Here is a 144,179-nt window from a genome sequence, read left to right on the forward strand (position 1 = left end):
AGTTAGCAGGGTGCGAGTGGGGGGAGAGAAGAGTGCTGCCTAGTGGGATGTGCAGGGACTAGATGGTGGCCTGACAAGACTGCCAGGTGCAACATTGGAAGGTCGGGGGAGGGAGGAGGGGCAGAGAGCAGAAATGGAGAAGAGCAGGGGAGGGGGAAAGAATGACTGGGAGCGTTGGCAGAGGGTGATACACAATGAGGGTGAGGGGTCAACAAAAGGATACCAACTATGAGATAAACACAAAATCAGTAATGGTCACAGAGTGGAATTTCCAGACACAGAGTTTTCTTGAGATTTCATTTGCAAGCCCCAATTAACTATGGTGGAATAAGATGCAAGGGCTTCAAATTATTAGAGGCAACCTGCTGTTATTTCTGTTGTTTCAGTGGGTCTGTTGTTTCATACACATTTGCATATACATCTTTTCAGAATTTTTCATGTATTTATATATGGGTATAATATTATAAGTACTTGAAATATACTGCAATATCTTTCAAACACTTGAGGATAAAAACTCAAAATTCACAATAAGGTACTCTGCATGAACAGACTTGAAGTTTTCTGTAACTAAAGTTTCCTCCCCCCCCCCCCCCCCCACCCACCCCCACACCCACACACACTGAGAGATGGAAATGAACAGAATAGAATGAAAAAGACATGTTTCAGATGAGGATAAGATTTAAATCAAAAAGTCCACTGAAGTCTACAATCCCAGAGAACAAAAAGAAATGTTGTCTGGTGGAGTAGAAGCTAAATTAATAGAACAAATAAGCCCTCGGTCACAAATATTGAGTCAATTGGGCTTATTTGTTCTAATATAATTCTGACACGGTCACTGAACCTTAGCAGCTATGTTCAAAGTTTATTATTAATAAAATCTATGAAATATCTACTTTCACAACTAACACAGAATAATTTTATTACCACTCTGATGACTGTCATTAGAAAAAGAACACACTTATCCCACTATTAGTAGCACCTAATTTTTGGCAAAATTTGCATTTATTTTTAGCAATATTTCTGTCCAATTTTTTTGTATTCGTATATGATTAGACGTCCAGATTTAATAGGCTATTACATGCCTGAAGACACAGCCTTAGGGTTTTGAAATGACTGTTAAAAATGGTATTGATGGGGGAGTTTTTTTTTTCTGGAATGTTTGCTTTGCAGAAACTTCAACAGTCACCCCCCCTCCCCCCAAATGGCATTTTCTTGTTTTCTTCTTTTGAAACTATTTAAGCTTTAACAAGTGATTGTTTCTGTCGAGAAGCAGCAACATTTTCCTGCCAGTGAACAGAGTTGGTGTTTCTCGACATTATTTTTCTTTTCTCGCCCAAACTGATAATTACAAAATCTACACAATATTGATTTTGGCTCTCCATGAGCGTTCATAGCCATGTGACCCATACTTAATGCTGCATATAGAATCGACAAGGTACTTAGCATCGAAGTAGACCAAAAATAACTTTATTCGCACATTAGGGGAAGACTTTCGGTGTGGTTGAAATAAACTGACAGGTTTTGTTTTCAGGTCACTGTAGTGCAGAGCATGGATACATGGATACCAAAAATTGGCAATCAGCTGTGAGCTTAAGCTTTTAACTGCTCTGGACGTGTTAACGTGCGCACCTTTGTTCCTGTCCCTGTGTGCTGTGAATGTTTTTATACATGCCACCAGTCCTTTTACCTGGAACTCTGAACGTGTCTACGCATAGACATGTTCAGAGTACCAGGTAGAAGGACTGGTGGCATGCGTAAACACGTTCAGAGCACACAGGGACAGGTACAAAGGCGCGCACGTTAACACGTCCAGAGCAGTTAAAGGGTTAAAGAAACCAGAATTATGACCACCAGAGAGAAAAGGAACAGTGCTCGGAAACAAGTCCTGCCTCCTCCTCACAGAGCAGTGAGCCTACACCAGTGTTCTGTGAAACAAAGACTGGCACATGGCCATAGGGATCGTCAGTCCCTTCTGGTGTGAATGTCATAATCAAACTCCTTGATGGACCAGGATTAGTCTATTCACTCATTTCAAAACACAAAAAGAAAACAACCAGCAACACACAATTGAACGCATTCAGTAACAGCTACCACACAATTGCTTGCTGAGGTATGCAGTGTCATAAATGAGGTAGTTCAGATCCAATCTCTCCTGGTATTTGATACATTTACCGTTTAAAACAACTGCCACCAAAAACTGGCATGTTACACCAACTTTTGAACTTTATCTAGCAGACAAACCTATGTGTTTCTTTGTTGTAAAAAGACGCTAGGTCTCATTGCTGAGCTATGTGCATTACATGGAGTGTACCTTAAGCCTCTGTAAATGATCAAACAACTTTTTAAACTTCACTAGTTTGTCAATCATAATGTGTTTGGTGTTTTTTGAGAAAAATTTTGACTGATAGCTAACTTGATATGATATCAGATGTTGTTTGTATTGATGTGTTACGCATGTTTAGCGAGAAAAGAGTTTTTCTCACAATATCTTGAGTTTTCACAACTGTGGTAATTACTATCAAAAAAGTATGTAGATAAAAACAGAGAACTGTCAACTACCAAAATGGTAGCATCATGGTGTCTTTTCCAGCTATATATTGTGCAGGAAGGTGATAAGAAAATCAGTGTTCTATGCACAGTATACAAGTGGGAGTACAGTAAAACAATATAAAAAATGTAAGCCCTCTGATTCTTCCATGGACGATGTATATGTTAGCATGTTGAGGTATTTTAATGAACTGACATTAGATTTACATGGCTATATTTATCTCTCAATTTCAACAATTTTCTGGACCCGCAACTTGTTTTCTTTTTGCATTGGTCTCCATTCCCAATGGCAATTATTCCCACTATTTCGTGACAGCTGTTCCAAAACTGAGGCTAAATTTGACAAACTTTGTTGGTAAATATTTCAACTTCACTGGTCTATGTGCTTGTTTGGCAAACAACAAACAACTTAGATCGTTTACAGGGACCTCTTTATACAGATCATTCAACTGCCCACAATTGGTGTGGCACGAGAGCACTGAGCGCACTGGTACATTGTAATGCTCATTTAGTTTTTATTTTACAAGCTCATTCTTTTGCACATTAAATGTAATGTAAACAATTCACAGATTAGGCCTTGGGTCTGTTCCAACTAGGCAACTGTACCTACAAGGCAGTATGAAAACTGATCAATGATCATGGGTCATTTAAACCTTGATGATACACTATGTGATCAAAAGTATCCAGACACCCCAAAAAAATACATTTTTCATATTAGGTGCATTATGCTGCCACCTACTGTCAGGTACTCCATATCAGTGATCTCAGTAGTCATTAGACATCGTGAGAGGGCAGAATGGGGCACTCCACGGAACTCAGACTTCGAACATGGTCAGGTGATTGGGTGTCATTTGTGCCATACATCTGTATGTGAGATTTCCACACTCCTAAACATCCCTAGGTCCATTGTTTCCAATGTGATAGTGAGGTGGAAATGGGAAGGGACACGTACAGCACAAAAGTGTAAAGGCCGACCTCATATGTTGACTGACAGAGACCCCCGACAGTTGAAGAGGGTTGTAATGTGTAGTAGGCAGACATCTATCCAAACCATCACACAGGAATTCCAAACCGCATCAGGATCCACTGCAAGTACTATGACAGTTAGGCGGGAGATGAGAAAACTTGGATTTCACGGTCGAGCGGCTGCTCATAAGCCACACATCACGCAGGCAAATGCCAAATGACACCTCGCTTGGTGTAAGGAGCATAAACATTGGACGATTAAACAGTGGAAAAACATGTTGAGTGACAAATCACGGTACACAATGTGGTGATCTGATGGCAGGGTGTGGGTATGGCGAATACCCAGTGAATTCATCTGCCAGCATGTGTTGTGCCAACAGTAAAATTCGGAGGTGGTGGTGCTATGGTGTGGTTGTGTTTCTCATGGAGGGAGCTTGCACCCCTTGGTTTGCATAGCAGTATCACAGCACAGGCCTACATTGAGGTTTTAAACACCTTCTTGCTTCCCACTGTTGAAGAGCAATTCAGAGATGGCGATTGCATCTTTCAACACGATAGAGTACCTGTTCATAATGCGTGGCCTGTGGCAGAGTGGTTACATGGCAATGACATCCCTCTAATGGACTGGCCTGCACAGAGTCCTGACCTGAACCCTACAGAACACCTTTAGGATGTTTTGGAATGCCGATTTCGTGCCAGGCCTCACTCACATTGATACCTCTCCTCAGTGCAGCAATCTGTGAAGAATGGGCTGCCATTCCCCAAGAAACCTTCCAGCACCTGATTGAATGTATGCCTGCGAGAATGGAAGCTGTCATCAAGGCTAAGGGCGGGCCAGCACCATACTGACTTCCAGCAGTACCAATGGAGGGTGCCAGGAACTTTTAAGTCATTTTCAGCTAGGTGTCCGGATACTTTTGATCACATAGTGTACCATTGCCTCTTTATTTAAGCAGGTCCTCATCTGGCCTCACAAGGGCTGAGTGGACCCTGTTCCAGACTTCCCTACCTCAGAAAAAAATATGGGGAGGTACCGGGAATCAAACTTGGATCCTTCCACATTGAAGGTAGCAAAGCTTACCATTCGGATCTACTTCATGCGTCATGGTTGCACATAGTCTTTCCAGACGGAGCTTTGCCAGATGTTGTGCAATAGCAGTAACAAAGAAACTGCTTACATTTTCAATATTTAAAAACAGAAAATAAAGCTATTTGAAACTATCTCTGATGAAACAGTTCATCTAGACATTTTCGATATTTATATAAAGAACATAAAGCTATTTCAAACTATCTCTCAGAAAAAAGTTCATCTAGATCCAATTCACTGTGAAGTAGCATTTAGGGTCTATTGGGAAATTTCATGGTTTCACATTTTGAGGCAGGCTTTGTATCTGTATTTGCATATATCACAAATACAAATTTTTCAGGTCCCTAGCCATTACAAGCTATGAACAACTCACAAATTCTAATTCTGCATATAATGTGAATATCATTTCAAGGTGGAGAGTGATACTACTACAGTTAATAATCTGCCTGTCTTTAAGAAAATATGTTTTCAAACAGAAATACATGACTGGGACTCCTAAACACTAAATGAGATCTCCTCTTAACATTTCATTTTGATATTATTTCAGTACAGGCTGCACCAATACATATGTAGTTACAGTCATCTAGTTACTCTGTTCTTACAAAAACTCACCTGCATTTTCACATACATACAGCACACTAAAAGCAGCTGATAACACATCAGAACATAAAATACCTGGTGGACAGTGGTCCCAGTTCCGCAGTATAGTCACAAGTTGCCAGACTGCTGATTTCATTTCATACATCAGGCACTAAAAGTGAATGTGTTTCATCACTAAATGAAAACATTTTATTTTAAACACTGTATATGCTTTATTTGTTTTAATTAATCTGAGTTGTAAAAATTAATTTTTTAATTCCCTCCACATATATTTTCATTTTCAACATTTTGCTTAATACAATAGGACCAAGTCCTGCTGACAAAATCTTGAGACATTATTTCTTCCCAGATCCACCCCAACCCCAAAGGCCTTTCACAAAACCTGTCAAACCAGCAGAAGGTGCTCTCCTTCCTGGGCCAGCTTCAATCTTGTCATCCAGTGATGGGAACTCGGCAGAATATAGCGCCAAGTCAAAAAACAGAGGCTTACATGGTATGGGGTGCATTTCAGGTGGCAGCTTATACACATTTGGATTACGTGATGTAAGAGATGGTTCTTCACGATATTCTCCCAGGCGTTCATAAAGCGGCTGAAATAAGGAGAATAATAATTACTAAATCTGGTCTTACCCAGTATAAAATAACATTAAATTACGAAAATGGCTCATAAAATTATTCTTGAAAGCACAAATAAAGAGCTGCTGACAGTCTATTACCACTTCCATTTTCCCTCCTTATTTAAAGGGCTTTTACGTAGTAAAGGGTCATCTTACCTACATTAAAAGTGGCTCTTAAATGCAATCTTATCTCTGTACGGTACACTGAAAACTGGCTGCCCATCAACATTCATCCTAATGCTTTTAGATCTTATTGGCTGCTGTCAGTTACCTCAAAATAGGTTTTGTATTTTTAAAAATTCTTTCACTTAGCATGAAAACTGTGTTGAATTTTCCCCCCCCAAATGTGAAGTAATTTTTAAAATAATGTACATAGCTACATATCACTGCTGGCGAAGAACAGTGGCATGCAGAGTAATGAAGGGTGAGAAGATGACACCATGATTCAATAACCAGTATAAAAAGAGGCAAAAAATATTGTGTTGTCAATAGAGAAGACATAGCAACAGAATGGGTCGGCCGGGACAGCTCTGTGACTTCGATCATGGACTAGTCATTGGATGTCACCTGAGAAAAAAATCTATCAGGGTCATTTCCATCATTCTAAAGGTGCCCAAACTGACCATTGGGAATGTGAATGTGGAGTGGAAAAGCTAAGGAACAACAACAGTTAAACCAAGACCAGGCAGACCTGACATATTAGCAGACAGGGACCATAAACCGCAGGTGATGTTCGTAAAAAATCACATGACATCCGCAAAAGCAACCACTCTTGAGATCGAAAAGTGCAACCAGCAGTCCAGCTAACACAATGACTGTGCGAACAGAGTTAAAAAGAGTGACAGTCAAGCACCTCCTCATAAGCTACACATTTCCTTAATCAATGCTAAATGATGCCTGAAGTGGCAAAGAGTGACATTGAGTGATTTGATGTGATGATTCACATCTGTGGCAATCTGATGGATGGGCTTGGGTTTCAGGAATACCTGAAGAATTATGTGTAGTGCTGACAGTGAAGAACAGAGGAGGTGGTGGTGTTATGGTAAGGGGGCATTTTCCACGGTTATGGTGAGGCCCTCTTACTGTGCTTAAGGAAACACTAAATGAGGAAGGATATGAACACATTTTACAGCACTGTGTACTCCAAACAGTAAAAGAATAGTTTGTAGATGATGACTGGTAGTATCAGAATGACGATGCACCCTGTCATAAACCAGTATCTGTGAGGCAATGGTTTGTAGACTATAACATTCCCGAAATGGACTGGCCTTCTAAGAGTCCTGACCTGAACCCAACGAAATGCCTCTGGGATGAGTCAGAACATGTATTACATTCTAGACCCCAGCATCCTACATCACTACCTTCTCGGGTTTTGGATTTTGAGAAAGAATGGGTTACTATTCCTCCACAGACATTCAAAACACCTCACTGAAAGTGACCCCAGCAAAGTTTAAACTGTCATGAAGGGGAAGGGCGGACACACCTATATTAATGTTAACTAACAAGTGTGCAAATCCTTTTGATCAGATAGTGTATGTAACAACACAACGATGATGTGTCAAGAAGCAACTGAATCAATAATCAGTTACAATGAATGCCAAACACTGCCAATGTTCAATGAACTAGAATACAACTGAAAAGTGTGCTTGGCCAAAGAGATTCAGTTTATTAATACAAACACGAGCTCATTTTGAATAAAAGTGACCCAGAGACATTTTTATGGAGACACCTATGTCATTCACAACGCAGTAAATTAATTTTAGTTGTGTGGGGATTTATACCAAAGTCACTGAATTACGAGATAGCATAAAAGTAGTTAGTGCAGTGAGCAAAATGTTTTTGATAGAATGATTAAAGAGTAATGTGGATCTCCAATTCAGAATGATACCAATCATTTTTCACTTATAAAAATATGTTTCCACTACTTTAAACACACAAAAATTTCAGTAGCAATGCAATGAAGTGATTGCAAGCAGATTCATTATTTAGTTTAACAATCATACATGGGCATATTGGTGTGAACTATATGAATGCGTGGTGTCTGTTCTTTCCAACATGTCTGAAAGAATGACACCATGCAGACTCGCAGCTGTGAAACATTATATGTAAATTGAAGGGGGAACACTGCTGTCAGCTGCAGCAGGACATTAAGTGGAATCAGCAGCGACAAGTAAAAATGCGTACCAGACTGGGATTTGAACCCAGGATCTCCTGCTTACTAGGCAGGTGTGGTAACCACTGTACCACCCGGGACACAGCATTATCGCAACTGCGTGGACTATCTCGGCATGCCTCACGGCCAATCCACACTCCCATGGAGTGCCAGCTATCCACATTCACTACTTAGAGATTCCCACAGGAGGTCAGACATATTTGTGCATTCCCTCCTGTGGAAATCTCAAAGTAGTGAACAAGAGTATAATGGACAGGGACTGAGGATAGGTGCTGCTCAGTGGGCGTGTGGATTGGCCGTGAGGCATGCCGAGATAGTCCGTTCAGTTGTGGTAACGCTGTGTCCCGGATGGTGCAGTGGATACCACACCTGCCTTGTGAGCAGGTTCGAATCCCGGTCTGGTACGCATTTTCGCTTATTGCTGCTGATTCTGCTTAATGTCCTGCTACAGCTGACAGCAGTCATCCCCTTTCTATTAGGTACTGGCGTGAGCCTGAGTAGTGTATTGCAGCAGCACTGACGGCGGTTGAGTGCGGAATGTTGTCACTGTAATAATTCAACAAGGCCAGTGCAATATTTCAAGGCACGTTAGCTAGCCGAAACAGCGAACTTGGTGGTACTGCACTGACTAGTGCAGCAAGGGGCAAGACAAATTTCAACACTGACAGTGGCAGTAGTGTATTAAATACATAACTGGTAGTGGTGCATATTCATAACGATTCCACTGCTGCTGACTATAAGTACTGGTCATTTTTGTAATAGAATTATTCTGAGTCTCACAGCCCAAACAGGATGACAGAGCTGTGCCGGCTAAGATAATCACATGCACCTGTCAGCAGAGGTCACTGGTTTGAGGGCATAACAATGCAACAGCACTGCACACTAAGTCTCTCCGTGGGCTTAGTGCCATGGCACAGCTAGCCACACGAGGTCATCTCCAGCAGCACAGCCTACTCCTGCCCTGGGGGCAGTGGGTCACTTCCCATGCACACCAGCCACCATCTGCCACTGCCAGACAGATGGCTCAATGCGGTGGACATCCTCCTCCATGATGCCACCAGGAGTCATAGTGGCCTACAGCAGTGTCACGTTCACACACAGCTGGTGCGGGTTCCATGCAGATGGTTTACGTAATGGGACTACCAGTGTGGTGTAGAACTGTGTCAGCAACGCAGGGTGTGCAGGTAGCAAGAATTCAGCAGCCAGCTCGCCACTAACTCACTGTACCCTGCAGCACAGATGCACAATAAAAGAACCTGCCACAGTCTTTCTCTGGAGCCACCTGGGCTCCCACCTCGCCTCCAACTGCTTCTCATACAATCCTGGCTTGTAGCCGTTCCACCCTGCACCAGGGGCCATTACAGTTGGGTGTCAGAATTTGGGCACTGCCTTTGTGCAGTATGGCATCTGGACAACAACCTACAGTGTCAACATGCTGCGCTGAGCGATGAACTATTTGTTTACATTTTGGAGTAGTAATAGACATGGAAGCGAGGCATGACTTTCATTTTAACTTTAAGGTTACCTTGTTTAGGCTGCAGGAGCCAACTGCTAATCTGTGTTTAAAGGTAATGGCAGAGAGCAGGATTTGGTGCTTGCAAGGTGTATACAGTGTAACTTACTTGGGCGTACTACACGATGCACAGAGTCTGTGCCCTTAAGCTGTTACACATGTCACTGATATGGTTATATTGCAAGGCAGTGTAGTAAGTCTAGATGGTTCATGATATGACATAAAGACTACTTTTTAGTGATCTTCTGGAATCCTAATTAATTTTATTTTGTTGTTGATTTATCATGTATACTGGGGAGTACGAGTATCACAATGGCAGTCAGAGACTAAAGGTTTGCTAAAAAAGGTGGCACAGCTAACAGCAGATAATACGCAGCTACATGGACAGTTGGCAGTTGAAGACAAAACAGTTAGCAGTGCTTCAGCTACCACAGCATGAGATGGATCCAGCTGCTGCAGGGTTGACTGTTCCCTTTTCTGGAATATCATCTGTGGATGTATGATTTTTCTTAGAGGGTCTTAACGTCGGTAGAGATGAGTGGTTGGATGGACTGTCAATTGTTCAGGCAGCAAACCTTTGATTAGTGGGAGAAGCAAAAAATGTATGTGGGGTGTAGGGCTTTTGTAAAGGTATAGGCAGAATAGTAAAAGGTATTTTTGGGAACAGTTAAAGACGCATGGGGAAACTGCAGAAAAATTTTGTGGATAGGATAAGGAAATGTAATAAACACATGTATGAGTTAGGACAGAGTGATGCAGCAAACGCAGTTTTATTGCAAGAAGCTGAACAAAGGGCACTCGATGCTTTTCTGAGATGACTGCCATCAGACATGTCACGGAGGGTGCACACAGGTGCACCAAAGGATCTGTATTCTGGTATTAGTTTAGCAATGGAGTGCAAAGAAACTCATATGTCAGCAAGGGTACGAGGTGGATGTGGGGTATTTTCTGCAAGTGGTGAGTGTTACAGTTGTGGGCAGAAAGGGCACTTGCATAGGCAGTGTTGCCAGCCACAGTGAAGTAGAGGAAATGCAACATATCAGCAGCAGAACTTTGGTAATGGACACAGGATTGGACGAAGAGGTATTATGCAGCCGTTAAATGCAAGAGAGAACCAAAAGTACATTTAAAGATGTTCCTATTAAGATTAAATGCAACAAATACATATGTAGAGGTGGAGTGGGCAGTAAGCGGTGTTGCTGGAAGTAAAGAACATTATTGCACACACTGGTGCCCATGTCAGTTGCCAGTAGAGACTTAGTAGGTCAAAGGCAATGGAAACCGACACACTAAAGTTTACTTGGATCAGGGATAATGATATGAGATCATTGACGTCGGTGGATGTAGATCTTTGTATACGGACGGTTTGATTTTAGCAGTGTGTAGAGGCAGTAGCGCATTTGAATGAGGGTTAAGCCTAATTTTGGGGTTAGACTCTCTGTATCAATGTTGCGGTCAAACTGACCTTCAACAACGTCCAGTAGAACTTAAGTCAAATGACATTCCAGCTAGACGAAACTGTTGGCAGTGTAGGACTGTTGTGAGGAGTGTCTAGCATACTGGATGAACCATTTGAACCACGTACAATTGTTCTTTGGCTTGATTCACACACAACATTATATTAGATGATGCAGTACTGGTCACGATGCTGTGCAAATCTGCTGTCGAAATGTGCTTATACATAATAATTTGAAAAGTACTGACAGCAAATCTACAGGCCTCAGTCTGATACACCAATGTTAAATTTTGCAAACAAAACACAAAGCATGTGTTTGAATAATATGAGAAGGATAAGCGGTCACTCATCAAATGGGGTGAGTAACAATCTATACTTTTCATGTGCTCGCTATTACTCCATCCCAGTTTTCTGTTGTTTGCTTTTGTGTAAAAGCATCTGCTTTGGTTTTTGTATGAATTTTGTGGTAATATTCAGAAAGGTCCTTGTGGAATTATTACAACAGAAAAAGAAAATAAGTTACATAAATACTGTACCTTTTTAGAACGTGTAGCTGGCTTGATATGCACAGTTGATCCCTCATCATCTTGTGCCTCGCCTTCAAGAACACTGTGGGCATGAGCAGAGAACTCCTGTCCACCCACGTCATGTAGAAGAGCCTGTAAGTCATCTGCGAGATCACCTCCTATGGCATTACTACTAGCAAGAGCCTCACCAGCATATTGTCGAGAACGTTGGTAAAGTGCCATCGCTTCATGCCAACGACGCAAGCTCACTAGGCTCTGGGCTATATAGAAGCACCTAAACCAAATATATGATGGAATTTATAGTCATCAAAAAATTAATAAATCTTTAAAGTTGACACGTTTCACAAAAATTAATAGAGAAGTGGATATAGGTTCTTTTTACAGCAAGTAAACATGGGACTGGGTCTTTTATGGAGTATGGTGTATTTACAAGCTTATAAATTTTCTGCATTCTGTATTTGCAGTTTCAGTAACAACTTCATTCTGAAATGTAGGAAAGAATAGTAATTCCATTTGCTATAGTAACACTCCTAACATGAATATTTTTTTCTTTTCTCATCTTTTTTCCATACACAGTTACAATGTTGGCAGCTTTTCCATTGCGTGTTGCTGTTCACAACAGTTTGCGTGATGAGTCATGAGAAGACAACATGACAAACCATGAGTCATACATAGGTAGCCAATGAGTTCTCCTTTGTAATATTCTATGGTTTGCAAATAAAGTTATCTGATATTTTGTTCTATTATGTTAGATTTTAACTATACCATCAGAATATTTGGCAAAATTGTACATTAGACATACAAGTAGGTTATAGTAATGACAAATTCATCTATGAGTATTATTCCTTGAGAATTCCAAGAAATAGTGGCCTTCACACACCAGCTGGCAAAATGAGCTTTTCCTTCTTTGGTGCACGTTTACCAGCTTTTGTCCATTGTTCTGACTGCCATTTTGACTCTGGTGTGTAATGACAGATCCAGGTTTCACCAACAGTCAGAAATCGGCACAAAAAGTCTTGCAGACTGCAACTGAACATCATGAGACATTGTATTGAAATGTGCCAAATGTGCTTTTCATTTTTTTGAGCAATCGCAGTACCCACCTCACACACGGCTTCTTCACAGCCAATTCTTCATACAGGATATTTATGCACTCACTCCACTGAGAGCCCTACAGTCTCAGCAATCTCACAAATTTTTATTCGGCAATCTTGCTTACCCATATCATGGATTTTGTGAATGGTTTCTTCTATGATGACCTCAATTGGACAACATGAGTGCACTTCATCTTTGGTGCTTTTCTGACCATGTTTAAATTCATTAATCCAAAAGTAAATGATCTTCAATGATGGTGCAAAGTTTACGTGAACTTCAACCAATTCTTTTTCAATTTGGCAGCAGTTCAACTCTTCAAATGAAAATGTTTCATTAAAGCATGAGTGACTGTTTTCTTCATGTACCGTCACAGTCAACACATTGACCAATGTGGATGACTGTCAACAATGGATTGTGTACACTGTACATCACTGAAATTCTTTATACAATCCTTGGAAGAGTAAAGCTTACCAACCATGAAGCCACCATAAAAATGTTCCATTCTTTCATGGAAATTTACCACATGTATCAAACGACCCTCATATATCTCAATTAATCCAATATGGCAATATATGCTTGTGTTGAGGCTTGTTGGCTTCACCAATGAACAAGCGAATTACCACATTCTAACCTAACCTTGGGCTATATCTACTTTTTTCCCCCTCACCAAAGAAATCTGAAAATCAATGAGCAACCTTAAAGTACATAACAACCAGATCACTGAAAGTTATGCTGCTGCTCTCCATATCGAAGGCAACCGTAATCAGTTCGTATATTCTGCCAAAATAAGTCATTAGAATCAGCAATTCTCACTGCCTACTGTGTACTATCACCCAATTGGTTAAAACCAAAATCAACATATTGACATCAGCACACAACACAAGAGCTGCCGACATCATTAAGTGCACTTTAGCCACACAACACATATACCATGTACATATGAAGTCTTTAAATTCTTTTCCAAGTAGTACATTCTGAAACCTTATTATTCAGGTATAGTTTACAGTTTGCTGATAACAAAAGGTATCAGGGCTGACACAAGTTTCCCCAAGTGAAACTCCCTGATATTTCCCCAATTTCCAGATAAGTTTTAGCATTTTTCCCTGACAAATTTTGACATCTCAAGGGTAAGTGAGGACATAAGTTGAAAAAAATAAAAATAAAATAAAATAAATAAATAAAAAAAAATAGTGACTTCTGTATTTCTAAACATTTGAGTGAAAACCTTAAGTACTAACATCAATATCTTTTGTAATGAACTTTTTTTAGATGGAGAAAACAAGCCAAATGATATGTATGTTTCATTAAGACTACTAATGTTATTTTATTTCAATAAAATAAAACACATTTGAAGACAAAAATACACATTTTGTTGGAGTCGCAAGACAGATTTAAAATACCTTCACTAATTTCAGAAATAACCCCAGAAAAAAGTAGGCCTCTCGAAAGAAGTGTATAAGAGTTGTGTAAACCAACACTATAGGTGACCACCAATAAAATGTTGGTTCTACTATGCTCATTATTGTTGGTTATTACCCATTGTGTTATGTCTATTATTTTACAGGTACTGTGTGATTTTTCTTTCAAGAAATATTTGAGTACGTAGTGTACAAACTGCCAGTGACTGTCACAATTTTCTTCTTCTTATCGTCCATACTTTCTAATATATAAACTACTTTTGAAGTGCCAAAATGTACTAGAATAAATAAAATGTCTATAAAACGCTGCACTGTACAATGTACTTGCAGTGAGACAGTCGAAATTTCTGAGATCCATCACCCGTGGCCTCTGCCCAGCTGAGGAGCACTGCAGTCCTGAGCCCGTCAGTAAACCCTGAAAATCTGCCCCATTACGCCACACACAAACAGATCTGCCCTACCTGCATGTTGGTGAGACTATATCCGACAGGCATGGCCTGCACATTATTGGAGAACAATGGGCTTCAGATCGACAGGCCTGACCTGTTAGAGATGCCCATAGAAATGGCCTGCAGTTTTGGCCCATTATGGAAGTCCACTCAAGTGGCCAGCTATTCACGTGTCACAGACACCATGTCGATGAAATGAGACCACAGTGATCAATCCATGCAACAGATAACTTGCACATATACTCTGAGAATCAATACTAATGAGGATAGGTAGCAACTCACCATAAAGATGATCGCTGAGCCGCAGACAGGCACATAGAAAAGACTAACACACTCTCACAACTAAATTTTTTGCGTAGCCTTTGTCAGAAAATGAGAGTGCACACACACATTCACACAATTGCTCAGACACTACTCGTGCACACGTGACCGCTTCTCCAGCCGCTGTGTCAACAGTGTCTGAGAATCAGATCCAAACAAACCATTCCTCATGCCTCCCTGTCCCTCTTTGCCAGCTGCCAGGCTAGTAGCAAGAAGTGGCAGCACTGACTGCAAGCTGAGGGGAGTGGTGGAAATGGGGGAAGAAGTAAGAATGAGGGAGTGGGGAAGAGGTGCTGTGCCCAGCCAGCAACAATGCATGACATCTACATCTACATCTACATCTACATCTATACTCCGCGAGCCACCTTACGGTGTGTGGCGGAGGGTACTTATTGTACCACTATCTGATCCCCCCTTCCCTGTTCCATTCACGAATTGTGCGTGGAAAGAACGACTGCTTGTAAGTCTCCGTATTTGCTCTAATTTCTCGGATCTTTTCGTTGTGATCATTACGCGAGATATATGTGGGCGGTAGTAATATGTTGCCCATCTCTTCCCGGAATGTGCTCTCTCGTAATTTCGATAATAAACCTCTCCGTATTGCGTAACGCCTTTCTTGAAGTGTCCGCCACTGGAGCTTGTTCAGCATCTCCGTAACGCTCTCGCGCTGACTAAATGTCCCCATGACGAATCGCGCTGCTTGACGAATCGCTGCATCTCCTCAGTAAACAAACCATTTTATCTTCTGAGACAAAAACGAGATTTTCCAGTGTCATTTTCAAATTTCCCTGATATTTCTCTGACACATTTGAAATTCCCTGATTTCAAGAACTTGTAGCAGTTCTGAGTAGAAATAGTTTGGGTAGAAACATTTTCTCTATGAAATATTTGAAATTTACAATTCATGGAGCCACGTGCACTAGAGAACTCTGTCCTCCTAGCAACTGTTCATTTTAGGAGTGCCACACTTTATTTGAAAGCCCTCATTTTCTTTTGTGTAATGTAATTAATGTATTTATTCAGTATTACTGTCATCATAAGAATTCTAGGATGTTTGACTCTTAAAATGTAATCATTTTGATAATCTCATGTCATGATACATAAGCCATAACTTTTCTGTTTCTAAAAATGTGTGCTTTTACTAAGTTACTGAAATATTTCCATTAGAAAACTTGAGTTTCCAGAAAATCCTCTGAGGCTTTGCTGAATCACAAGAATATAAGTGCACAGTCAAAATACCTTCTGTCCCTAAAGTGTATATGTATTTTCTATTTTTTTCTGCCTTTTATTTTATTACTGGTTATGTCATTAGCGTTTATTCTAAAAAAAAATGTATCAAAGTTCTTACAAGTGTCCTTAAATAGACACTGTGCACACTGTCACAGTTCACATTAACCAATCACTATGTAAAGATCATACATTCAGTTGCCAGAAAACTGTAGTCATTAGGTAATGTTTCGTAACAGCATTGTACAGGGTATAACAGAATGATATTTTAAAAATTTGGGACATTGTAGAGGATGAAATCTGGAATGTTTTCATGTAAGGATCCTAAGAAAAAAATGTGAAAAAGTTTTTACAGCACTCTGCACTTTCTATGCACTTGTTAGGCTAAATGAAACATCAGGATACTGTAGTCTGGGATACTTTTTTTTTTTTTTTTTTATAAAACTATAGAGTACATTCAAGTACTGTAAATCAAGTCAATGGCTTCACCACTTTAGAGAAACTGATCAATGTGACAACCACCAACTTCATTACACAATGTGCAATCGTGAACCATGTTTTGTCTGAGTCTCTGAAAGATTCCAAGCTTCCCTCTGATGGTATAAAATGCTGCAAAGATGCACTCAGTAATACACGTATTTTTCCTAATGGTACTGAGTACACAAGGGACATTACATACAGGAAAACATCGGAGGGTGAGGTTGAGAATGCAGAGGCCATGGGACTGGGCATCCCCTTACAGTTTTCTCAACTTGCAGTTGTCTGTCAAACAAGCCCCGGCCTGAAGATCAAAGTGCACTGGTGCCCCATTATTCTGCAACCACAAACCAGTATGCAGTTGCAAGGGAATGTCCGCAGGAAGTTCAAGAAAGGCATTGCCCAGAAAGTTAAAATACCATGCACCATTCAAAGGATCTTGTAAAATAAGTGATCCAATAAGCTGATCTCCACAAATCACAACCCGCATGTTGACTGAGAATCTCACCTGGTATCTTCTTGTACAGGTATGCGTATTTTCAACAGCCCAGTGATGGATGTAGAAACTATTTCACATTTCAGGCTACATAGATTCCTTACATCAAAATGTTCTGAATTTCATCTTCCACACACTCCCAAATTTTTAAAACATCGTTGTATTACACCCTGTATAGAGTCACTTACGTAGATTTCTAATTGAACATTTACTGAGTATGGATGATGTATTTTTTTACATTCTGTATACAATCACTAGTGTACAATCCTAGCTGAACATTTACTGAGTACGGGTGACGCATTATTGCCACTTGTTACAATTTGTTAGACTCCTTGAAGTCTATATGGTTTACTGATTAGTTGTGTTACAACTATGAAATTTACTGTACCATCTTTTAGACAGCGAACGAGGATGGGGTGAATAAATATCTACATCAGTGGCATTGTGTAAAGTTATTTAAAATTGCTTAAAGCTCCCAGCAATCAACAATTGGTCTTTGGATGAAGACAACTTACGAGGCAACATTTAGACAGCTCAGTAAACTTAGAATGCCTTTTGGTTGGGCTTTCCTGACCCGTGCTTGCAGAGTCTGTAGCTTGAAGTGGACTCTGGATATCAACATCCCCTGCCATGGTGTTACTGTCCTGCCTTGGCACCTGCACCTTTCTATCAAAGCAGAATATAAATTGACACGCAACTATAGCAAGCCATGACATACCTGCACCTTAGAAATATTGTGCAATTTAGACAACATTACTCTCACTGCTTCCAACCACAGGAATGAAATGCAGCTGATTCTTACAAGATAATCAATTCGAAAACACCTGTCTCTTCAAGCAAAACCATCAAGATACACCTTGGAAATGGATATTAATAAGTAACTTATAATGATGTAATTACTATCTTGCTAAGTTTCTGCTGTTTCAGAATTGCATGCAGGCATATTGTTGCTTAGTCAAACTGCTTACTTCCAAAATGAACACATTTTAATTGTTCTATGCCAGCCCCAGAACGCTAACACTCATAACATTTAACAGCATACATCTATTTAATGTACAAATTAGTATGGAAATTCTATATAGTTTTTTGAGTGTATAAGCTCCTTCATCAATCACTGATCTTGCCATGGTGGGCTCAATGATACAGATAGCCATACTGTAGGAGTAATCACATGAGAAGGGTGTTTTTGGTGAGGCCAAATAGGGGGCAACAGTCTAGTTGAGATGATATCTCACCGTAACAGAGAAACTTGCATCACCTGAATTAGACTGGGCGATTGACTGACATGGTCTTACAACATTAGCCAACAAGGCCTTGCTATGTTGGTACTGCAAATGGCTGAAAGTGACAGAAAACTACAGCCATTATTTTTATGGAGGACATTCAGCTCTACTGTATGGCTTAATAATGATCACATCCTCTTGTATAAAATATTTCAGAGGTAAAATAGTCACCCGTTCAGATCCCCAGATGTGGACTACTCAGAAGGATGTTGAAATCAAAATAACGAAATTTGCATTCTATGAACTGGAGTGTGGAGTGCTAGATCCCATAATTGGATAGATAGGTTAGAGAATTTAAAAAGAAACGTGGATAAGCTGAAGCTATATTTTGCAAAATTAGAATTAGTAAAACGGGGTGGTAGGAAAAACGAACAGGATTTCTCGGCAGAAGAGTACAGAGTTATCAACATAAAATCAAATATACAGAATGGAGGAGGAATAGGTCTACTAATGAATATGAAAACAGCTACTATAAACAGCACAATAAGACTACATCCACCACAGTAGTAAAAGTACATATGTCTACTAGTTCTGCAGAAGACTGACAGAAAGAATGTGTGATGAAAGAGGAAGAATGACAAGGAAAGCTACCTGACAATTCTGTACAGACTACGCTTTAATCATTGCTAACACTTGGTTTAAGAATCATGAAAGATGGCTGAATACAACAAAGAGCCCTGGATACATTGAACGGTTTCAGACAGATTGCAGATTACTTAATGGTGGAAAAGGGATTCTGAATCCAGATTTTAAACAGCAAAACTCTTCTATAGGCAGAGATTCTCATAATTTACTGACTGAACAGCAAATTAAAACTGAAGAAACTGCAGAAAATAAAGAGATGTAACTTGGATAAACTGAAAGAACCAGTGGTTGTTGAAAGTTTTGAAGGGAGCTATCTACATCTACATTTATACTCCGCAAGCTACCCAACGGTGTGTGGCGGAGGGCACTTTACGTGCCACTGTCATTACCTCCCTTTCCTGTTCCAGTCGCGTATGGTTCGCGGGAAGAACGACTGTCTGAAAGCCTCCGTGCGCGCTCTAATCTCTCTAATTTTACATTCGTGATCTCCTCGGGAGGTATAAGTAGGGGGAAGCAATATATTCGATACCTCATCCAGAAACGCACCCTCTCGAAACCTGGTGAGCAAGCTACACCGCGATGCAGAGCGCCTCTCTTGCAGAGTCTGCCACTTGAGTTTATTAAACATCTCCGTAACGCTATCACGGTTACCAAATAACCCTGTGACGAAACGCGCCGCTCTTCTTTGGATCTTCTCTATCTCCTCCGTCAGACCGATCTGGTACGGATCCCACACTGATGAGCAATACTCAAGTATAGGTCGAACGAGTGTTTTGTAAGCCACCTCCTTTGTTGATGGACTACATTTTCTAAGCACTCTCCCAATGAATCTCAACCTGGTACCCGCCTTACCAACAATTAATTTTATATGATCATTCCACTTCAAATCGTTCCGCACGCATACTCCCAGATATTTTACAGAAGTAATTGCTACCAGTGTTTGTTCTGCTATCATATAATCATACAATAAAGGATCCTTCTTTCTATGTATTCGCAATGCATTACATTTGTCTATGTTAAGGGTCAGTTGCCACTCCCTGCACCAAGTGCCTATCCGCTGCAGATCTTCCTGCATTTCGCTACAATTTTCTAATGCTGCAACTTCTCTGTATACTACAGCATCATCCGCGAAAAGCCGCATGGAACTTCCGACACTATCTACTAGGTCATTTATATATATTGTGAAAAGCAATGGTCCCATAACACTCCCCTGTGGCACGCCAGAGGTTACTTTAACGTCTGTAGACGTCTCTCCATTGATAACAACATGCTGTGTTCTGTTTGCTAAAAACTCTTCAATCCAGCCACACAGCTGGTCTGATATTCCGTAGGCTCTTACTTTGTTTATCAGGCGACAGTGCGGAACTGTATCGAACGCCTTCCAGAAGTCAAGAAAAATAGCATCTACCTGGGAGCCTGTATCTAATATTTTCTGGGTCTCATGAACAAATAAAGCGAGTTGGGTCTCACACGATCGCTGTTTCCGGAATCCATGTTGATTCCTACATAGTAGATTCTGGGTTTCCAAAAACGACATGATACTCGAGCAAAAAACATGTTCTAAAATTCTACAACAGATCGACGTCAGAGATATAGGTCTATAGTTTTGCGCATCTGCTCGACGACCCTTCTTGAAGACTGGGACTATCTGTGCTCTTTTCCAATCATTTGGAACCCTCCGTTCCTCTAGAGACTTGCGGTACACAGCTGTTAGAAGGGGGGCAAGTTCTTTCGCGTACTCTGTGTAGAATCGAATTGGTATCCTGTCAGGTCCAGTGGACTTTCCTCTATTGAGTGATTCCAGTTGCTTTTTTATTCCTTGGACACTTATTTCGATGTCAGCCATTTTTTCGTTTGTGCGAGGATTTAGAGAAGGAACTGCAGTGCGGTCTTCCTCTGTGAAACAGCTTTGGAAAAAGGTGTTTAGTATTTCAGCTTTACGCGTGTCATCCTCTGTTTCAATGCTTTAGGCAACAATTGACAGAAACTGGGGAAAGGAATACAACAGAAGACAAATGAGTAGCTTTACAAGATAAAATAGGGAGGACAGCACATCAAATGTGCAAAAATACAAGGCCCAGTTTAACTTCTCAGATAACACACCTGACAGTGAATTCAGTCGATGAAAGAAGAAAATATAAAAATGCCCAAATGAAGTGGCATCCTTTCCTTTTCAGGGCATTGTTATACCAAATGAGCTAACCAGGTACACCTAACTAACTATGTATTCATTTCATTCTGCAATGGAGTGTATACTGTTATGAAATTTCCTAATGGAGTGTATATTGTTATGAAATTTCCTGACTTTTTATAAGACTGTGTGAGGAAAGGTCTCTATTTTAAACACTTTTTTGCTAATATTTCAATTTTTATATCCTTTATGTTCTCCTTATCTAATTTAACTTTCTTGGTGATATGAGTTCTTCTGGCTCTTAATTAGGCTCTCTTTGGTTCCATAGTAAGTGCTCTGTGTTAAACAATGGTAGATGTATGCAATCTTCAGTTTTGGCACACAATGTGTGTGTAACATCAGAAAACAGAGGTTGTACCAAGTGATAGTGGAGAGCAGAGGGCAAAAGGGTTTAATTTAAACCAAAACTATCCTCTGGAAAATCCAGGATGGAATAAAGACAATATTATGAAAAAGATAAGAGTGCTATTCACCATATAGCAGAGATGTTCAGCCACATACAGGCACAACAAAAAGAAATAATCAGCCAGAGACAATGGTCATGTGTTTGTGAGTTGCATTTGCATGAATATGTGTGTGTGTGTGGGGGGGGGGGGTCTAATTCGGAAGAAGGCCTTTTGACTGAAAGCTAGTTGTTAACAGTCTTTTTGTTCGGCATATCTTTGATTCAACATCTCCTCAATATGGTGAGCAGGAATTTACCTTTTTCATATTGTCAAAAATATCCTCTCTTTGCTGGGGTGTGAGTGCTTGAAAATGCTTGACCTGGCAATTTACAGTCCGCTTTTTGTCTGATTTGATGAAAAAAAGGCCTTTCAATCTTTCTTAATTTTTCCAGTCATCACTGATCTATAAAGCTTATGACCAATTCTGCTTATACATACGAGGGTGATTCAAACGAAAACCTTAAATATTTTTTTAAATATTATTTATCGTGCAGAAGTGGTACAAAGCTGTACGACTTTTCAACATAATCTCCCCCATGCTCAATGCAAGTCCTCCTGCACTTACAAAGTGCATAAATTCTTTAGAATAAAATTCTTTTGGTAGTTCGCGCGACCACTCATGCACTGCGTGGCGTACTTCTTCATCAGAACGGAACTTATTTTCTCTAATTGCATCTTTGAGTGGTCCAAACATGGAAATCACTTGAGGCAAGGTTTGGTGAGTATGGTGGATGAGGAAGACACTCAAAATGCAGTCTGTGATTGTTGCAACTGTTGTACGGGCAGTGTGGGGCCTTGCATTGTCATGTTGCAAAAGGGCATCTGCTGACAACAATCCACGTCGGTTGGTGGAAGTGAACCCAGGTTTCGTCCCCAGTAATGATTCTTGCAAGGAAGCCATCACCTTCTCGTTCAAAGCACAGAAGAAATTTTTCACAAGCATCAACACATCGTTCTCTCATTTCAGGAGTCAGCTGCCATGGCACCCATCTTGCAGACACTTTGTGAAACTGGAGCACATCATGTACAATGTGGTGTGCTGACCCATGACTAATCTGTAAACATGCTGCAATATCATTCAGTGTCACTTTGCAGTTTTCCTTCACTATGGCTTCAACTGCTGCAATGTTCTGTGGAGTCACAACTCGTTGTGCCTGACCTGGACGAGGATCATCTTCCACTTAAGTCACACCATTTGCGAACTTCCTACTCCATTCGTAGACTTGCTGTTGTGACAAACATGCATCACTGTACTGAACCTTCATTCGTCAATAAATTTCAATAGGTTTCACACCTTCACTATGCAAAAACCGAATAACAGAAAGCTGTTCTTCCCTGGTGTAAGTCACAAGTAGGGCAGCCATCTTTATACTGATACTGCGACGGTATGTGTGCATCTGCACTATGCTGCCACCTAAAGGCCATTCTGCACGCTGTTTGTAGCACGCTTATCAACTTATAGGATAATGGTGTGAAATTTCGATTCATTATTACAAATTTAAGGTTTTTATTAGACTCACCCTCATAGCAGTGTGGTTGGGACATCATCTATGATGCAAATCCTTATGTGGAGTTGCAACAGAAAACAATGAATGAAACTGTATTGTCACTTAAGTATGACCACTGTGCAGTCTGAAGGAGAGCAGTTATGGCCAGTACTTCTTGTGACAAGGCACTCAGAAGAAGAAGAAGAAGAAGAAGAAGAAGAAGAAGAAGAAGTCACAGTCTGCCACGTATTGGTGGAGGTTGACATGCAAAATGATGTAGATTAAATAGCTCTCTTTGTTATAGTGTGACTGATTGAAAATGCCTACTGACAGTTTGCAATTCAATGAAAAGAAGACCTTTTCATCTTTCGTAATTTTTTCAGTCACTGAGTTATAAAGCTTATGACCAATTTGAACTAAAACACAGAGGTGAGGTCTCCTGGCATGTGCATGAATCTAAGATGTTACCAATACAGATGGCTCTCAAACTCTATATTCAAGATAATTAATTGATAACATAATGACTTTTGACACATATTTGTATTTACATACTGCAATAAACATGCTATTCTGTGACAACTGAAATCATCTGCTATTATGGTAGCATGATAAATGAATCTGCATGCAGCATTCTCTGAAATCTCCGTATTTAGCATTCTAATTTTGCTATTAATTCAAGCAGTCAAATAAGAACTTTGATAAAATCATCAGTTTGGTTTTTGGGAGATTATTTTGAATTATACATCAATATGGACCTCACTAGTCCACCATTACATTATTAACAGCAGCCTCACTTCTTTGGTTTCTGATCTCAATAAATGTGCCATGTGAGGAGAAAGATTTTACTCCTACTTACATTTTATTTCAGCTAGATTGTTGTCCCCATGCTTCAATTCATATAATATTTATATCAGCCTACTTTTATACTGGAACTGAAAAACCACTGTAAATCAAATTTACAGCCATTGGCAAATCACTAGGGATTAACTTACAGAATATTTTGAACATTTTCTGTACAATGAACTGGGGAAACCAAAATCCCATAAGAACGGTTTCCAGAGACAAAATGCAAACTTCTCTCATCAAGTAACAAATTTTTATTATCTCATGTAATAATGAAAATGTAGTGCCACATTATCATATGACAAGTGTTCAAATTATAAATTATTATTCTTACCTGAAGGCCTTGTAAGCTTTCGTTTTTGCTTCCACCTCTTGCTGATACTGAGGATCGTCTTCAAAGCCTGGCAACTGCTGCAATTCAGTGCAGTTCTGAAGAATGATTTCATAAAGTCTCGTTATATCCTGAGGGCGAGTTTTCTTTCCTTCACCTGATCCAGCCTGCAAAATAATTGAAAAATAAATGAACTGAATAATTCCTTGTGCACGTCTTGATTAGCAATTCATCATAATTGTTACAACTTTTGGCCCATTTGCGGTCATCTTTCATTTTAAAATAAACAGTAGAAAGTATTTACTTGTGTCTGCAAATTGTGGTGACCAACATATATAATTCCACTGCATTTCATTACTGAAATAAGAGCTCTTTTCTGTTTTTCCTTGGGAAAAAAAAGACTTCATCATTAGAGCCAATCAGTGCAAAGAATACATAAGACTTTGTGATGCACAAACATTTCGAATGCCTTCAGGAATTTCAGTGCATTCATGTTTAAGGTCTATGCTTCCATACTGTGCTGGACACATTTGTTTTACTGAAATTTTAACTTGTACACAACAATGCCTCCAGTTTATTTTTTTTAAAAGTTGTATCTTACTATTTCAATATGGTTGTTTAGAGACTAAATTCTATTGCTGTTGAACAGATATTGTCTAACAGATCTTTACAGTATTTAAAGAATGCAGACGATACGCTTTGCAGGTTTTCTATCGGCAGAGGACTCTTTCATGAGTGAGCAGATAATAAACTGTAGGGTTGAGAAGGTAAACTTGTTGAGCAGCTCTCTCACTCTAGATACTTAACAATGCCAGTGCTTCAACTGTGATTTCAGCCATCTGATCCCAGTACTAATTGTCAGTTATTCATATTTTGTTTTAGTTTTATTAAAAATTGACATACAGTATAACCCTGCTTTTACACTCCAGAATGAATGTTTTCTCATCGTTCACTACATTTTTTATCGTGCCCATCACATTTCCTATGTTCACAATGTTAATTTGCATCCAATTTTGCATTAACATATTTATAATTTTCCCATGATTTACGTTTTGTGAAAAAATGTTCTTGCAGAAAAAAACTGAAATAACTGAAGTACAATGACGCTAGCATCGTGTTGGCCACCAAACAGGTTTACAGATTTTACATAGTTACTTTTATTGACACCAGTGGGCTCTGCACAGCACATCTGAACCATAAAGGGGTAACAATTCGTGCAGTATCTCCTTGCACAGCCAAGCACTACTCGGCGTGTTGGCTGATGGGAGTAACAAGGTTCGTTCGAATACAGGTATCACAACCATTTAGAAACTGTCTGCTCAAGAGCAGCTTTGTGATTGTTGGATCGCTGTAACACTTTTGCTGAACCATATGTAGCAAAAAATCAAAACGAGAATTGGTACCTAGAATGTCAGAACTCTGCTACAAGCAGGAAAACTAGAAAACCTTAAAAGAGAGATGGAAAAGAATCATATGGACCTCGTAGGAGTTGCTGAGGTAAGATGGAATGGACATGGAGAGTTGCAGTCAGATGAATATGTATTCTACTACTCAGGAGGAGAAGTAAAAGGAATTAATGGAGTAGGAATGATTATGACAAAGAAATTGGCTAAATGTGTGGAATATGTAGACTATGCAAATGACTGGGTTATTGGTGTAAGGCTGAAAGGAGCACAAAAAGATTTACTGATTGTCCAAGTGTATATGCCAACTTCAGAACATGATGACCAAATCGACGAGGAAACATACAGTGTAATAGAGAGAATAATGGACGAAAATAAAAAATGCTGCAAAATAGTAATGGGAGACTGGAATGCCATTGTGGGAGAAGGGAAAGAGGGAAACATAGTAGGCAGTCATGGTCTTGGAAAGAGAAATGACAGAGGTGAATGGTTAATTGACCTCTGCAGGGAAAGACAGCTGATAGCGGCAAACACATGGTTCAAGAACCATAAGAGGAGGCTCTACACTTGGAAATCACCAGGGGATAAATACAGAAACCAAATCGATTTTATACTGGTAGAAGAAAGATACAGGAATGGAATCAAGAAGGTGCACACATTACCAGGTGCAGATATTAATAGTGACCACAACTTACTTATGGCAGAAATAGAAATAAGAATGAAAAAACTGAAAAAGGTGACAATGGTGAAGAAGTGGGATTTAGAGAAGATAAGGTCCAACGAAGAACAAATTACAGAAATGCTGTCTCGGGACTTTCTAAACACATTACGAGACAAAGAAGCACCTGACAATGCCAATGAGTACTGGAATATGCTGAAAGAAGGAATCATTAAAGCAGGACAGCAAAATATAGGATATGTAAAAGGGAAAAGGTAAAAAAAAACCATGGGTCACACAAGAAATGATTTCCAAGATGGAGGAGAGAAGAAAATTGAAAAACAAGAACACCGAAGATGCAAGAAAGATATACTGAAGGTTAAATAACGATCTGCGAAGAGAAACAGAGCAGGCTAGGAAAAAATGGCTAAAAGAGGAATGCGATGAAATTGAAGAACTGGACAGGAAGGGAAGATACGACTTACTATACAACAGAGTAAAGACTATGACACGGGAACAAAACAGAGCAGGAAGTGCTACTATGGAAATTTTGAGTAAAGACGAAGAGGTAGTGTACAAAGATCGTGACGATGTCCTCCAGAGATGGGAAGAATATATAAAAGAGCTATATGACACAAACGGCAAACCAGAAACTCTGGAACTTGAATCACACAACAGTGTAAGTGATGAAGAGAAAGGACCGACCATCATAATGGAAGAAGTAAAGTCTGCCATTGCTGCAATGAAAAATGGCAAAGCAGTAGGTACAGATACAATACCGGGAGAAATACTAAAATGCTTGAACCACAATGGAATAAGAGAAATATTGAGGTTATGTAATAAAATATATGACAGTGGTGAATGGCCTGAGGACTTTTTGACAACGGTAATGATTCCATTACCGAAAAAACAAGGAACCAAGAAATGCAGCGAGTACAGGACAAGCAGCCTCATTTCACATGCAGCCAAAGTGATGTTAAGAATAATTAATAAAAGGCTTGAAAAAGTAATAGAGGAGAATCTCGGCGAGGAGCAGTTTGGCTTTAGACGGAATACGGGCACCAGAGATGCAATAGGGCTCCTACGAATCTTGGGAGAAAGGTTTATTGAAAAAGGAAGAGACCTATATATGTGCTTCATCGATTTAGAAAAGGCATTTGACAATGTGGTTTGGGACAAGCTGGCGACTATTATGAGGGAAAAGAGAGTGGACTGGAAAACCAGAAGACTTATAAACTCATTATACCTTAATCAAAAAGTTTCAGTTAAAGTGAGAGGAGAAAGTACAAACTGGATCAGACTAGGGAAAGGAGTAAGACAAGGATGCTGTTTATCACCTACTCTTTTCAACCTGTACTTGGAAAATATGATTGACCAATGCTCATTAGATGACAAAGGAGTAGAAATTGGAGGAAGAAGAGTAGGGTGCTTGAGATTTGCTGATGACATGGTCCTCCTAGCCACAGGGGAATAAGAATTACAGGATTTGGTGGACACCATTGCAACTAACGGGAAAAAATATGGAACGAAAATTAACACAAATAAAACAAAAGTATTGGCAATAGGAGGAAATAAGGAAATAAAAATTGTGCTGAATGGAGAAACACTAGAACAGGTGCAAAATTTTAAGTATCTTGGAAGCAGGATAGACACCGAATGGAAGTGCACCACAGAAATTAAAACAAGGATAGCAATGGCAAAAGAGGCGTTTTATAAGAAAAGGAGAATCTTCTGCAGCGGTCTGGACAGAGAACTCAGAAAGAGACTCATAAAATGTCTTGTATGGAGTGTTCTTCTATATGGTGCTGAAACATGGACTATGAGGAAAAAAGACAGAGAAAGGCTGGAAGCTTTTGAGATCTGGACATGGCGGAAGATGGAAAGAATAAGTTGGATGGACAGAGTAAAAAATGAAGAGGTACTGAGAAGAGTGGGAGAGAAAAGACAGTTACTAGATGTAATAAAGAGAAGAAAAAGAAATTGGATTGGGCATATATTAAGAAAGAATGACGGACTGATAAAAACAGTTTTAGAAGGTTATGTAGAAGGGAAAAGGAAGCGAGGAAGGAAGAGATTCCAGATACTGGACGACATGATGGACGGTGCAACATACAGCAGCCTTAAGAAGGAAGCAATGGATCGCAGAAAATGGAGAGGCAAAGGACCTGCTAGATAACTGATGATGATGATGATGATGTAGCGTATTTCTCCATGTGGACACTTGTAGCGCTAGTTAACACCTTTGCTCACTTTACATTGCTCAAAACCGCAATGACTCTTGGTTTAAACACATCATTAAGTACATAATTTTTCGTGCTTAGCAAGATGTGTTTTGAGAATTTATTCTCTTTGTCAAGTGCAATTTTTACATAAGTATTTTTTGTTATGTTTTGCTAACAGTGGGAGTGATAGTTTGCGTGTGTAATTGAGGAGGCACAGTACCTGATAACCTCAAAAAGATGACTACAGTGCAAAATGTGCAGAACAACAAATACGCAAACATCACACAAAATACTTATATAAATATTTGCACTTGACAACGAGAATAAATTCTCGAAACATATCATGCTAAGCATGAAAAAATATGTAACTGGTGCAGTGGTTCATTATTTAAATAATGAATGAGACCTGCAGGCTTTCCAAAAACATCAATTATGATTTATGAAATTAAGCTAAACGTTTTCACTTCCCAGGCAGTTAGCAGTTACAGTTACATCAGTGTTTTTTGTTAGGTAATAAACCTGTATTAGATAATAAACAAGTCCATGGTGTATCTTATGCCTGTTATGTACATATATCATACATATAGCGTGAAAATGTAAGGGGGAAACCAATACATAAATTTTACCACCTAAAACTATTATTTCCCACCTTTTAAATTTTCCCGCATTTTACACAAGCTTTTTAAAAGTTCCTTGAAAAGCGTGAAAGCAGGTTTCACCGTATTGTAAAAAGGAAGTATTCTACCTTTTATAGTGATTATATAATGATTTGTTACATCCAAGATCACTTAAAAATTACAGCAATCACATTCCCAGCTTCAGCACTTGATTATCATCTTCAGGTGTGATTAATCCAGTAACAGCTTCACCATGATATATACCAGCTCCAAATAAGCAATCTGAACATCATGAGGTTTTATAAAATATGTCATTGAATACACCATATTGTCACATATTAAGAGAGTCTCTTTTAATATGTGATGATATGGTGTATATTGACATACAAAAAGGAATACAAACGTCTCAAAAATGAGATCAACAGGAAGTGTAAAATGGCTAAGCAGGGATGGCTAGAGGACAAATGTAAGGATGTAGAGGCGTATCTCACTAGGGGTAAGATAGATACTGCCTACAGGAAAATTAAAGAGACCTTTGGAGAGAAGAGAACCACTTGTATGAATATCAAGAGCTCAGATGGAAACCCAGTTCTAAGCAAAGAAGGGAAAGCAGAAAGGTGGAAGGAGTATATAGAAGGTCTATACAAGGGCGATGCACTTGAGGACAATATTATGGAAATGGAAGAGGATGTAGATGAAGATGAAATGGGAGATAGGATACTGCGTGAAGAGTTTGACAGAGCACTGAAAGACCTGATTCGAAAAAAAGGCCCCGCGAGTAGACAACATTCCATTAGAACTACTGATGGCCTTGGGAGAGCCAGTCCTGACAAAACTCTACCATCTGGTGAGCAAGATATATGAGACAGGCGAAATACCCTCAGACTTCAAGAAGAATATAATAATTCCAATACCAAAGAAAGCAGGTGTTGACAGATGTGAAAATTACCGAGCTATCAGTTTAATAAGTCACAGCCGCAAAATACTAATGCTAATTCTTTACAGATAAATGGAAAAACTGGTAGAAGCCGACCTCGAGGAAGATCAGTTTGGATTCCGTAGAAATACTGGAACACGTGAGGCAATACTGACCTTATGACTCACCTTAGAAGAAAGATTAAGGAAAGGCAAACCTACATTTCTAGCATTTGTAGACTTAGAGAAAGCTTTTGATAATGTTGACTGGTATACTCTCTTTCAAATTCTAAAAGTGGCAGAGGTAAAATACAAGGAGAGAAAGGCTATTTTCAATTTGTACAGAAACCAGATGGCAGATATAAGAGTCGAGGGTCATGAAAGGGAAGCAGTGGTTGGGAAGGGAGTGAGACAGGGTTGTAGCCTCTCCCCGATGTTATTCAATCTGTATATTGAGCAAGCAGTAAAGGAAACAAAAGAAAAATTTGGAGTAGGTATTAAAATCCATGGAGAAGAAATAAAAACTTTGAGGTTCGCTGTTGACATTGTAATTCTATCAGAGACAGCAAAGGACTTGGAAGAGCAGCTGAACGGAATGGAAAGTGTCTTGAAAGGAGGATATAAGATGAACATCGACAAAAGCAAAATGAGGATAATGGAATGTAGCCGAATTAAGTCAGGTGATGCTGAGGGAATTAGATTAGGAAATGAGACACTTAAAGTAGTAAAGGAGTTTTGCTATTTGGGGAGCAAAATAACTGATGATGGCCAAAGTAGAGAGGATATAAAATGTAGACTGGCAATGGCAAGGAAAGCGTTTCTGAAGAAGAGAAATTTGTTAACATCGAGTATAGATTTAAGTGTCAGAAAGTCGTTTCTGAAAGTATTTGTATGGAGTGTAGCCATGTATGGAAGTGAAACGTGGACAATAAATAGTTTGGACAAGAAGAAAATAGAAGCTATCGAAATGTGGTGCTACAGAAGAATGCTGAAGATTAGATGGGTAGATCATATAACTAATGAGGAGGTACTGAATAGAATTGGGGAGAAGAGGAGTTTGTGGCACAACTTGACAAGAAGAAGGGACCGGTTGGTAGGACATGTTCTGAGGCATCAAGGGATCACGAACTTAGCATTGGAGGGCAGCGTGGAGGGTAAAAATCGTAGAGGGAGGCCAAGAGATGAATACACTAAACAGATTCAGAAGGATGTAGGTTGCATTAGGTACTGGGAGATGAAGAACCTTGCACAGGATAGAGTAGCATGGATAGCTGCATCAAACCAGTCTCAGGACTGAAGACCACAACAACAACAACAACAACAACAACAATGGTAATTGTTAAATATCTTGACAAAGCTTTTAGTGAATTAATCATACCCAAACAAGGCAATGAAGGCAGAATCCGGTGGTTAAAAAAAAATCAATGGGATGTGAGCACAAAAGTAGTGGTAGTAATGGTCATGGTGCTGGTGGTAACTGGGGGAGGGGGGGGGGGGGGGCAGAAGCAGATAAAGAAACTACAACATAAATTTACAATCATTAGATGCATATTTCCTTACAATGAACAATGTTGGTACATTGATTGGGGCTTATGAGTGTTCAGTTGGTACAGCTGTGTTCAAAAGTACCATTCTGTTCATCAAAAGTAACAACTTAAGGACCAAGCGAGGTGCGCACTGGTTGGCATGCTGGTCTCGCATTTGGGAGGACGACAGTTCAATCCAACATACGGCCATCCTGATTTAGGTTTTCCCTAATTTCCCTAAATCAGTTCCAGCAAATGCCGGGATGGTTCCTTTGAAAGGGCACAGCCAACTTCATTCCCTATCCTTCCCTAATCCGATGAGACCGATGACCTCACTGTTTGGTCTCTTCCACCAAATCAACCAACCAACAACTTTAGGCTGACTAGGAAAAAAAAAATGTTCAGCACATTTCAGAATTAGTCAACAAGGTACTAACTGTGGTATTGATGGCATGCTGCTCACAGCTGCTTAAGAGATGGCACTTTTAAAGCAGGCACGCTACCAAGTGAGCTCGCTCTTCCAGCACTCACCGTTCTCTGAGGGGTGGCACCATGCTCAGTCACCTCTAGAGGACAGTAAATTGACATGATCTCATTGCTCATGACTCTGATTGGCAAGCACGTCATTTTAGGCAGCCACACTCATGAGTTTCACCTCAGATTCAGTGCATCAATAGACTTAACAACATTAGTACAGGAGACTGCAGTGAAGTCAATACATCAACATAGCACAACACTACTACACATTACTAATATTCAGAGACTAGGGTATCATCAGCATTCAAGACAATATGTTTCTATTAAGAACATTACTTTCATTGTATGTAACTAACCACCACAGAAAAACCTACAGCTTTACAAAGTTATGTTTACCTCAAGTATTAAATGTACACAGTGTAAAATAAACTTGTTAATGTGTTACCTTTCTGTAGATGTTTTATTGTCTATTATAGCCACCTGTGCTACTGACATATAACTAATTAGCGCAACAAGTGAAATCACGGTCAGTCGATGAGTGAGAGAAAGAAGCTGAAACATTGTTAAGAAAGCACTGGTGTGGTGATAATAATACAATAGTGAAAGCCATATAGCCTATTGTTTTCAGAACTTACAATTCACAACACTAATCACAACCTCCTGGTGCACTGTATTCTATCTTTCTTGGTTACCACCACCAGCACTTTCAGAAACTCATTTAGTAACTTTAATGTAATGAACAACTTCTGAAATGAATACAAATTAAATTTGGAATTGTCAGCAGTGTTCAAGAGTCATGAACATTTGGCAACCCACCTGAAGTGGGATGGGTTGTGACAGTCCTACAAATCGGGACATACAGCGAAAATCATCTGGCAATGCTAGTGGTCAAATATGACTTGTAGCAATTCTGAATGACATTCATAATCAAAAGCCTTTCCATTATCTATAAAGCACATGAAAACGTCTTTCTGGCAATCATCACAGTTCTGGAGAAAAGCATCTAAAACACTCACAGCTTCATGTATTCTAGTTCCATTCCTAGTCACATTGGGGAGGGGGATTATCAAAATGTTTGATGAGGTTTGGTAATCATGATTTATACATCATCAGACACAACTTCAAAATATTTAAAAGCAAACATTAAACTTTGAGGCTTTTACTTACAAGAAAATCACACAAAGAATATTATGCTGAGACTTCAATATTTGCATTATGAGTATTTTCATGTAATTTACTTTCAACTTCGACTATCCCAATAAGAATGCAGTAAAATTACTAACATTTTATCAAACCATGATGGTTTGGGTCAAAATCATGATATTATGCCATATAGTGACGACCACATGAGGGAAGGATCAGAAATGCTGCCATCAATACAAACAAAAAAGAGACTAAAAATGTTACCAACATAGCTGAAATCTGCTATAAATCTTTGCTATTATGTATTGTGGATAAATGGAATCGAAACTTACTGCACAACATTAATTACATACATTTCTTAAAGCACAAGAGAGATGAAACTGACAACCAATAAAAGTATAATTTGAATAATAATTCATTCTCCGGAGTGTGAAGATTTAGATCATTACGATTAGATAGCAAAAAATTACATGACGAAGTTTCGGGCCTTTAATATCTTTAATAGCTTATAGTACTGCCAACAGACACATATAAAAGTGATAACACTATCCTAGCTTTTGGATACATTAGTTCCCCCTTCCATGGTGAGAGAGGAATAGGTTGGGGAAGGTTAACAATGAAGGGCACCTGACTCGGACTCCAGGATGGTGGATAAATTGAATCTGCCTTTGATATAATTCAATACAGAGTACAACAGTGAAGATTTGTGCACTTTACATTAGCAGTGTACTTAATAAATGGTGCAACACACTTTTTTGTTTGATACTTTCTCAGTCAATAGCCAATGGTGAAGTTATTACTCAGTAACAGAGAAAGAGGAATTTATAACTATACAACTATAAAATTGTTACCTGAGGGATCAAAACCATCTGGTCACAGCAAATGAGCTAGCACTCATCTGGGACACAAACGTGTGGAAGGTTTAAAACAAAAGTGACTTTTTTCTTGATGCACATTTCACAATAACTACTCCTTTCTTCAATTCGATTTACTTTTCTACATCTTTCATTTTCTGACCTGTCTATTCTTCGTCGTGCCCCTCCCACCTCTGTTATGTACAAATACACTTGGCTTTTCACTCTTATTAACCCATCCACGATGTTTTAGCAGTAATCTCTGACTTGCATACTACCCTGTCTTCCACCTTTAAGCTCTCAGGTTTTCATATCTCGTCTGCTGCAGTCAACAATCAGTCTTTCCTTCTCATCCCGTCCAGTCAGTTTCCCCTGACCCACTGTTCTGGGTGATTTTTCCAAAATCTACCACTCTTCCTAAACCTCTCCTGCCCTTTTACTTTGTCACACCTCTTCTTTCCCCTTCTGCCGGAAGAATAAGCCACTGGCTCCAAAAGCTGGCATAAGTGTAATCTTCTTTATGCACGTGTCCTACCACCACTTGAACAGATTTTCAGTCTATCCAATTGCACTACATTAATGTTTGACATTACATATAGCATATAATTTCCTCACTTCTTAAACACTCAATCTTCTAACACTGTTAAATTCAGTTTCTTGGTATTTTTCTTTTTTGCACTTTTAGTCTTAACTTTGTGTCAGGTACTAGTTTAACATGCTCCTTCCCTCTCTCTCGTCCTATTCACTGTTCACAAATTCGTCATAAGCTTACACACTTCAAATTACTACGTGAAATGTCCATAACTGATATCGTGCGATGAATTACACTAATGTGTGTAAGTGGTGTCATAAGTTTAAAACTGGCAGAACAAACGTACACAATAAAGAAAGGAGGGGTGTCCCTCAAATGTGACGGATGAGATGGTGAACAAGAGCAAAGAAAGGTTCACAGCGACCATTGACAGACTTTTGGCGAGATGAATCCAATGTTTCCAGGCATCTCCAGATTTCTTTGGTATGAAATCATTACTCACGGATCAACATGAAATCGACAGAACTGGCCAATCCGGTGAATTTCTTGAGCGCTTAGAACCAAAAGATGAACAATTTCTTGATCCTATTGTAATTGGTAATGAAATATGGTTGGCCCACTGCACCCCAGAGATGAAAATACAATGTCGTGGTGACATCACTCCTCAACATCAGTGAAAAAATTCAAGTCTGTTGTTTCAGCCTGAAAAGTTTTGGTTTCAGCCTTTTGGGATTTTATTTGGATTCTTCGCATTGAATTTCTACCTCATGGGGAAACAATTAATGCTGTGCAGCTCAGTAAAAGCCTAAAAAACTGTGGAGGCTGATACAGAACAGAACAAGGGGAAAGTTTCCAAACATCTAATATCACAACAAGACTCTTGGATTAATTCGGTTAGGACATCATCAACCATCCCACTAATAAACCTGACCTAGAGCTTTTTTCATCCATCTGAAGTTTTTTTTTTTTTTTTTTTTGAGGAGGGGTCAAGGATTAAAGATTTTCTGACGACGGTGAGATCCAGAGTGCTGTTGACCAATGGACCAATGAAACAGCAGGTAACTTTTTTGACAAAAATATGAGAAAGCTTATAATTTGACTGGCAAAATGCACTGAGAACGAAGGTGACTACTTTAAAAATAGTGTTTGATGTACATCTGTGAATTTGTAAATTGTTCATAAATATATTTCATTTCAAATTTTTAAACAATGCAATAATTTTAATTTCTGGATGTGGCCCATAGTTAAGCCTATTGTCTGAATTGGCATGGTTCGTGATCATAGTGGACATGAAACATGCAGCAATAAAATCAACAACAATAAAATATATTACCTCTGTTTTTTCAGCCAGGGATGCCTTTGCTGCATCAACCATCAGTAGATTTCTTTGTATAGTCCGTGTAAGGCGAATGTATGTCAAATATGACAGTAAGTACTGTGCTGAAGACAGAGGTACTCCAGGTCCAGAACGGGTCTTAGCAGACTGAAAAAATTAATACTTCTTTTTACTTTAATTCCATGAGAACAATTTATAGTTTTAAAAGACCAAGTCATTACTGTATCTGAATAAGTGCCTGATTCACATTACTGTCTCTACCCTGAATAGTAAAGCCTCTTTGAATACTGTTGTTTTTATAAGGGTTCTGAACCACTTGTCAATAAAACTTTAGCTGTAGTGTAATCATAAAGTTATGTATTAAATCATCCCTTAGGAATGAATTTTTTTTAAAATTAAATTTTGGATATAAGTCCTTTCATTCAAATCAAAATGTGTGCACAGTATTACAGTCCAGCTCTTAGACACAATTACATCAGTTTAATTGGACAGAGGACATCAACAACATTACACAAAACTTTCATAGAATACAAATCAACAGAAGGTCCCAGAGACAGCTTCATACCTGATCTGCTTTCAGTTCATCCTTTACTGCTGCTATAGCATCTTTACAGTCCAAAAGTAACTTCTCAATAAGTTCAATTTTGGATGCATTGTCTTCGGCACGCACTAAGCTTTTGTCCAATTCCTGTTCAGAAATGAAGAATAAACGCACTCGTTCTGGTCTGGCTGTCACAGAACGTCCTCTCCATTCAACTTCACATAGAGTTTCAGCTTTCCGTTCACGGGTCTGTACAATCAACAGCTGTAAAAAAACAGAAAGGAAGTAAAATGGATTATTTAGGAAAATTGGTGTGCTGAAAGACTGAAAATATACATTTTATCAATGTATATTTATGTGAAGACTGTGAAGGCGAGACAGACAGAGTTAAATGGTTAAACTAGAGAAGCAAAGTTTCTCTTCCTGCTGAAACGTAGCAAGGTGGGGGTGGAGGGTGAATCCATTTAATACAATTCAACTACTTGAATACAATTTTTTTTTCGTTATGTACATAATACATACACTACAGGTATGTAGAGTAATTAATTTCTTGATCCATGACTTATTCATAAAACATTATACTTCACCAAGTGCCCTAGTTGTATTTCATTGCAAAGGAATAATTAGTTTAACTACAACAGTTAATTAAACATATTACGTTACTACAAAACAAGTGGAGTTAATACTTCGTCTGAGCAAATAGTTAATTGTTTGTAAAGTAATGTACCTCGCTCAAAAGCCCTTCAGTTGTTCATTTTGGTAAGCGTTTCATGTTTTCCAAAAATTCTACAATTTAAAAAGAAATTTGTAATTATAATTCTACTTCCCATAATATACTTTTGCTATTTTGTTCTTTAAAACTGTGTAATTCTGAGAACTGAATTTTGCTGCCCTCCATTTTTTAAACTGAAAAGCACATTTGTTTAACAGTATAAGGTTTTAATTAAAAAACTGAGTAAATTACAAATGTAAGAATATTGTATGACAATCAGTACATCCCAATGGAGGTATACACAATTTAACTAAATAATCCACCTAGCTGTTTTTTTTTTTTTCAGTAATTCACACACATAAACCAATTTGTTGCTTGTTCCTTTATAATGTTATCCCTACACATGCCAATACATAGTTGTGAGAATCCATTGTTTAGTCAGTCAGCATCTGGCAATCAAAGTGTGAACATCTACATCAGAATCCACAGTCTGCCACCAGTATGTTAACATCTATATATCAGTGCAAATGTCTTTGGAAAGCTCTTTGAGTTTGTGGGAATGACTCACTTTGGAAACATTGCATAGTTACTGTATTATATTTGTGTTGGTAGACTCTGAACTTGCTTGAGAAGGAACACTAATTAAAGACTGCCATTGTGTAAATAGTTCGTAGTTCAATAAATACGCTTAACCGTGTTTATTATTCAATATGAGACTTTTTACAAAGTGATCATCAAGTGATTATAAGTTACAATAAATCCGAAAATGTATCATTTTAACTAATGCTGTATTGGATACATCACTTCAAAAATTGGTAGAAAATTAGAACCAACAACTAGATGACGGATACTCGGCGACGAATTACCAAGGACACATAACACACCACAGGTGAGTCACATCACATTGTGTAAATAACTCCAGAGGGAAGGTCCTTACTCAGTCCAATAATCTAAGAGATATAACTGCATGCAAACATGACTTAGCCTGGCCAATTCTTATAATGCATTTCGGTTCCATCACAAACATAGAACCAAACTATGGACACACACTGAGGTTATAAATTTATGACTGAAGAAAAGATGGAACCAAGAGTAATGAATAACTCATACTGAAGCAAATGGAAGAGGGGTTTAACTTCAGGCTACACAAATCTTCCTCAGAAATGGAGAGGATGAGTGATAGTATCTTTCACATACACTCTTGAAATCGTGTTCTCTCTTCTCCTGTACCAATGCATTAACCCAAAAGATAAAATACCCTTCATTACTATTCTGTATTCCACAGCCCCTTGTAGTTTAATTTCTCACATGCTACATCTGAATGAAACACCTCATTATGTAGTAAAAGAGAGTACCAAAATGAGTCTTCTTGACACATTAATGAAAATTACTGATAAACAAAACTATGTAAGACTAGGATTTGAACACACAGTTTTGTGTCTTTGTGATTGGTGTTCTACTGTTGAAGTCCACAGAATATGGAAACATAGGAAAGAAGTATTAGCAGAATAAGTTTGCTTAGCAACATGTTCAGTTGGCAGAATGATATACACAAAGGACCAGGTTGTTGAAGTGCAACATAAATAAAGCTATAAAAGCTATAACTGAATGCTGGACACAAATATAACTAACGACTCCACATGAATTGGCAAAAATAATCACTAACTAAATGGTGGAGGTGCTGAGCAGTAGATACACATACAAACGAAAACTTCGAGCAAACTACAGTCACATTCTTTTTCATGAACCAATCCACAAGTCAGCACCTTCATTACAGGGTCACTGGTTATCTTTACCCATTACGTATCTTGGATTCACAGAGAATCTTATAGTATTGTTATCACAATACACAACATTTATAACAATAGTATATTCTAGATTGTTCACATAGTTTGTTGCAAAAGATACAGTGTGCCTTCCCCCATACTACACTTTTCTATTAAAAAAAGCTGCATTGATATATTATGAGGCTCATGACCACTCACATCTAATGTATCCAGCAATTCTCCATGACCATGACTTCTCATTTCCAGAAGATCATTAATCGCACTTTCATCACCGATGTTATAAGCACAATAACGTAAACTTGGAGCAATTTCATCGACTCTCTGCTTGTACAACAGTTGGTCATCTTCAGGAAGTGCAAGAGACAGCTTTTCATACACCATTCTAGAAAAACAACTTTCTTTAACACATATGTTTACCACAAAGCCATATTATTGTTCGACATAGAATGTGAATGTATCTTACAGTGTAATTTACTAGTTTGATGAATAGCAGATAGTATAATTACAAACCTCAAAACATTTTTACTTACTAGTGATCTTTAGTAATACTCTTACTTTAAAATTAAGTGAGAAAAGTTATTCCTGGTGGTTATGATTACATGGCACTTTTTCAAGGTCAATAATTTTATTTAAACTACTTCAAATTTTACATGCACACAAATTAAGATGACAGCACTAATTATTCAGTTTTGGATAACTGGGCTTTATTAAATAAATACTGCAAAATGACAATGTAGATATAAAATATGTCTCTTCCGAAGCAATGACATTATTTCACAACATCGTCTTTCAGTCCATAACCAATCTGATGTGGTCCAAAATTAGTTATGTAGCATGGAACAATTGCAGAGAGTGCCAGTCTTTCTACCAAAAGGATCAGTGTAAAAAATGCTGTCTTTTCAACACTTAAGCAAGTTACACAATTTGAGAATACCACTTTCAACACTTTTCTTTTTTATGAAAGACTGAAATCTCACAAAAGCTTAACTTCCACACTACTGCTTCAATCATCTCCAATTTCATATTTCTTGCTTTATAAAAATGAAATATTACATTTTTCTTTTTGATTTGGACTAATTTTGGTTTACTAAAGACTATAAGTAACCTTTCAAGATATCGGTCGTCTCTGGCATATATTTCATCATTACCCTGTTGATTTCCTCTTCATTTTTATCAATCCAATGTTGTCTGCCCTTGGTCACTGTTTCTCTTTGACAGAACCTTTCAAATGTGGTTAAATCTTTTAATTTTTTTCTGTGATATTCATTTATTCCACAGATCTTCTTAATGTTTGTTTACAAACAATTTTTCAGAGGAACTACATTTTCCGTTGCAACTGGAATCTAGTGTTGTTGACACTTGAGACGAGACAAACCATTTTAATCCTCAGTTTCTGTATGAAATCACATTTTGTTAAGTTCAAAGTAGTTGCACTGGCAGCAAGGGCTGCGTATCTGAGGATTTATCTGTCTTTTTTTCCTTCTTCCTTTCCATGATTAATCCACTACTGTCAAGTAGTGTCTGAATGCAGTTTTAACTAGTGTGTCATTTTTTACTGAGTGATTGCAAGGATCTCCATTCTCTTGATTCTTTCAGAATCTGAAACTTTTAATACACTGCACTACACGAAATCACAAAGAAAACAATCTCAACCGAATTTTAGGACTTCTTTGATGTTAGTCATGAAATATCTCCATAAATGTCCTCATAGACCAATGTTAACCTAAGACATCTACTAAATTGTACTCAGAACAGGCTTCAACTTATTTTATTGGTTTCATTTAAGAGAAACTACAGGGTGTTTCAAAAATGACCGGTATATTTGAAACGGCAATAAAAACTAAACGAGCAGCGATAGAAATACACCGTTTGTTGCAATATGCTTGGGACAACAGTACATTTTCAGGCGGACAAACTTTCGAAATTACAGTAGTTACAATTTTCAACAACAGATGGCGCTGCAAGTGATGTGAACGATATAGAAGACAACGCAGTCTGTGGGTGCGCCATTCTGTACGTCGCCTTTCTGCTGTAAGCATGTGCTGTTCACAACGTGCAAGTGTGCTGAAGACAACATGGTTTATTCCTTAGAACAGAGGATTTTTCTGGTGTTGGAATTCCACCGCCTAGAACACAGTGTTGTTGCAACAAGACGAAGTTTTCAACGGAGGTTTAATGTAACCAAAGGACCGAAAAGCGATACAATAAAGGATCTGTTTGAAAAATTTCAACGGACTGGGAACGTGACGGATGAACGTGCTGGAAAGGTAGGGCGAGCGCGTACGGCAACCACAGAGGGCAACGCGCAGCTAGTGATCCAACAGCGGCCTCGGGTTTCCGTTCGCCGTGTTGCAGCTGCGGTCCAAATGACGCCAACGTCCACATATCGTCTCATGCGCCACTAGTTTACACCTCTATCCATACAAAATTCAAACGCGGCAACCCCTCAGCGCCGTTACCATTGCTGCACGAGAGACATTCGCTAACGATATAGTGCACAGGATTGATGACGGCGATATGCATGTGAGCAGCATTTGGTTTACTGACAAAGCTTATTTTTACCTGGATGGCTTCGTCAATAAACAGAACTGGTGCATATGGGGAACCGAAAAGCCCCATGTTGCAGTCCCATCATCCCTGCATCCTAAAAAAGTACTGGTCTGGGCCACTATTTCTTCCAAAGGAATCATTGGCCCATTTTTCAGATCCGAAACGATTACTGCATCACGCTATCTGGACATTCTTCGTGAATTTGTGGCGGTACAAACTGCCTTAGACGACACTGCGAACACCTCGTGGTTTATGCAAGATGGTGCCCGGCCACATCGCACGGCCGACGTCTTTAATTTCCTGAATGAATATTTCGATGATCGTGTGATTGCTTTGGGCTATCCGAAACATACAGGAGGTGGCGTGGATTGGCCTCCCTATTCGCCAGACATGAACCCCTGCGACTTCTTTCTGTGGGGACACTTGAAAGACCAGGTGTACCGCCAGAATCCAGAAACAATTGAACAGCTGAAGCAGTACATCTCATCTGCATGTGAAGCCATTCCGCCAGACACGTTGTCAAAGGTTTCGGGTAATTTCATTCAGAGACTATGCCATATTATTGCTACGCATGGTGGATATGTGGAAAATATTGTAGTATAGAGTTTCCCAGACCGCAGCACCATCTGTTGTTGAAAATTGTAACTACTGTAATTTCGAAAGTTTGTCTGCCTGAAAATGTACGGTTGTCCCAAGCATATTGCAACAAACGGTGTAGTTCTATCGCTGCTCGTTTAGTTTTTATTGTCGTTTCAAATATACTGGTCATTTTTGAAACACCCTGTATGAGTGACTAGGTGTTGATATATACAACTGCCAATGCAATGTTTTTCAATAACAGAATAAGATCTACAAAAATGCAAGGAGTTGATAGATTTGGTATGGAAAGTTCTGGCAGACTGTAAATAATTTAGGAGTAGCAGTGACAACTCGCAGAATAGTAGAAGCGTTGCATTGTCATCAGCCAGGCAGGCACAGTATGAAATCACAAAGGAAACTGAATCACAATCGAATTTTAGGACTTCTAGAACTTCTTTGATGTTAGTCACAAAATAAATGGACGCGCGTGCGCGCGCCCACACACACACACACACACACACACACACACACACACACACACAGAGAGAGAGAGAGAGAGAGAGAGAGAGAGAGAGAGAGAGAGAGAGAGAGCTACACTGTGTGGCAACTGAAAGCATGACGCTAGAACTGCAGTTCAGCAGGTAGAATGCAGTGAAAGGTCGTGTCGGGTGGAATGGGTGAGGGGAGCAGGGAGGAGCAGAGGAGGAGGATCTGGGGAGGACAGCAGATGGATCAGAGAGTGCCAGAAAGGATATGAGATAGGAATGTGATACATGGGTGCCAGAGCCAGTGAGTTTGTGCACAATTTTGTACATCTACTGTCTCCCTCCAAGCCTTCAATCACCTTCACCCAACCTTCCTCTTGCCCCCCACCTTTTCTCTTCCCTCACACACTTCATCCAACAAACCCTCACCCCAGTCTACTTGCCGAACTGCAGTCCAGGCATTGTGTACTCAGCTAGTACACCATAGCTCTACTGGTTTGTGTGTGTGTGTGTGTGGGTAGGTGAGTGGGTGGGTGGGGTGGTACCGTATATGTACTCTAGGTCAAAAAAGGATTCGTCCAAAGGCTGATGTAGTTATAAATGTTATTTGTGTGCCTGTCAAAAACTCAATGCTTCTCTATTTGATGTGCTGTTATCTCTACTCCTAAATTCTTTACCAGCTGATAGATTTGATCTTTTACAATGTCATACTATGTTCATATCAACTGTGTGGTATGCTTTATGGAAACTGAAATCTGTAAGTACTATTAAATTTTTCTTGCAAGTACAGGATGAACATAAAGTCCGGAAACACTTTCAATTATTCATTGCACAAGAAGTAAATATTGTACAGATGTCATACATATTGCATTTTGAAAAGAAACTCTGATTTTTTGTTTTACAAACATTTGACATGCAAACCATGAGTGACCCACCAGACGTCAATACAGTAATTGAATTCTTGCCATACCCATCCCAGCATGGCATCGTCGATTGTGGCGGTCACTTCCCGTATTCTCTCCTGGAGCTCTGCTACATCACATGGTAGAGGCGGTACATACACCAGATCTTTAATGTATCCCCACAGAAAAAAGTCACGTAGAGTGAGATCTGGTGATTGGGGAGGCCATTTCATGAAACAAACCCCGCCTTCTGTAGCACAGCTGATCCATCGATGTGGCAGTTCCATGTTCAGGTATTTACTAGCGCCAATTTGAATGGTTTCATAGACAGCTTCTGTTGCAGGACTTTTCACGCTGTCATTGGAGCCATTTCGAGTTCACGGGATGCATGACGCACCGATTTCTTTGGACTCCTTATGAATGTCTCTCATATGTGCCCCACATTCACTTCACTCATGCTGGGACATCCGCTTCTCTTTGCCGGGTACAAGCAATCTGTCATAACGAATTTGTTGTGCCAGTGGTAAATGGCCTTCCTTGTCAGTGGCTTCCTACCATACTTGGTTCCAAACATCCGTTAACAGCTGTAGCACATTTGTTTTTGTCAAACGCCAACACACAGAAAGCTCCCTCTGCACCTGAAGTCGCCATGTTTGCGACTAGCACTGACTATCGGCAAATTACCAAACTACACTGTGGCGGTATACGTGAAAAAAAACTTTCAGGGTTTCTCTTCAAAATGACATATGTATGATATCTGCACAATGTTTGGTTCTTGTGCAATAAATAATTGAAAGTGTTCCCGGACTTTACGTACAACCTGTACTATTAAATTTTTCTTGCATATATTAGTCCTTCAGCTGATAAGTTCAAAGTTGCAGATTTATTTGTTGTAACATAAATTTTTCCAGAAACCACTTTGCTTTTCATAAAAAAAAAAAAAATTATTCGCCTTGCTGCTTTTACAGCACTAACAGTGCAATAGGCATTATCTTTATAGCAGGGAGTTGCTTATGTAGCTATTGGCATGTCCTTTGTTTCCTTTTTTGTGTAGCAGGTGTATCAGTTCTTTTTATTTATAAATTTTTCATCCTAAATGCACCAGAGGACACAAAGAACCACAAAATACTTGTAATTCCTCTTAAATAAAACACGCTGAAGCCTGTTCTTATTACCCTAAATACAATTTAAGAGATGTGACAGTCTCTTCAACCATATTCACAATTAACAATAGTGTGACAAGGATATATTGCTACTCAGCACATACAGGATGCACTGAACTGCAGTCAGGCATGATGAAAAGACTGCTAAAGTCTGAAGCTTTGCGTAGCAATCCACCCTCTTCACATCATTTTCATTCTATGCTAAACTTTGCATTATTTGTATCCACAATTAGATTTACCTACATTTTTATTATCATTCATGAGCGCGCGCGCACACACACACACACACACACACACACACACACACACACACACACACAGAGAGAGAGAGAGAGAGAGAGAGAGAGAGAGAGAGAGCACTTTTAGAGTGTCCTATACATATTAAGTCTCAGGTTTCCAATCAGCAACACTGTTGAAAACATGATTCTAACAAACAGAACACAAGCTAGAATTGTGTAAGTGACGAAATATGAATGAAATAGAAAATCAAGTTCATTGATAACACATAGTTGTTGAAAGATAAATCGGAAAATTGAAAGAAATAAGCACACATTAACTTCTTTTTTAGCCTGTCATGATATGATTTAAGCACAGAACAAATGACACCACCAAATACTATGAAACCAATGTGATAGTAACATTTTATATGCATATTTTATTTTCACACACACCAAATTTTATAATTACTTTTATTAACAAATTAAACAGTTCAGCAAATAAATGAAGAAAAGTAAGTGGTGGGCATTGAATGTAATACTTACTAAGGAAAAGTAGTTTACACATCAATATAATGTTCAATGCAATTATTCAGTCTCAATATCAAATGCTAAAATTGGATTTTCTGCATACTCAGTGCTCTAATTGTCCACAAAAAATTACATTTTTCAAGTGGTAATCCAAACAATTTTCATTCCATGATAACTTACTGTGCTTTCTTAAGATTTTCCATTGCAGACTTCCACAGTTGCAGTTCAAAATGCAAACTGCCATGTATCCATGCTACATATGCCTGAGCTTCAAGTTTAGTACGTGCATCGCATCTGGTATTCTGCATAAATTGAAAGAGAAATAACAACTTTTGTATCACATAAATTAACTGTATCTGATGATAAAGTAAAGTGAAGCAATATCACGATTCTCTTATTATGTACAGTAAATGTCTAACACAGAAACTAAATAGCGATTATTTCACTCAGTAATAAAATTTAGATTCCTGCCAAACGACTGCAATGCTGTTCACAATATATTTACGTGTTCCACAGTATTTTAAATCAGAAATATAGTATTCTTTAAAGTCCTCCCCCAAAAATAGTAAAGCCTAAACAAATCAGAAATAACTAAAATGTCAGTTATCCACGTGAATGGGGAACACCAAACAAAGCTCTTTTAAAAAATGATATAAAATAAAAATATTTCACAGATAAAGTTGACACCTGACTTACATTTTCACAATATACAGGGTGAGTTACTAACTATTGCCACCTAGAATAACTCTGAACATATGATAGTAGCTGAACAGTTTGTGGGACAAAAGTTGCTTGGGACAACGGGGGCCATAATATGAGGTTGGTTTTTTGTCGCTAAGTGGAGCTGCTTCAGAGCTATGAAGGTCAACTCTGTTTTTTTAAATGGGATGCTATAGTTTTGTACTTATTTTCTGATAGCGGCTATCAAGATGAATCCAATGATTTGTAATAGTAAGGTCTTTGAAGGTCAACGAAGGTGGCATGAACATCCATTTACAGAATGTTTATCAAAAAACAAAGATGATGTGACTTACCAAACGAAAGCGCTGGCAGGTCGAAAGACACACAAACAAACACAAACATACACACAAAATTCAAGCTTTCGCAACAAACTGTTGCCTCATCAGGAAAGAGGGAAGGAGAGGGAAAGACGAAAGGATGTGGGTTTTAAGGGAGAGGGTAAGGAGTCATTCCAATCCCGGGAGCGGAAAGACTTACCTTAGGGGGAAAAAAGGACGGGTACACACTCACACACACACACACACACACACACACACACACACACACACACACACATATCCATCCACACATACACAGACACAAGCAGACATATTTAAAGACAAAGAGTTTGGGCAGAGATCTCTGCCCAAACTCTTTGTCTTTAAATATGTCTGCTTGTGTCTGTATATGTGTGGATGGATATGTGTGTGTGTGTGAGTGTATACCCGTCCTTTTTTCCCCCTAAGGTAAGTCTTTCCGCTCCCGGGATTGGAATGACTCCTTACCCTCTCCCTTAAAACCCACATCCTTTCGTCTTTCCCTCTCCTTCCCTCTTTCCTGATGGGGCAACAGTTTGTTGCGAAAGCTTGAAATTTGTGTGTATGTTTGTGTTTGTTTGTGTGTCTTTCGACCTGCCAGCGCTTTCGTTTGGTAAGTCACATCATCTTTGTTTTTTGATAAATTTTTCCCACGTGGAATGTTTCCCTCTATTATATTAATATCATTTACAGAATGTGTTTGAAGTGATGACAATTGGTATCAATGCAGTGCTGCAATCTTCTTACCTCGGATTGAATGGTATTCCTTATCACTTTGGCACCTATCGAAGCACATGCCTCTCTCGTATATCGTGCAAATAGTAAATATTCGTCGAGTACGGCATATCCACCTAATTTGCCACTGACATGTAAACACCATTCGACAATTTTGTAATACAACACTAACAGGAATGGTAAGACTAGTGACATCGAATCAAGCAAATGTGAATGATGCATTGCTTCAAAGAACAAGTCGATATGCTTCTCATTTATGGAGAGGCCAACGAAATTCAGTGAGAGCTAGAGACTTATACGCTGAAAGATATACTCAACATACTGACCCTAAACGTCATACATTTAAATATATGTACGATAAATTGAGAACAACTGGATCTTTAATGCATTGGAAACATATCAGGCAAAGGAAAGTTACTAACACGGAAACGGAAATTGGTACTCTTGCCACTGTGGTTCGAGATCCTAGTGTTAGGTCGCATAAAATCGCAGGGGAATCTGACATGAGCCAGGGTAGTGTTGTTCATGTTCTGCATTGCCATAAATATCAGCCTTACCATATCAGGCTCCACCAAGAATTAACTGGTACGGCTTGTACGTGTTGCATTGAATTCTGCCAATGGGCTCAACTTCAGATTCAGAGGGGTGACACATTCATTAATTTGATTTTATGTACTGACAAAGCTACATTCATGAACCATGGAAATTTTAATTTGCATAACATACATTATTGGGCATCTGAAAATCCATGTCGGCTGCAGCAAGTTGCACACCAAAAACCGTGGTCGGTGAATGTATGGTGTGGGATTCTGGAGAACAGAATTATAGGTACCTATTTCATCGAAAGAAGTCTTAATGCTAGGAAGTACACCACATTCCTGCAAGAAACATTACGTCTGTTATTGGAAGAAATACCTTTAGGAACAAGGAACAGAGTTCGATACCAACACAATGGGTGTCTGGCACATTTTTCGCTGTTGGCTAGAAATGAATTGCAGAGACAGCTCCCAAATCATTGGATTGGACGGGTGGAGATGCGTAAGGTGAGATTGTGAAAAGCCTACTGTTGCATTAATATGCCACTGACAACATCTATGACCACTGAATAACAGATCTAAAATAAACATGAGCAATTATTATACAGTGTAACCAAAATATAAATAACTCAGTAAGTTTTTTGAAACTTGGGGCAGCACCATTCAATTTTCATGAAACCATGGCACAGTATGAAATTTTTGTTGAGTCAGCAAATGTAGTAAAATATGGCACTGAAGATCATCTGAGCTCTCTATTTGTGATATTTTTCCTCAGGAGCAAGTAGTCTGGTCACACATATGAATATAATCCTCAAGCACTTGAAGAGCTGTGGCAGACACTGGAAACACTGTGTCTCCCAGCCCTAAGTCCAGTATTACACTGTAGAAGACCTGTCAAATACAGAATCTCTGAAATTGTACTGTGGTGCTTTTATCACAGTTAGAATGTGGTCCTAGCTTTTGTAAAAGATTTGCCAAAGAATTTTGACAGTGTAATACAAGACTAAGAAAGAGCTGCTGCTCATGTTTCCACTCACTGTTCTGAGACTTCATAGGAGATTTAAAATGACAGTACTATTCAGTATTCAGATAAAGATTTACATATTCACAGCAATTAAACAATAAATAAGATCTACTGAATAATATGCACAACTTTTCTGTTTTGTATTTATCTAATTATTATTTTTTAAGTGTTTCAAAGTAATGACAAGTATACAAGGTACTGCTTACCCTTTCATTCATTAACACAGGACATGCAATTATTCCCGTGTGTGTGTGTGTGTGTGTGTGTGTGTGTGTGTGTGTGTGTGTGTGTGTGTGTGTGGGCGCGCGTGTCCAATACTATTTGGAACACTTAACACAACAGTGGTTTAGAAGGGGCATCTAGAAGTCGTCTGTTGCTGACAGTTTCAACTCATCAAGCATCCAACATGTTAGCACGTAGCAACCTTTGAGGTCAGTAAAACCAACTGATTTGTGTGTATATATATAAGTACAATATAACTTCTGCGCAATTTCAGTGTTCGTTGTAAATGTGTGTGTGTGTGTGTGTGTGTGTGTGTGTGTGTGTGTGTAAGTACAATCTAACTTCTGCACCATTTCAGTGCAGTAATGTGTTCATTGTAAATAAGTATTATAGTAGTTGTATTACGTTTATTACCTTATAAATAAATAAAAAACTTTTTTATTTTAAATTCAGTGCATTAGTATTTGTAAAATGACTTTCATATAGTGTTCATTAAAAAATGACGATCATTCCACTTGGGACCTGTGGAATGGTACATTAGCTTATTTGTTTTAGTTGTAAATATTTGTCATGTATTGTTGTTTTTCTGACATGTTCCACATCCTGGAGGACCTCCTCACTATGGATCAATTGGAATGAAAGCAAATTTAATCTAATCTAATCTGTAGGTACCTACAGCGTGAACCAAACTACACCGAGGTATAAGGGCAGCTAGCACATCATAGAGTAATAGGAGTTTCCTAGATTTCTTACCATTCATTTAACTCTGTATCTGTACTGCATTAAAACACACTGATGAGACCAAACATTATGACCACCAGCTTAACAGTGTGTTGGTCCATCTTTGAAACACAATACATCATGCAATTCCAGCGGTTTGTGGGAGTGGAGCTTCCGATAGTATCCCAGATGTGCTCCATCGGTTTTAGATTGAACAAATTTCAACGAGAATTCACTGCAATGCTCCTCAAACCACTGTAGCACCACTCCAACCTTGTGACATGGACAGTTATCCTGCTGGAAGATGCCATCACCATTGAGAAAGAAATAAACCATAAAGGAATGCTGGTGGTCCATAATAATGTTCACACAATCCACAGTGGTCAAGGTGCCTTCAATTACTACCATAGGTCCCAAGGAAGCCTAAGTCAACGTACCTCACACTATAATACTGTTCCCACCAGCCTGCACTCATGGAGAGGTACACATTTCGAGCAACTGTTTGCCTGCATGACAGAGTATCTGGTCACAGCCACCAAATGGTGTAGCAAGAAATGTGATTTCATTGCTCCATGGTCCAATCTCCATGAGCCTGTGCTCACTTCAGTCACATTTGGTTATGTCATTGGGTCAACATGGGAACACAATTAGGTTGTCTGCTGCAGAGCCCAATGTTCAATAATATGCACTGAACAGTTTGCTACAAAGCACCTATGCTTGCAAAAGTAATGTACTCTGCCACTAGATCTGACACAGATTGTCAACTATCATGCATTACAGAGTGGAAATCCGACTTCTATGTTCTGTGATGTAGTGTGAATGTCCAACACATTGTCACCTATTCAGGTATTCATAATCCCTCAAACACATTGTGCAGATGCTCTTGACAGTAGCATCCTAACAGACAACAAGCTTCCGTATTACCAAGATTCAAAGGTGACAGGCCATAACAATCTCCCCTGTGTCAAAGTTGCTTATGTCACTGTGTTCCCCCCATTTGCAGCCTCTTGGAAACAAACTTGTTCCATTCACTCATTGTACATGCTGTCGACAATAGTAATGTCCACTTCACTCTTTGCCCTCATGCATTCAGTACTGCTTGATTCTGTCTCGACTTTTGTTTTTCCTGTAGTGTTAGTTGTATCAACATAGCAGTATAGATACACCGTTGAAAAGTTGGCCAATTCTTGCTTTGTTTATGGGTTCACTCAATACAACGCACATTATGCTGAGCTGTTCTCACAACCACCAGGAAAGTGTCTGACCAGTGTAAAGTCTATATTTTTTAAATTGATATTTCTGGAAGAGGGAAAACAACCTCATTTCTTAAAAATAGTCTGTCCTAGGTACAGTACACAGCGAAATCATTATGAAGATTTTTTTTGCTAAAATTTCAGTAAGTGTGTCTCATAGTGCTCTTTTTGGCACTTCCACAGATATTTCAGTTCCTGAACACAATCTTCCACTTTAATTAGATATTTTTATCTATACTTCAGTTCTGTACAAACACTGCCAATCTAATGTTCTCGTAATAGTCAATATCATTGAGAGTGCTTCGCAAAGCAATGTTGGCAGCATTTGCTATGAGGTGCAAAAGGAAGGTAAGAGGACTGTCCTCAGGTAGTAGAAAAGTAGCCAATGAGAGTCCAGTGAGCAAAGAATGTGTTTGCAACAATGAGTGGAATCAAAAAGTACTTGCTCAAATCCTAACGGTGACACGAAGAGCACATATGCTGTGCATTAAAGAGGGAACAGTGATCATATCACAAATTATAGCAATATAATTAACTTTGTAATATAAATATATGTGTTTTTTATAATAATACAAGCGAAATGACAATGCAAAGTATGTGAGATGTATGTGACCTGTGTTCACAGACTATCTTCTGAATAAGTATTTGAAATGGTTGGTTAATGTAGCTGGCTGGACTGCTATAAACCAATCTAGCAATGCAACCTTCATTCCAAATTAATAATAAAAAATGCAGAAGGTGTGGTGACAAAAAATTAAGGGAACCACAATTTACCTGCAAAGAACATCGAATGATTTGGTCTTTCACTGCCACCTTTCTTTTCTAATTCTTCCACATATTTTAATTCAGGAAATTTTTTCTCTAGCACTGTCACATTCCTCTCAGTAGAGGCGGTTTGGTACAGTGACTCTTCTATGGACGCTGCCATCACCTCTCGCATCCCAATTTCCGCAGTTTACAATCATTCCAGTCTCCTTCATTAAGGCTATCATTGTCATTTCTTCCTTTTTAAGAGAACAAATTATCTAGTATGTCAAAGTGCACTTCTCATTGCCTACAATCTGTCTGCTCTATTCTGGGGCACAGTCGTTTCACTGGAAACCACATCATCTGCGTGCTTATTATTACTGACACTGGAAACAGTTCTTAATGTATTTACTCTTGACGCTGTGGTAAGTTAAGCAGTTCTGCTTGTAGGTCACGAATAATACTGGGCATGAAATGTATTGAAAACACAGTGGAAGCTGAAACAATGCTAACTTTCTGTGGCCCTCTGTACTCATCAAATTGTTGAGCAGTATATACCTATAATTTGGGCTCACTCTACAAATAATTTTGTTTTTAACTGAAATTAGCATTTTTTTTTTGTTGTGTCTGGCATGTTCTGGACTCTCATTACTTTTCAACTGAACATGGCATGTAACTGTACACACAATGCAGAACATTCACTAGCTTTGTAGAAAAGTGTACGGACACTGCTAGCTTCTTCCTGTCACAAATAGTTACCACACCGAGATCAGTTCATGTCGCATGCCCACTGAGTGCCTTATCTTATTGTGAAGTTATCATCACAACTACCATTACTTCACTCAGTTTGTTGTGTGAACACAGATCTAATTGTCCAGTACTACCGACTGTGTCTGCCATAGGGCCCAATGCGCTTAGTACAAATGTTTGTTCAAGGCATGCACTTCTTTTGCTCTGTCTAGAACACGCTATTCCAACTTGAGTGCCTGCAGGCAGCCAGGTGTCCTTGGGCACAGGTGGGTGCGATGGGTAAATAGCCTACATGCAGTCAGGCAGCTTGGCTGCAGTCTATGCGACTGTATGCCTCAGCTGAGCACTTGTGGGCAGGGGTGGTCAAGTGGTCACACATGTGCAGAACACTTGCTACAGGGCCATCTAGTGAGTGGGCTATACTACCTGCACCTGCCCGTGGATGAGCAGAGCAACACTTGCAGGTGCATTGGAACAGCCTTGTCTAGTACATTATTCATTACCAATATACAGCACAAAATGCAAATGACAAACTGACTGGACCCCTCTGAATTTTAATGCATTACTCACATGTATTTTTTTGATAATGTTTCGTCAAACCAAACCGCAATTACCAACAACAAAAAATTAGAAAATGGAAACTTATAAATAATAGCTGCAAATGAAACCTCAACAATGAACAATATAGACAACATAGAAATAAGATCATACTCACCTCGCAAAGTTTTTGAAGCTGCAGTGCGTATGTTGCAGCCTTTCGTAATCTAGAAACAAGGTGAAACTTTTTCCTTGGTTCTGTGTTTGATTCTTGGCGCAGCTGCATTGCATAGCCCCATGCTCTTTCAGCCATCATCAGTGGAATACATAAGTACCTGCAACAATAACAACACACGTATTAATGTGTAAAAATTTTCAAACTATTAAAAAATTATACAAAGTATATATAATTCTACAAGCCCTAATTTATTAAAAATTAATGCCCATTTTATAATTTGCAAATACATCTTGCCTCCAAAACAAACCTTGTTGTCGTCAAGAGTGAGTACAAGAACGATTGAATCAATATATGTATTAAATACAAAAAAAACATGATTTTTTATCTATACACCATTTGCCTCGATACAACACGTTCAGTGGATGCTGCGAGGTCAGATGCCAGTTGCCACGTGATACTAAGGCAGTACCATCATGCCCTTACAGCCAAATAACATTCCTCTTTTCTGATGTCACACGTAGTTGGCCCCGGTTTTTGGGATACAGTTTTGGTCTCTATAAACTGTCGCCACATTTGAGAAACAAAAGAACGATTCACATTAAGCCACTGGGCTACATCGGTTTCCAACTGTTTTGCTTCCATTCTTTCTACAGCCTTCCACCACAGAGAGTCTGGCAGACACCTTCCCTATGCCATGCTGCATCATCTGTGACCGTGTACAGAGCGATGGGGATGTGGGACTACCCGGCAAACACTACCCCATTTGGTAGGTGCCCTAACATCATAGTTAGTGAGATTGTCCATTGTCTGGAATGCCATCTTCTTCACATAACATGATTGTACAGACATCTGTTGAGAGTTTGTATGATTATGTCATGAATGACACACAGGACAGAGAAACAGTGGTTTGTTGCTTTCATTTTGAATGCTACTGGATATACTACAAAGCTTTATAAGGAAAAAAATAAATTCCACAGGTACGAAGTTTTGGACATAGCTATAGATAAATACCTGGGCAATGCGGGGCTTCTCTGCTAAAGATTTAATACTTCACAGATGTCAGGAGGTTGTTTAGTCTTTCTGGAGTAAAACAAGCATCCTGCCACAGGACAGTCCAATACTTTATACTGAAACTTCAACTATCCAACTGTGTTACATTCTTCCACTCAGCTGGAACTACGTTCTTCAAAGTGGAGTCTCACACAAAATGACAAACTGTTGAGCAATTTGCACATATTGTTTGGGATCCCCGTCAACAACTGTCTCGCTAACTGGAATCAGCATTCCTTTTTTCGGAGACATGATTGGCAATTGAAATCTCACTGATTCTGGCCATCATAATTTGGTATTTTACATTCCTGTGTAACTGCACATCCATTGTAGAACATTTGCTAGCTCTTGCTGTTGCCTTTTCAATAAAGTTCTGAATCTCTTCAATACGACTGGGCTCATTGTCTGCATAACAGATGCCATGCATGTCACCGGCATATGTATGATCATGTGCTAATTATCTAGAGAACTTGGGAAATCATTTAGATAATATATGAAAAAATGGAGCCCTGAGGAATTCCAAAATGCATATTTCTCTTTTCAGTACTTCTCCACCATCATATATAACTTCTGCATGCTATTGTCTGCTTTTTAAATATGTTTCTAGCAATTGTGTGGATTTTCCAGTGACACCATCCATCACAATTTTTGATAAGAGTGTATCATGATGTATTGTATCAAAACCTTTGGAAAGGTACAGGAATACTCCTACTGTTTGGAACTTTTCATTTATTTTCCCACGTACATGATGGACAAACTGTACTATTGCTGACATGGTACTTTGACCTCTTTTGATACCGGGCTGGAAGTCACTTAATATGTAGCATTACTGTAATGTTCCAAGATGCTTTTTAGCATTACACTAGGGGGTCACCAGTGGTTTTGGTACAGACAAAGTACATAAAAAACTTAATTCTATATTGTAATGTGACATAAAATGTGGAATCAGAAAGTGTCCATCATGTCAAGAGTAAAAGTTATGACCTGCAAGTTGTACAACATAGCTGAATTTACTGTACAATTTTTAAGTCTTTGTGTTTGAAAGGAGTGTGATAAAAATTAGTGCAGTGACCTTTTTTGTTCTTAACTTTAATGTGAACTACTTTTTAAATGTAATATGAAACATGAGTGTATTTTACATTGTGTATTTAAAACCTCCAGTCACATACATTTGCTTACTCTTCCTTCTACATTATCTCAAGTCTTCGAATTTTTCTTTTCTTTTTCAGGAATTGATCTGGCTAAGTTCATTCAACAGAAAAGTGTTTTCTAGGCATTGAAAATACAACATGAAGAAATCAAAATGTGGATGTACAAACCATCCCAATTCATTTTGTTGTATATGTGGTGAATTCATGACAAGGAAACAAAGACAAATAATTTCTAACTTACTGAAGATGTCGTATCATTTATTCTTCAAATGCCAACTGGGAGATCAGGATAAAGATTGGGCACCTCACATAACTTGCACTAGGTGCAATTCTAAACTAACACAATGCCTGAAAGGAAAAAAAAACACTTACCATTTGGCATACCATTGATTTGGCGAGTGCCTCAAAATCATGTTGATGATTGCTACTTCTGTTCGACTAATGTAACTGGCTTTTCATCAAAGAATAAGAAGATTATTAAGTACCCTAACCAGCCCTCAGCAATTAGACCTGTTCCCCACGGTGAATACCTGCCAGTTCCAACTCCTCCACTAGTGTGGGAAGAAGTTCCTAATTCTGATTATGAATCTACAAATGTTGTGGGAGCACAATGTCAATCAAGTGAAGAGGAGCACTTTCCAGAACAAAGACCATATTTAATAACACAAGCAGACTTGAATGACCTAGTTCATGATTTATACTTATCCAGGAGCATGCAGAAATTTTATCTTTACGTCTTAAGGAATGGAGCTTACTTGATGAAGAAACAAGAATTACTCACTTTAGGCAACGTAATAAAGATCTGATGACATATTACCATATGGTGGGCAACATTTGTGCTTGTAGTGATGTAGTAGGATTAATGAAACAGTTAAACATACCATATGATGCTGCTGAGTGGCACTTGTTTATTGACGCTTCCAAGACAAGTCTGAAGGCTCCGCTATTGCATAATGGTAATACATTTCCACCTGTACCAGTAGGGTACTCTGTGACTATGAAAGAGAACTATGTAAATTTGTCAGAGATACTTGAAGCTATTATGTATAAGGAAAAAAAATGGAAAATATGTGATCTTAAGGTGATTGGTTTACTAACTGGTCTCCAAATTAGTTTCACAAAGTACTGCTGTTTCCTTTGTCTTTGGGACGGCCATGCAACTGATAAACACCATACAGTTAAACAGTGGCCACCATGAGAGAAATTGGCTCCAGAGAGAGAGAATGTGAAATATGTACCTTTGGTGGATTCTCAAAATGTTTTCCTTCCCCCACTGCATATTAAGCTTGGCCTTATGAAGAATTTTGTCACAAGAGTGGACAAAAATGCTAATGGTTTCATGTATCTATGTGAAGTGTTCCCTGAATTAAGTGACACCAATTGAAAGAGAGGATTTTTATTGGGCCACAAATCAGGAACTTAATGTGTGATAAGAACTTCGAAGAAAAATTAAGTCAGTTAGAACTTGCAGTCTGGTATTCTTTAAAGGATGTCGTTGAAGGTTTCCTAGGAAATACAAGAGCAGAAAACAGTGACATATTAATGGGAACTCTTTAGGAGAACTATAAAAATCTTGGATTCAGAATGTCACCAAAAATGCACTTCCTTCATTCGCATTTAGATTTCTTCCCTGTCAATTTGGAAGTGGTTGGTGATGAACATGGAGAAATGTTCCATCAGGACATTTTGCGAATGGAAAGCCACTATAAAGTTGGATGGAACCCTTCAATGTTAAGTGACTACTGTTGGTTTTTGAAGCATGAAGGATATATATCCCACAGAAGGAAGTTTTCATCAAAAAGACTCAACTTTCCACCATCAACATCATCACTGAGCAAATGAATGTTGCAATTTTTCTTGTAAAACTGTACATCAGGGCCAGAACACTAGAGCACACAGTTTTATGGCATTAAGTTTGTTATATATTGTCTAAATTTAATGTAGACCACCCTGGTCTCTGTTTTTAGATATAGGCATTTGAAAAACCTCTGTAACAAAAAAAATTGGAGGGTGATGGCAAAAATCTAACTGCATTTTCAGATTCAGCACGTCCAAATTAGTTACGTCCACCATGTTTTATCTCTGTACAGGAAAAAAAGTTTTTTGTTGTAACAGTGTTATTTTTTCAATTAGTCTTCTGGATGTTGAGATTAGATCAATAGATCTGTGGTTCTGAACATGTTTTATTTCTCATTTTCTGTGTAAAGGTCTGAGTATAGCCAATTTCAACTTGTCAGGGATTACACTGTCTTCAAGAACACAGTTTATTAGATGAACCAACGGTTTCACTAGCTCATATTTACATTTCTTCAATACGAATGGAGAAATTCCGTCTAATCCTACAGAGTTTTTGTATCTAAGGCTATCAATGAGCTGCAGTATGTCATTAGTGCCTACTGAAGGTAGTGTACTGCAGTTCTGTTCATTAATGGACTCAAATGTATGTCATGCATCCACCTTATGCAGACATCACTTTCAATAGTATTTATAAAGTAATCATTAAAAATACTAATAACTAGAAGGGCAGCAGAAATGTTATTCACAGTTAATTATACATTAGTAATTTTACTTTCTGTTCCATTTTTTTCTAATTTTATTTACAACTGACAAGCAAGGCTGGATAATTCTTTCTGCTTGTATGTCTTCTTTGTGGAACTGATACTTGCACCACTTGGAGAGCTCCTTATATAACTATGTGTTAGTCACCCTGTGCATGCTATGAATGTTTTGTGTTTCTCCTTTCAGAACTTTTGTTTTAACATCTAATGGTACAGCTTTTGGTATTAAAGGTGGATTTTTGTGTCTACGTCTACATGGATACTCTGCAAATCACACTTAAGAGCCTGGCAGAGGTTCATCGAACCACCTTTACAATCATTCTCTATTATTCCAATCTCGAACAGCGCGCGGAAAAAACAAGCACCTTTATCTTTCCATGCAGGCTCTGATTTCACTTATTTTATTATGATGATTGTATCTCCCTATGTAGGTCGGCATCAACAAAATATTTTCGCATTTGGAGGAGAAAGTTGGTGTTTGAAATTTTGTGAGAAGATCCCGCCGCAACAAAAACTGACTATTTATAATGTCCACCCAAAATTCTGCATGATGTCCTTGACACACTCTCCCCTATTTCTCGATAATACAAAACATGCTGATCGTCTTTAAACTTCCTTGATGTACTCTGTTAATCCTGTCTGGTTAGGATCCCACACCGTGCAGCAGTTCTCCAAAAAGAGGATGGACAAGCATAGCATACGCAGTCTCTTTAGTAGATCTGTTACAACAAAACGCAGTCTTTGGTATACCTTCCCCACAAAAGTTTGTGTGTGTTCTTTCCAATTTAATTTGTTTGTAACTGTAATTTATAGGTATTTAGTTGACTTTATGGCCTTTGGATTTGACTTATTTATCGTGTAACTGAAGTTTAACAGATTCCTTTTAGCACTCATGTAGATGACCTCACACTTTTTGTTATTTAGGGTCAATTGCTGATTTTCGCACCATCCAGATATCTTTTCTAAATCATTTTGGAATTTGTTTTGATCTTCGGATGACTTTACCAGATGATAAATGATAGCATCATCTGCAAACAACCTAAGATGGCTGCTCAGATTGTCTCCAAAATCATTTATATAGATGAGGAACAGCTGAGGACCTATAACACTACCTTGGCGGATGACTGCGAACTGTGGCCTCTCTGACAGGAAATCACAAATCCACTAACATAACTAAGACGATATTCCACAAGCACACAATTTCACTATAAGCTGCTTATGGGGCACAGTGTCAGAAGCCTTCTGGAAATCTAGAAATATGGAATCAATTTTAAATCACTTGTCAATAGCACTCAACACTTTGTGTGAGTAAAAAGCTAATTGTGTTTCACAAGAATGATGTTTTCTAATTCCGTGTTGACTGTTTTTCAATGGACCATTCATTTCGAGGTAATTCATAATGTTCGAACACAATATATGTTCCAAAATCCTGCTGCGTATCGACATTAATGATATGGGCCTGTAGGCACTGATTGTGTCCTGCCACTAGAATACTATATATATGACCAGAATCTCTTTGGATTTTCTATCCCAGGTTTCGAGAAAAACTTTTGTTGTGGAAACTACTATAAGCATCTCACACTGAAACCCACACTAAAATTCGAGCTTCTGTAAAAGATCATCGATCTTGGTGGTTTCGCGTTTGTTTAAATTTTACGTGCTTTTTTTGTTGTTTCTGCAACAGTGTTCTGACCCGTTTTGTATACCAAGGAGAATCATCTCCGTCGTTTGTTAATTGATTTGGTATAAATCTCTTGACTGCTGCCCATACTATTTCTTTGAATTCAAGCCACACCTGGTCTACACTTACACTGTTAATATGGAAGAAGTGGAGATTGTCTCTCAGGAAGGCATCAAGTGAATTTTTTTCTGTTTTTTTGAATAGGTATATTTTTCGTTTATTTTTGGAGGCTTTGGGGGTTACAATATTCAGTCTCACTACAGCAACCCTGTGTTCACTAATCCCTGTATCCATTTTGATGCTCGTTATTAGCTCAGGGCTATTTGTTGCTAAGAGGTCAAGTATGTTTTCATAACCACTTAACATTCAAGTGGGCTCATGAACTAACTGCTTGAAATAATTTTCACAGAATGCATTTAGCATAATTTCAGATGATATTTTATGTGTGCCTCCAGATTTAAACATGTATTTTTGTCAACATATTGAGGGTAAAACAAAGTCACCACCAACTATGATTGTATGAGTTGGGTATATGTTTGAAATCAAACTCAAGTTATCTTTGAACCCTACAGCAACTGTATCATCTGAGTTGTGAGGTCAGTGTATAATAATGGAAATTCCTGGATGGAGGAGTATGTAAAATAAGAGGAAGGCAACCACTAATCTGCAGCAGGTAAATGCACGGAACACAGAAACACATAACAGAAACAACATTCACACTAGCTTTGGAGCACTAGCTCCTTTTCTAGCTGAACTAAACACACACAGACACCCAAATGCATACTCCTGATGCCACAACCAAGAGACTGTTCCTGTGGCCAAAGGAGTGTATGTTTGGGTGTCTGTGTGGTTGTGTGTGTGAATATGTGTACTTCAGTTAGAAACAGAGCTAGTACCGAAAAGCTAGTGTGAATCCTGTTTTCTGTTGTAGTTTCTGTGCTCCACATATTGATGATCTGCTTTAGGTGAGTGGTTGCCTTTCCCTTATTTTATGTACTCATCTGAGAGGTGACCGTTTATGATGTCCAATAGATGATGTGGTCATAATTTGTTATAACATGAGCTACTGAACTGCTTTAAGTGCTAACTATTCTAGTGACTACTAGTCCAAGTAGATCTTACCACATAGGATAGAATACAATCTGTGAAACAGTTGCTTTCTTGACAGTCATGTAAAGTGTTAATGTTCAGATTTGCAAGTACGATGAGATTTACACTTTTACAACCTGACAGTTTACTGAAAACTCCATAAGCGACTTCATGAAAACATCAAAATTTCTAGAGGGGAATCTATATATTCTTATAACAAAGAAAGGAACAGTGTGAAATACGAATCTGAGAATTGCAATTTTGAACTATTTATAACGAAACTTGTACACCCAAAGCACTCTTTCTGTGATCGTTATGAACTTATTTCAAGTAAAAGTACATGTACAAGTGCTGTACTATGTATTTATTTACTCACAGTGACACGATTTGCATAATTTGAACTTATGCAAGCCATATGCCAACTGGAAAGGAAATTATGAAATTACTTTTTCTCACATAAATCGCAACACCACCACCTTTAATGTGTGTTCTGCAGTAAGATGATGTTACGGTATAGCCTTCTGATTTAAATGATTAATGTTATCTACTGATTTCTGGTGTTCTGTAACAACATCCTGTGATAAATGATTCAGAGGCATCCATTTTGCTTCCTAAGCCTTAATACGTTATAATACAAAAATTATAAATTTCCTGTGCTTACTCGTATCATGACCATGGAGACTGGCTTCACAATTTGGTCCTATAGAACTACGGTGTAAATAAATAAATAAATAAATAAAACTAAAAAGTATTAAACCTGCTGTGTATAATGGTGTTTCTAGCAAAATATTAAAATTTTGTGCTGACTTATTAAGACTCCCCTCCAGCTACCTTCAAAATCAGACAATGACTCTGGGCATATTTGCTGACACACTTAAAATACTCAGTAGTAACACCCATCTACAACACTAGAAATAATAAAACCAACTCTAATTACAAATTTATATCATGCAAAAGTGTTTGGGAAATTGTCCTATGACATAATACTGCCTCATTTAACAGAGCAGAACTTGTTATTCACCTCTCAGTTGAGCTTTTGTAAACAATCCTCTGCAGAAAAAGCTATACACTACTTCACATGTGAAGTGCTAGTAGAGCTATACAAGAAAAAATTATTCAGTTGGTATATTCTGTGACATTTATAAAGCCTTTGATTGTGTGGATCACAAATTTCTACTTACAAACTAAATTATTATGGCATTAATGGCATCCTTCTTGTATGGATGGGATCCTACCTCCGTAAAAAAAAAAAAAAAAAAAAAGCAGGGAGTCTCATTAACAGACTATCTCAGGCACAAAAATAACATGAGAATGACATGACATGTGGAGTGCTGCAGGGATTAGCACTGGACCCACTCATGTTTCTAACCTACATAAATGATCTTGCTGATTACACAAGCATACTAATTGAGGGTTCAAATTTGTTCCAAGCAGACACAGCTAAGATAACAACTGAACAGACCTACAAGTGATTCAAAGTTGACTGTTTAAGTCTTAAACTCACAAAGAATCATGTTATGCAATTGCAAACAGGCAATAGTGATCCATTAGCACCAGAAGTAGATATCAATTGTCCTTCACAGAATGAAGCACAGTGTGTAAAATCCCTTGGGTTACAGCTGGATAACAAATTAAAATGGATTCAACACATAGGTTAATTAATCAAGAAGCTCAGTTCAGTGCATTATACCCTTACAACATCATCATCATCATACAGGACAAGGCAGCTAACATTGACACCTCAGAATATCCCACATCACGAGACAGTGCCATTGGCACAAGAGACAAGCTGGTTAATGTGATTTTGTGCTCTCAGCACTCTCCAGTGGCAGCTGTTTGCTTTATATGGCTTGCCAACTACACAGTCTGTTCATGAAAATGTGTAGAATTCCTACGACAGCTCTATTAAAATGTACATTTACTTTCTTGACTGTATCCTAGTCATGTTGTTCTGCCTGTGCTATACATAAATAAAAACTTCAATATACATAAAAACATAATAACACAAAAATCAAAGATGCATGTCCACTACATGTCCAATCAGGAAGGACATTAGCTTATAGAAGTTCACCAAATCGAACAAACTTACTCCTGACTTAGGGTGCGTTTATAACATCATATATTACAGAAATTACTTCTATTAATTTCATAGGAAACAGTCACAACATTTTAGAAAATGCATGGGTGGGAAAAAAAGTTGGGATAAAGTGGGATGTGAACCCCTTTCAATCCACCTCGTTTCTGGATCATGACACCTCAATCAACTACGCTATGCTGAAACTCAGCTGCTATTGGCCTCTTATTTTACTAAAGGCTTTACTTGCTGAAAGGTAATTATAACAAATGTAACAAGAGTGACACCTTTTCATGGATTGTTGTCTTAAAACAGCTTACTCTTATAACATGTGAGCTATAACACAAAAATACTTTAATATGAAAATTCTTTAACCATCAATATGACATTTCCAGTCATTTTATTACAACAAATCGTACCAATACCAATTTGTTCTCAAGCCATTCAATGTGCTGGTGCTCAGAAATAGCATCTATTCATAGGGTCTAACATATAACATAAAACCCACCGAATATAAGCTTCTACTGAAAATGACACATACAGTCTTGCTTTCTGGCTGTGACGTAGGGAGCATTCTTGCTTCCTGTTGGTTCTACTTTTTTATCAAAACATCACAGAACTTATTTTGTCAAACAATGGAAAATTCAGGATGGAATATAACAATATAATGAAAAGGATAGTTGCTACTCACTACATAGTGGAGATGCTGAGTCGCAGAAAGGCACAACAAAAAGACTGTCACACAATTAGCTTTCAGCCAACAAGGCCTTTGTCAAAATTGGACAACACCACTCTTGCAAATGCAACTCAAACACACACGACCACTGTCTCTGGCAGCTGGAGCCAGAACTTATTTTGTGTTTCACGTGAAAAAATGGCTACTCAAAGAGAAATAGCAGAAAGTGACATCAGAAAACTCGCAGAGTGCCACATCTACTGTAACTAACTTATCCCATGTGCCAACGGTTTTAGAAGTATCTCTCATTGTGTTCATTTGCATCTCTTTTGAATTATGAAATTATCTTGTGAGGTAGTGCAACTAAAGTAAAAAAGCTGTTTGTTCAGCAGCAACATGCTATATGAACACTAAAGTACATAACCAAACATCTTGCAGAATACGTACACTCACTTGTCAATACATTTCCTCCTTAATGCTTTGAGTAGCAGTGGTTTCTGCCTCAAACCACAATTTTATTAATTTTGTTTTGACGTATCAGTGTCGTTCGCATGAAACCGCTGATGCTATTGCAAGACAGACATCTAGTGGTACAATGAGGTACCTCTATAAATGTAGTACATTGGAGTGGTCATTTACACATTCAAAGTAACAATTAGTGTAGAGATTGTGCAACATGACTGTAGGAAACTGTCACGTGTACTTTTTTTTAATTTTTGGTGATCATACTGAGTGCCTCAACGACTGTGAAAATAAGTGTATGTAAAGCTACTGCAATGTAAATTTGAGTTCGTAGTACTGCTTTTGTGACTAGTTTCAAAATGAAACCACTGGGATAGTACGTACTATTGATAAAAAAATTTTAAATGTTAGGTCCATTTTTGCTTGTTAAGTAGGACTATAATTTGTTTTAGGCATTATGAGTTCATGTCAGTTTTGAGATGTGGGATTGCATCTATGAAAAATGGGAAATTGCTTTCAAATATATCACACAAAATGATGGGTGGTTGAAAATTTTATAATCCAGTGGTTCCAAAATGAACCTGCCTCTTTCATCAGTTTTTTTCAGAATTTGTTGCTTGCTATGATAATCAACGTTAATTTTGTGAAAAATTTTAAAATCATGTTTTTTCATATTGATGGAATTCAAAGGGTTAATGGTTTATGTTGCTGACAATAAAAACCAGCTTCTGCTTCACTGTGATTTATAAAACCATAATACAAGACACATAATACTTTTCATGCAGACTTTACCTCCTCGATTAAGGTTCAGAATGAAGTTATGTACTCTGGTGGGAAGATATTCAACAAGCTTCCATCTAAAATAAAGGAAGAGAATGGAAACCCTTACCTATTCAACAGAAAAAAAAACCTCATTAACCACCCTTCTACAAATAATCCAAATATTTAGATTCCAGGCTTGAAACATTCTGTTAGATAAATGGTAAGATCAGTGTTCGCCATACTGCTAGAAAATAAGTAACAACATATTATAAATAGGGCTCGGTACCAATATACAAAGAAATATTTCCTTTGGAAAATACAATTTTAGTTGAGTAAATATTAAGATATTAATTAAATAATACCCAATACCTTTGTCTCATGTTAATGTATACCTTGATTCTTTCCATATCCCTGAAGGTTCTCCTTCATGATGGCACATACAGGGATGAATGAGTAAGCTACAGAGACATCATCCAGTTCAAAGGAATCAATTTGAAAATGGCAGCTCAAATGCTTTTAACACCAATGTAGTTACCAGAGCTGTTAATACTAACAGTTTGCTAAATTGCTACACTGTCCAATTGCTCCTTGGAAGTTGCAGTTGTAATTTGCAATTAGCAGAAGAGTCTGCTGAACCCATGAGAGACAAGCAAATAGTGATTTTAGAATGGTTGGCAAATGAAATGCCAGTTTCAAATAAGGACCTCCCTTTATGAGATAGGTGATAGTTGCAGCTGAGTGAAGTGAAAGGAGAGGAGATGTACAGGGGATGTTACAAGAGGGCACTGGCATTAAAATAACCCATTCATGATAGATTCCACATGGGTACAACATAATGCAATACTTCAATGTTAGGTGGACAAGAGAAATTCACTATGTTGGTAGGAAAGCAGGCTGATTCTTATAGATAGTGGCTAGATTTATCAAAAACTAGATTTCTTGTTAGATGATTCAATTGTGATATAATTAATAAGCAAAGCATGGCTCTCATCATTCTTCAATCTTGTCTGGACCCTTTAGCTCCATCTCTATTGGCATTTTCTTCTACAAAGTTTTCAAGCTCACATGTTCATTCCTACATCTAAAACAATTTAAGGCTGCATGAAGTTGTAAAAATGTACAATTCACAGAACCACTGGTCTGTGCTTCAGCAGCAGTAGTTTTGAGAACTGATGGAAGTGATTGAAACATAATACAGCTACTGTGAAATAACAAATCTAACTCAGTTTAAAAACTATCTCAAATACAATTCTTCGGTAGTACCTACTTCTCATCTTTCACCATTGTTTCTGTAACATCTTTTCTCTTGAAGTGGCGCTTATCTCCTTGTGTAACCTTGAGTACTTTCCTCAACCGCCTGATGCGACGAGAACAGTAGCACCTGTGGGTACAGAGAATGAGAATTACTGCAGACATACAGATGAATTACCAGTAAGAGTTATTTACGCACTAATGGCAAAAGACAAAGGCATCTAAAATTAATATTTCTGTTGCCTGTTTTTCCAGAAAATTACATTTCCAACTTTAAAAAAAAAAAAAAAAAAAAAAAAAAAATAATAATAATAATAATAATAATAATAATAATAATAATAATAATTATGAACTCATGGGAAATCAACACACTCCAGCACTTGCCAATAATATCTTTTCACAGGTTTCAACAAAAGGTTGTTTGGCTGTTATTACTAAGAATGTCTTTTGCTTTAGAGTCTGTTCAGCAACTAGCATGTCAATACTTCAGCATCTGTGATGGGTATTCGAATAATATTGGGCACCCAGTCTGCTGCTACTCTCTCTTCCTCGGTGCTCTGTGCATGCATCCTCCCTCATTGAAACAGCAATGGATGTGTTTTCATATGGCATTTGTGTCACCTCGTCTACAATCATCTCTTTCAAAAACAATAATACAACTTACTTTCAGACCATCCCTTGTATATGTGTGGACCTAACAACGTACATGTCATAACTTATTCTAATTTCCCCTGATTTCATCTATAATTTCCATTTGTTCCTTCCTACCAAATGTTTCCATTATTACCTTTCCAGATTTCCATCTTTAATTATCCACTACCTTTTCAACTTTGTGATTTCTTTCATTGTCTGATTTTCCCCCTCCACTAATTGCTTCTTAATTACATTTTCTCTTTTGTTGCTCATATTTGTACCTCTAAATGTTTCTTGTTTTAGTTTGTCCTCCCCTTATATCTAAGAGTGGCTTCCCACAGGGCCACTTTGCAGCGATCCTAAGTGGTTTGCAATCAGCTCTTCCGCTGATCTCTGTGGCGCTGCTATCACACATTAGTGGCATTGCAAAGACACATTAGTGGCACTGCAAGCTCTGCTCACTTTGTGTAAAATACTAAACAATAAGTGGAGGATATTTCATTAAATTTTCAACAAGATTTGGCAGAAACTTCAGTAGAAACTTGCTGCCTTCTGCATAACTTCAACAGGTAAAGAGATGGATCTATGTTTGAGGACACACTTTCTGTTACTGCACTCTCTTCCTGTAAACGCTACGAAATGCAGGAGTAATGTGCAGCTAAGATGTTTGCTTGAACTACAACTTTGCATGAGCTGAATTTGTGAGGTATTTTAGTTACTACAGTACTTTCTATATGACTTATTTGGTGGAAATAAATGTTACTTTTCTTATCAACTTACTTTTTTTCTGTTGTGACTGCGTCAGTGAAATTTGTTTGGAATGTCTCTCTGTTGGACTACCACGCATTCTTCTTTGCAGTCTTTTTGCTGCACTTGTCATGTTTCAGAGTCCATATGGCAGACCACTTTTCAATCTCAATGACAAAATCTTCTGTATTGATGTATCCTCCCACATCCAACACCATTGTCTAGGACAGTGCACAACCAACCACTTCCACTTTCCAGCAGCTACTGTGCTAGGAACGAAGAGTTCCACAACTCGTGTGCTGGCAGTGCTGCGCTTGTGTGTTTGAAATAGTGATGGCGTTGTGATGCAGTCTGAATGCTACGGATACCGTAATCATCCTTGCATAGTTATAAGTGAGCCACCTTTTGCAGGTGCCACTCACGGTAAAGCAGACCGCCAAGACGGCCAGCAGCACAACTGTTCAGTGGCTGTGGCTACATATGAAACCACTCTTATAACTGCAGCATTCACCAGCGGTAGCACTGCTACAAAGCACCACTAAGTGGCTACATCTGACGAGGCCTAAAGTCTTTAAACATCCTCTTGGACATGAGTAACTTATCAGGTTTTCTAAATCTCATTGCCTGCTACATTTTCATTGTCAATTTCTATATCATACTGTCCTAATTATCTTCATTGATTTTTGTTTCAGCATGGTTCCTACAAAATGGTCACTCCAATAACACTTCCTGCTGTGCAGTCACAGGAATAGCTGCTTCAATTAAAGTCGAATGGTGTCTGACATTATCAACAGCTTTCTCAGCGAAGCAATCCTAGACAGTCTTGGCTAGAAGGTGACACTGTACTCAGTGCACCTACACTCATAAACAGAATTATTAGTTTCAAATACTAGGAAGTATGTCTGTTGTACGAGGGCAGTTCAATAAGTAATGCAACACATTTTTTTTCTCGGCCAATTTTGGTTGAAAAAACCGGAAATTTCTTGTGGAATATTTTCAAACATTCCCGCTTCGTCTCGTATAGTTTCATTGACTTCCGACAGGTGGCAGCGCTGTACGGAGCTGTTAAAATGGCGTCTGTAATGGATATGCGTTGCAAACAACGGGCAGTGATCGAGTTTCTTTTGGCGGAAAACCAGAGCATCTCAGATATTCATAGGCGCTTGCAGAATGTCTACGGTGATCTGGCAGTGGACAAAAGCACGGTGAGTCGTTGGGCAAAGTGTGTGTCATCATCGCCGCAAGGTCAAGCAAGACTGTCTGATCTCCCGCGTGCGGGCCGGCCGTGCACAGCTGTGACTCCTGCAATGGCGGAGCGTGCGAACAACTCAGTGCTCAACTTGACATATCTGTTGGTAGTGCTGTCACAATTGTTCACCAGTTGGGATATTCAAAGGTTTGTTCCCGCTGGGTCCCTCGTTGTCTAACCGAACATCATAAAGAGCAAAGGAGAACCATCTGTGCGGAATTGCTTGCTCGTCATGTGGCTGAGGGTGACAATTTATTGTCAAAGATTGTTACAGGCGATGAAACATGGGTTCATCACTTCGAACCTGAAACAAAACGGCAATCAATGGAGTGGCGCCACACCCACTCCCCTACCAAGAAAAAGTTTAAAGCCATACCCTCAGCCGGTAAAGTCATGGTTACAGTCCTCTGGGACGCTGAAGGGGTTATTCTGTTCGATGTCCTTCCCCATGGTCAAACGATCAACTCTGAAGTGTATTGTGCTACTCTTCAGAAATTGAAGAAACGACTTCAGCGTGTTCGTAGGCACAAAAATCTGAACGAACTTCTCCTTCTTCATGACAACGCAAGACCTCACACAAGTCTTCGCACCCGAGAGGAGCTCACAAAAATTCAGTGGACTGTTCTTCCTCATGCACCCTACAGCCCCGATCTCGCACCGTCGGATTTCCATATGTTTGACCCAATGAAGGACGCAATCCGTGGGAGGCACTACGCGGATGATGAAGAAGTTATTGATGCAATACGACGTTGGCTCCGACATCGACCAGTGGAATGGTACCGTGCAGGCATACAGACCCTCATTTCAAGGTGGCGTAAGGCCGTAGCATTGAATGGAGATTACGTTGAAAAACAGTGTTGTGTAGCTAAAAGATTGGGGAATAACCTGGTGTATTTCAATGCTGAATAAAATAACCCCTGTTTCAGAAAAAAAAAAGTTGCATTACTTATTGAACTGCCCTCGTACATAATCACAATCATATGACAACATTAACTTGGAAACAAGATGGCTACAACAATGTCAGCGCACAATACAAAGCTACCATTGGTAGTGAACAGAAACATGTGATATCAGCCCGAAGTTACACAGTCTTCCGACTTCAGTTAAAACAGCTATTCCGACCAGTCACCAGACTGAGGGTCTTCTAAGGATGAACAATTTATACTTCACCCTTCAATTCTTTTATTTTCCACAAAACCATTTCCCATTCTTCCTTGCCAGATAATGGTACCTCCGATTCTGAAAGCTGGTACTTCTGTTGTATTTTGCTAGGGTAAGTCATTTCTATTTTTACTGACTGTGTTGAATTACATTCATAGGTTGCCTATCACTCACAGACAATGTAAGTGTCTGTGCCCATCCTCTACTGACTCAATCACTCAAAAACTCTCATTTCTTTTTACTAAATTTTGTTCTCTCATTAAGAACCATTTTCTCTGATTTATCAACCACCTTCTCAAAATGTGAATTATATTAGGCCAAAAAAGCCAATTTGGTACATTTTATGCTCTATATGTATACAGTCGTTTGCAAATTACTTGAGACAAGTTCGCATTTTTAAGGGGAACTGAAGCTGTTTAGCTGTAACCACTTTCATCCATCCAATTATTGGGCTCTTGGCGGATTATTGTTGCCTTGGCTATGAACAACTGTAGGTCCCCTTCAGTTTAGTTGAGTGCATGTACATGTAGCAACAGTGTGTATTGTTATCTGTGTGTTCTCAACAAGAAAACTTTGTGTTTCCATTAAAATGACCACATTCACCTAAGAAGCAGACAAAAAATAGTTGCTCTTCATGAACAAACATCTATGACTATAAGAGACACTGCCTCTGTTGTTGGTCTAGGAAAGTCTAGTGTTTCAAGACTTACTGGGACATATAGTGAGACTGTTTCATTGTCTCCATAACGAAAAGGCAGATTTGGATGAAAACAAAAAATCACCCCAAGAACTCACAAAACTCTACTTAGAAACAGAAGATTTCATCCTCATAAGACAAGTAAGGACCTTCAGAGAGATTTATTGGCTACTTGGATTGAAACTGACCCTTCAGCAGTATGTGCAGATCTCTCGATTGTAGGTGGAAGGCACAAAAGCCAAAAGAAGCAGCTGTTAACCCCTGCCATGAAGGAAAACTGTTTGGCATTGGCTGAAATATCTACACCTTGTACTTCCACTGATTGGAAATGTGTAATCGTCAGTGATGAGCCACATTTTATTGCTCAAGAATACAGAGCAAGGGTTGTCAGGTGAAGCACCCATGAGGCACAAGATCTGATCATCTTGAACAGACTCTAAAATACACTCACAAAAAATGTTTTGGGGTTTCTTCACTGCAAGTGGCCCTGAGGCACTAGTTACAGTTCACGGCACGATGAATTCAAGCAAATACATGAAAATCCTTTGGCACAGGATTGTACCATTCCTACAGATCTTTGCAGATGGTCAATGAAAATTTCAACATGATCTGGCCCAGTGTCATACTCCTAAAGCAGTCAAGACGTTCATGGAAGAAAACATTAATGTGCTTCAGTGGCCTCGTAAATCACCCGACTTAAATACCACTGAGAATTTGGGGATTATTGTCAAAACGTGTCTTGGTAAAGTGGACTGATCAATAAAGAACACACATTAGTACATGTGGTAAAAGTGTGGTTTCATGGCGATGAACATCTACGAAACATTTGCTCTAACCTGATCGAATCTATGCCACAATGTGTTCAGAAGCTCATTAAAGCAAAAGGAGGACGTATTAGTTATTAATATTCACTAATCTACTAAATATATTATACATATAGTAATAGAGTTAGTCAGTTAGTTTCATGTTCCATGGATCATTTTGCATGACAGATTGTAATGATGTGGAACGAGTCACTTACATTCACATGTACATAGTTCAAGTTTATCATCGTGTCCTAATTAATTTGTGTACTACTGTGTGATATTTCGCCCTACTTGCTTCCAAAGGTACTGAGATAAACAATGGACAATTCATTTCAGAATAAAAACAGTTTTGGTTGCGAAATTAGTTAATAGCAATGACACACTTCACCCTCTTGGGGCATCATCAGATTGTGTAAAAGTACCTGGATATAAAACTCATATGTCCAAAAGCCATATAAAATGGAAAATAGATGCAGCAGTAACTAGATATGTAATCCAACTGTTGGAAAAACTGTAAATTGCAAGGTGGACCTCCAACACACCAGCTGACTCTGCCACAGTAGTACAAAATAGGGACATGTTTACAAGTAAATGCGGTAGTACAGTAGTATTTGTGTGCAGCTCATACTGAGTTTATTTTGTAAGCGTTGCCCTATTTTGTACTGCTACGGCAGAGTCAGCTGGAGTTTTCAAGGCCCTCCTTGCATTTTATATGTTTTTATGAAGGATGGAGTACATATTCAGTTACTGTTGCATCTATTTTCCATTTTATATGGCTTTATGATGGATTTGTTTCATATCTAGCTACTTTCACACAATCTGATGACACCCCAAAAGGGAGAATCATGTCAATGATATTAAATGATTTCACAACCAAACCCTTTTTATCCTGAAATAATTTGAGACTGGTTGCTGTAGCACCCTGCCACAACTGAATGGAACAATTTTTAGTGATCAGTTCAACTTTTACCGTTTCCACTCCTTCAGTTTTCTCCCAGTATTCTGCGATTTTGCGCAAACCTCTGGAAATGAAATCCTTTCTTGGAGACACACTTCCTATAATTCTCCGTCTTCATGTTATTTCTGTAGTTAGGTTTATTTATATCACTCATAACTACTACAGTCTTAAAGAGCCTAAGCCCAATTACCAATATAAATTCTTCTATAAATGAGCTACTGATGAAAAAGTACAGGTTTTTCACAGTAGTAACCATATCAATAATTACTCCTGTACTACGTGATTGACTTACAATCTATTTTGTCTTATGTGGTCCTCACATGCTCCACATTACACTATTGTGTCAATTGGTACTTGCCAATGTGGAACTCATATGTACTGTGAGTGAGATGCTTGCCTTGCAAAACACAAGAACAAATTATGCAGAATGGGTGAAACAAGTCCGAGAAGCTTTCTGTGAGCATTTCAGTGGATTAGAGGTTTTTCATTGCAGCATTTGTTAGTCAAGAACAACAAATGGTTCAAATGACTCTGAGCACTATGGGACTTAACATCTGAGGTCATCAGTCCCCTAGAACTTAGAACTACTTAAGGGGATCACGCTGTGGTTCAGGTTGAAAAAAATCGATTTTCAGTTTTCCTCAAATTTCAATAGATTAAGGTTCTAATTAAGTACTCTGAAAAGGATTTTTCTGAAAAAAAAAAAAAAAAAAAAAAAAAAAAAAAAAAAAAAAAAATTTTAGCATTTAAAGAGCATTTTCCTACCATGTGTGTTTATGTGCCGCACCCACTTTTCTGCATATATTTTAGATCTTTATATCCCCTACATTGCACGTTAGGGACTTTTTTTTTTTTTACTCCTGAGTGTGTTGGCTATCCTTATAATGTAACGGTCAGTATTCTTTTGTTTCTGCTGTTTGTAAACAACATGCTTTCAAACATGTGGTTAGTTTTGTTAAAGTGTGATATGCGAGTAGTTGTTATAGAAAACTTGCAGGTATGCTATGAGCAGTCCTCTACTGATGATAAGCCATGCCATGGATTGGTTCCATCAGGAGAAAATTTGTGGTGCAAATACAATAGGGCTCAAGCAACTGGAGAATCTTATTCTCACCAGCATTCTCTTCCTGCTGCTGTTATTACAGCAATTAAACCTATTTTCAGAGACTTGGCTCATCCTGACATTGTAAGGAAATGTCTGCATGGGCAGACACAGAACCCAAATGAATGTTTCAACAGCATAATTTGGAACCATAATCCTAAAACTGTATTTGTAGGCATGTATACAATGAAACTAGGAGTTCATGATGCTGTTATTACATTCAGTTGTGGTAACATTGGTAAGTATTGGGTACTGAAAAAGCTGGGAATTAATCCTGTTGAAAATATGATCACTGGGCTGCAACATTGTGATAAAATGAGGATAGCCGATGCAAACAGGTATACATTTAAATGGCCTAGAAAGCAAGACAAACATCCAGGAAGGCGAAAAAGGAGCTAGAAGACCTGCTAGAGGCCAAAGAAGGGCCAACACATGCAGCAGGACCGTTTTAATTAACTGTAAGTAACAAATTTCAAAAGTTTTCCTTTAAAGTCAATTTCCCGCAAACTAAAATTTTCAGTACATATGCCCCATTATATCAGAAACTATCACAGAAAAATGAATGAAATTTTCAGAGACCCTGCATAACACAAAAAGCCACCTCTGGTACTACATTCATTAATATTCCTCCATTAGGAATTTCACAAAAAAATATTTTCTGCAGAAAACACTTAATATTTTTTGTTAATAAATTAAAAAAAGTATTTCTTAAAAACTATAAAATGGATAAAGTAGATTTTAGTACAGTTGACTCTATTAGCATCATGTAACATACAGTAAAAATATTAAGGTCCTGCATCAAATAGTTTTTTTCGGAAATGAGTCAAATACTTGCCTAAATTAACATGGGTTAGACGGGCAGGGTGTGGTCCCCTTAAACCTAACTAACCTAAGGACATCACACCTATCCATGCTTGAGGCAGGATTCAAACCTGCGACCATAGCAGTTGCGCAGTTCTGGACTGAAGCGCCTAGAACCGCTCAGCCACCGCGGCTGGCAAAGAACAACATCTAATTACAAATCTATAACAAGAAAATTGCATAATTTGTCTTGTAAATGTGCTGTTCTAAGTATTTCTCTACAGTAAGTTTTGTTGCAAATGAAAGAAAGCAATTTTGGTGAGTGAAACCTTCCACGAAGTTACATGTGTACTGAGACAACTTCTGCACAAAAATTAGTATGTATGATCACTGGGCATCTGATATGATCTTATTTATCAATCCTGAGAACTGTTACAAGAAAAATAAACATTACTGCTTACTATCATGACACTGTGATCTTCAGTTTCCTCTGTTATTGTGGACAACAATGTATATGACATATCCTGATCCATCATCAATTTCATTTATTTTATGTTACACATGGTGCTAAGATATACATCTTCCAGCCCATTTTCTGATCTTTTGGCATTTATCATTTTCAGTTATTCAAAATAATTAATTTGGAGCTAGTTGAATTTCTCTTGGTCTCAGCAGGAACTGACTTGTACTGTGCAATACTACTCTTACATAGCACAATATACTGTGCAATATAATGAATGAACATCAATGTGTTTAAAGCTGTGCAGTCTTCAATAGACTATGCAGTCTGTCAATACCAAAAGTTGTCACAGTTCATAAACAGTGTCTTGTAAGTTTTCAGTCAGCATAATTGTTTTACTGCAGAGACACAGTGCTGAAATAGATAGAAAACAGCACATGTACATAATAAATTCCAAGGAAGGGGCCCCCATGCACTGAAATAATCGCAGAAGGCCTCTCAGTCGTTTTTGCTCCTCCTGCTTATATTCAACCAACAAGCAACTCAATCACTGTTGCACAAGACTGATCACTGACATGTTCCCAAGAAGGCAATGTTCTAATTTGCATGTCAGGGCATAAATATTGCACAATAATATAATGCTGATCTTGGCATTGCACTTTCGCATTATACTGACACAATATTGAGAATGAGGAAGTGAAAGGTAAATGGATACAACACTTACCTATATCTTTGATAATCACCATGACGTAAACCATGTTGCTGCTGAGAATCTTTGATGATTTTCAGTACTGTGTTGAGTTAAGATTTTTACTAACAATTTCAGATAAAAATTGTAGTTGAACAATTCTACATATTTTTCCTTAAAACTATTCCCATTAAAAAGATAAAAAAAGTTCAAATAATGTAATCATCTGATACCATAACTCTGTGAGGTACAATTAAGAGCAAGTAGCATACTTATCTGCCAAATGACTACACTCTAACCAGCAAAGAGAATAGTTCTTCTTTGTGTAGCTTTGTATTGTTGGGTATTTGGAATTTTGTAACGAATCTGCTAACGTCTTGGTTTTTATAATGATTGTGTAAACAGTTACCAATTGTGAGGTCTCACTGCCAAAAGTACAATGTCCCACCCAGACGGTGCATGGGTTCTGAGACACAAATCAAAAGAACTGAGAGAACACAAGTGAGAGTAGAAAAATAATAATAATTATTATTATTATTACAAGGTGTACAACTTTGCTTCCGCCATTTTTCCCCAACATTTGAGGCTTTAATGAAACATATTGGTTACACATGTATCATTCAAAGTATTTTCCATCGCTGGCCACTACTTTCTCCCATCTTTCGGGCAGTGTACGAATCATGTGTCACAAAAATTGTTCATCTTTTGAAACAATCCACAAATCGATCCAATTTGTGACTTCTTCATGAGATCGGAACTGTTGGTCAGCCAGGCCATGCACCATTGATCAAACAGGTGATAGTCAGAGGGAGCAATGTCTGGAGAATACGGCGGGAGCTGTAGGACTTCCCATTTTAACGTTTCCAAATACGTTTTGACCTCTTTTGCAATGTGGGATCGAGCGTTGTCATGCTGCAAAATCACTTTATCATGCCTCTCGCTGTATTGCGGCCATTTGCCTTTTAATACTCTGATCAAACGCATTAATTGCATTTGATAATGAGCACCTGTGATTGTTTCACTTGGTTTTAACACCTCATAGCATGTGACGCCGAGCTGGTCCCACCAAATGCAGAGCACGATCTTGGAGCTGTGAATATTCAGTTTCGTCGTCGATGTGGAAGCATGGCCGGGATATCCTCATGATTTTTTGCGTTTAGGGTTATCGTAATAAACCCATTTTTCCTCCCCAGTCACAATGCAATGCAGAAATCCCTTCCATTTTTGCCTCTGAATCAACTGTTCACAAACACACAAACGCTGTTCAATGTCTCTTGGTTTCAGCTCACACGGGACCCAACTTCCTATTTCTGAATCATGCCCATAGCCTTGAGACGTTTTGAAATGGCTTGCTGTGTCACTCCCACTAATCGTGCCAATTCTTCTCTGAGTCTTCACTCAGCAATGTCTCCAATCTTAGAAAACATTCTCTCTTCCGCCACTAAGCCAGTCTACGACATTACTTCTTGAAGCATCTAAACCACTTTCTTTCACTAACAGCATCCTTACCATACATACTTGAGAGCACTAGATGAGAATCAGCCGCTGTTTTCTTCATATTGAAACAAAACAATAACACCTCCTGCAAATGACGAGAATTATGCTTGTAAACTGACATTTCCTATCAAGAACAACTTTATGATGCAGACACAAATCGACTAATGTTTAAATGAGGTTATGCTGACTGAGGTCCAAGCTAACTGCCTGACGTCAGCGATCTGTTTCTTTCGACCGCTACTTACCCGTTGTCACCACCTATCAGTAAATGGCAGAAGCAAAGTTGTACATCTTGTATTATTGTTGTTGTTGTTATTATACCCAACTTGTGTACACTGACTCCTCATTAAACACTTTAACCATTCACAATAAAAATAAGTCTTGAGGTTAGTTTCGAGGTACGAATTCCATGGAGAAAGTTTACGTTTGCACTAAGACGATACTAGACTACTCTATGCCGTAGCTAAACTACTCAATTAGAACTCCGTAAGCACTGGGTAAGAATTCACATGAATTCGTCTGGTGTCGAACTGGCTGAGCTATCACCAGTAGGTCACTTTATCCTTGTGATCCATGGCACCAGTGACGTTTCTGCTCAGATTGCATGGAACTTGTGCCGCTAATGATTGGGTGGAATCAGTCGCTACCACTGCCACTTTCACACAATCAGGGAAGCTCTAGTACCAACTCCTGAGCCTCGAATGATTGCCTCCTGTGTGATATTGACTGATTACAATACCACAAGTTGAAATGTTGTCACTGTCACAGCATCGAAAGGCTTAGTTCCTTCTTTCTCTGTTCACACTTATGTGATTGTCAAACACACATTTAGAATTTGCTGATTCAGAAAAAACTTCTGGCAATGTTGAATGAAAAACATTCTTTGCACCTCTGAAGTTATCAAAGGTAAAATACAGTGAGTGATAGGTTATTTACAACTTGTACAAAAAACAGACAGTAATTCTAAGAGTTGAAGAACATGAACAGGAACCAGTAATTAAGATGGGAGTAGGACAGCTGCAGCATCCACCCCCCCTCCCCCCCCCCCCCCCATGTTAATCTGTAGATAGAGCATGCACTAAAGGAAGCTGAGGGGAAATTTTGAACAGGGATTATAATTTAAGTAGAACAAATGAAAATTTGAAAACCTGTTTATATATATCAAGAATTGTACGAAATGGGTCTTTCCTACTACATCACCAATAATGTAGTTTTAACTACACACATAATCCAACAAAATTTCTCTCACTTTTCTTAAGTGTTGCTCAAACTGGTAACATCTGAAAGTCTGATTTGATTATATCAAATCAGTGAAACTTGCTAAGAACTTTTATCACTAAAAATATTCTATTTTGTATGCTCATTAAAAAAATTATTTCCAGATGATTTAAGTGTCACTGTGAAAGATGTGTAATGTTAGAAAAATGATTTAGCATGAAGGATAATAGGCAAGCCCATGGTTTACAAGAAATAAGACTGCAGTCATTGCATGTGATCAAATGGGACACCTCCATAGTATTTTAAAAGGTTTCACTTCAATTTAATTTTAATTGAAGGAGGAACTCTCTTTCAGAGGCCATAAAATGGTTTAAGCGTAAATAAAATTTCAGTAAAATGAAATAATAGAAATATTATTTGGTATTGGGTAAACATATAAAAGTAGATGTGGGACAGAATGGGACGTACACAATCCAGCAATCGTAATGCATTACAAAAATTCTTTTAAAATTACACCCAATTAGATTCTGAAATTGTTCTGTGTGTCAGAAGCAGAGTCAGTAGTTCAAACTGTATAACTAATTTCTTCATTTCCATCTGTTATTTCTTCAATTGATGGACTGGGACAATCATTGTGACTGAATGGGCCTAGTACAAAACTATTTCATTTTAACCCATAGAAAATACGGGATGGAATAACTGTGGCCAAGAGACTGCTAGACCACCCAGCTACTGCACATGTCACGCAAGAAAATGTGCTTGTGACAGTTTCACACCCTGTGCCTTCTATATTATTCCCAACAACACTGGATTTTTGATTTGTGGAGATGAGAACTCTCCCTGCAACGTATGTTTCATTCCCATAACATCCCTGGCCTCAAACTTCACCAACCTCTGTTCTTGACCTGTCTTTCCCCTTCTCTGCTCCCACTCCAACCCCAAATATGCTTTCTATCTCACCACCACACCTGTAGTCCTTCCCCCATCTCTAATTCTCTGCTCTCACCTTTGACCCCCCCCCCCCCCTCAATTGGCACAGCCTACTGATGCTGCACCTGGCAGGTGACTATCCTGTCCCCACCAAGCCCTTGCATGCATCCACAGGCAGCACTAGCATATTCCACCCACCCCAAGTCACAGCCTATCATCTGGATCCTTCCTACCACCACCAGCTTTTCTGAATTGCACAGGAGGTAACTCTCCCTGCAATACATCCTAACTTCACATAGCCCCCATGGCCTCAACCTTCATTAGTCACTGTCCTTCCCCCACCTACCCCTTTCCCTGTTCCCGCTCAATGCTACACAGCCTTCTATTCCACAATGCACCCACAGTCTTTGTACTTCTTTACTTCTCGGACAGTGGTCATGTGTGTGTGAGATGTACTTGTGAGACTGCATGTGTATGCTGTTTACTTCACGAGAAGGCCTTTTGGCCAAAAGGTCACTTGTTTAGCAGCTTTTTGGTAGAGCCTGTCTCTGACTTAACATCTCTGACCCAGCCAGGAACTGAACCCGGGCCCCTTGCATGACATTCTGCCAGACTGACCACTTGGCTATCAAGCCAGACACCACTGAAAACCTGTCTTCTAAAACTGCTGTTAAACAGCTTGGTTTATTATTAGCAGATGTCTAGGTTTGCATCCACAGTTACAAAGACATTATGCATTTTATACACAGTTGGCAACTTTGACTCTACTGCAAAAAATTTGCATATAACAATCAAGGAGTAAAAAATATTTCTCCATTGGTATGATTTCACTTTCGGTGGAATGGCACATCGAATCACGACTGCTTCAAAACATGGTACAAAAAGAAACTCAAAATGTTGTTCTCTCAAGATCATCTGGTACACAATGAAGAAGATCATATAACATTAACAGTACTGAAGATGAAAGAACTTTTTCTGTATGTATCATTTTGTTAACACTTGGAGAAACTGAGTTCTGCTGTCTTCAATAGATGAAAAATCTCCAGTAACAATGAGATCACAGAAGCTTGTTTACTTTGCTTATTTTCACTCTATTATGGCCATTGTTGCACACTTACAAAATATTATTAGGTCATGATAGGATGATTAGAATGATGTTCAGCTGGCTCAGGAACTTTGTGAAGACCACAATTCAGGTCTTTGCCGTTAGAATGAATCATACACTAACATTTCACAGAAGGCAGATCACAGGAGGGGTTATGTTAAGGCATTGGCACATTTTTCAATAATGGAGATACTTGCCGTGTACACTCTTTCATGAGATCTGTGTTTAACAATATTGTACACTCACCCAATAGGGAACTGCATAATTATCGAAGTGAGCACTAGTCTAAAGAGAAGGGCAGCACAAATCGTCATAGGTTTGTTTAATCCGTGGCAGAAGATATTGAAGGAACTGAAATGGCAGACTCTTGAAGACAGATGTAAACTATCCTAAGACAATCTTATTAATGAAGTTTCAAGAACCAGCTTTAAATGATTACTCTTGGGATATACTGCACAACCCCCCCCCCCCCCTACATATTGTTCACACAGGGATTGTGAGGATAAGGTTAGAATAATTACTGCACGTACAGAGGCATCCAAACAATTATTCCCCCCTTGCACCATAACTAAATGGAACAGGAAGAAATTGCACAGGTTCCTTTTCCAAGAGACTAACACAACAGAAGCTCTTAATGAAACTATAGAGTGTCATATACAATTTTAAAGGCTTTTTTGTAACATACTCTTCCCATACGGCACAGGAATTTATCAGAGTACTTTAGAGCCTTTCACTGTATGGAGTTGCATATTTGTGTAAACTACAACCAAACTACCACCAATTGCTTTTTATTGGGGGGGGGGGGGGGGGTGTCTATCCTTTACCAGCAATCTGTACATAATGTATAGAGTGAATTGCTCCATCCACTCATTTTATGACCAAGCAGTTTTGGCTCATATAATCTCACACAACCAGAAACGAAATAAAATATGAATCAATCACCAATCGCAGTGGAATACAACACAGTTATTTATTTACTGGGAAAATGTAGAACAATTACACTGGCATGCTCACTGGAGAGTAAATTCCTAGTCCACACCTGTTTGGCCACGATAAGTTGACCCTCTGCATGGTGGCTGTCAGGAGAGGCAGGAAGAGCGCATTGCCCCCACATTAGGACTGCAAGGGGAGAGGAGCAGTGATGGGAAGGCAGCGCCAACTCCTTCCCGCAATGCTAGCACAATTATCCATATTCTGTGCTTGTATTAAAGCAAAGGAAATGTTGGCAGTGAATATTTTCCATCTAGTGCCGATTTTCTCCACTACTGGCAGAACAGTAAAAAGGGAAAACTTATCCTGGCCAAATAGTACCCATGCTTTTGTACAATGATAGCCATGTTCCTGTCCACCTAGCTAACTAAGCACTTTACACTGACAGAAGACAATAAGCAACAATGCACATCTTACTTAACTGGGATAAAATGGCTAGGACAACCACATAAACAACCTCACATCCTCCTCAAAACATCAGCTTAATCTGAAAGTGGCATCATGGGGCATTGTCATCTGAAAGTACACCTCAACAGCAAGGTGCTGTAGACCAACAAACACACTCACATGAAATTTTTACCACTTTATAATAGGAGACAATGGTAGACTTAATAGGGGGCATCTACATCTATAATCGGTAAACCACTGTAAAGTGCATGGCAGAGGGCACATCCCTTTGTGCCAGTTATAAGAGTTTTATCTTGTTCCGTTTATACACAAATAATGATTGTTTTAATACTTCTGTGGGTGTTGTAATTAAACTAATCTTGTCCTCACAATTCTTACTCATGTGATAGGCAGAGGGTGGTAATATATTCCCAGAGTCACCATGTAAAGCTGGTTTTTGTACTTTGTCTGATGTAAATATCTATCACACATTTGTGCCTCCACATCTACCACTAGTGTCTACTATTGGAAACATTGTTTTTATAATTTGCTCATACACAAAGACTTTCCTGTAACAATATGGAGAGAGACTAATCATAATACACTTTGAGTGTGTTGAATGTACCAATACTAGTACTCTGCTTTGACCAATGACATTCTAATGTTGTTATCATACACGTCCAAACTTCTCTCTCTCTCTTCTACCCCCCCCCCCCGCCCCCCCACGTTTTTACGTAAGTTTGTGACAAATTAGTTATGCGTGGTGAGGCCAACAAATGTTAATATGAAATTTAGTTGTGATGACATGCTGATCTGCATTGTAGCCTGAGGAATAGAGTAAGCTGACATATGATAGGCTGGTTGGAAGTTGGATAAATCAATGAATGTGATATACATACACTTTAACATGGTACCATATGCAAACATTGTATGGTTGATTGGTTTGTTGGAGGGAAGGGAGCAAACAGCATGGTCATTGGCCCCATCAGATTAGGGAAGGATGGGGAACAAAGCGGCCTGTGCCCTTTCAAGGGAACCATCCCAGCATTTGCCTGAAGTGATTTATGGAACTCAGGGAAAACCTAAATCAGGATGGTCGGATGCGGGTTTGAATCACTGTCCTCCCAAATGCGAGTCCAGTGTGATAACCACTGTGCGACTTCACTCGGTAACATTGTATGTTGATGAGTCAGGTTCGTACATCATCATGACGATATAATAGGTCAGAGCACAAATTTTGTGACAGAAGGTTCAGCATCTTCAAGTTTACTTCTTTTAGTCTTTGAGTGTCTATTGGTGGTTTCCTTTTTCGCAAATGCCCAGCTGACAGAGAGAAACTTATCTGACTGATTGGATCGTATGTTCTGTAACTCCAGGAACAAATTCTGTACACACTGGATGAAGGGGTCGTGAACATAAAATGAGAATATAAATCTTGCCTTCGTTCTTCCTTGTTTGCTATTTCCGACCTCATTCACAGTGTCAAAACTCATGAATCCTTGATAACAATCCGAATGACAAACACCACCAGACATACAAGACGTGGATTTTCCACTCTGGGAGGCAGAAACAGTTACTTGTATTAATATCTGTTAATAGCGTTTGATTGTTTAGGGCGTTTCATATTCCACTACACTAGCCAAATATATGTTCAGTGTTAAGCACTCATATCAGGATATACTTTAAAAAAATCGACAATGCCCGATAGAAATACGTAACAACACAAGTACATGAACGTATCTGTTTTCTGTTCTCCAATGCATGCAGTTATTAACGTTGACACTTACATGTTTACATGGGGCAGAAGAGGTTATGGATCCATATGGCATACGTAAACATAAACAAAGCAAAACCATCTACATGACGACATTTTTAAGGATACTTTCCAGGGTAAATAACTTGCCGTCTCCATCAATATTACTCTCAACAATTTCATCTGGCAAATCTGTTTTATTTTCAGATACTTCCTCTTCTTGAGCCACCATCGTCGTCACCATGTCAAAGTTCTTCCCATACCATAATACTACTTCTCGCTCCCAGTCATTACTGAAGCTCTTTGGCGCTATTCTCATGTAGAAATAATCAGCGACATTAATTTTCGTCACTATGCTCTAGAAAGTTACAATATATATATATATATATATATATATATATATATATATATATATATATATATATATATATCTACGAGGTCCACCTTAAACTAATGTAGTTGTTCCAGTGTCTATTAGGATCGGATAAATATTAGTACTAACGGGCAGATGACTGTGAATACATTGCTGAATATCTCATGCGTCCTAATGACACAGTTTCAATCTACTACTAGTCTGTAGGTCTAGATAAGAAATTTCAGCAAGAAGTGGGTTCGCCTCCAAAAGAATATTTCAGTGTAAATTCAGGACATTAACTCGTAATAGCGGGAATTCGTCATTGGTCTTGTGTCTTCATGGCAAAAGACCCCTAGGATATCGTAAAGTTAAAATTTATTAAAAACAAAAAAGGAAACACCGATCGTCCATAAGCGTTGGCAAAGCCGGTAATTATGAATGCGCAGTAAGGCGCAGATAAATGAAAAAAAAGTTATTCATTTTTCTTTATACATGATTTCGTTTCTCATTCCCTTCCATGTAGAAGTTTCTGTTAAGATGTGCGGCTCGGATTAAGACGTGTTACGAATGTTTTGTGTCGTGTATGTTGCGAAATAAGAGAAAAGATTTGATATCAGTATGAAGTTTTTTTTATTGAAGTGAAGTGATACCAAGTAAGGAGGACTTCCTTATTTTTGACACACACGGGTGTCCTTGAAGTCTGCTGCCTGCATCTACAATTGAAATGTAAGAAAAGAAGTCCGATTAGCCAAAGATCACACAAGCATCACATTTCAAATAATGCAATTGTAATATACTTTAAATTAATTTTTTCCATTCATATATATTTTTATTATGATACAATTGGCGACCTGAGTGTCAGGACTTCAGGGCACTAGTTGGGAGTAGGGTTTGCTAACTATTTTTATAGTAAGAAATTTCTATGACATTGTTATTAGTCATAAAAACTAATTGTCGGGATTTTCTGTTTGCAACTGGGAGCAAGTGACGCAAAAAAGCAAAAATTGAGGAGAAAATAATGGAAAGGAATAAGAATTGGATCCAGGCCACGTAAAATTGTATATAGTAAGCTGCTTTCTTTGCGTATCAAAGGTAGGACAGGAGTAGATGTTACACAGGCTTTGACAACACGTAAACTACAATTATCAAGTGTAATAATTAGCATACGAAATTTTAACATTTTGTGAAATTTTTATTTTTGCATATTCATACAACATGGCAGAAAAATATATGTCCATTATTGATAGCAACGGCGAAAACGCAATCGGCCAAGATGGCGTAGAATTGCGCGGTCGAACAATTGGAGTTCAGGCGCCATGCATGCCTACTGCAGAAAGTTTAAATGGGTCAGATATGAGTGTCACAGGCGTGACAAATGATAGCGACATTCCACAGTACAATAACCTTAACAAAATAATGTTTACATTTAACAAGACAATGTCACGTATCTCCCAAAGCGACATACCGCTCATGAATGAAATACTAGAGAGCGATTCCAATACGAAACTTGACAACATGTTACAAACACCACTTGGTGTCAGCACAAACATTAACTTGGAAAGTACAGCTGACAGCAACCACAGTATACAACTGAAGCATTGCTATGGCAGTTATTATCTACATAAACATGATATTTGACTATATGAAACACAATATGAACACCAATTTCCGTGACATAGTCCGCCTCTGTAGCACAGTGGTAGCGTTATCACCTACCACACAAGGGGGCCTCGTTTCGATTCCTGTCAGGGGACTGGGTGTTGTGTGTTTTTCATCATCATTGACAAGCAAATCGCCGAAGTGGCGTCAACTAAAAAGACTTGCAATACTGCGGCCAAACCCTGAAGGGGATATCCTGGCCAATAAATGCCATATGATCATTTCAGTTTTCAGTGATATAAAACAACATACGAATACCAAAATTGATAATTTGACACACAATCAGAACACTGTCACACTAAATACAAGGAAACAAGAACAAAAACAATTATTCAAGGACTTACAAGACACGGTTTCGCAGAAGTTCGATGTCTTAGACAAAAATTTTCGAACTGAACTGGACGAAAAATTGAATGATATGAGAAAACAAGTAAAGCATGAAGTACTTTCTGAAGTTAACAGTAATATTACAGAGCTGAAACAGAAGGTAGATTCATTTAACGACCACAGTGATCCAGTAGAGCAACAGATAAAGAAAATCACAGATGCATATACAAATACAAAAGTCATACAAAACCAGTTGATTTCGACAGTAAAAAAGGTAACCACTGTTGTTAACAAACTAAATAAAGACTATGAAGGTGTACCTCTATCTGTCGACGAGCTTACTGTAAGGGTAGCAACATTAGAAGTTGACTCAGCATGTGCTAAGAAGGAGAGAGGGAAAACCAATGAAAATCTGAGTGATATCATTAGTCAAACTGAAGCAGGTACGTTAGATAAGGGTAATTTCTTGTTGTATGATCCTTTCTCTCCAGCGCAAACGACAGCTTAGTGCCCATGGCGGAATCCATACTCAGACATTTGCCCTGGAAGGAGTTCTCGTGTGTGTCGGTATTCTGCAGGGATTTACAGGGTTAACTCTGCTCTGTCTGCGGTTTGGTCCAACTGCGATGGATGGCGGGTGCAGGCCCGGCAGTGGCACATTACAGAAGGAGAAATAGAGAAGGAGCACGTGTTTCGACAGGAATTTCTTAGGTACTTTTCTTTGGGGATTAGCTTCTCAGACTCTCGCCGGTGTGGCGCGACCCGGCAGGTGATACAAGCCCTTGGGGTGTGCAGCTGGGGCAACCTGCACGGGCGGAATGACAGACAGTGCTTGCTTCACAGTCGAACGATTTTTAACAGCGTAATTATGTTTGATGGGTGCTTCATGAAAGTATTCCTTGCTCAATCGGAAAGAAAAAGCATCACATTTGTTTAAGTACGAGGGTTGGAGCTTAAATAGTGGCAACTATTCAGTCACAACCGATTCAAAAGAGTTATGTTTGCACCTGTTACTGTCCTTCAAAGTAGTCACCAGCATTATGTAGAAACCGTTGCCAGAGACGTGGAAGGCATAGTATACTGTTAGCAGACCCTGTTCTGTTGATGGTGCGAATGGAGCGGTATACTGCCTGTCGAATCTCTGGAACAGTTCCGAAGCGAATGCCATGAAGTGGTTTCTTCATCTTCGGAATCAAATCAAAGTCACAAGGACCTCAATCCAGCGAGTATGGTGGATGGTACAGTACTACCCAGTCCCATCGACCGAACAGAGCAGGCACAGCTTGTGCTTTATGCACCTGTACATTGTCGTGCAGAATGATGAGTGGGTTGTGCAGAAAGTGTCGCCGCTTCTTTCGCAAAGCTGGTCGCAGGTGATGCTCTGAAAACGAACAGTAATATTGTGCATTGATGATCTGCTGTGGAGGAACGTGATGCGTTAGGATAACACCATCACAGTCGCACACGAGAATCACCATAACTTTAGACTGTTCCATCACACCATCAACAGAACAGGCTCTGCGAAAGGTGTACTACGGCTTCCACATCGCTGGCAACGAGTTCTACACAACGCTGGTGACTGCTTTCAAGGACTGTAACAGTTGTAAACTTGTAACTCTTTTGTATCTTGTAACTCTTTTGTATCGGTTGTGTATAAATAGTTGCCACTATTTAAGTTCTGACCCGCGTATTCCATATATCATCTTCTATCCCATGAAGTGTTTAAATACACACTATTCCACACAGTGTCTAAATTGTTCAACCAATATTCCATACACTGCAGTCGATTTCCTGCCAACTGCCGAATTCTTTACATAAATAAATATACAGTCTCATATCCCATAAAGTGCTTAAATAAACAATATGCCAAATGTTGTCTAAATTGTTTAAATAATATTCCATACACTATAATCGATTTCCCACCAAATTCTTTAAACAGAATATGTCACCCTTGCTGACCAAATATATCTTCATGCCTTTCTTAACATTCCTTGAAGGGCACGTCATCATAGATGCTGTCACGGCCTTATGATCACTGACAGCCTTATGATGACTGGTCTTAGAGAAGTCTGCATGGTGCGCAATCAAAGACAATGATCCTGAGGGTTCTGGTGCAGTGTGCAGGGTTGTTAAATTTAGAATTTAAGTTGGCTATCGGAGATGGTGATCCATGACATTATAAATAACTTCAGAATCCAAGAAGGCGATCCAGGATGGGGATACGAGTGCAACTCCTGCGTTTCCAGTCCAAAAAATTTGTTCCAGTGTCCATAGCGTTGCAATCATCTACCTCCCACCACTCATCCTTAGTGTCCAACTTCATTAGCTATTGCCACATGTGCTCTGTGCACCATAGTGAAAGGTCAATCATAGTCATGAAGCATCATCATAAATCCACCACCTCCAGAAAGAATAAAAACTTACACACATACTTAGATGTAAATACTAACTCATTCCTCTCTCTGTCTCAATGATTATAATTACTATAATTTATTATGTATCTATCTGCATGTGGTTTTCTTTTATTTTTCCTTCACTTCATCAGCTGACAGACACATTATGCAGTGTCTGATACATTTGAGTAGCAGCAGCAGCAGAAATCAAGTGGGCACATGGACATGAACCCTTGAAGCTCCCAACATGCTGAAGTGGAAATCAAGTCAGCATGAAGTACTGTTTCCAAACTTCGAGTTTCCATTCTATATGAGGGGCGTTTGAAAAGTTCGTGCAAAGTCCGAGAGTTGGTACCACCAGCGCGTCCTGAGGTCATGTTTAGTTAATAGCATCTTTGGAAAGAACGCACACCAAGTTTCAGCCACATTGGTCTATTTCTTTGCGTTTGGCATTCGTGTGAATCAAGGAAGTCGAGTAATTGTCAGAAAATGACGATAAAGAATTTCGTGTGGTGATTAAACATTACTTTATGAAAGGCAAAACGCCTCGGGAGACTAAAGAGAAGCTTGATAAATATTACGGTGACTCTGCACCTTCGATTAGAACAGTTTATGTGTGGTTTCAAAATTTTCGGAGTGGTCATATGGGCACAAGTGATGCTGAACGTTCTAGATGCCCTGTGGAGGTTACGATTCTAGAAATCATTGATAAAATCCATGATATGGTGATGGATGACAGAAGAGTTAAGATGTGTGAGATTGCTAGCGCTGTGGGCATCTCGAATGAACAGGTACATCATATTTTGCAGAAACATTTGGACATGAGAAAGCTATCCGCAAGATGGGTTCCATGATTGCTCATGCTTGACCAAAACCGGAATCATGTGAAGTGTTGCAAGGATGGTTTGCCACTGTTCAGGAAGAATCCGCACGACTTCAAGTGTCGTTTTCTCACTATGGATGAACCATGGATACATTACTATACTCCTGAGACCAAACAAGAATTTAATCAATGGGTTACCAAGGGAGAATCTGCACCAAAAAAGGCGAAGACCATTACTTCGGCCAGAAAGGCTATGGCGAGTGTCCTTTGGGATTCGCAAGGGATATTCCTCATAGACTATATGGAAAAGGTTAAAACTATTACAGGTGCATATTATTCATCGTTATTGGACCGTTTGAAAACCGAGCTGCAAGAAAAACGCCAGCAATTGGACCGCAAAAAAGTCCTTTTCCATCACAACAATACACCAGCACACACCTCAGCAGTTGTGGTCACAAAATTATTGGAAATAGGTTTCCAACTTGTTTCACATCCCCCTATTTTCCACAGTTGGCTCCCTCGGACTACTATTTGTTCCCCTAATTTGAAGAAATGTCAGGTGGGACAAAGATTTTATTCAAACGCGGAGGTGATTGCAGCAACTAATAGCTATTTTGCAGACTTGGACAATTCCTATTATTCAGAAGGGATCAACAAATTAGAACAGGTTTGGACGAAATGTATAAGTCTAAAGGGAGACTATGTCAGAAAATAAAAAAAGGTTTACCCCAAACACGTAAGCAGTTTTTATTTTTGCGTGGATTTTTCCGGCGCCCCTCGTACAATGTCTGCACCAGTCATTGAGTCACCAGTATAGTATAGTGAATCGAGGAAGGATATCTTGTTATTCACTACAGCATACAAACGGAGTGCAAGTGGGAATAAACATGTTGTAGACATGTCATCCTATTGTGGCAAAGACCAGTCATCATGTTTACAGTTTCGGGGTAAGAAAATCAGTGTTAGTTAAAGAATAATATTGCCACCCATCAAAGAGTGTGTGATCAGTGTGATACAGATAGTTGAGAATGAACTGAATTTGAAACAAACTGAATTGAATTTGGACTGAACTGGAAAACCAATGTTAGTTAAAGCATAATAGTGATCCATCAGAAGAGTGTGTGGTCATTGCGATACAGGTAGCTGAGAATCTGTAGTTATGAATCTACTACTGCTATACCTAGTTGGAACAAGTGCCCTTATAACTGCCTATGGTACAAGGCTTAAATCGAATTACAGTGGTTTGCCAAGAACTCATGTTGACGTCTTAGCCATCAAATTCGTCTGATCTGATTGCACCTGGAACAATTACTGTATGTCACGTTTACATCTGTGATTTACAGTTGTTGTGCATAAATATATGATCCCAGATACCTCAGGGGGAAATAGCTGTAAAACTGAGTCTTCAGCATGCTCGATCTTCTGGTAACCAAAAGCCTGCATCTAGAATCTTGTCTGTATCTTAACAGCAGACCTCTCTATCATGGCCATTCTCAACCTTGGTCAGCGAAAGATTTCCAACTCAGGCATGTTGTTGAGGGAATAATATCTGCATTCATCAGAAATGATTTAGAAATCCCAAGGAAATGTTTGATTTCTATGTCTGGCGATTATGAACATTGAGATGTGTAACATTCTCTGTTCACTGTCAAATATATGTGGTCATGACACTCCTGCTACCTGTTACATTAACAGGGTGTTATTGGGTGTAGGGTTCCGAAAACATATATAGATTGTGTAAAAAAAGCATCAAACCGAAATAAAAACTTCTCTGTAATATCTGGTATGCTTCACAACCTTGGGCAGCAAAAATTTTCTGTCACATCTGGTATGCTTCACAACCTTGGGCAGCAAAAAACCCAAGTATGTGGTTGAAGGAGTCACACATGTATTCGTCAGAGATGATTTAAACTCCTGTGGAAACATTTGATATATAGGTAGGAAAGTTAACTCATTGCACACCTGTGACACTTCGAATGGATGTTTAGCTCTACCATCTAACTTCACTCGCAAACCTGTGACACTTCCTACCATTCATTTAGTATGAAACAAGATGTGACTTTCACCAATCAGAGGCGGTATCCTTCCATGGTGCAAGGGTCTTCGACTATTTTTCGTCTTCAGTGGAGCAAACGTTGACTGATTCTCGACCAAATCCTTCTTTGTTTCGTATCACACTCTTCTACTAAAGGACTGGCAACTTTCCTCAAACATGGACGAATTCTGACAAACAGGACTGATACCAGAAACAATTGAATTTCCCCTTGACTTCTTCTCAGCCCTACGCTACAGTCTTCAGTATTCCGTGGGAGCTGCACACGGCCTGAAGTCTCTTTGCTGCTACTTGGGATGACATCACAGGCAGCTGGACTGCTCTCGGCGCCTTACGTATCTCGAAAGGAATACCTCAACAATAATATGACAAGATGATAATCTCCTTAAAAAGAAACACTCTAATGCTCAACTCGTTCCAGTTGTTCATTTGTCTGAACCTATGCAATTTGGATATGAAATTAACATATGTAAGGAACACTTTATATCCCTACATATGCCGCCCCTTACAAATGAACAAGCAGGAAAGAAGTAAAAAAGAAAAACAAACAAACATACACACATAAAATAGAAATACTTTTGCAATATTGTGAAACAATAAATGAAGTCACAAACACCATGGACGACTCATTTATCTGTTTTCATTTGGTCTTCTAAGGCGATATGTCATCCTTAAATTTATTTATTTTAGTTTTTTGTACCTTATAGGAGTTACAAAGCACTGTAGTTGTGGTATGACACGTTTGTACCTTTACAGTCTAAGATGATCAGTCAATGTCTCACTTAAACTACTTCAGTTACATAGTACAGCATTTGTAATAAACCCATTAAACAAATATTAGAACCCAAGTGTCTGAGTTTGTATTTGCATGCAAAGACTCATACAACACTTTTGGGGGTGTCATTGTGAAGCTTAGTTTCCATTATAAAATCCACTATAATGACACCAAAAACCAAATAAAATGTCGTATACAAAAGGGAATAACATGTCATACACAATTTGTGTCATGTGAATGTTAATTTATCAAAATCCATTCCTGATAAAACTCCTCTAAGTCAGAAATAACATTTAGTGAGTTGTAACATGATTATAAGTGGAGGAACTGAAGAAAGGTTTTATTTCTGCTCAGTCATAATGCTAGCAGTATCAATACTAGTATAGACATTATAAATATATTTCATTATAATGTACACCCTTGGTATACTTAACTCACTCTATACATGCAGCAGCATCAGATACCTTTATTGGTTTGGAAACCCTGACAGAGAACAAAAAAATTAATTTTGTTTTTCTTGATGGGTTCATTACCCAACTTAATACCGCATTTCATATTCATATAACGTAATCACCTTCCTCTTGACGCCACTCAGTGAGTGCATATAAAACAACATACATAATTTTATTAATACCATAATAGTGTTAGCCTTACCCCTACCCCATTGTTCTAAACGATGGGTTACCATTATTATATAAACCCTGCTGAGCACTAACTACATACTATTTCTGAAATATTTAATTTGTTAGAATCTGCCGAATAAGCTTGTTATACAATACAATTTTGGAAAAATAGCTCTTTAATTTCTTATGAATGGTCGTAAATCCTGGGTATTATACATGCCCTTCTCTTTGCTGGTTGTTGGGTCGGTCAATGCATGTGGTATCCTGGTTATCATGAATGGGTCCTCACACAGTGGGTAAAACTTGCCCATTGTCTTTCCACACTTGTCACTTTCCTTGTGACTTTTAACCAAGACTGTATCATCTACTCTGTACGATATAGGGGTGCTTTTTCACGCTTTTCAGCTTCTGTGGCCATCTTCTCTCTAATATTCCTTATTGACATCGACTGGAGGGCTGAGTTTTCTTCTGGCCACTTAACCCATTTCATGTAGGGTTCCCCCTTGACCTATTACCTCTACTGGTGACACCTTGGTGTCTGTGGGTGGCAATTCAGTCAACTCTAATTCCAATTCACTTACTAATTCTGTTCAATTTTAGTCGCATAGTAAGGCCATAACAATTGTCCCAGTGTATGCATAACCTTTTCTGATGGATCACATTGCTATCAATCAAAATGTGGTTTACTTTCTGCCATACCAAAAACTCTTTGAAGTTCTTTGATGTAAACTAGCTTCTATTGTCCATTAACAGGTTCTCAGGTTTACTGACTTGCTTAAAATAGTGATCTCGTTGTTTATTTACTACACTATTGGTTGCAGCTTTTCTTAGAGGGCACAACTTTACCAACTGTGACCAACATTCTAAAATGACCAGGACGTATCCCATTCCTCCCCGATCTCTAGGCATTGAGTGAAAGAAATCCAATTCCACTTGACTCCCAAATTTCTTATGGAATAATAGGATACAGCAATGCATGTACTCCTAAAGTATTTATTTTTACCTTTTGGCAAATCTGATAGGAGTGTAATATTTTCTTAACCAAGATTCATGTTTTTAAAGTACTAGTACTTTTTCATATGCATGATACATATCTTTGGTCCAAAATACCCTAAGTGTATATGCCAATTATGTAATTCTGTGCTGTCTTCATGGATGCATAGTAACCATTAAACTGTTTTATTGTTCTTATGAAACAACATTACTTCCTGTATCTTCCATTTTTTATTCTGATATGAATTCTGTTGTTGTATGCTTTGAATTCGTCTATTTAAACTACTATCTTACAGTTGTAGAGTGGTTAATACATAACTGAGCGTTTGAATACCTTGTTTGTACTTACTAATTTTCAAGAAATATATAGCAAGTGTTCCTCTGTCCTTTACATCCTGTTTGATTGTAAGCCAAAGAGGTAATCTTCATAAGACAGCTGATACTAAGTTGTCTTTTCCTGTTATGTGGCTAAAGAAAATTTTAAATTGAATTTATAAATTTAACTATGTATTATAGTTTCATTGCCTGTCAATAAGTATTTAAACTTTCTGAAAGGCCACACTACAGATAATGTCTCTTTTCCTGTGATGGTATAATTCCTTTCATGGTTTGTAACCATTCTATTGGGGAAAACTATTGGCCTATGCTCTACTGTCTGCTGCACAACATGTTCCTGAAATGTGCAGCATCCAAGACCATAGTGGGATGTATCTGCTGATTGGTGGAATGGTAATGTGGAGTCTCGGTGAAACAGTATAGATGAATTTGCCACACAATTTATATCGTTAAACTCCTCTGTACAATGTCCATCCCAACTCTAAGATGTGTTTACTTTCAATAATTTCAATAAGTGTGCACATTCAGTATTGCTTGTGGAAGAAATTTTCTATAAAATCCTATCATTCCTATATGACTTCAGTTGTCTTCTGTTTGAAGATTCTGGACAAAGTTTAATAACATATAATCTATGTGGGTCTGGTTTTATTCCCAAAAATGTTCCTCATACATATCAAATTGCGAACTTTAATCCTAATTCCTTTTTTCTGAGTCTATTGAAAAAAAAAAAAAAAAAACAGTTAACATTTGTAAGTGTTCATTCCATGTAAATCTCTCTTACAACGGCAAGAGCTGTTTGCAGTGCTGATGTATACAAGACGTACTTGCTGGTTTTGTTCACCTACAAACTGTGATCTTAGAAATATGGAGAGACCGAAATAAAAAAAACAGCACATTCCACCTCACAGCTTCCATTGTCCTAAGCAAGAGAGTACCATAAATCTAATATGACAAGGTCTGCCGTAAAGTACCTGTGTTCACCCTCCTTATGATGATATTGTACCTTCTGGCTCACAGGTCCACCTGATGTTAAACTTTAGAAGTACCATTAGCAATCCGTTGGAGATGTTGGATATAATATGTACAACATAAAAACTTATAATTTGTGTGAGACAAGCTAACCTGAATACTAGATCGCATTCTGTTTATGGGAGGGATGATTGAAGTTTAACATATCGTACATTGTATTATTCCCAACTAAAGACTTTCACATTGCTTCTGCTAAGCTTTGTGTAGTGCACTCCCGCCGATTTCACTTCAACATATAGATTAAAGCATTGCCGGATAGTGTTAAATTTTCATCTAATGTGCGTTGTGAGTCCTGCATTGTCGTCTTTTGTGCATACATCGGATTCAACAGCAAAAATTTTAATCTGAATATATACTCAGTGGTCTGACTGAAGGTCTTAGCCATCAAGTAGTAATACTTTAGCGAGGGGAGAACAAGTGTATACTTCCATACGCTAAGTGTTCTCTGTCAAGTAGCTTCGTCTATGTTGAGAGGAAGACGCTGGTAGGATAGCAGTTGGCATTTTGGGGCAGGTAAACATTCAGCCGTGCATCAATTCCAGTGAGAAGGCTTTCCAAAACACATTGACAGGTACTGAGGAAAGTCTGCGAATTTCAGTATCCAGAGTCATGTTATCAGTAAGGACTTGTGATATGATTTCACTGCAACTGATAAGTAGTAGAATATCAGGGTCCTTTTTGGCCCAGATAATGATCTTATCATGTCCAGTGTCATGTTACACATCGAGATACAATTCGCAGACTTGGGCTCGGAGCCATCAGGAACTGATGAAGGTCACTGAGGGGAACCCACTCCTCCACATTTCGTAAACAATTGTCTGAGTTATATTCAAGGTTGTGACATAGCTCGATAGTGATCACATGGTCCTACCCATAAATTATGCAGGTGGACTAAATACGAATTATGTGATGTAAAATTGGTGGGAAATCCCTCATAGCCAGTGGGAACACAAAAACATGGTGGGAAACACAATGGAACAATACGATTTGAGCTCTCCTGCTCCTCACCATCATCATCTTTCATAACAAGCTCAACTGTGTGTGGACCTCTTCATTTGAGGTCTCAGCATCATAAGGGAGAGGTGCAGGTATGTTATAAACAATAGCAAATTATTGACAGCAATTTTCTCTCTCTATGTATGATTCAATTATTGCATGAGGCTAATCAATTGTAATCTATAGTGAAAGGGTTGTAAATATTAACAATGATATAAAAATAAATTATGTTTCATTGACAATAATTTTTTAGTTAACAATCTTTTGAACACCTATTAACAATAATATTTTCTGATTTATTTACAAGGCTATTTTAAAGTAAATGGTTTTTTCTTGTAATTTGCTTACATACGTTTTTCTTTTAAACTAATAATGTCATGTACTATTTACAAAAACAAAATGAACTTATAAATACAACGATTCAAATATAATCATTCCAATGATCTCCTTCAATATTTATATTTCTTTCACTTTATTTATACACTCCTGGAAATGGAAAAAAGAACACATTGACACCGGTGTGTCAGACCCACCATACTTGCTCCGGACACTGCGAGAGGGCTGTACAAGCAATGATCACACGCACGGCACAGCGGACACACCAGGAACCGCGGTGTTGGCCGTCGAATGGCGCTAGCTGCGCAGCATTTGTGCACCGCCGCCGTCAGTGTCAGCCAGTTTGCCGTGGCATACGGAGCTCCATCGCAGTCTTTAACACTGGTAGCATGCCGCGACAGCGTGGACGTGAACCGTATGTGCAGTTGACGGACTTTGAGCGAGGGCGTATAGTGGGCATGCGGGAAGCCGGGTGGACGTACCGCCGATTTGCTCAACACGTGGGGCGTGAGGTCTCCACAGTACATCGATGTTGTCGCCAGTGGTCGGTGGAAGGTGCACGTGCCCGTCGACCTGGGACCGGACCGCAGCGACGCACGGATGCACGCCAAGACCGTAGGATCCTACGTAGTGCCATAGGGGACCGCACCGCCACTTCCCAGCAAATTAGGGACACTGTTGCTCCTGGGGTATCGGCGAGGACCATTCGCAACCGTCTCCATGAAGCTGGGCTACAGTCCCGCACACCGTTAGGCCGTCTTCCGCTCACGCCCCAACATCGTGCAGCCCGCCTCCAGTGGTGTCGCGACAGGCGTGAATGGAGGGACGAATGGAGACGTGTCGTCTTCAGCGATGAGAGTCGCTTCTGCCTTGGTGCCAATGATGGTCGTATGCGTGTTTGGCGCCGTGCAGGTGAGCGCCACAATCAGGACTGCATACGACCGAGGCACACAGGGCCAATACCCGGCATCATGGTGTGGGGAGCGATCTCCTACACTGGCCGTACACCACTGGTGATCGTCGAGGGGACACTGAATAGTGCACGGTACATCCAAACCGTCATCGAACCCATCGTTCTACCATTCCTAGACCGGCAAGGGAACTTGCTGTTCCAACAGGACAATGCACGTCCGCATGTATCCCGTGCCACCCAACGTGCTCTAGAAGGTGTAAGTCAACTACCCTGGCCAGCAAGATCTCCGGATCTGTCCCCCATTGAGCATGTTTGGGACTGGATGAAGCGTCGTCTCACGCGGTCTGCACGTCCAGCACGAACGCTGGTCCAACTGAGGCGCCAGGTGGAAATGGCATGGCAAGCCGTTCCACAGGACTACATCCAGCAACTCTACGATCGTCTCCATGGGAGAATAGCAGCCTGCATTGCTGCGAATGGTGGATATACACTGTACTAGTGCCGACATTGTGCATGCTCTGTTGCCTGTGTCTATGTGCCTGTGGTTCTGTCAGTGTGATCATGTGATGTATCTGACCCCAGGAATGTGTCAATAAAGTTTCCCCTTCCTGGGACAATGAATTCACGGTTTTCTTATTTCAATTTCCAGGAGTGTATTAATCATTCCTTTTCTATTTCCAGTATTTGTATTATGAATTTCTTCTTTAAGATTAATAATCTGAGATACTGAAACTAGAATTACTTATTACTACATTTCCGATTATGTTTCTATAAAATCTTTTTGCAATACTTACATTTTACTCAGATTGGTTTTGTCAAATTTTGATAATTAAGTTTTTCATTCTGATTATTCAAATTATCGATCACCTCTTTCTGATTATTTGATTCACTATGTACAATATATGTGTAGGAAACGAGGACTATCAGCAGAAGGTGAAGGAAAGCCCCCCCTGACACACACACACAAACATACACATACACATGCACACACACGCACAGATACATGTATACAATATTTTTACAAGCACACATAGCGTGCAAACAATACATGTGCAGACACAGTTTCTGCACACACACACACACACACACACACACACACACACACACACACACACACAGTTTTTTTAGTGACTGCCAACGGTGCATCGCTCTATTTGTTGATTGAAGGTCGTACAGTACTTCTGTGTCATCTGAAATCTGGCCACAAAGGAGAGGGATGGACCTCTGGAATGTGTTCCATAGCTCATGGAAATAACTGTAAGGCTGCGTGGCGTCTGTTTCTAAAATTATGCACAACGTTTTCGTACATTCTCACTACTATCCAGACGAACTAATGCGCCAAGTTTCAACTTAGTTTGGGCAGATGGTGCAAATGGAGTACCATACGGAATTCGCACAACTATGGAAATAACCATCAGATGTCGGTATTTCCTTGTGGCAGTTATTGTATTTGCACACAGTTCTTGTTCTGTGGGAGTTAATGAGCTACCACTACAGGTAACATAGCAGTTGGTAATGCTGGCCAGAATTCACACAGCTGCATAGCAATTTTGGGTAGTATAGGAAACTCATATCAGCAGATGTAACACATCTCGAACCTTCTCAAACAATATACTTAATAAATTTGGCACTACGGTGAGGAAAAACATTCACTGAGTTTTATCTCATACATAGTACAGAAAACTATGCAGTATATACAGTATACAACATGCTAATATTTTTTTTATAGATTTTGTGTTTACTGAGGCATTTTAATATTGTAGGTGGTGTGAAATGGAAAATAGTTGACTATCTTCTCAAAGTGTACGATATCCCTAATGCTTGATGGTATCATTAGGATGAAAAAGAGCCAGCATTGTATCACAGATTAATCTCATTAAAGTGTGTCTTTTCAACTTATGAATCCAAAAAACTTGTGTAATTTGGCGATACTTAACTTTGTGGCTTTACTAAGTGTAAACAAGTTTTCTCAATTTACACAGATCTATTACACAAAGGCTTTTTTATTTATTTAGTATTTGGCCATTGCCTTCGAAAAATTTTCTACAAACTATTAAGTAAATGAGTTTCATACAGGAAAATTGTGGAATGACATATTTGCACTGCAGACACATGTATGGCAAATTACGTATTTCATAGAGTTGTATTTGGAATGAATACAGGTGTTTACAATATTATACAGGTCAAATACATGCTAGTGGTATTTAAATAAAAGTATAGATTTACTTACATTAGGGCCTACTAGCACTTGTGCATACTACATGAACATATTTCAAGAACACATACTTTTTTGTTTTCAAAGAGCTCAAGTCATTTCATTTTCTATTATGTTAAGTAACACTGAAAAACTTTCTGCCAGATGCACTCATTACCACGTTGAGGTCTTGTTACATACATTTTGAGTGGTCATCTGTTTCATTCATGAAGTAGCCTGCTATATATTTAGACAGTTAACTGTGATGGTTCGAATGGCTCTGAGCACTATGGGACTTAACGACTAAGGTCATCAGTCCCCTAGAACTTAGAACTACTTAAACCTAACTAACCTAAGGACATCACACACATCCATGCCTGAGGTAGGTTTCGAACCTGCGACTGCAGCAGTCTTAACTGTGATGACATTAAATTGTAAAAAGAAAGAAAAAAGTAAAAAGCATGCATGTGACACTGGCAGATGAAGTATATTGGCAAGGTGCATATTATTGCCTCATATATTTAACAAAATGTGTATGCTATCATCATATTTAAGTTTAAAAAGGCAAAACATGGAATCGACAAAAGAAGTATTTCTCAGGACAGGAAATTTTGTTATTGAGAAATTTCTGAAAACATGCTGCAAATTCGTATTCCATACATCTATACCATTAATTCAAAATCTCACAATCTGTGTGCCCAAAGAAAAATTAGATCAACAAGAGTAAAAAGTTAGAGTAATGGCATTTGAGGCGTTTAAATACACTCCTGGAAATTGAAATAAGAACACCGTGAATTAATTGTCCCAGGAAGGGGAAACTTTATTGACACATTCCTGGGGTCAGATACATCACATGATCACACTGACAGAACCACAGGCACGTAGACACAGGCAACAGAGCATGCACAATGTCGGCACTAATACAGTGTATATCCACCTTTCGCAGCAATGCAGGCTGCTATTCTCCCATGGAGACGATCGTAGAGATGCTGGATGTAGTCCTGTGGAACGGCTTGCCATGCCATTTCCACCTGGCGCCTCAGTTGGACCAGCGTTCGTGCTGGACGTGCAGACCGCGTGAGACGACGCTTCATCCAGTTCCAAACATGCTCAATGGGGGACAGATCCGGAGATCTTGCTGGCCAGGGTAGTTGACGTACACCTTCTAGAGCACGTTGGGTGGCACGGGATACATGCGGACGTGCATTGTCCTGTTGGAACAGCAAGTTCCCTTGCCGGTCTAGGAATGGTAGAACGATGGGTTCGATGACGGTTTGGATGTACCGTGCACTATTCAGTGTCCCCTCGACGATCACCAGTGGTGTACGGCCAGTGTAGGAGATCGCTCCCCACACCATGATGCCGGGTATTGGCCCTGTGTGCCTCGGTCGTATGCAGTCCTGATTGTGGCGCTCACCTGCACGACGCCAAACACGCATACGACCATCATTGGCACCAAGGCAGAAGCGACTCTCATCGCTGAAGACGACACGTCTCCATTCGTCCCTCCATTCACGCCTGTCGCGACACCACTGGAGGCGGGCTGCACGATGTTGGGGCGTGAGCGGAAGACGGCCTAATGGTGTGCGGGACCGTAGTCCAGCTTCATGGAGACGGTTGCGAATGGTCCTCGCCGATACCCCAGGAGCAACAGTGTCCCTAATTTGCTGGGAAGTGGCGGTGCGGTCCCCTACGGCACTGCGTAGGATCCTACGGTCTTGGCGTGCATCCGTGCGTCGCTGCGATCCGGTCCCAGGTCGACGGGCACGTGCACCTTCCGCCGACCACTGGCGACAACATCGATGTACTGTGGAGACCTCACGCCCCACGTGTTGAGCAATTCGGCGGTACGTCCACCCGGCCTCCTGCATGCCCACTATACGCCCTCGCTCAAAGTCCGTCAACTGCACATACGGTTCACGTCCACGCTGTCGCGGCATGCTACCAGTGTTAAAGACTGCGATGGAGCTCCGTATGCCACGGCAAACTGGCTGACACTGACGGCGGCGGTGCACAAATGCTGCGCAGCTAGCGCCATTCGACGGCCAACACCGCGGTTCCTGGTGTGTCCGCTGTGCCGTGCGTGTGATCATTGCTTGTACAGCCCTCTCGCAGTGTCCGGAGCAAGTATGGTGGGTCTGACACACCGGTGTCAATGTGTTCTTTTTTCCATTTCCAGGAGTGTATGTTACTCATATGAGATTCACACAATCAACCATTCACTGGAATTCTGCATACAATAATGCCAAATGTAAGAGATATGTAACAAATTGAATATTTGGAGAGATGTAATTAGCCATTCTCCCACCAAAAAATTGAGCAGTAGCTGAAGGACTCAAGCCGTTTTCCAGATCTCTCATAAAACAACCCTCAAATGGATTATCTTGTACAGAAGTAAACATATTTATCAATTGCATATATTTTTGTGTTGTATTAAGGGCCCAAAACTTATTCCACTACGTGAACAGTATCAGAAATTAAGCTTCGAATTCCACAGTACTCAGCTTACATTTCATTTTAACAGTACTGTAGCTAAGTTCCATGCACTTTCTGTTGCAGCTGCGATGATAATATTTCTAAAAGCGACAGGGTAACCTATATACACATAATATGAAACACCAATAACTGTTCAAACACCAACTGAAATGTACTGAACAGTTAATATGATAAGGCTATAGCACAATTCATGCAACATTCCTACCACTTCACACTACTCGCAGTTCTACTGACAAACTAAACTGATGGATTACGTCTACTCATTTAAATGTAACTTCGTCTGAATAATTCGGTGGTAAAGAATAACTGACTGATTTATAACAATTTAAAATAATTGATGTAAAACGACAGCTGTAAGCTTAATAATTGATACTCCAAAATAGCCGTTTGGCTCATCTCTATTGCAAGGTATAATACCTCATTTAAACGGGAATTGGCCCATAGTAACCTTATATTTACGAATACCAGTCTTGCAAACTCCAGGTCGCCCACTCCTCTCATGACATTCTGCGAAAAATGGATCAATGCAGTCAGGTAACTGCAGAATTTCTTTATTGCTGAAAAGCATTTGTCTCAGCGCCACACCAACACTTATTAACGACCGTATAATCAATTAATCATATACAATATCAAACTAAATTTGTCACTGCGTTGACGATCTATTGAAGACCAGGACGATGCCTGTTATCTTGGATGGCAAGATACTGACAGACGTGGAAGTAACTTCAGGCATGCTCCATAAAAGTGTGCTGGGGCAGAAAAAATGCGCAGTCATCTAGAAGCGGCCAAGATCGCCACTTCTCAGTGTAGTGCACTGTCGTGTGGTGTCGCGAGTACGTCTTTGCATGGAACTGTCAAATATTTTCCCGCCAGCCGCCAGAGGTGTTGTGTTTTGCAACGACGTTATGCCTATTCTTTGACTGAATGCTGTACCTTCCTCGTGAAAAATATGTACTAAGCTACAGGCTGAAGTCTAGCTAATTACTCTAGGGATAATACTACTATAAAGTGGCATTTATCGAAATTGTATTCTCCATTGACGAGCTCGTCATTTCTGTATGAATAAAGTATAAGAACTGTTATTCTACAAGAATGTCACATTCCATATGTCACGATCCTTGATTACATCAAGCACATTAATCGTTTGGATGACGTCTTCTTCGCAGCTAATGCGACTCTGGTGACACTGACGAGACTGAACATGCAAAAGCACTGGAAGGTCAAGATTATAACATGACGGAATCATCGACTGAACCTTACCATTGGTGTCTCGGCTCGCTATGAGTTTATCACCCTTCTGGTCACATGACTCGGTGTTGTGATTTTTGCATGTGGAAACAAGTTTTCTCTATACGGGCGTTACAGTGGGTTCCACCATATTCGCAATCGTGGTAAACCAGCTGGGCCATAAATACGCCGTGGAGATTGAAAATGTGATCACCGCTCCAGCTGTGATGGACGCTTACGAGAAACTGTAGACAGAACAGATCTGTAGGGGGGCTGCATCGCAAGAAGAATGAATAAGGCAAGTTTTAACACCAGAAGACATTGGTAACAGGAGAAGGTCACTATATTTGAGACACTCAAAGAGGAAGTTTGAGGCCAGTACTGCGCCTGATAGTCTTCTGTGTACATTGTGGAGTAGTTATCTGTCACCTCAAGCGAAGATTATAATAACTTCTCAAACGAAAATGGCCTCAGATGCAGTGGCTGAACTGGCTGACAAAATATTTGATTCAATAACACCCACACTGATAAGTGGAGTGACAGTATCACACAACAACTTGTCGACACTCACGGTTAGATGCATTGATTATGACTTTCTAGTGGCCAAGGTTAATTTGTTGACCAAACAGATTGGTAAACTGTCGACTCAACAGGATCACAACAAGGACGGAGACTTGTTATCGCAAGAGACTGAGAATTTGCTCATCAATTATCTCCTCATCATCTGGCACAAATCAAACCTTCATCTCTTGGTACCACAAAAGTTTTGGAGACAGGTGCATAAATGTAGTATGCCTTGCGTCCCTCAGATGCCCCGGCAGTCGGCACATAAGTCGATTGCCGGCCTATATCCCTGGGCCTGTTCATAAGCGATTACTAGTCCAGGCAAAAATTTGTAGTGTACACTGAGTCGCAATTACACAGCAAGCGACAACCAGCCACCTTCTGCCTGACTAAGGCTGATAATTCTACCATACTGATGTATAGTACACTGCGGATAAAGCTGGACCTTGGATTGCAGCTTGACCTGGCGTTGGCCTTCACAATTGCAGACGTGTTGGAACCCATAATAGGGGCGGATTTTCTAGGCTCTTACCAACTGTTGCAAGACATGGCGGACACTCGGCTAGTTGACAGTACTACCTGCTTAACAGCCTTGCGTTTCCAATGAAATGCAGCAACACGCAACACCAAGCTCAAGCTCATACCAGCCACAAGCGGCGAGTACATGGCCTTACAACAGAAATTCACAGCACTGATGCTACTGCTGGATAGCTGAGAGAGGTATGTCACGACACTATGCATTATATTAAAACTACCTATGGCCCACCAGTATCCTGTTAACCCCCACGTTTGGCCACAGTCCGTCTCGCCATAGTAAAGCTGAGTTTGACAGCATGCTTCAGGAAGACATTATGTGATCATTCAGCCAGTCGTTGGTCACCTCCACTTAATGCATAAGTAATATGGTGCATGTCGTCCATGTAGGGATTATCGAGTCCTTAATGCCAGGATTGTGCCGGATCAATATCCTGTACCCTTACTACAATACTATTATTCTGTGTTAAGTGGTGCAACCTTGTGCAGTGTCCTAGACTGTGCCGAGCTGCACACTCAGATTCCTGAACCAAAGGCAGACATACCAATGATGCCCATAATCACCCCATTTGGTTTGTTTGAGAGATATTTCATGATATTTGACCCCTGAAACGATGCGCAGACATAGCAAAGTTTTATAAAATCGGTATTACAGGGTTTCCCGTTTCGCCTTGCGTATCTGGAGGATAGCCTGGTTTTCTCGCCCATGTGAGAACAACATAGGCACCATCTAAGTAAGTGTTTCAATGGTTACACGACTTCAGCATAATTTTAAACATCGCGAAATGTGTTTTCGGTCAGACACAGATTAACTTCCTGGGCCTTCAGATCTCGTCGTCAGGTCCACTACCTTAATGTGAGAAAGTTGAAGCCATCTCGCAAATCCCACCATCAAGAACCTTTGAAGAACTGCGTCGTTTCGTCGATGTGCTTAATTTCTATCGCTGACACTTGCCACATGTAGCCGAATTGCAAGAACCGTTAACGGCACCGCTGGCCTCAGTGTACGAGTGGTTCTAGGCGCTACAGTCCTTAGGTTAGTTAGGTTTAAGTAGTTCTAAGTTCTAGGCGACTGATGACCTCAGAAGTTAAGTCCCATAGTGCTCAGAGCCATTTGAACCATTTTTGAACAAGCTATCTACGACAAACAACTGACTGATAGAATGCTGTTTCGCCTTTGGGGCAACAAGTAGTCAACACACCACATCAGCGTTACCTGGCCACAATGGGAACAAGGCCACAGGCACAGTGGATAGCTCAAGTTAGCAGCTGTGCTGGTACCATTGTCAGTTTGCCATGACCATACATAGCCGTCAGATACTGTGGGAGTTCCCAAACTCCACACATGGGCCGCAATGGGCACACCAGCTAGTGTCATATTGTCAAATGGCCAACAGTCACTATAGGTGACTCAAGCACACACTCCCTTGACCACACACCTGTGTTGCCAATTGTACATCTCCAACCTTAATTCAAGAAAGCAATATTTGGTGGACACTGGATCCAAATCTTTGCTGTTTTTATAGATTTAGAAAAGGCTTTTGACAGAGTTCAGTGGAACAAGCTGAAGGATATCTTGAAGAGGAAAGGAGTAGGTTGGAAAGAGAGACGACTGACACAGAATTTATTTTTACACCAGAAAGTAAGGATAAGGATTGGAAATGAAATGTCAGAAGGAAGCATCATTGGACGAGGTGTTGGACAAGGTTGTTGCCTTTTCCCACTGCTGTTTAATGTATACCTTGAAGAGATTATTGCGAAAAGTTTAGATGGGAAAAGAGGAATATGTATTGGTGGAAAGAGAATAGAATGTATAAGATTTCCAGATGACATGGTATTAGTGGCAGAAAGTGAGTGGACAGTGAATAACATGCTCAAAGATCTGAATGAAACCTGTGTGGAATATGGGATGCAAATAAACACAGCAAAAACAAAGAGTATGGTCATCAGTACAAGACGCAGACTGTCCAATATTAAAATAGGACAATCTACCATCAGCCAAGTAAGTCAATTTAAATATCTCGGAAGCACAATAACTGAAGACTTGAGTTGTCACCAGGAGGTGAAAACCTGAATTGCCATAGCGAAGGAGATATTCAACAGAAAGAGGAGACTCTTATGTGGCAAATTAGATAAAGGACTAAGGAAAGGGCTTGGCAAATGTTTTGTCTGGAGTGTGGCACTATATGGGGCAGAAACATGGACACTGAGACGAGCGGATGAAAAAAGGTTAGAAGCATTTGAGATGTGGATGTGGAGGAGAGTGGAGAGAATAAGCTGGATGGAAAGAGTGAGTAATGAAAGAGTATTGGAAAGGGTTGGTGAGAGAAGATGTCTGCTGAAGGATGTAAGAGAAAGGAAAAAGAACTGATTGGGACATTCATTGAGAAGGGAGTGCTTGATAGTACATGCTTTGGAAGGATTAGTTTGTGGGAGAAGACTGAGAGGAAGAAGGAGATACAAGGTGATAGACGATATAAAGGGAAGAGGAAATTATGCAGACCTGAAGAGGATGGCAGAAGACCGGACAGCCTGGAGAACTACCATGTGAAAACCTGCCTTTAGGCAGAACACTGATGATGATGATGATGGATCCAACTTTAGCCGAATACCAATTTAGAGAACATTGGCGTTTCACAAAACACAGTGCGTGGAACTACCAAACGTACCTCACAACTGTCACCTCATCACCAGCTCAGACAGACTTCTGATATCACCGAGTTATGAGAATCGACAACCTGCATCACTTTGTAAAGGAACTTACTAATTTGTTCTTATTGATGAATAGATAGATAGTTATTCGACTCTCATACCAAAGATTAATGATCGACAAAAGCAGGTTTACGCTCTTCGTTTATTAGTTTTAGTATTAGTTACCTTTCGTTGTTTTCATAGAGTAAATATCTCTGGAGTGAGCATTGCGTTCTGCGCATGTTGTCAACATTAGACCAGGATTGTCACGTGATCTCGGGACTTCGCTGTGCCTGTGTGCTTTCTGCAGCGTTTGAAGTTTATAATACCAAGAGTTTTTGTTGTGTTTCACCATTTGTTGATAGTGTAATAGCGATGGTGAATTACGTTGTTGCTACGGATGCAAAGAAAAATATGTGAAAGGAGGGATAGTAACTTTTCATGGGTACATTCCATATACCTCTAATTATAGTTTTCATTTTAGTAAGAGACACTGTATACGTTTAAAAATTTCGAGACGCATTATAATTAAGACTTGGTTCTGTAGACCTATTTTTCTACGATTTTATGACTATATAATAGATATTACGGGTCATACAAAAGCTTACAAACAATCGCTTCCTTTCGTAAATTTGCTAGTGGAACAGGAAAAAGAAAGGTTAGTTGTTTCAGTAAATACTATCCTCCATGCATTTATCAGTGACTTGTCAATTATGTATATAGATTACTCCGTCTACTATTTATTTAATGAACTGGGAGCAAGTACTTAAAATGTGTTAAATAAATACCTCAAAGTGCCACCAGTAAGAAAAACTGTGCTTTAGGTCGCAAAAGCGAGAAAATAAATACGCAGAAATACAAGAAAAAAGGACGAATTAGCAGGGATATAATCGCTAATGTGTAGTAAATTCGGTGTTTTTCGGACACTTGCGAAAGTACTAACGTACTGTCAAGTCGTTTTGCAGGACTATCACTGCAAAAATGTACTTCAGGCTCTGTAATACTATAAAGTGCGGTATCATACCAAAAACTACCAAAAATCGAGTGCATCTGAACTATGACACCTATCGCAAAGAAGCTGAATATAATATCACTTGCCCTTAAAAGTTACGTAGCTGGTTTATTCCCGGTATCAAATGGATACTGTTAAAATGTCTGCGCAACATATATAAATAATCCACTACACGTACGAAACGAATCCGTCTGTACTAGGGATGTAGTGACATTCTAAATATACAGGGCGCTATACGAACAAACACACGACGTCCCGAGATCACGTGACCAGGCCGGCAATGTATGTTGACAACACAAAATCTGTTCTGCGCATGTGAGTGCTCACTCCAGAGATATTCACTCTATGGTTGTTTTCCTGTCCTGGTGATACGACGTGTTGTGTAATTTTAAAGTGAAATTGTGTTATACAATGAAAGCAATTCATGGTCAATATGATTTTCTGATTTACGATACCACGGATCCCAGCACCTGTGACTCTGGGAGATGATTATAATTATTTTAATTTTATATGGAGAATTTAGATGGAGGCTACGATATTCACGACGGCGTTGTTCAACAATAGAGGTACGAGAATGTGTTCATCTCTCTCCCTTCGTGGCCGCCAATGTCAGTTTCGATATATTTGCCGCGACATTGGTTGGTGAACAAGATGGCGGCGAGTATACACGTAGTTTCAGATCGCTCGGTAATTTGTGATCGTATTTCGTCAGTGAAGTGTACCATATGCCATAAAATTGTGTTAAATGGATTAAGAATTTGCGCGTTCAATCATAAGTGGGGCCATTCCCATTGTTTCTCACGATCGGAAGTTCTAAATAAGTGCGACTGCGGTATAGAATGCAACGGGCGGGACAATGCCAGTGAAATGCACAGGGCAGGTTTGCAAGTGAATGTAGAGAACGAACTTAGGAAAGAACTCGATTATATTATAAAATACGCAAAAACGCTTGAAAACTTGGTAATAAGTGTGAGAAATTCCTCAAAATCTAGCCTACAAGAGTTCTCAAATACCAGTCAAATAAGCAGCACACGACCAAAAACAAAAACAGCGGAACTTACTTTAAAACTAAGTAATAGGTTTAGTGTGCTTGAAAATAGCATAGAGGAGAAAGAACAATCAAATTGTACCATCATCCACACGGACAGTTCAGTGATCAACGCTAAATTGCGCTCACAAAGCAAAACAAATCGGCCTGCTATTTGTAAACAAAACAAGAAACACACGTTGGAAAATAGACATGAAATCCTTATTCTAGCAGTCAGCCATGGAAGAGCTGTAGCCGAAATTATGAGTTCTAATAAAACAGGATTCAAGGTAACTGGCGTAATCAAACCAGGAGCGCCACTATGTGAAGTTTTAAATAGCTGTAATCAATCTATGACGAATGGCAGCACATATGTGATAATTGGAGGCGCCAACGATGTATACCACAATGAAACTAGACGTGCTACAACAGTTTTAAAGCAAGTAATTTGTAAAATGCCTGAAGTGAAATTTTTTGTTGTCAGTATCCCTCATAGGTATGATCTCATGGAAAACTCTTGCGTGAATACTGAGATTATTACCGCCAACAGACTTTTCGCTAAGATATGTCGAGGTTATCTTAATGCTACATATGTTGGGATAAATAGTGATTGCAGAGAGCATTTTACAGAGCATGGACTTCACAGAAACATGAAAGGGAAAGAAGCCATGAGTGCTGAAATATCGAATGCTATTAAAGACTATAAAGTAGAATGAAACACTATTACACTGTCTGAAAACGGCCTTATTAAAGTATCAACATTAGCGGAAATAGGAAGAGCTGATGTCCCACAATCATTGGTAGCAACAGAAGATTCTTTGGCATTAGAAGAAGTAAAAAATCTGAATTGTCGTCCAGTACAGCAGCCACATCAGCCAAATTGTCAGTAGTGTCGAAATCATCAAAAACAGCTGAACATTATCATCAGCAGTAGATGTACCACCCTCCCCAGCAGGTTCAAAATCAAGTCCAGAATCTGTGACTAGTCCATCAATCAGAAGAACAGAGGCAAGAACAGTGGTACAAATGCCACTCAGATATCATCAACAGAAGAAAAATCAACACCATTGGAGCTTCATTTATCAGCTTCATACGCAGCTTCAACGTCCACAGTAACGTCAGTGCCAACTGTAGTTCAAGATTTAAACGAAAATACAGTTTCAGCAAAAGTTCCAGTATCAATTGGAACATCACTTACAAAACCAGACTCAGCATCAAAACTGGCAGCATCTCCAACATCCACTGAATCATCAGCTTCAGAAACACCTCCAGCATCCACTGAAACAGCAGCTACAACTACAGATACAAGAAGTATGGTGGCACGTCCAGGGGTAAGAAATACAAGGAGCAGGAAACATGTAATTCTTAAGGATTTTTGGTACCCAGCCTCAGCAAGGAACAGCCGGTAACATTGGGAAACATGAGTACAAACTCCTCTCAATCTAATTTCAATAATTTAAAAATAAAGAGCCTTAACATACAATGCATTAAAAATAAAATATTAGAACTTGAGATTGCAGCCAGTGAAGCTAGTATAGATTGTATTTGCATTCAAGAACATTGGTGTATGAGTTATGAACTAGAAAATATTTGCATTTCCACATACAAATTAGTAAGCCATTTTTTCAGGAAGGAAACAAGACATGGCGGTGTTTGCATTTATGTAAAACCTGGAGTAAAGGTTAAAAATATGACTATAACTGAATCCTTGAATGAAGAAAAACATTTTGAGGTTGCAGCAATACAGTTGAATATGCAAAAGAGTAAATTAATAATAATGTCAGTGTACAGATCACCATGTGGTGATCCAGAAATTTTTAGAAATAAGTTAGAGGCATTGCTCAAAATATTACATCATAAAAAATCAAAAATAATTATAAGTGGAGATTTTAATGTCAACTTATTGACTGAAGGTGCATCCAAAGATCAGTTCCTGAATGTTTTACATAGCTTCAATTTGTATCCACATATAACTAACACTACGAGAATAACAAACTCTTCAAAAAGTCTCATAGATAATATCTTCACAAATATAGATGCCATAGATATAGATGTAATAAATGTTGACCTAGGAATATCTGATCACAATGCACATATCCTTAAATTTCCCATAGCCCCTGTGACCAAAAATAGTTCATACCAAATGTACAAAAGAACTTTCTCCACAAATAGTTGCAGTCACTTCATAAATACACTGACTAACCAATCATGGGCAGAAGTACTGTTACAAACTAACACAAACACTGCATATAATGTTTTTTCTTCCCTGTTTATGTTGAATTTTGAAATGTGTTTTCCTAAGAAACCTGTCAAAACAAACACATATGGGCATACACATGCTAACTCCTGGATCACAACAGGTATTAGAAATTCCTCCAGGACCATGAAAATGCTTAACTATAGACTGAAAAGTTGGACTGACCCCAAGTTTAAAGAATATGTAACAAATTACAAAAAAATATATAGAAAAGTAATTACAAAAGCAAAATTACTAAGTAATGATAAATTAATAAGAAAATCAGGCAATAAATCAAAAACTATTTGGGAAATTGTGAAAAGGGAAACAGGTAAGGGCCTCAAGGATCAGGAAATAGTACTCAAAAATAGTGAAAATATTGAATTAAAAGATGAAACTCTGGCAAATTACATTAATAATTACTTTTTAAGTGTATCAGTGTCATTAAGCAAAAACTTTACTAAACATGAGAAATTAACAGCGCCAAAAGTAGACAGTAGTATGTTGTTAACTCCCACAAATGATAATGAAATATTAAAGGTGATAAAGAGTCTAAAATCAAAAATGTCTGCAGGTGTGGATGAAGTGCCTGTGTCAATAATAAAAAAAGTTGCCCAACAAATTATAAAGCCCCTGGTACATATTGTCAATTTGTCTTTCAGCGAAGGTGTGTTTCCTGAGAGGTTGAAAATCTCTAAGGTTAGACCTCTGTTTAAAAAAGGTGATCCATACAAGGTAGAAAATTATAGACCAATATCCCTTCTCCAATCATTTTCAAAAATTTTAGAGAAATTAATGAAAACCAGACTCATATATTACTTAGATGCTCACAAACTTCTAAACTGCAATCAACATGGCTTTTGCTCAGGCCACAGCACAGAATCAGCTATCCATGCCTATACCAAAGAGATTGTCAGGAGTCTCGACACTAAAAAATGTGTAGTGGGAATTAACTTAGATTTATCTAAAGCTTTTGATACAGTAAATCACAAAATTCTGTTAAACAAGATGGAGGCAATAGGTGTAAGGGGAGTTGTGAAGCAGTGGTTTGAATCTTACCTTCAAGATAGAACTCAGGTGGTAGAAATCATCGCAGAGCATAAAAATCAGAAAATCAAGTGGGTCTCAGATGCAAAGAAATTGGAAATAGGTGTCCCACAGGGCAGTGTACTTGGTCCCTTATTATTCTTCCTTTATATAAATGACATAAAAAATCCTAATATTTCTAGCAAAATAATGTTGTTTGCAGACCACACTAGCATAATTATAAGTGGCGATAAATAATCATTAACCACCACGACTGATATAGTCCTGAAATATATTCAACATTGGATTAATGCTAATGAGTTAACACTTAATCTAAGTAAAACAAATTATTTACAGTATGGCAAAGCAACTCAAGATATGGACCTCCAGTTAAAACTAATGGATAAGAAGGTAGAGAGTGTACAATCCACAAAGTTTTTGGGCATGCACATTGATCAAAACTTAAGCTGGAAAGACCATCTGAAGTACTTATCCCACAGGCTCAAAACGGCATGTTTTGCATTGAGGATATTATCTAGAGTATGCAGCACAGACTATACTAGACTAGTGTATTTTGATTAATTTCAGTCCATCGTGTCTTATGGCATAGTGTTCTGGGGTAAAACTAAATCAAGCTTAACAGATATCTTCAAATTTCAGAAAAGAGCTGTACGAATCATAACACATAACTCTCCAAGAACTCATTGTAGGCCCCTTTTCAAAAAACTGCAAATACTCACAATACCATCACTGTATATTTTTAAAAGCATTCTGTGTACAAGAGTACATATGAAAAATCTACGTACAAATGAGGACTGCCATAATTATAATACTAGAACGCGTAAGAATTTGTATGTAGAAAGGGTAAGGACAACACAAACCCAAAAGCATGTAAGTTATTTTGGAATAAAACTCTACAATGCTCTGCCAGTGTATATGAAGGCAACAATAGATGAAGTAAAATTTAAGACTGAACTTAAAAATTACCTTTTAAGCAAAACTTTCTATGACGTAGATGAGTACTTTGATTGTGTGTAAATTTATTGCCAAAAATTTTAATTTGTATGTCTAAACTTGTACTTTTAAAAAATGCCTTGAAAGTGATATTCCATTATTATGTCTGTAGTACTTGTACTAGTATGATAACTTTGTTGTGACAATTCCTACATCATGTAAATGATATACAGGAAGATAATAAAATGAAAGGAAATGAAATGAAATGACATTCAGAACATGCAGTCTTTCTTTTCATTTAATTTGGAAGTCCGATTATTATCCTTCTTAGAGGAATAAATGCAATTTAATGACAATTCTTTTTATCTAGGCCACGGGGAATGATAGTACTTAGAACGTACGTGCCTCTATCCCGATCGTACGTTCGCATACAACTGAGTGTGTACCGGCGGAACTATATTTATGGCCCATTTCCCTTACGGTATTAATTCTTATTTTGACCCACTCACTCACGAATGTACGTGCTCTCTTATTTTGTGGAGTCAAAAAAATGGTTCAAATGGCTCCGAGCACTATGGGACTTAACTTTTGAGGTCATCAGTCCCATAGAACTTAGAACTACTTAAACCTAACTAACCTAAGGACATCACACACAACCATGCCCGAGGCAGGATTCGAACCTGCGGTCGTAGCGGTCTCGCGGTTCCAGACTGTAGCGCCTAGAACCGCTTGGCCACTCCAGCCGCCTTTGTGGAGTCAGTCGGGCGTATTCTATAATAACGTTACTTCTAATATCCAGTGGCTTAGTTTCCACAGTTGACCTTTGCCTGTGTCGCAACGGCGCTTCACGCGAAATACTTACTACACGACCACGATAACAACTCTTATTTCAAAATTACGACACCGACTGACTAAACTTCCAACAATTTAACAGGGCGGTTACAATGGCAACCGAGTTCCATGACCTTTGTTTCAGAAAAAATTAGTACAAATTTTACGTTGAAATATTTAAACATTTTTTTCCATCCATTATTGCGACTACAATTAATTGTTTCTGTTACATGTTACGCCAGCTGCGTACCAGATTAAAAAATTATTACCGAAATCAGTCCATACAATTTACAAATATTTATTTAAAAAAATTTGGAAAAGAAGGCACTTCTGGAACGTTAAACTTTAAACCGACTACCAAGAAAATCGACCGGCAAAAGAAAATACGTAAGGTAAGAGCAACAGCACTACTACGCTTTTGGTTGATCGTAAATGAGGGACTGAATAGCATTTTTCCGACACCCACTGCGAAGCACACATTTTTTCAAAATTTCTTTTTTTGGTAGTTTTGTAGATTGTGTAAATATATCATACGCGAATGTATAAAAAGATGGCGGATTATTTTCATTGATTGCGCGCGTATAAGTCACTTATTAGTCTACTGTTTCACCAGAGACATGTTTTACTACGTTGAATTTCACGAACGAGCGCGACCTCATCTGTGGTTTGTTTACGTGTAGTACGAGCCGCAATAGTAGTGAAGATCGGCTGCTTGTTGGTTTAGAGTTATATACAGCCATGGTGAAATTAAGATCACAAACCAAAACGATGGATAATTCATCCGACGAGGAGTCAATTGCTCAACCTATACCTAACACAGAGGCAGAAAAAATTGCAGATACTGATAACGCAGTCGCAGCGACTGGTGGTACTCCGTCGCAAGCGACAGACGGTAATGTGTCAACTTTGGAAACTGTTCCGGATTCCGCAAATGTACAAGGTGCGTTAGAGCCAGTCATTATGCAAATGTTTGGAGTAACGCAGATATATTTGATGTCACAATTTGTAACTCAGATAACAGCCCAAACGAATGCACAGACAGAAATCGTCACAACAATGGTAGGGAATGAAACAGCCCAAATGAACACACAGACAGAAAATGTTACAGCACAAATAAGCAATGTCACTACGCAGGGAGACAATGTCACAACACAGATTGGGAACGTAACAGCTCAAATGAACAAGCTAGACAGTGATGTAAAAAACCTTACTGATATGCACAATAACCTGACGACACGACTAAAGAGTGGTAGCGGATCAGGTAATAGAAGTGGTGCGTGAAGATTAAAATTCCATGAATCAGGATACTGATCATTTGAAAACCACAGTTAAGGATGTGCCACATCAGATACGTAAGTTAACTGAAAATTTCAATGCTATGAGTGTACAGCAAACAGAGCTCAATACAAAAATGCAGGAAGCTGTAAATAAAGTTGAAGACATGACAAAACAGGAATTTGAGGATTTTTTAAAAGAAAAAGACACACACATAAACTGTGCTCTAGAAACAGAGTTACAAAAAGCAATAAGTACATCTGTAGTTGAACTGCAAACTGACATAGACCAGATACAGAAAACTTTGACACAGGACTTACCAGGCTGGCAGAATCAAATAGTCGAGCAACTAAACACGAAACTTACTACAATTAAAGAACGAGACCAACACGCAGAAGAGCTTGATAACATACCCTCAGGCAGAGCGATAGTGCAGTTAGTGACTATCCTACCGCGAATGTACCGGGTGATCAAAAAGTCAGTATAAATTTGAAAACTTAATAAACGACGGAATCTCTTGCGCGAGTCGTTTGGTGATGATCGTGTGCTCAGCCGCCACTTTCGTCATGCTTGGCCTCCCAGGTCCCCAGACCTCAGTCCGTGCGATTATTGGCTTTGGGGTTACCTGAAGTCGCAAGTGTATCGTGATCGACCGACATCTCTAGGGATGCTGAAAGACAACATCCGACGCCAATGCCTCACCATAACTCCGGACATGTTTTACAGTGCTGTTCGCAACATTATTCCTCGACTACGGTTATTGTGGAGGAATGATGGAATGATGGTGGACACATTGAGCATTTCCTGTAAAGAACATCATCTTTGCTTTGTTTTACTTTGTTATGGTAATTATTGCTATTCTGATCAGATGAAGCGCCATCTGTCGGACATTTTTTGAACGTTTGTATTTTTTGGTTCTAATAAAACCCTATGTTATTCCAAGCATGTGTGTCAATTTGTACCTCTCTATCTACATTATTCCGTGATTTATTCAGTTTTCAAATTTATACTGACTTTTTGATCACCCGGTACATGTGTATTCACCAAATTATGAGATAGCTGAACCCACTTTGCCATCAGGTTTATCCCTGAAAAAAAATCTGTGCATCCAGTAATTTTTATTAAGTCATTCAAAAATGCACTGCCTAAAACGTGGTCGGAACAGCTAATATACGTTACGGTTATGTCCAAGGCGATGGAGCGTTAAGGGCGATGGAAATGTCAGAAACTTGTCAGACATTAGAACAGTTTGAAAGCGCGCTTCTTTCAAGGTACTGGTCACATGGCGTTCAAGAGAGATTAAGAAAAGCCCTATTCAACCCTGAACAATATAATCCAAAATTTGGATCATGGCGAAAGTATTTTGAAAAATATTTAAATAAGACGAGGTTCTGAGATGAGCCAGTGACACACACTGACGTCTTACGCATTCTGAAAGCTAAACTACCGCTTAATATTCGGGAAAACCTAGCACAAGTACCCGAAAGCAATTTGGAGTATTTTCTATCTCTCTTAGAGTCTATTGACTTAATTAATGAAAATGCGAGATAGAGCCACACGAACAAAAATAATTTCCGTAGCAGTGGTGGCAACCAGCCTACTACGCACAGCCAGCCACAGTACGGCGTCAACAATGTTGCGTGCGCGGCGGAGTCACGACCGGCTTTTGTCGATTCCGCCGCAGCAGCGCGTATGCCACGCCCGAGTTCGGGGGGCAATTTTAGTAATAACTATAACCAAAATTCTAACTCAGGGTATAAAAGGAAAAGAAAAAATGGTGACAGAAACTACTCTGGCTACCCCGGTAACTGGAAACGAAACTGGAATATAAACGATAACGGGAATCAGTGGGGTAACGCTTACAGTGATTTTCAGCCTCAATTTAGCAACAACAACACGGCTGACCCACGAAATGTGCAGTTGCAGTACCTTATTAGTAATCAACCCTATCAGTCCCAAGCTCAAAGTAACATTACGCCTATAAACTCAGGGCAGAATCATGATCGGAATGCGCAACAGAGGAACAACACGTCGGGAGTGAATATGACATAAGTGACAAACGAAACACCTATAAACAGTAATACTGGGACGTTAAACTAAACGAGGCCTCATTATGCTCCCCAATGTTGACCATGGGTAGTCGGGGGGGGGGGGGGAGGGGGGCGATCCAAGATACGACAGATATTGATCTCTATTACAGAACAAGCTCAACGCCGTAGGAAACATTTTGACAGACAGCTACCTGGTGTTACCAGATTTGTGGTTAGAGAAAAAGTATTACTTATGACCCATGTGAAATCTTCTCTGTTAACCAAGAAAAACGCTAATTGGCAAATAAGGTATACTGGTCTGTACATTATTGTACTCCACAATGGTAAAATCAAAGGACTCTATGCACACAGACTTGAGAAAATACGATTAGGGTAATGTAAGTATATCTTATACAGCTACGTGCATCAGAGCATTTCACTATTTCTGTTTACATTTGTCAGCATCTGTGGACACAACACACAACCAAGCTAGGACATACACGTTAATTGATGACAAGCAATGTTAGCACAGGATGTACTTGCAAGGCTTGACTGAATAGTTCATGATCACAGTGGTATTTTAGTTTTAAATTTACGTACTACGGATTCTGGAGCGAACAATTAGCACATACCTCAGAACAAAGTAGCTAAAGTTTTTTTTATGCCACTTGTGCATCAAGATTATAAGGTACAGGGTAAGTTACAGAAAATATTGGACTCCCTAAGGTACATAAGTATACGGTCGCGCCAAGTACATGTAATGTTGCAGAGAGAATTTTTTTTTTTTTTTTTTGACGTATCCACACCACTAGGCTTTATCTATGAATACATCGAGCAAAACGGTATTAATTTTTTGTATGCTGCGATGATGATATGATTTCTGGCTGCTAATGAAAGTTTAGCGTGTTATATACCATACGCACGACAACCTAATGTAAGTAAAGTTCATCTAAAGCTAGAACTTACTGAAATACAAATAATTTTTCAACTTTATACACACGTTTGAGTGCAAGTTCACTGCTGAGGTACGATTCGTTAAAGTTATCTGAAGCAAACTTAATACCATCTCTTATAAAATAAAGTAAAAAGAAAGAAATACGTACGAGGTAAGACACAGGAAACTGACCGGCAGAGAAATTATGTAATACCGAAACAAACATAACTCTTTACAGGCGGCGTTCATCGAGATGCTACGCGACTCCAATCGGCGAAGAGAAGCAACTAAGTTACTCTTATGACACTACGATTTACGATCTACGTTATAAAATATTACCAAGATCACTGAGAAGTACACTACTTGACACTCAGTAATAACAGAGAATTTTAATAATTTGTCTTTTCTTCGGTTTGAAAGTACCAAGAATCTATGCTGACCAGAATGAGATTTTCACTCTGCAGCGGAGTGTGCGCTGATATGAAACTTCCTGGCAGATTAAAACTGTGTGCCGGACCGAGACTCGAACTCGGGACCTTTGCCTTTCGCGGGCAAGTGGAAAGCATACACTGATTTTCTCTTATGTTTATAATATTTTATCAAATCTGAGTTGAAGATGTTTTGTGGAAGAAGTAGAGTAAGGAATGACTAACGTAACGTTCGATTAAAGAAAAAAAAATGTGCACATACCAATGATACAATGATGCACACAAGAAACCATGAACAAACACAGAAACACACTTAGAAAGCAGTACAGCTTACAGCAGCCAAACTTCATTATCAATTGGTTGTTCGTGTTACTTATCATTTTAATTTTCTATTTATAAGTGAATTTAAGTATAGTGATTTACTTATTCATGTGTTTTTATTTCTTTCTACTTGTTTTTGATGTGTGTACCAGGAGTCGTTACAAGTCTGGGTGACTTAAAGATGAAATTCTCCCCCCCCCCCCCCCCCCAGTAACTCGCGGGTAGTTAATGAACAGATTTTGCCTCATTTGGAGACAATTTCTATAAGCACTTTTTGTGCATTCATTTTTTTGTATTGTCGTTTCAATGTATAAGTGCATCTGTAGCACGATCCTAAATTAGGGGAAGTGATGCTGTTCTCGAAAACGTGTTCTCTTATGTCCTGTGAGATGTAAGATAGAATCGCGATCGCGAACTGTAATACTAGAGGCACTATTTTCTGTGAACACATTCACCTACCAACTTGTGTAATGAATCATTTTGAGCAATATGTTTTGACAGAGAATACATGGGCAAATAACGAACGTGGGCGTAAACTACTAAAATACTAAAAACTATCCAATAGTCTCATGAGCTACAGGTATTTTTTTTTGAACGGGTAGAAAATGAATGGGACAGTGTATAGTTACCCAACGACAATGAGTCATTCGAGTTATTCAGTGTCAGTGACATGTGAGTTATACGCATAGAGGCAAGTGAGAATACGTTTTATACCACAAGCCGTCTACTTCGAAATAAAGGAGACTTGGTAAATCGAGAAAGCCTGCTACGTTACAGGTGTCTGTGCAAATTATAGGACAGTGTGCCGTTGGCATGCTAAATAATAAAGTGCAGTTTAAACTAGAAAACCTTAAAAGAGAGATGGAAAAGAATCATATGGACCTCGTAGGAGTTGCTGAGGTAAGATGGAATGGACATGGAGAGTTGCAGTCAGATGAATATGTATTCTACTACTCAGGAGGAGAAGTAAAAGGAATTAATGGAGTAGGAATGATTATGACAAAGGAATTGGCTAAATGTGTGGAATATGTAGACTATGCAAATGACCGGGTTATTGGTGTAAGGCTGAAAGGAGCACAAAAAGATTTACTGATTGTCCAGGTGTATATGCCAACATCAGAATATGATGACCAAATTGTAGAGGAAACGTACAATGTAATAGCGAGAATAATGGACGAAAATAAAAAATGCTGCAAAATAGTAATGGGAGACTGGAACGCCATTGTGGGAGAAGGGAAAGAGGGAAACATAGTAGGCAGTCATGGTCCTGGAAAGAGAAATGACAGAGGTGAATGGTTAATTGACTTCTGCAGGGAAAGGCAGCTGATAGTGGCAAACACATGGTTCCAGAACCGTAAGAGGAGGCTCTACACTTGCAAATCACCAGGGGATAAATATAGAAACCAAATCGATTTTATACTGGTAGAAGAAAGATACAGGAATGGAATCAAGAAGGTGCACACATTACCAGGTGCAGATATTAATAGTGACCAAAACTTACTTATGGCAGAAATAGAAATAAGAATGAAAAAACTGAAAAAGGCGACAATGGTGAAGAAATGGGATCTAGAGAAGATAAGGTCCAACAAAGAACAAATTACAGAAATGCTGTCTCGGGACTTTCTAAACACATTATGAGACAAAGAAGCACCTGATAATGCCAATGAGTACTGGAATATGCTGAAAGAAGGAATCATTAAAGCAGGACAGCAAAATATAGGATATGTAAAAGGGAAAAGGTCAAAAAAACCATTGGTCACACAAGAAATGATTTCCAAGATGAAGGAGAGAAGAAAATTGAAAAACAAGAACACTGAAGATGCAAGAAAGATATACCGAAGGTTAAATAACGAACTGCGAAGAGAAACAGAGCAGGCTAGGAAAAAATGGCTAAAAGAGGAATGTGATGAAATTGAAGAACTGGACAGGAAAGGAAGATACGACTTACTATACAACAGAGTAAAGACTATGACATGGGAACAAAACAGAGCAGGAAGTGCTACTATGGAAATTTTGAGTAAAGACGAAGAGGTAGTGTATAAAGATCGTGACGATGTCCTCCAGAGATGGGAAGAATATATAAAAGAGCTAAATGACACAAATAGCAAACCAGAAACTCTGGAACTTGAATCACACAACAGTGTAAGTGATGAAGAGAAAGGACCGACCATCATAATGGAAGAAGTAAAGTCTGCCATTGCTGCAATGAAAAATGGCAAAGCAGTAGGTACAGATACAATACCGGGAGAAATACTAAAATGCTTGAACCACAATGGAATAAGAGAAATATTGAGGTTATGTAATAAAATATATGACAGTGGTGAATGGCCTGAGGACTTTTTGACAACAGTAATGATTCCATTACCGAAAAACAAGGAACCAAGAAATGCAGCGAGCGCAGGACAATCAGCCTCATTTCACATGCAGCCAAAGTGATGCTAAGAATAATTAATAAAAGACTTGAAAAAGTAATAGAGTAGAATCTCGGCGAGGAGCAGTTTGGCTTTAGACGGAATACGGGCACCAGAGATGCAATAGGGCTCCTACGAATCTTGGGAGAAAGGTTTATTGAAAAACGAAGAGACCTATATATGTGCTTTATCGATTTAGAAAAGGCATTTGACAATGTGGTTTGGGACAAGCTGGCGACTATTATGAGGGAAAACAGAGTGGACTGGAAAACCAGAAGACTTATAAACTCATTGTACCTTAATCAAAAAGTTTCAGTTAAAGTGAGAGGAGAAAGTACAAACTGGATCAGACTAGGGAAAGGAGTAAGACAAGGATGCTGTTTATCACCTACTCTTTTCAACCTGTACTTGGAAAATATGATTGACCAATGCTCATTAGATGACAAAGGAGTAGAAATTGGAGGAAAAAGAGTAGGGTGCTTGAGATTTGCTGATGACATGCTCCTTCTAGCCACAGGGGAAAAAGAATTACAGGATTTGGTGGACACCATTGCAACTAACGGAAAAAAATATGGAATGAAAATTAACACAAATAAAACAAAAGTATTGGCAATAGGAGGAAATAAGGAAATAAAAATTGTGCTGAATGGAGAAACACTAGAACAGGTGCAAAATTTTAAGCATCTTGGAAGCAGGATAGACACCGACTGGAAGTGCACCACAGAAATTAAAACAAGGATAGCAATGGCAAAAGAGGCGTTTTATAAGAAAAGGAGAATCTTCTGCAGCGGTATGGACAGAGAACTCAGAAAGAGACTCATAAAATGTCTTGTATGGAGTGTTCTTCTATATGGCGCTGAAACATGGACTATGAGGAAATAAGACAGAGAAAGGCTGGAGGCTTTTGAGATCTGGACATGACGGAAGATGGAAAGAATAAGTTGGATGGACAGAGTAAAAAATGAAGAGGTACTGAGAAGAGTGGGAGAGAAAAGGCAGTTACTAGATGTAATAAAGAGAAGAAAAAGAAATTGGATTGGGCACATATTAAGAAAGAATGACGGACTGATAAAAACAGTTTTAGAAGGTTATGTAGAAGGGAAAAGGAAGCGAGGAAGGAAGAGATTCCAGATACTGGATGACATGATGGACGGTACAACATACAGCAGCCTTAAGAAGGAAGCAATGGATCGCAGAAAATGGAGAGGCAAAGGACCTGCTAGTATAGCAGATAACTGATGATGAGTACTTATCTTCGTGCAGTGAACGTAGGAGGTGCCCTGTGGTCCCTTCTCACGGTCAAGGTGTACGACGAGTTGAAGCAGGTGCAGTAGTTTCGTAAACGCTGCGAAAGCTGTAGAAAACACTTCATAGAGATGTATTGAACGGCGCGCGCGGGATCACTATCCGTCGGTATGTGCACGGCAACTGGTCTCCAAATGGCGCGTAGCATGCTACCAGACTAATTGTTTCGTGTGCCGTTACTTGTAACTGACAATTTGAATGGGAAGCGAAATCTACGTTCAAATGGACACTCGCCATAGTGCAAAGAGGTGTAGAGACACGATTTCCTGACCCACTAAATAAAGTCTTACCACTACAGCTCAGGATCTACGTCCTACGTTAGAAAATAAAAACGACACCCATGTTCATAGAACAGCACCTATGTTTATGTATATGTTAGTGTTGCCTCTCCCCGATGTTATTCAATCTGTATATTGAGCAAGCAGTGAAGGAAGCAAAAGAAAAATTCGGAGTAGGTATTAAAATCCATGGAGAAGAAATAAAAACTTTGAGGTTCACTGATGACATTGTAATTCTGTCAGAAACAGCAAAGGACCTGGAAGAGCAGTTGAACGGAATGGACAGTGTCTTGAAAGGAGGATATAAGATGAACATCAACAAAAGCAAAACGAGAATAATGGAATGTAGTCGAATTAAGTCGGGTGATGCTGAGGGAATTAGATTAGGAAATGAGACCCTTAAAGTAGTAAAGGAGTTTTGCTATTTGGGGAGCAAAATAACTGATGATGGTCGAAGTAGAGAGGATATAAAATGTAGACTGGCAATGGCAAGGAAAGCGTTTCCGAAGAAGAGAAATTTGTTAACATCGAGTATAGATTTAAGTGTCAGGAAGTCGTTTCTGAAAGTATTTGTATGGAGCATAGCCATGTATGGAAGTGAAACATGGACGATAACTAGTTCGGACAAGAAGAGAATACAATCTTTCGAAATGTGGTGCTACAGAAGAACACTGAAGATTAGATGGGTAGATCACATAACTAATGAGGAGGTATTGAATAGAATTGGGGAGGAGTTTGTGGCACAACTTGACAAGAAGAAGGGACCGGTTGGTAGGACATGTTCTGAGGCATCAAGGGATCACCAATTTAGCATTGGAGGGCAGTGTAGAGGGTAACAATCGTAGAGGGGGACCAAGAGATGAATACATTAAACAGATTCAGAAGGATGTAGGTTGCAGTAGGTACTGGGAGATGAAGAAGCTTGCACAGGATAGGGTAGCATGGAGAGCTGCATCAAACCAGTCTCAGGACCGAAGACCACAACAACAACAACAGTGTTAAGTCAGACTAAGTACTAATCTCTGTGAATTTCATTTGTTACATGTTTATCTTACCCATGATGAGACAACTATAACACCCAGAAAGGACATTATCAAATAGATCCTGGTATGAAAGAGGGAGTCAGTGTAGAGCACAAGCAACTATAAGGAAGAATTTATCCCACTTACTACTCCAGATACCCTTGCTAACCCTACAGCCTAGATCGATACATCAAAATATACAACGTACTTGTGAAACTTTCTTATTTTCAGCAAAAATGTAACTGTAGAATCATAGAAAAGACTTGTGAAATATAATTTTATTGTCAACGTGCGACTGAAAATGTTATATGTACGTAGAAACAATGACGCTGCAAACCATCATAAAGAACTGAACTATGGACTTGAATAAAATTTAATGTAATATACAAATATTTGATGGAAAGGACGATGTAGTAAGTTTTGTGTTTGTTATGTAAGTAAATGTATATTTTGTGTGATCTAATGTATACGTTTTGTTTTCATTGCTAAGTGCCAGGGCTGGCATCGGAACTATATAAGCAGAGTGGTGAAGAGAAATCCCTTAAAGAGATGAACAGTGCAATTGAAGTACGTGTGTTAAGGTGTCAAGGACAACCAGTGTGTGAAGTGGTTGGGCTCATTGCCCGAAATTTGACATTTCTTCGGACAATTCGCCCAAGGGGGCGATGTAGAGGAACTTTATAATTTTTTCTTATTGTTAAATACATAGATAGTTATTCGAGTCTCATACCAAAGATTAATGTGAAAAGTACTCAGGACTCAGCAGGACCAGCCATACCTCTGAGGATGTCTAACGTAGTATTGGACGAAACGCTAGGGATAGAAGAATTCCATGGACGATGGCCATATAACCCGGAAAAATTATCAACAACAATAGCCAGAGATAGTTTTAAAGTCGATAGCACGTGATGAGTGGTGGCGCCATCTAGGAGTTCTATATAAGCGGGACCTCCAGCGCCTAACAGCCAGTTGCCAACTCACCTCAGAAGATGTTGCCCGCGGTAGGCAACGAAACGTCAGGAAGGAGAAGCAGTTTTATATATGGACCATGGCAATTCACCCCAGAAGGTTTAATTAATAAATAATATTTTTATTGTTAAATCCATATAAATTTCTACAGTTTCTGTCTTCAGTATTACTTCAGGTTACATATCTTTCTTTAACCTTCCAAACAACATAAATTCTGCCAAGAGTACTAAAAAGTTAATCAATTTTATCCTCAACAGAATTTACTCAGATCGAAATCTGTTACAGAGACCACTTTTTTTTAAAAAAATGAAGAATGTTCTCTACTTGTGAGAAGGTCCTCTAGTTTTACGAAATTGAAGAATGATATTTATTTTGAGCAACTTTCCCCACCCATTTATTCATGTTCAGAACATTCACGGGTGAAGTATATTCTCCAACTCTCTTTATTTATGCGAATGTGAAAATGTTCTCCAAAATTTCGAGTGTAAAATATAGTCTTCTTGTCATATTTGAGTATTTGTTTCATGAAGATGTTACTATTTTTGCCAGATATTTATCATGGTAATCTTGGAAGCAGGATAGACATGGTAATTTAAGAAGTGGTTAGTCGCAGAGAGAACCAAAAGACTCTTCTCTCAAGCACATATAAATAATTATTTAAACAAAATTTAGTGACAATCTGATGTCACTTAATGTGAGTGCGTTGGTGCAAGAACGCTGTCTTATTTATTTGTGAACAAACTATAATTTACTTTTATTGTACATGATCTGAGTGTGACCGCATGTTTATAACATTTCCCATTCAACTATTGTCCTAATATATAAGCTTAGTGTTGGAAGTGGTCAAGTTGAGTCAAATTGTGTCTTCAGAACTGCAGAACGACGTGTTTTTGGTGGGGACGGTCTTCAGACACTGGAAAAGCAGGCAGTGGCGGAAGATCACTGAAGTCAAGGGGAGACAGACGTTTTTCGAATGAAGGGCTCAAGGAAAAGATTCTGAAATTTTTATGTTTGTTCTGGAAGAAGACATACTTGCCCGTGGTGACACGAGTTTTTTTTAGTATTGTAGGTGATTAATTCTGGGTGGTGAATGGCTGCTAAAACGCTCTTTACTTTCTTCCGCTTGCATTATCGAATTAAGAATAGACAGGGTATGGTTTTCTGGCCATTATCTCACGTGTGTTAATTTGTGATTTGTCAGTTGAACTCTGAATTATTTTGAAGTGGTGAGTATTTCGTGCATTGTGTTCACGAAATAAACGTAATTTTAGTGAACCTTGGATGAATATTTAGCTTGAGGATTCCGCTACCATTTTCGAAACGCACTCAACACTACTCTACTGTATTTCATAAGATTAGTTTCTATCCATATTTTAACTGGATGTCGTGGGATCACTTTCCGTTTATTATAGATGTGCTTTCTTGAATAAACATTTTGCAGCATAACTCTCTGTCATTTACATGAGTTACAGACGATAAATACAACCCTTTTTATTAATTTATCCATTTATCTTTCATTTTATAATTATGTGTATTTTGTTAATTCGCAATACTAGCCAATGCACACGATCACCGCTACAGATTATTATTTACAGAGAGTTAGCTGCTGGCCACAAAGGTAGATCTGTGCTGCAGCTCAACCCTATGACTGCACTGAGTTACTCGTTTTTTAGCAGAGCTGTATATTGCAAGTCACTTAAGGTGCGAGCATCATGAGGTAAAGGTGCAGCTGGTTTACTCCTGTGAGATGTTGTTTAGCGAGCAATTACTCATCGGGAAATACCATTAGATAGTGTCACAGTCGAGATTTTCTCATCCGGGATATGAATCATGTCTCTTTAGAATTGCAAGGCTGCACCTACCCAGTCAGTAGCTGTTGTGATAAGTACCAGTTGAAGTTCATTTTTACCAGCGGTGGATGTGAGCGGAGTGTCCAGAATGAGGTGGGTCAGTGTGATTGGATGTGCAGAGCAATCCTTAGCAAGTACAAATGAGTCCTTCATCTTTGCAGTTCACTCAGTCTTACTTCTCCCTTGCTTGTTAGATCCTGTCAGTCCGTCAATGTCGGGTTCTTGTAAGGCCACTACTTGTGGCAGGTGACGCCAGCAAAAGATCAAAATTCCTAAGGATGCTCATGATAATTCTGGGCGAGGGAAAGCTAATGTATGGTGTCAGCCTGATCTGGGGTCAGTCTGTTCTCTGCAGCATTAACTATGAGCCTGAGGCAGATACCTTCTGTTTTTGTACTGAGATTTGTTCTCATTGAGCACCAGACCTCAGCTTTTAGAGCAGTGAGAATTTATTCGAGGTCCCAGTTGTGGTCTTCATGCGTAGCTGAAAACTGAGAACGTCATCTGAATAGGCGCAGCAGAAATCCTGTCAATGAAGCACTACCACGTCTGAACTGCATTCTTCAACCAGTACAGCGTGAAAAGACAGTGAGACTGAATGGTGTGGTAATGCAGTTTGTGATATTTTCTCTTGCATGGGGATTTATAGGTAAGCTTTTTACATTCAGTCCCACAGGTAAGCACGCAACATTCAATACTGATTTCATTTAAGTAATGTTTTATTGACATTTTTAAGCAAATTAAAATGGATATTAAAGAATTGTTAAAAAATACTTATTTCTAAAATCGGATTAATCCCAGCTCTCCTGTTTCTGTTTGAACAAATTCGTCACAATTATTATTATCCATATACACAATTTCACAGCTAGGTTTTGCAACCAATGTTTCGATGCTCGGAGTTTGCTGTTCTTACTCCCCCAAAGCCGCTTTAAAAAGAACATTTGAAAATATGTGCTTGACATATGTGGGAGGTACACGTTCTTCAAGAGCTACATCGCTGTCATCTATTGATACTGTGTCCTCTGTGTCATCAGTCTGAAAAAATAGGGAATGTAATGAGTAGGTTTTACTTTTCAGATTCCAAAGGATACTGAAGAATGGCAGAAGGTAGCAAGAAATTTCGAAGTGAAGTGGAATTTCCCTCACTGCATAGGAGCCATATATGGCAAACATGTGCAAATTATGTGTCCTCCGTATAGTGGAAGTGAATACATCAACTACAAAGAAACATTCATCATTGTCCTTATGGCAATTGTAGATGCGATTTACTGCTTTCAATATGTAAATATTGGATGTCACAGGGACAGAAAGAGAGGGGAGGAGGAGATTCACTTAGAGGGGGAGAGAAATTGACCTTAGTGAAGGGGAGAGTGACGGTGAGGGTAGGAGGTGATAGAGGAGAAAAGCAGATGGACAGAGAGAAGGGCAGGAGAAGATGGGGAGTGGGAACAGAAGGAGATGGACCTAAGGGGTAGGTAGAAACATCAGGGCAATACAGAGTTTATTTACCTCATTTATAAAATTAATAAATCTTCGTATGTTGTTAATTAACAACTCTGTAAATGATTCATGTAATATACGATACTCAAACTATATTAAAATGTGAGATAAATAAAATGCAAAATTAAAATTTTTGTGTTGTTTTGTGCTTAATTTTAACACTGAAATTATAAGTGAATGTTAATTTGTTAAATCATCGTATTATGACAAAGCCACAGCAAAGTGTGGCTGGTTCAGCTAGTACTAGAGTATGTAATTGTCATTTTAACTTACAGAGTTTAGTTGAAGAGACGAGATGAATGAGACTGCTCCTGAAGATTCGAGGGTTTGCCTGTTGGTTTGTCAAGGGCGCTGTGGTGCTGAGATTTGATCCACCTTGCTGCAAATTTTTCAATTTTTCTGCATCGAAGCAATGCAGTGGAGGTCCATTTATTGAAATGAAAAGTAGATTTGAAAGTGTCAGAATTTGTAAGTGATTTCTCTGATCAGTCAGTGTTAAATTCGTGGCACTAAATCCGCGTTCATATTCAGCCGTAGATATAGGTATAACTTCGACTGCTTTCACAAGTTCCTTCACAGAAATGGGCATGTGTTGAGGATTTTCTTTATAGATTCGAAAATCTTTAACTAGTGATGCACACGTGCTTTCACGTAATTTAAAATCCATCTTGTTACACAATCGAGAAATTGACATGTCACCATAAAACACACGTTCATAATCATCTGCAAGGCCATGTATCTGAATTTAATACGGCTACATCCGAAAAGAAATCCAGGTCCTCAAAGCGGCTTCTTATATTTTCTACCAAAGACTGAAAAAATTTCTCCCGAAATGTCTGAAATCTGTTAAATTCATGACAAGATGGCTTTTTAATTAATACCCCTTTGAACGTGCGCATTTCCTCCAACTCTTGTACTATCATTCTAATTCGTGGCGAGTCATTTGTTTTCAGTGTTTCAAGAGCTCTTATAGCCACATCAATTTCCTGTTTTGCTTTAAGGACTGAAGAATTTCTGTTCTGCATAAAGAATGGTAATACTTGCAGAACTTCTAGGGCCTCATAAAGCATAACTAATTCCATTACAAGCAACAACTTTGTGGGATGTTTTAGTAAACCTTCAATTTTAGATCCCTCCTGAGTTGATCAGGAACCATCATGGGTCAGTTTTTCAAAAAGATGGACAAGAGAACTGTGACTTTCAAGAAGAGCTCGAACAGCATTAAATGAGCGAGCAACCCAATGTACGCGAAAAATACGGCCTAGTTTTAGTAGCTGCGAGGATAATTCTTGTGAAACACTTTGTAGTAGTCTCTGATTTTTGGACTTCGAGAAATCACAGAATAAAAGGAACCTAAAAAGAACTGTATATGGTATACATCAGCTACATCATTCATAAAGTCGTGGACAGCTAATTCCATTTTGTGGTTCATACAATGAACGACAGTTACGTAAATGACTACGCAGTAGAGCGGCTATGCCTTTGTAAAGTGCAAGCATTGTTGAGGCACCATCTGTTGCGATACCTACAAGGTGGTTTTTTAGTATGTAATTTGCAATGCCATACTTTTCATGAGCTGCTAACAGTGTGCTGAAAAATAATTCTCCTGTCCCACTTTCTAATTCAGCGATGTCAAAGAAATAATTGCAAGCAACTCCCTCAAAGGACAAACGTAAATATATTATCAAAAAAGTTTTATTGGAAACCGTTGTACTTTCGTCCATCATGATACTAAAGTTTGTACCCGATTCTACAAGGAAGTGAGCAAGATTCTTTTTCATTTCTTCTCCTACAAACATAATGATATTTCGGCATGCATGGTCAGAATGAAGCATATTACCGACTGATAAACCATTAAGGCTTTGTAGTTCGATTACTGTAGGATACGATTTGAATGATAATTTCTGTTTGGCTATTACATATGCAGATCTGAACAACGAAGCAGTTGCGATTGCTTTTTCTTGATGCTGCTTTCCCCACAACTTTTCATTTTCACTCACGCATTTTTCTAAACTTTTCTTTTCTTTTATACTCATGATTTCTACGCACTTCATGTGTGATTTGCACTTTGCATGATCCCAGATTTTATCATTTAGTTTTTTGGCGTTATTAGCAGAAACATCATCTAAAAACGCGTTATCAATACGCACACGTTCACTGCTTTCCACCTTCAGTTCACGAACTTGTGACCACACTGTGCATATTACTACGTTTTTGTCATATACAGACAGCCACGGCTTAGTCTTTTGCCAGTTTTGAAAAAAGTGATAAGGCAACACAATTTCCTACTATAATCTCAATAGTATTGTTTCTCCCATTCCTACCTTGAGACGTGTCACAGTTTCCAGTCACCGGAGATTCAGTCTCTTCCCCTGTATTAGCACCATCATTACCGTTTTCTTTTTTACATTCACTGTCTATTTTAACTCTGTTAGCACCACTGTTAGTATCCTGACTGTCAGAGTTTGTACACGTATCAGGTAATGCCTGCTCTTAAGGAAATCAGAAATTTTGCTTTGTTTGAAAGACATCCTGAAATTCCGTAGCTCTTACGGGCCCGGACGCACTCAACTCACTAATGAAGCTACTGAAGCGGGAACGTGTGAATATCGCCGTGTGTTTGGCGGACGCGAGGCAACGAACGAAGGGCACCAATTAATTTGGAGTACGCGATGCTGGGGAGCCTGTGTTAAGCTCCACCCACGTGGTTCGCGGCTAGCGAAGTCAGACTGTCCGATCCCGTCTGGTAGGTACCGTTGCTCGCTTCGCAGTTCGCACTACTTTGTGGTTTCGTCCCAGGCGCATTAGTCCGCACCATACCGTTGCCAAAAGGTGGCCTAACGGTAAATGTTCGCACCCTGTGTCAGGGCCCGGGGTGGGACTTTCAGCCCCCAGCTCACCCAACTCTGCGGTGCGACTGCTGCGGTATGACTTCCACACTACTTCCCTCGCAAGCTCGCAAGTAAACGGATGACGCACCTTAGACGAAAGCAACAATGACAACATGAGAACGATGATTTAGTTCTAAATGTTTTGAAATGCTTAACTACTACATCACACTTTTTCAAAATTAATAAGCAAACATATTAATAGTATTAATAGTAAGACTGTATTAAAAACTTCCAGTGTTTGGCTCCACAAGTTTAAATTATATGTAAAGTTTTACTCCAGTGCATGGGAAATAAACATTCCAGGTTGGGATGCATAAACTAAAACCAGAGGAGGGGATGGTCTGATACAGAGGGGGGGGGGGGGGGGGATCCCCCCCCCCCTTCCCTACAAATCGCAAACTGCACTACACACACTTCACACCTTTCAGACAACCCTCGCAGACAAGTATGAATGATTCTTCATCATTTGCTGTTCTGTAGGGGTTGCTAAGATTTTTCTTCGGGGGCTTCAAACATGAAGGTGAGAATGTCCAATCTGTAGGAGACATTTAACAACATACCTCCTCCGGCTTCTCACTCAAGTACCGGCAAAGTAGGGATCCCAGGGAAGGAGGGTGAGAAGGGTTTTCCTGTCTTTGGTGCTATCTTCTTTCACTTCTAGGATCTTAGCAACTGTCCCTACTTTTTCCTTTCTAACTTCTCTATTGAATACCCATCTATCTTTCCCTCTTTCCATATGCATATACTACTATCGCTGAAGTCCTTGTCAATTTCCATGGTTCATTATAACCTTCAACTTATTTCACATAAGTCGGCCGAAGAATCAGGATACACAAACACACTTAAGCATACACCCAACATAACACAAAGATGCAAACAATGAAAGTACAGATTGAAATGTTGTGAGAACTGTAGGGGGAAAGTATGTGCACACAGAAAAATATGTACACATTATTGTTTGCGGTGACGGTTCTACATCACATATATGTAAGTACCGTAAAATATTTAGATGTGTAAGAACTATGATAATTATAGTTCCTATTGGTGACGGTTCTGCATCGCCTAGAGAGAGAGAGAGAGAGAGAAAGAGAGGGAGAGAGAGAGAGGACTAATAACGACCCCATATCATATATGTACAAAAGTATAGAAAAGCTAAGTTAATTTTACATCAAGTACGCATCAGGATGATACTTGAGTGAGGAAAGAGGACTAAGCCAGAGGATAAATTATTAAGGAGGCTCAGTCCATCAAATATTCTGACAACGTGTAGGATAGTGGGAGGTATTAAAGAGTGAGTATGAAGTGTGATATAGATTTTAATTTTACCAGATAATTTTAAATTATGGTGTACATAAAGATACTGGGGCAATGAACTATAAAGCCTACTCAGGAAGGAGAAGGAGGGCGCACCCAGCATTTACTGGATGAAAAGGGCAGATAGGCAGACCCAAGAGAGGCTTACCTATACTGTGCGAACAGGGGCACCAAGAAGGGGATTGACCTGTACCACAGATTAGGAAGTTAGCAGTGGCGTACCTACCAAAACGGAAGGAGGGAGAGTATTCATAGAGTCAACCGATAGGTAAGGTATAGGTACAGTGCCTAAAAGCAAAAGGGCAGTATCGTGACAAATGTCACACCTTTTGCAGAAATTATTCTGGTAAGTTTGAATTCTCTATTCTACTAACAGTGTCAGGTTGTATGTTTAAGAGCATCTGAAAGAACACTTTTATTTGCCCAGAGTTCCTCCAGACAAGTAGCTGCTCTCAAAGCACTCTCGTGTAAATACTTAATGAATTTTCATTCCATATGTAAGTTGTGTATTTCCTGTATGATAATGTGTAAGCAAGACAAGCTGACATCTCCAATCCAAAATACAAAGAAAAATGTGCCGACAAATAAAGGTCATTGTACCCCGTTTGGCAAAAATTTACATTTAAGCTGTATGGCTGTATACAAAACACTGTGCGCCTCCATTGCATGTCACCGCACAATGTGGGGACAATTGTATAGGTACATAAAGGAAAAGCCCCAACACGCTACGATAAAAGTTATTACCAATGACAACAAACACTGGCGCGGCCACTGTAAGAGTTGGCAAAGAGATATTTTGCTACGCCGGAAGGTGAATGACAGATGATGGAAACTTTTTTCAATTTTTTTTTCACAATTATTAGAGAGACTCTGTCTTCAGTTCTCGTGGCGAGGAGACATATTCTTGTGATATAGTACATCTGAATAATAATTTTATTAAAATATGAAGTCTGAGAGTTCGTTTTTGTGCAAAACCACGAAAGTTTTCTGTTCTTCCGCGCATTATCCCAATGTCATGTCACTGCAGCTGTCTGCATCAGAAGAGGAAGTCCGATTACGAATCAATATTGTACACACAGTCAAGAATGAGAACTAATTATGGCGCAAGGAGAACCATTTAACCAACTTGTGTAAATCTCAACAGCAAAGCAAATACAGGAATCGATGTAAGTTAAAAGTGAAATACATTGTATTCACTTAAAAATGTAGAAGGAATAAAAATGATAAAAGTGCAAAAAAATTAATTTGTTTAATTAATTGTATTAAATCTTTTTTAATATAAATTTGCACAAACCACAGAATCACGAGATCCGTCAGTCACTGGGTATTAGTGTGGGCCCCACCCACACCATAATGTATCAACATTGGAACTTTCGCAAAATCTGTGAGCAGTGGGTTCCCCGCCAACTGACCGCCGAACATCTCAATACTCGAACTGCAACGTTGTTATGAGGAGGAATACAGCTTTCTGTCGCGTATTGTCACAGATTACAATACCGTTAGAGCAAGCAGCGAAAACATGTGACGTCACCACCTTCAAAGAAATCAAAGGCCATGCACAGTTCCCCTCTTGACCACAAGGGGCCACTGCTTGTCGAGTTCTTGGAATGGGGAACCACCAATGCCCAGTGTTATTAAGCCATTTCACAGAACCTTAGACGAGCCATCAAGTCAAAACACCAAAGCATGTTCTTCAGTGCTGTTATCCTCCTGCATAATAACGCCCACCCACACGTGGCCAATGCGGTGAAGACGGCATTGCAGCAATTTCTATGGGAAAATCGAACATCCACTGTACAGTCCCGACCTTTCACCATGCGACTCGTGTTTGGACCTCTAAAACAAGCTATTCGAAGACATCCATTTGCCACAGACGCCACAGACGACGAAGTGTGTGAGGTGTGAAATATGTTGAAATATGCTGAAGTTAGGCCACTGTTTAAGAAGGGAGATAAAGGTATAGCATCAAATTTCCGTCCAATTTCACTTTTGCCAGCATTCTCACAAATTTTAGAAAAAGTAATACACAATCGGCTTTATAACTGTCTTATCTCAAATACATACTGTCAAAGTCACAGTTCGGATTTCTAAAGGGTTCTGATATTGAGAAGGCTATCTACACTTATAGTGAAAATGTGCTTAATTCATTAGACAAAAAATTGCAGGCAACTGCTATTTTGTGATCTGTAAAAGGCATTTGACTGCGTAAATCACAATATCCTTTTAAGTAAATTGGAATATTAAAGTGTAACAGGAAATGCTGCAAAATGGTTCAAATCTTATATCTCTGGCAGGAAACAAAGGGTGTTATTAGAAAAAACACATGTATCAAGCTATCAGGCATCATCCAACTGGGAACTAATTACATGTGGGGTCCCACAAGGTTCCATTTTAGGGCCCGTACTTTTTCTTGTGTATATCAATGCCCTTTCATCAGTAACATTACCAGAAGCCAAGTTCGTTTTGATGCCAATGATACAAACATTGCAATAAATAGCAAATCAAGTGTAGTCTTAGAAAGGCCAGCTAATAAAATATTTGTGGACATTAATCACTGGTTTCTAGCCAATTCTTTGTCACTAAACTTTGAAAAAACACACTACATCTAGTTCAGAACTTGTAAGGGATGTCCGACGAGTATATGCCTAACATACGATGACAAGCAGATAGAAGAAGTGGACAGTGCTAATTCTTGGGATTACAGCTTGATAATGAATCCAACTGGGAGGAGCACACCACAGAACTGCTGAAGCATCTTAACAAATCTCTATTTGCAATTGTTTCAGACATAGGGGACATAAAAATGAAAGAGCTGGCATACTATGCTTACTTTCATTCCATAATGTCATATGGGATTATTTTTTGGGGCAATTCATCAAGCCAAGCTAAAGTTTTCTGAGCTCAAAAACGTGCAGTAAGAGTTATATGTGGTGTAAATTCAAGAACATCCTACAGAAGCCTGTTTAGGGAACCAGGGATACTAACTACTGCTTCTCAATATATTTATTCCTTGATGAAATTTATCATTAAAAATATATCACTTTTTCAAACCAACAGCTCAATTCATGGAATCAATATTTAATATTTCTAAAATTTAAAAACCTCTCTCACACCGGCCTGATTTAGCTTCACTGATCAGGATAGTAAAAAACATGCGTATATTAAGGGAATTTTCATTGACAAAGCAGGCTTATCACATTCACACAGTTCAATACTGTTCTATCCTGATTAAATTGAGCTTAACTTAAATTCCATAAGGCAGTGAAGCCATTTCGAAGTCTCGGTGCGACGAAAATTGTCAGTCGATCTCCTGGAAACATTTGTAATAATTATTAACTTTCGCTGATCACATGGGGAAGACCGGAGATCTGCTGGTAAGACCGTGTTAGCCTATTTATTTGAAGTAACTGGATATCTTGAGCATACAAAACGACAGGTTCCCCACTGATCCCGTGCAACACAGCGTAGTAAGCAGACACTGTCAATAATAATAATCCGTTAAATAATACGCGAACACACTTACTTTAGTTTAGTTCATGTATTAAATTCCTTCTCATACAGAATCTCATCAAGATGGCGCCTAGCTCAACAATACATACATATACATCCTTCTTTCACGACTAATCGGCAAGAAGTCCCCTATTCTTTTTCCCAAGAGAAAACATAGATAGCAGAGAAGCTATTCCATGGAGTAAATGGACGCTCCAAGGAATAATTGGGCTTGAAACTACTTTGCATTGATAATCGGTAAGATAAGAAGAGATATTTCGAGATATGTACTGAGTTATATAACTTATAAAATTTCTGAAAATATCGTGGAGAGACCGCTGCAAGAGACATTACAAATACTAGAAATAAGAATAATCTTCACAAGGATTTAAAGTCACTTAGTCTTGTACAAAAATGTGTGCATTATTGAGGAACACACATTTTCAATAACTTGCCAGCAGCCATAAAAAGCTTAACAACCAATGAAATTCAGTTTAAGGGAAGCCTAAGGGACTTGGTGGCCAACTCCTTCTACTCCATTGATGAATTTCTCAGTAGAACCAACTGATTTTATATATATATATATATATATATATATATATATATATATATAAAAATATATATACACTCCTGGAAATTGAAATAAGAACACCGTGAATTCATTGTCCCAGGAAGGGGAAACTTTATTGACACATTCCTGGGGTCAGATACATCACATGATCACACTGACAGAACCACAGGCACGTAGACACAGGCAACAGAGCATGCACAATGTCGGCACTAGTACAGTGTATATCCACCTTTCGCAGCAATGCAGGCTGCTATTCTCCCATGGAGACGATCGTAGAGATGCTGGATGTAGTCCTGTGGAACGGCTTGCCATGCCATTTCCACCTGGCGCCTCAGTTGGACCAGCGTTCGTGCTGGACGTGCAGACCGCGTGAGACGACGCTTCATCCAGTCCCAAACATGCTCAATGGGGGACAGATCCAGAGATCTTGCTGGCCAGGGTAGTTGACTTACACCTTCTAGAGCACGTTGGGTGGCACGGGATACATGCGGACGTGCATTGTCCTGTTGGAACAGCAAGTTCCCTTGCCGGTCTAGGAATGGTAGAACGATGGGTTCGATGACGGTTTGGATGTACCGTGCACTATTCAGTGTCCCCTCGACGATCACCAGTGGTGTACGGCCAGTGTAGGAGATCGCTCCCCACACCATGATGCCGGGTGTTGGCCCTGTGTGCCTCGGTCGTATGCAGTCCTGATTGTGGCGCTCACCTGCACGGCGCCAAACACGCATACGACCATCATTGGCACCAAGGCAGAAGCAACTCTCATCGCTGAAGACGACACGTCTCCATTCGTCCCTCCATTCACCCCTGTCGCGACACCACTGGAGGCGGGCTGCACGATGTTGGGGCGTGAGCGGAAAACGGCCTAACGGTGTGCGGGACCTTAGCCCAGCTTCATGGAGACGGTTGCGAATGGTCCTCGCCGATACCCCAGGAGCAACAGTGTCCCTTCCGCCGACCACTGGCGACAACATCGATGTACTGTGGAGACCTCACGCCCCACGTGTTGAGCAATTCGGCGGTACGTCCACCCGGCCTCCCGCATGCCCACTATACGCCCTCGCTCAAAGTCCGTCAACTGCACATACGGTTCACGTCCACGCTGTCGCGGCATGCTACCAGTGTTAAAAACTGCGATGGAGCTCCGTATGCCACGGCAAACTGGCTGACACTGACGGCGGCGGTGCACAAATGCTGCGCAGCTAGCGCCATTCGACGGCCAACACCGCGGTTCCTGGTGTGTCCGCTGTGCCGTGCGTGTGATCATTGCTTGTACAGCCCTCTCGCAGTTTCCGGAGCAAGTATGGTGGGTCTGACACACCGGTGTCAATGTGTTCTTTTTTCCATTTCCAGGATTGTATATATATATGTATATGTATGTATATATGTATATATATTGTAAATAAGTGTGTGTGTGTGTGTGTGTGTAAGTACAATCTAACTTCTGAACCAGTTCAGTGCAGTAATGTGTTCATTGTAAATAAGTACTTAGTGGTTGTAATACACGTTTATTACCCTGTAAATAAATAAAAAATATTTTTATTTCAAATTCAGTGCATTAGTATTTGTAAAATAATTCTTTCATATAGTGTTCATTAAAAATGATGACCATGCCACTTGGGTCCTGTGGAATGGTATATTAGCTTATTTGTTTGAGTTGTAAATATTTGTCATGTATTGTTGTTTTTCTGACATGTTCTACATCCTGGAGGACCTCCTCACTACAGATCAATTGGAATGAAAGTAAATCTAATCTAATCTAATCTCCTGGGTCCAGGCCTGGATTCACCAGCAACCAATTAGTTTCTTCAAGGATGAAATCGAATGGCTAGTGCCGCAATGGGATAAATGTGCTAACAATTTTGGTGACTATTTTTTGAGTGCACTGTGTATAACTACATTTTTGAGTTAATAAAATCATTACCGTTACTTTACACTAGTGAACAGGTTTCATTTGAATGCCCCTTATATTTAGTATCATCTGACTGAAAGACAAATTCCATCAGCCTTAGCATTGGTGCCATAAACTTTGCAGTAGTTAGTATGAACAAAATCGCTTATTAACAATAACAATAAGAACACACATCCCATCTGCCATTACATGATGGAGAAATATATCCATGGTAGAGGCAGGCAGTCACATGTGGCACTACTTAAGTATAGAAAGCTTTTTATTGCACAATTCCTGGATCCATCACAAAATATTGGATATATCATATCCCATAGAGTGAAGTTGTCACTCTGAAATGTAATCATTAAAAACTACAGGGTTGGAAACCAAACAGAACGAAATTGTTCAATTCCTTAGAGCAAAGCTGCTTGTCATGCAGTCTCACAAGGCTGTGTGGAATTCTTACCAGCATTTCCCACAGCGATTGGTCGGCTGACAATGTAACCAGGGCTTGACATGTAATTATCCAGACAACCCACCAGTCTACCAAAGAACTCATTGCAGGGTGTGCAGATTTCTCTTGGGCACTACTGTATCCTTAAAAGAATTTTATTAAAAGGTGTCATTTTGTACCTCCTGTATTGAATCTTTTTTAGCACGAATGGCCCTCTTAATACGAGATTTCGTACATGTTTGGCCCAACAACATGTAAAAAATGTTATCATACCAAAAATGTTTAGGATCTTATAGTTTGTAATGTACAAGTAAATATTTACATTGCTACCTTTCACAATATTTATGAACTTCCACTATATTGCTAGCAGTTTCTTGATATTGTTTTTGGAAAAGCAGATTTGCACCATCAGATGTACAATTTCATATTTATTCTCTACTGGTTTCATCTTCACAGGAGAAAACTGTCAGATACAAAAGAAATTTAAAATATAAACAGGCAACAGAGAATGGGGGAATTTAACATGTTTTTAACTTTTTAATTTCACCATTATCTATGTTGCCTGTATGTATTTTACATTAATCTCGTCTCAATTTTCTCCAGTGAATGTGAGCCGAGCGGTTCTATGCGCTTCAGTCTGGAACCGCGCTGCTCCTACGGTCGCAGGTTCGAATCCTGCCCTGGGCATGAATGTGTGTGATGTCCTTTGGTTAGTTGGTTTAAGTAGTTCTAAGTCTAGGGGACTCATGACCTCAGATGTTAAGTCCCGTAGTGCTTAGAGCCATCGGAACGCTGCTTAGAGCCATCCAGTGAATGTGATTGTTACAACTGAACTGGAAGAGAGTAAAGGTACAACTGAACACCTCATGGCGTACGTAAGCTTTCTTTCAAAATACTTAACATGAAATCACGTCATGGTCTCTTGTTATGAACTATCACAGCATATAAACTGTAACAATGAAAATAATCTATTATTGATGATAAAATGTAAATGTATAGATAAAAAAGCTACTCACAAAGCAGGTAGGAGAGAACACACACACACACACACACACACACACACAAAGGATTTAACTTTTACAATCTTTAGGAACCAGTGGCTCCTTTTGGCAGAAGAGTTGAAGGGAAAGGAAGAGGGGTGAAGGACAAGGACTGGAAAGATTTAGGGAAAGGGATGCACAGGTTGTACACATGAACAAGGAAAAAAAAATTCCCAGATTTCCCGGTTAAAAATACGCTTTCTCCCGAGTGGAATCACTTTTTCCGTTTTAAGTGACAGTGTATCTTCCCTCGGAACTGCAAAACTTATCAATCCTTTGAATAGTTATGCATTTATACATGGGGGTAGAATTTCCCAGCACTTTAGAAAATGAAACTCGGCACGTGATGTAGTCGGCCAACAGCAGCATCACTGTTAAGTAGCACGAACACACAAACAGTGAAAGGTAATAGTTTAAATTAACACTTTCGCTTCGGCTAACTCTTATAAGCGTCAGAAGCCATGAGCCAGTGCGGCTGACGCAATCAGTCTGATTACTCAGTCTAGTTGCAACGTTTAAGCTAGCATCAAAGCGTGTAAACTTTTGTTTTGTGTGGTCAGTTATCGATCGTATATTGTTTGTAATGGCGGCTAATGAACCGACACCTCGACCTACCAATGTGAAAAGGAGCAGGAAAAGTGTTAAATTGACAGAGGAACAGTTACTTAGTGTAGTGTAGTGATGACGAGGCATACCACGGAGATTGTCGTTTAGACGCTGCAGAAGAAATGCAGAGTGATGATAGTGTGGAAGCACAGCTTATCACAGGGGGCAAGGTCACGCTGAAAAGGTCGTTTTGCATTTGATGGCAGAAAATGCCGCATGTTGGTCAGCACATTTACTTGGACAATTATAACAGTTTTCATTTAGCTACAACTCTGTTGAACCTAAATACATTTTCCACAGGTACTCTGAAATTAAATAGGAAATATAAACCCGAAGACGCTGTATCAGCAAAACTTGGGAGAGGAGAGACAATTGCGTGGTATTCTAATGGAGTTATGATAGGAAAATGGAAGGATCGACGAGAGGTTTCCTACATTTCCACAGAACATCTAAATGTTATGGAGCAAGTGACGAATGCGCGCCAGCAAATAGTCACGAAACCTTTGTCTATTATTAGGTACAATGCGTTCGTGTCTGGGACTGGTAAACAAGATCAGATGTTATCGTATTATTTATGTAAACGAAAGACTATCCACTGACCGTAAAAACTATTCTTTTAATGTCATTCTCATGCTAGTTTTCAATTCTCTATATCTGCACAACAAATACTCAGGAAATAAAATGACGTTGTACAATTACAGAATGAACATTATGAAGGGCCTCCTTGCACCAAAAGAACGTTCCACGAAATGTGAGCAAGAAACATCACAAACAAACACACGTTGCGCAAAAGCGGAAAGCTAGTGTAGGGAAGAAGCAAGTTAAGGAAGCGGTGTAAGAAGTGCGCGGAACCACACGAGTGTACAACCTGTCCAGACAAACCTGGAGACTGCTTGAACTGTTGTATAATTTCCCATAAGTAGCAAAAACGCGATAATATCCGGGAAATTCCGATTATCAGACATCTTCTGACATTGCATGGTTTCTTTTTATGACGTGAAAGGTTAGAGCTTTGTTTCACGAGCGACAGAAAATGAAGTTTTCTTTTGTGTTGACTTATTTCTTGTTGCGTTGTAAAGCGTTCACTTCAGTGTTTTGCGAAAGAATATGTTGTGCTAAATTTGTGTTAATAGCACAGACAATTGAAGTGATGGGGGACACAAAATAAGCCTCTACGTAGGTTGTGTTTCGCTTACTAATTTCTACACGTCTGGGATAAATGTAGACGGCTAATTCTCTCATACTAGGAGCAAACATGCTACTAAATTGACGATCTCTAGCAGAGTCAATCTTAAAAATGCGCATTTGAAGTAAATATAATTTCAAATGAATCCAGTTTCCTTCTTAAGAATTTGCGTTTTGGAATCCAAACTTTTTCCTGAATGCAATGGATTTGTTGCTTTGTTTGAATTGTATTTTTTGTTACATTACCAACAAATCACGAACATTTGAATGAGGCCTGTGGCACCTATAGGTGTCAGACAGCAAACAGACTTTAGAACATGACCACAATACATTCAAAGCTTATTTGAAGTAATGCATCTAAGGCGTCATCATTAAGTCAGTATAGAACATGATCCTACACATCTTACAAGGTCTTGACGTCAGCCTGTAGCTCAGGTGTGCTTAGGAGCGTCAGCTCCAAGCGGTACCTGCCGTTTAGTGTGTTACGGGCCGGCACTCGAGAGTTTCGCGCCTGCACCGATGCAGCAGCGAAAGTGTTAAATATACATAGTGTTGCTACAAGAAAAGCTTTCACATATAATATTGGCCTCTAAGGTTAATTAGCTGCAATAGAAGCTAAGCTTTCGCATATAATGTTGATCTTTATGCGCGTCGTACACTTTAAGATATATCGCAAAATGTGCCACTAAAATTTTTAATAATGACATAAATGACTGAACTTCAGGGTTCGAAATTCTTCTAAATGGCTCGTCATCAAAGAGTTTATTTTTAAACGAGAGTCAAACGCTCTGTGGTTTACGAAATTCATGGTGCATTCTCGTACATAGTTCAACTTACGTAAAAGGATATTTACTCTGAAAGTAACGCTTTTCAAACCACCATTCGCAATATTTTCCCGCGATCTTTTATAAATAGGTTCGTTTCACCAGTTACCAGACAGCGCAGGTAATAGGCGGTAGCAAGCTTGCACACCTACAATGACATAGGAAGCTCGTAAATACGTATGTGTAAAACATTGAAAGATCATACATTATGTCATAAAAGAAACAAGACATCAAAGGATACTCCAAGAGCATCGGAATTTCGTTAACCATACTAAAATGTGCACATTTAAAGACCTCGACCTCATATTAAGGTTTTCAGTGTGGCTTTCGGGATGTAAATTTTCTTGGAGCACCAGTACTATGGTATATCATGCTTGGTTCTTTATTATGGCATAATGCCATAAGTGCTAGAAGATGAAAACGTGCACTTGAAATGCAGCGAAACAGTTAAAACTAGCCAGTAATAAGGAATTAAACATTTCGTTTCAAATACATTGACTGCCTCTGCAGAAGAGGCTAATAAAAGTCAAATTTCTTTAGCAAACAGACAAAAATGACTTCATTGTTCTGCAAGGCGATTAATGCTTGACAGTCATAAAGGTGGGAAAAAATAAAATCTGAAGCTAATGACATTTTAGCCTTCCGTAATTATGTGAACGTATTTTAATTCAATTGATATCTCCCGGCCACAGATATCCGTTTTGTTTTCGTTTGACGTGAAAGTAAAATAAAGGGGAACAGAAAAATCACTAAATCTAAACACGGCTCACATGGAGACAACCCACTATGACTGTTCTGTGCATCCGCCCCGGATCTCCGATAGTTGCTAACCGGGTTAACACTTTAAAAAATCGAATTTTCAAAAATATGTTCATCTTGTAGCGCACATCTTTCTGAAAAGTCTGAAACATAAAACGTGTGTTTGAGGAAATGTAAGACATGTTATTTGGTCTTAAGTGTGCCAAAGCACAGTGCCACGCCTCTTCATACAGCATTCTTCTACCGCACGTCACTGTTTTTCGCTCTGTGGAATTGAAACGTGTATATTTTGTAATGGATGCCATCAAATTATATTCAGGACAGTGGAAATCGAAATGTCCTGTGGTGCCTCCCTTGCTCCCAGTCGGCCAGTTTGACAGCCTGCCCCTCTTAAAAAATCTCGCAGTTGATAGCTAATGGGATTATTTGTGGGAGAACAAGAACTCTTCAGAAAATTTGCACTCTATTGCCTATTAGCTAATAACTTTGTTTTGTGTGACAAAATTAAATACAGGGTATATAAAACCAATAAAAACAAGAGACAAGCAAGGAAGTACACATTTCTTCAATCCTTAGCTCCTAGCATTTTTCCCCCTCTAATCTTGCTGCAGCTTTACATGCTGTGCGTTCCTTTCTGAGGAAGAATCTATTACCTCATCAAAGTTTGTCAAACGTTTTGCCACATGAGACTGCTTTGGCACAAATGATAATTTTTGTTGTTGTTGTGGTCTTCAGTCCTGAGATTGGTTTGATGCAGCTCTCCATGCTACTCTATCATGTGCAAGCTCCTTCATCTCCCAGTACCTACTGCAACCTACATCCTTCTGTATCTGTTTAGTGTATTCATCTCTTGGTCTCCCTCTACGACTTTTACCCTCCACGCTGCCCTCCAATACTAAATTGGTGATCCCTTGATGCCTCAGAACATGTCCTAGCAACCGATCCCTTCTTCTAGTCAAGTTGTGCCACAAACTTCTGTTCTCCCCAGTCCTATTCAATACCTCCTCATTAGTTATATGATCTACCCATCTAATCTTCAGCATTCTTCTGTAGCACCACATTTCGAAAGCTTCTATTCTCTTCTTGTCCAAACTATTTATCGTCCATGTTTCACTTCCATACATGGCTACACTCCATACATATACTTTCAGAAACGACTTCCTGACACTTAAATTTATACTCGATGTTAACAAATTTCTCTTCTTCAGAAACGCTTTCCTTGCCATTGCCAGTCTACATTTTATATCTTCTCTACTTCGAACATCATCAGTTATTTTGCTCCCCAAATAGCAAAACTCCTTTACTACTTTAAGTGTCTCATTTCCTAATCTAATTCCCTCAGCATCACCCGACTTAATCCGACTACATTTCATTATCCTCGTTTGGCTTTTGTTGATGTTCATCTTATATCCTCCTTTCAAGGCACTATCAATTCCATTCTACTGCTCTTCTAAATCCTTTGCTGTCT

The 144,179-nt window shown here is 39.1% G+C and overlaps 1 protein-coding gene and 1 non-coding gene across 2 annotated transcripts; both read right to left on the reverse strand.

Moving 5' to 3' along the window:
• Positions 1-5,444: 5,444 nt before the first annotated feature.
• Positions 5,445-83,239, reverse strand: LOC126458399 (signal recognition particle subunit SRP68). The gene is made up of 11 exons (XM_050095410.1): positions 83,088-83,239; positions 75,115-75,181; positions 65,793-65,906; positions 53,023-53,179; positions 45,464-45,585; positions 39,057-39,240; positions 36,384-36,623; positions 35,816-35,965; positions 24,139-24,302; positions 11,496-11,760; positions 5,445-5,790 (listed from the first exon to the last, which is right to left on the reverse strand). The coding sequence occupies exons 1-11, from the start codon at positions 83,200-83,202 to the stop codon at positions 5,536-5,538; spliced, it is 1,833 nt and encodes a 610-aa protein (XP_049951367.1). The 5' UTR covers positions 83,203-83,239; the 3' UTR covers positions 5,445-5,535.
• Trnat-agu (transfer RNA threonine (anticodon AGU)) lies at positions 7,998-8,070 on the reverse strand. The gene has a single exon. It is a non-coding gene; the product is annotated as a tRNA-Thr (tRNA).
• Positions 83,240-144,179: the final 60,940 nt, after the last annotated feature.

This window comes from Schistocerca serialis, chromosome 2 (assembly GCF_023864345.2).
Source record: "Schistocerca serialis cubense isolate TAMUIC-IGC-003099 chromosome 2, iqSchSeri2.2, whole genome shotgun sequence".
Lineage (NCBI taxonomy): Eukaryota > Metazoa > Arthropoda > Insecta > Orthoptera > Acrididae > Schistocerca > Schistocerca serialis.

Excerpts from the sequence above, each read along its gene's own strand:
- LOC126458399 (XM_050095410.1), bottom strand. The coding sequence starts at position 83,202 with ATGGTGACGACGATGGTGGCTCAAGAAGAGGAAGTATCTGAAAATAAA. Across the intron at positions 36,624-39,056 it reads AATTGCTGGATACATTAGAT|CTGTTGATTGTACAGACCCG; the intron begins GTGAGTGGTCAT and ends GTTTTTTTACAG. Across the intron at positions 11,761-24,138 it reads AAAGCTTACAAGGCCTTCAG|GTGCTTCTATATAGCCCAGA; the intron begins GTAAGAATAATA and ends TATTTGGTTTAG.